Source organism: Embiotoca jacksoni, unplaced genomic scaffold (genome assembly GCF_022577435.1).
Source record: "Embiotoca jacksoni isolate LCO1_2020_lvr unplaced genomic scaffold, fEmbJac1.0.p SCAF_57, whole genome shotgun sequence".
Lineage (NCBI taxonomy): Eukaryota > Metazoa > Chordata > Actinopteri > Embiotocidae > Embiotoca > Embiotoca jacksoni.
The window spans coordinates 64,575-190,000 of NW_027185411.1; the positions used below are offsets into that span (position 1 = coordinate 64,575).

The 125,426-nt window shown below is 39.9% G+C and overlaps 2 protein-coding genes across 2 annotated transcripts; both read right to left on the bottom strand.

Annotated features, from left to right (window-relative positions):
- Nucleotides 1-6,704: 6,704 nt before the first annotated feature.
- tpo (thyroid peroxidase) lies at nucleotides 6,705-31,221 on the bottom strand. Its single transcript, XM_069172979.1, has 12 exons — nucleotides 31,076-31,221; nucleotides 30,801-30,961; nucleotides 30,381-30,510; nucleotides 28,440-28,569; nucleotides 27,486-27,674; nucleotides 26,652-27,137; nucleotides 15,282-15,540; nucleotides 12,505-12,675; nucleotides 9,158-9,395; nucleotides 8,865-9,073; nucleotides 8,582-8,755; nucleotides 6,705-6,896 (listed from the first exon to the last, which is right to left on the bottom strand). The coding sequence occupies exons 1-12, from the start codon at nucleotides 31,219-31,221 to the stop codon at nucleotides 6,883-6,885; spliced, it is 2,307 nt and encodes a 768-aa protein (XP_069029080.1). The 3' UTR covers nucleotides 6,705-6,882.
- A 6,553-nt stretch (nucleotides 31,222-37,774) lies between these two features.
- sntg2 (syntrophin, gamma 2) lies at nucleotides 37,775-117,185 on the bottom strand. Its single transcript, XM_069173019.1, has 17 exons — nucleotides 116,810-117,185; nucleotides 98,546-98,683; nucleotides 98,374-98,430; nucleotides 98,168-98,225; nucleotides 96,302-96,345; nucleotides 94,736-94,777; nucleotides 93,306-93,393; nucleotides 91,281-91,363; nucleotides 78,999-79,123; nucleotides 68,947-69,076; nucleotides 64,353-64,391; nucleotides 62,651-62,767; nucleotides 55,417-55,488; nucleotides 54,962-55,171; nucleotides 41,157-41,249; nucleotides 40,507-40,617; nucleotides 37,775-39,418 (listed from the first exon to the last, which is right to left on the bottom strand). Exons 1-17 carry the CDS (start codon nucleotides 116,876-116,878, stop codon nucleotides 39,290-39,292), a joined length of 1,605 nt encoding a protein of 534 aa, XP_069029120.1. The 5' UTR covers nucleotides 116,879-117,185; the 3' UTR covers nucleotides 37,775-39,289.
- Nucleotides 117,186-125,426: the final 8,241 nt, after the last annotated feature.

Genomic DNA, 125,426 nt, shown 5'->3' on the forward strand with positions numbered 1-125,426 from the left:
ACTGTCTAAAAGTTGGATATTTTCTTATATCTAAATGACAAAACAGATCAATTGTGTCTGTAAAGCAACCAATAAGTAATAAGTAAGTCTGTTTTTGCAGATTCTGCACATGCTGTTTTGGCGTAAACAATAATTTTGCTGCCAAACATACATAGTGGAATATCCCCAAAACACCACGCACGTAAGTCTGTCCCGTTTTCCAAGCTGGCCTCCGTCGCCCCTCCATGACTTCATTCCCTTTACCTTCATTCATCTGGGCACACATGCAAGTGAAAAGCAAATTTAATCTGGTTTAGCTAATCAAGACGACATGGTCAGCAAACTCTCAAGTAACCTAATGTAGGGGTTACAGCACTGGTACAATACAAACTCCAATCGTTCATCCATTGTATAATGTTTGGAAGACATTTCCTTCTTATATCAAAGTCACTGACCTTAATATTTTGGTTGAATTATGGATGCAAAGAGAGTAAATGGGGGTTTTAAAACACATCTGCATTAGATTTTAATGTAATATTGTTTAATGTGTACATGTCAGCCTAATGAGCTCTTTCACAGTTGATTAATAATGCAATACCAAACCTTGTGAGATTTGAATTTTTTGCCAATCAGCATCACAGCTAACACATTTTCTTGAGGACATCATCCTCCAGGTAAATACAGCCTGTGAAGTAAAAGAGATGGTGAACTAATGACTGTACCTTCCCCTGCCCTGGTTTCACTGAGCATCAATCTTTTTCTTTTGTGATTAATATACTTTCAACATAACATAAAAGACTGTGCCCCTGGGCCATGTTCGCACTCGGCACTGGAAACACTGGTACAACCAGGGCAATGAGTCTTAGTGTCTTTAGGCTCCGACTGCACATAAATGTCTTTCCCACACTGCAATGTGGAGCCCCAGCCGTCATGGTCATGTTTGTCACTATAAATTAGGGCAGAAGTTTATGGGGATACACGTCTCACTTGAGCAGTTGACCATCACATTTCTGTTACCAATTAAGAATGATCCAGAAAAACATATTTAAGCTAAATTTCTTTTCCGAGACAAAAGTATTTCCAATAATTTATAGAAATACTTCATGCTTCTGTTAGTTTATATACATGCTTCTACTTTTTGTTTCATCAGAGCTTTTAAAACAACACGAGGGCAAAACAATGACTCATTCATAACAAATAAAGAGACAATAACCTGCCAGTCAAAAGTGAACAGACCTGTCGGCATTCCTGTACAGCACCACTTCTTGGCTGCATGAAGCTACTATTTGTCTGACACACCCAGTCACTAAAACTGCTGTCAGACCAGAACTGTATTTATTACTGTGGTGCCATGGTGAGATGAGTAAAGATTTTAAATCTTTCCTAAAAGAGGACAAAAAACAGATTATTGGTTCATTTATGACATTAGCAACGCTTGTATTTAGTAGAAAGCCAAGAATATTTCAGTAACTCTAAAGGTGCTTTGGTGAGATTCAAATCTGGGCTTTGCAATTTTATGCAAATATAGGCCATATTTTATTGACAAACTGTTGTCTTGTGTTGTCGAAGGCTTTTTCCTGACACGCCTCTCGTGCAGGTCTAAAGTGTCCTCCTGATTACAGACTCAAAGTTACTGCAGATCATGTGATGCTTTTTTTGAGGTTCGTTTTGACTTCTTTTTACACTACTAGCCAGTGTTTCAAATTTACACCACTTGTAGATGATTTTTCTTTCAGTGTAATGATTTATTTCAAATAATTTGCAGCTCCCCTGACTCATAGGTACCCACTCTTTTTATGTTTCTGTTGGAAAAATTACTCAAGAGGCTCGGTTCAAAATTAAACACATCGGACATTTTATTCTTGCAAGAAGGAGCAACTACATGCACCCTCAAAGAGAGGTGTCCAGCAGTGCTCCCCCCAGCAGTTCTCTAGCATGGCTCTTTAGCAGTCCTCCAGCATGGCTTTCCAGCAGTCCTTCTTCAGCAGTCCTTCCAGCCGGGCTCTACCCAGCCTGGTTTCCCCAGCAGTCCTTGTCTTCCCCTCCAAGAGAGGTGTCCAGGAAAGAAGAGAGCCTTCCCTCCTCTGTAGGTCAGCTTTTATACAGTGGGACAAAACAGTAGACCGTCACCCCCATTCCCTTTGTACCTGCTTTTGTATGGTAATACTGAGTTGGTTGTAGGTCACAAGATAGTCGTCAATTAGATGCGGAAAGAATCATTTGCAAATAAGACAGACAACAAAGGAAACTTTTCGGACAAGAGACTTTCCGGAGCCACAATGCAAACAAGAGGAAGAGACAAATCCTTTTTTTCCATCAGTTTCTGAAGATATCCGAGAGCTCTATAAATGTTGCCGTGGTGACTCAACAAACTTTAATGGCAGAGAACAGCCGACCCTCCAGTGGTTTCAATAAGATGGGTTCCAGTTGTCTCTCTGAGTCGGTTGATGTGGTGATTGTAGGGACGTACTTACATTTTCCATCTGATGGATTTTCCTTTTTTTTTTTTTATCAAAAGGACTACTAATTTCAATTTTATGTGTGATCTATTTGACTATACCCCCTTTAATGTCACTCTTTTTATGTATTTCAAAGCGGCCAACAATTTCTATGGGATGTATTTCCTTTTTATCGTGACTGTAGGAGCGCTAAGTGGAACTGGTGCAGTTGGTAAAGTGCGGTGCACAAGTCCTTTATTCTTTTAGTAAGTGAGGGTCTGCCAGAAATGATCATTTAATAACTAATACATTTTATAATGTATCAGTATCAACTTTAACATTTTGAATCCAGGACCTACTTATCGGCCGTTTAAATTGCAATATTGCTACCCAAGTATGCAACAACTGCACAATAAATAAAAGAATGAATAAATGAATTGATGCCAATCCCACCAAAAACATCTTAGATATAAAATATCATAAGTGCACATAAAACAAAATGTTTGTAAAGATGTTATAAAAACATAAGTGATACTGTCAGAAAAAAAGATATTAAAGTCAGTGAGTAAAATTTGCACTATTGCCAAGTATTTATTAAAAACAGTCAACAGTATTTATATATGTTCTGAAAACGGTTTAATTTTTAGTAATATGAGTAAGGTAGATGTTTGTAGCTGCTGCTGCATTTCCGTTTATAGATGTGAAATGAATGTTAAACGGCCTCCTTAAATAATTGACTTTTCCCATCAATGTTTTTCTGTCTCCTTTTAAAGAGCTTGTTGGTTCCCTGACACACCCGACACACCCGACACACCCAGCATTTTGTTCTCTGGGCCAAGTAAATTCACGCATCTCCAAAATGAACTGGTGTTTTCCTGTTCTAAATAAAGTTGAATTCATCGCAATTATTTCTCATGTAGTCACCCTTCAACGGACTGGTAATCACTCTGGGATGTCCTCACATTTGTCCCTTTGGTCGGAGCTCACCTCCTAAAACATGAATAGAAAAAGCCTTAAATAGATGGACAAGTAGAGAAGTGACACCATCAGAAATTTGAGACTGAAACTCTGCCACCGTGGGGCTCAGCAGGATGACTCATCCAGCAGCCTCAAGACTCTTTAAATGCCAGAAGCAGAAGTACACAAAGTCCCTCATAACATAGCAAATATTCTCTGGAACACATGAGCACGAACAAACAGGCGCACACAAAGGAAATGTCAAAGGCATGAAGTGGGAGGAGACAACACAAGTTGTCAACTTCGTCAGCATGTCTGGGTGGGGCTGTTCACAATTTCTTGCCTAGTCTCCATCACATTAACTTTTCTAGGAACCGAAGACTCATCTTGGCAGCTTCAGAACATTGCCTACGTGCCTGCGTTGATGATTCAGCTGTAGTTTCTAGACCGCCTACAAAGAAAGGCCCTCCCGACGGCCGAGGAACTATGAAGATCACGTTTGCAGTGGTGAACATCGACGACTGGTGCAAGCAAGACTACTGCGACTTTAAACAAGCATTTTAATAAAACCGTTTTGTGAACAGCAGAACTTGAATGAGTTTAACAAAGTTAAATAGCAATGAGCCATTTTACAGGATGAGACATATTCAGGCTGATTTCCTGCTGATTAATTTAAAACAAAGACCTCAGACAATCAACACAAAGTACATTTCAATACAAGTCAAGTTAGGTGGCCACGGACGAGTACATATTCGACATATGATTAATTTACTCTAACTATGGGACAGTGATGGTGCCGTTGAATTGTATTGGTCATGTGAGTGGTATAGCTACCACTTTAAGGGGCTCTTAAAAAGATCCACGACTCTTCTTGTTGCATGCGAACCGAGCGCAGCGCCACAATGTGCACCGAGCAGAGAGAAGCTATAACATCCATGAGTAAGTATCCCAACTTAGGTCACTTGATCAGTCTCTGAACTTTTCAATTGCCAACTGTGGTCAAGGTAGATCTTTTCCTCCAAAAACTTGGATCTGATGCAAGTTTTCTGCAAAAGGCTGCACAGATGGCAAACACATCTGCATATCATTTGATTTTGGTCAGTTTTAATACATCCTTTAACATAATAAGAACAGAACTGATTAGTTGTTACTGTTTGTTTATTTTAAATAACTGTAGAGATCCAGTGGACATTTTGGTTGTAGAGCACCGGGAACACTTAGAGTTGTTGTTGTCGATACAAAAACATCACCAGAGATTGTTCTTTTGTCACTACAGTCAGATGCAAGAAGGTGAGACTAAAACCTCTCGTGATTTTCCACACTAAAGATAAAGTGATTATTTCTATTTCATTTAGTTTCAGTAACACAATATCATATCGTTACTTTTGAAGTCTTTGCAGTAGTCTGATTTTGTTCTCCTGTTTGTTTTGTTTATGTCCTTCACAACTTTGCTGCACGACATGGTGCATATATAAAGAGCTCTAATCTTAATTCCAAGGCCCCCTTTAAAGCTGCATTGTATTTCTCATTAATTTGCATATTATTTCATCTCTCGGTGGTGGACTTGCCTTCTGTCCCCACCCCTCCTCTTTTGCTTTTTTTTTTTTCCTCCTTGTAGCACATTTTAACTAAAAGTTTACTGGAATTCTTAATGAACACTTTTCTGTATTTGAGCCACAAACCAGTTCAGCGCTTGAAACTTGCTCCACATTTTCAGCTTCTGATTTAACCTGAAATTTAAAAGTAACTGAACATGTTGCTGTTATTACAGACGTTAAATCTCCCATCACCCCGTGAGTTATGGCTCCTCAGCAGGCGTGTGGTGCGGTGCATACCTCAGTGACAAGATAAATCAATCTGGTACTCAGCCAGTTCATTACATTATATGGACATCGAATATTTTTGACAAATTGATCATTGTTTTCAGGTGCACACAGAACCTCAGTGTGTTGACCGGAAGGAAGAGCTCGTCTGTTTCTATTGTTGAGTCATGTTTTGGCCTTTGATTTCATTTCACTGCAACAAACAGGCTCAGTAACAGCATTTAGAAAAAAAAGAAAAAAACGGTGCAAATTGCCAAAAGAAAACAGCCAAATACAGAAACATGCTGCCGAAATAGAAACAAACAGAAGATTTGTTATCTCATTTTGGATCACATAGTCTCATTAGGGCCCGAGCACCGATGGTGCGAAAGCCCTATTGTTATTTGCACATTTTTTCTGTTTGTGTTTTCTATATTTGCAACTTTTCTGTTTAAATGCCCCGTTTTGATGCAGAGCTCTTTGACGTGTCTTGGCACATCCTCAGATATTATGCAATATTTAATGTTTAAACTTTACAGCCTCCTAATTAGTCGAGAATAAAAGCAAGAGTAAGCCAGATTGGGGCAGGAGTAAGGAAGAGAAATGAAACTTAACTGTGCCTCAAACAAAGCCGTCACTTTCTAATCTTCTATCAGCATCTTTTTTTTTTAATAATTTTCACAGAGATATTGATATTTAAACATACAGTATATGTGCTAAAATGTCTGGTTTTAGTTCCCAGGGCTCCTCCAGTTCTCGTCCGACTGAATGCTGTGCTGCCTAGCAACATGCACGCTGTTGCCTGTTTGCATCTAATATTACACCACAAGGCAGACCAGTAAATCCATCGTGTTTTCAGCGACGTGTTAAAATATATTTTGTATGTTTTAAAACAGGTGTATGAGTCATCTAGCCAGATTTAAACAAGGTAAGGTATTTTATTGTCTACAGTCAGCTCACTTTGCAGCCACTTTGATAGCAATGCCTTTTCCGAAATAAATAAAAAAATCAGAATATGTTACTTAATCAAATGAAGTCCCATAGAAAGTGTGCACTGTAAGGAAAGCATGACAAAAAGTGTGTTTATACTTTTATTAAACAAAATTCAGTTTAGTGGAATTAATGAGAACAAAAATCCATGTTAACCAGGTTCCAGGGTAGAGGTGTGCCATATTGTGTCATTCACAATAATATTGGTATAGTTTTTTAATGATTGTAAAAAATGACTATTGTGATATGCTGACTTATTGATGTCATATCGTAACGCAGTGCAACAGTGTGACATATTTCTGGTGCAGAATTCAAAGCAGAACAACAACAAGCCTAAATGAAAGCGACGATATTTCATACAGAATCTGGATCTCACTCCGAGTTCCTGTTGTTGTTTACAAACTAAAGAACAGAACATTTTTGTTTTTACTGAATATTTGAATGCAAACTTATATTTATGCTGACATAGAAAACATTTATGTTGTTGCAATGATATGTTCTTGAAAGTAATATACAAATATTTGTCAGTCATTTTTGATATTGCAGGATAAGAGATGTACAATTATCATGAAAGTTTGAACAATGTTAAAGTTTTAAATGTGGTTGAACTTTGAATCAACAAGACGATGGAAACACAGAGAACAAGAACAGCAACATTCCTTCAGCTCTGTTATAAAAAGATGACGCATCTCTGGATCTGCTCCATTGTTAACAACTTAGTGGTTCATCTCTGAAAAACAATTACAGAAATTGTTAGTTCGCAGTCACTCATGTCACACAATGAACTTGACAGATGCTGTTTAAGTGAATGCCCAGTAAATGGGAACATGCGTACACATCATGTACAAAAAATGTGACTGACAGCAGGTTGACAGATTCTGAACTTTATGTAAAAGTATTCAAATCCACCTAATAGAACCTCTAACTCTCCCAACCAGTATCCCATCATATCTTGTTTTTTTTTACATGTGTACAAAATCAAAAGTATAACGATGACAGCTCATATTTTGTGTTGGGTTGTGAGGCAGACTCTTCCTTAGGTTGCCTGACAACCTCACAGTAACAACAAAATGTCAACGAGTTCAAGTGCAACGAGTCAAGGTTTTTCTTATGAACAGAGCCAGGCTAGCTATTCCACCTGTTTCCAGTCTTTGTGCTAAGCTAAGCTAAAGAGCAGCTGGCTGCAGCCTCATATATATATTGGACAGAAAAAAAGAGTGTTTTATTATTCTCATTGAATTCTCAGCAAGAAAATGAGTTCGCCCAAAATTTTAAATTGTCCCTTCAGGCCATGAATAAATTTGGTAAATTCCACATTACATATGGATAACCGGTATTAAGTAATCAGGTAAAATGCTACAGTAATATTACACAAGCAAAAATACTGCCTGATATATTACTGAGAAACAGACCTACATTTCTCAGTAACATCAATGTCAATTCATTTTTAATGAAAATGCCAAAAAGCAGAGGGAAAGTGCAAACTAATCAAATCAGTATTTGTGATCAAAGCCAAAACAGCTGCTTTTTCTTCCTGTTTTCTGCCAGATTATTGAAGTGATAATGGAATTAAATCTGATAACAATATATTATTGTAATAACAGGAACATTTCCTGTGAACTTTAAGCATTTTCTGAGCATTAAAGGAAGGCGTTCCACAAATATGTGGAAGGATTTTATAATTACCATCTGACAAGTCAAGAATGAAATATGGAAACTACAAAAAAAAGACTGAGATTTTGTTTTCTTTAGTGACAACAATGCACTTGCCTTGTTCTTTATATTGATTGATGAATACTTTTTTTCTCCTCATTTCCATAAACACCTAAACATATCTTTAAGAAAAAAAAGTTCTCAAAACAGTCCCAGCCCTTAAATCTGATGATCAAACTTTTCAAAATGGAAGAAGATAATTTGTTCACTGTGATGAAGCACTTGTCTAAACTAACATTCAGGTGTCTGAAAGGAGGTTTTTTTTTTACGTCTGATATAAAAGGCTGCTTGAAAGGGACTTTAAAGTCATTAAAAACCTGCTGTCTACATGAAGAATCGGTGCCATTTAAAATGCATCCAGCTTATTGATGCAGGTGTGGTTTAAAAAAAAAAAAAGTAATTTGATGATTACACTGAGGTACTGATTCTCTGGCAAATGGGTCAAATCATAAAAGAGCCATGTCGTTGATATATTTCCTTTTCTCCATTAGAACCAGCAGATAGCAGTAAAGCTCCACTCAGACAGGAGCGTAGAGGATATACAGTACTGTATGTGCAAAGGACTGTAGGAGCTACAGCGTGTTTCAATGTGCATCAGTTCGTTCAGTGACGATAAAACAACGTCGAGCTGACGGTGGACTCCACCGCTCATGTTTACTCCACATAAAGAGACAAGATGCTCGTCAGAAATAGTTCACGTACCTGCACACTGTGGGGGATGTTCACTCCACCGGCCTCCCTCGCAAACTATCGCAGCAGCACCCTCTAATTTGAAACCATGGTAACAGGAGTACAGAGCAACCAGTTTGCCAGATGTAGAGGACAATATATAATCCCCATTCCTTATCTCTGTCGGAGAGCCACACCGCTCCAAGTCTGGAAATGAGTGATACAAGTTCTTCACTTTAATGTGTAACAGAACAATAAAACATAAAGGGATGATTTTTAAACATGAGGATTAGACCAACAGTGTCACAGGCCCCACCTGGGCTCTTCTCCTCTCTCCAAGCCTCCAAATTCAGTGACGGTATTTGATCACAAGAGACATAATCACATGGATATTCCCCAAATCTGAAAGAGTCAGGAGGGACTTCCTGTATGTCGCTGTTGTCACAGATGAGACGAGACGGAGAGTTTTTCTGGAGCTCATCCTTCTGTTGCTGGGTGAACACACCCTCGGCGTCCCACCAAAACCTGAAAAATAAAAAAATAGTTGATCTAAATGTGCTCAATTCAAGCCTTCATTTCATTTCATAGTTTAAACTAATCCTAGCGTACCTGTCTCCGTCGCGGAGTGCTTTCATCTGTTTACCGATCAGGCAGGCGAACAGAGGACCGGTTCTCGAGCCGGGCAACAACTTCTCAACGAGTCCTCCGAGCCATACGTCCACGTTGTCAGGATGTTTGTACAGTCTTAGTATATTTTCAGCGACCTCGCTGTTTCCAACAACCTCTTTGAAATCGGCCAGTGTCTTAATGCGCTTCAGTCCGCAGAATTTCCTCCAGTCGTTGTATCCTGGAAAATTATTTGAACACAATGTGCTTTGAGACGGCTGTTAGTTAACAAAGCTGAAACCCACGTACGTGCACCTCTAGAGCTAATACTAATATACTAATATACTAATATAATATAAATAATATTGTATCTGGTTTGTTTGACATGTACAAAACCAAAGTGTAAAATCAATGACGTGGTTCCCAGGAGGGTGACGTCCCATTGATTACCTGTTGGTAGCTGCTAGACTCAAACAGAGACGAAGATGAGCAGGTCACACACACACACACACACACACACACACACACACACACACACACACACACACACACACACACACACACACACACACTTTTTACATTTTCTAACTAGTAGTCTTCAGCTACAAGTCTCACGTAAGCAGCGGAGTTCCTCTTTAAACTCTGCAAGTCTTCTTAAATAGAACAATTTCAGACACAAAGCAATTCAAACTGTTTCAGAGGGATAGAAAAGTATTCAATAGACATTAAAATTGTATTTTAGAAAAAAGCAAGAACAAAACAGGCAATTCAATAATTTAAATATAAGAAACAAAATACTGCACAGCAGCAAACAATAATGTTTTTGGCCCCGATTAAACGAGCTGGAAGCTTTTTCCACAGGTGGGGAACATCACAACTAAAAGTTGCTTGGTTTTAATCCTTGGAAAAATGAATAAGTCTGTCCCAGATGACCCAAGGAGGCTGAATGCTTCATAACCTAGAGGTAAATCAGAGAGGTATTTAGTGCTGACACCATTTAGTGCTTAATAGACGAGTAATATGATTTTAAAATCTATCCTCTGACACACAGGAGGCCGGTGCAGTGATTTAAGCAGCGGTGTAATGGGATCCACTTCCTTGATGTCACTGAGGACAGAAGCAGTTTGGATGTGATGGAGCTGTCTGGTTAACTTTAAGACACCATTACTGTAGTCTGGGCTGCTGGAGATGGAACAGTTAGTCCTTTCTTTTATCTTGTTTAGACAGAAATCCTTTTCATTCTTGCTGTTTTTAAGGTGGCAGCCGGCTGATTTTGTAACTGTCTTTATATGGTTGTTGAAATTTAGGTCAGAGTCCAGAACTATTGAAAGGCTTCTGGCTTGATTTGTAGATTTTAGTGTCATTGATTGAAGGTACTGACTTTTAAAACTTTCCTCTTTGGGGTCAAAAATTATTTCATTTTTTTCTGTGTTCAGTTGAAAATGTGGTCATTGTACTTACTCAGCAATTCTAAATAACTGTAGTGACATGGTGACACTTATGTAGAGTAGTGTGTCATCTGCATAATTATGATAGGATATCTTACAATGTTCCACAATCTGAGAGATTACTACCTCGGGTCAAGTTTCCAGCAGCATCCATGTTTTCTATAGAAACTTGTGCTACAGAACTGGCTGATCTTTAAACTGTCCTTTGTACAGGCCACCGTCCCAATGAGTCCCAGGAACACATCGCTCATCCTGATGCCAAAACAAGGAAGGTAGACAGTGGAGCCGCTCTGGTTGAATACTGTGTAATCAGAGAAGGACGTGAAGACTAATGTCAGTCCTGCAGGACACACCGGGGATTGAACCCTGAACCGTACCATCAGTAGGCAACTCACGTCACCATCTGAGCCACAACTGCAACGGAGCTGTTGCTCCCAGAACAAGTTGAAATTGTGAATTTCCAGCAGAGAAACGACAGGTATTTGATGCCAGTGAAGGACCTGAAGGTTTATAGTCTTTTTCCTGAGTCGTGACTTGTTCTGGAAGATCTGTTGTATGAAATCCATTTTTAACAGCTGAGTCACATGTCACTCACATGCCAACTGTCACTTGTGCCAACAGACACAATAAGCATGTCCATGCCTGGGTGGTCCAATAACACTTGTGCTTGTGTTGCTAACCATAGTGTTGGGTAGGGGGGCCGAATGAAGCCTGATTGCTGAAACCTGCAGGCAGCTAACCAACTGTAACAGCACCGACCTGTCACTCAAAGTAGCCCCGCCCTTAATTACGTTTGACTTTAAGCCTTTATGGAATTTAAAGAAGTAAAAACGTAGCCCAGTACAATTATCATGAATGGGGAAATTAGCCATAGAGACCAAAACTGTTTTGTGAACCCAGCTCTGTTTATTTCTTATAACATGAGAGTCTACAGGAATTGAATCGCATTTGGAGCCAGCCTCTAGAAACTGCAGTTTCTATTTGATCTTTTGCGTTAGCTTCATTTTTCAGCCGCTGAGTTTGCCTTGACGATGACTTGTTTCTTTGTTAGTAATTTAATTTGCAAGCTAGCAAGAAGCTAACCTAACAAACTAAAGCTGGGTGGAACTCTTGGCAAGAAATTGAAAGCATATTTCCCACAAGGTGAAACCTTTTTTTTTTTTTTTTTTTTTTTTTTAAGATTAATATGAACAGCTTTTCAGAGTTAGTAAATTGTTTTTTGTCGTTCTGTCTCAGCACACACGTGACTCTGAGTTTCCTGAACTTTATGCCCTTCAATCTAAAAAAGAAAAATTGCAAACAAACTCAGGGTCAATCTGGCAGCAAGAATACAGGAACCGCTGTGTGCCGGTCAGGCTTCAAGAAGAAAAAAAAGATAAAGACAGCAGCAGAAAAAGAACTTGTTCTAAAGGGAACAAGGTAAAGGACAATTAAACAAAAGTACATGTTTTTACCCCCCCCCCCCCCCCCCCCACACACACACACACCACCACCACCCCTCCCGGGTATCCTGCACTACTTTGGCTGTAGAAATCCTTGTTGTGGCCTTTTTATTTCTTTTTGCAATAATTTTTGATTTGGTATTTGTTGCATTGTTGGATTTGGAGTTTCAGGGTTTCAGGATTTGTACAAAATTGTTCACTCACAATGGCCATCACTGCAAATAACCAGGGCAAAGCAAAGTGCAGAAACCAACTGCTGTAGGAATCAAAGTCATCTACTTAAATCAATAAAAGTACCTACTGTATAAACCATGCGAATGGTTTGACAGGTTTGACAAAGGGAAGGATGAAGGAACTGGTTTTTGAGCTTTCAGGATTAAACTGGTCAATCATTGTCGATTGTTACTCTGATTTGACGAGGCTTAACTGAACGGCATCGATTGGTCCTGCTGAGTCTTACCTGGGAGGCCGTGATCTCGTCCTCTCTGCAGGTTCAGTGAAGCCAGGTCCATGTGCTGCGGTGCACTCAGGACAACCAGCCTGTCCGTCAGCTCCGCTGCCAACAGCATGTTTGCGTTAACGGTTGATGCCGCCGTTCCAATTACGCCTCTCAAGATTGGTTCAATCCCACCTAGACACAAAAAGTACGACTTACTTTCCACTATTATAAAATGGGTTTATATATCCTTGTGGGGCACTGTTAAGGCAGCAGCTTTGCATTTATTATTTTCACATCAAAAGTAAAAGATCACACAATGTGATGGCACAAAACCGTCAAAAAAGATCATTCTTCTCACCAATCCAGCTTGTCTATAATCCAGGTCTTAACCAGAATGACAAGAGGAACAACACACACATGGCTGTTGTTTTCTCTGGCTGGAGAGCTTTCTTTGTTGCTGCTCAATAAACAGGTTTGTGAATCACTCCTGGGTTTGGATTTGCAGCTTCCCCTGGGCTCGCTGGTGTCCAAACAATTTCATATGAGCAAATAGGATGAATGGACTGTTGGGGGATGAGTGCGCTGTTTATCATAACAATACACTGTTTCATAAAAGTAAATGCACTTGCTGCTTGATGGAAAAAAAATACTGAACACTTTTACTGCAGCGAGGTAAGAACCTGCACCACTGGAGGTCAGCAAAACATCCCGACTGGTGTGAATTCATGGTCACTTAAGGAAGCGTAGACCACTTAAATGTGAAGTAAACAATGTCAAAACAGTTTATTCACATGAACAGTAAATAGAGATGATGAGATACCTGCCCTGCGTTCCAGTATCCATACTTGCAGACTATCTAGTATCCCAGAAAATGTTTTAGTATGTCCAAATACATAGTATGCTAAATGTAGGCTGTCAAAAGTACCACGATGTCCGACTACATCTGGTCGTATTTTACAGTCAGCAGGCCAGCATGCTGTTTTGGCTGTTCTGACCCACAATCCTTTGCGCAGCAGAAGATGCGTCACATCAACTGAGCCGCCGAAACAGTCGGTGGCGCTTATGCTCCCAGAAAAGGAGGAAGCAGGAGAAGAAGAAGAAAAGGAAGCGTACTCGTTCCAAATCACTACGGCTCGCAACGGATAAACAAAGTGGGTTAAAGTTCAAAACACATTTTTATGATGAAGTAGTATGTCCCAATTGTGCACATACGACATGCAACAGTAGATACTTTTTAAGGGTAGCTGCAGTATGTACTAAAAGTAAAAAGTAAATAGTATATTATTCAGAACTCAGAGAAGGATCATAATGTGTGCATCACCTTTAGGTCAAACGGTTCTATTACTGAAAAATCAAACCTGACCTGCCCGTGTGTGGTTAGGCAACTTCTCATTGGACCACTAGCTGATGATTAGGGAAACTTATTGCAACCATGCAGGATGTGAAACGGTGAAGGGAGAGCTGAGCTGTGAAGCCGAGATAATTAGACTTTGCAGTGGTTCGGGCAGCAAAAGGAATATGATCCGAGAAACAAAGTGCCCAGATGACATTTCTCAAGCTTCACACTGCTCGCTAAGGTATTGTGCCCTTTTCGCTGCAGTCTGGGTTTTCTGAATCTCTCCGTACAACAGAGTTTCTGTTATAATTAAGCAATATTACAGGAGAGGGTGATGCTTCAACAGCTTCACTGGCACGACAGTGATGCGGTCCGTAAGAATCACTGAAAATTATACAAGTTACCAACTAAATAATATATGGAATTAAAATGTGTTCATATTGTGGGACAATTTGCTATCAAAATATAAACCTTTTTATTTTAGTGCCATCTCAGTTGCCATAGCAACACATGGGGTCTGACTAACAACTGGAAAACAATCAGTCACCTAAGTAGACCCTTAGTAACGACCTAGCAACCGAAGCGATTTCTAGCCCGTTTTATTGCTTTCTAGAGATCTTCTTGTTGTAACTACGATATCTGATGGAAAAAGATATGGATGGATGGATTTTTTTAAGATTTTAGCACCAAAGCAGTCCAGCTAGCCGCCACTAAGATTTAAATTGCGCGACCATCCGTGGTGTTACGATACGGGTGCTCGGAGCGACCAAAAAGGACCAAAAAAGACCCGATTTCACCAAATGGGTCATTTAACAGACCTATAAAAACATTATTTTGCATTTTATATGAAATTCAATTCTAATTCTATATTCCCATTGAGACAGAGGAGTGAAATTTCTAGTGACGAGCAGGATGTGATGTCATGATGATTTGAGCACGTTCCAAATGTCCAGTTGACCAATCAGATCTCCACTTGTTGTATCATCACATAATAAATCAGAATGCTCATAATAATGAGAAACAAGAAACATATCATAATTTTCCATTACTTGGTCAACTACAAGCAGGCCTTTAACATCTGCATATGGCAAGTATTGAAGGCTATATAAATAAGTAATAAGTAATAAATAAGTAATGTATTGATAATGAATGGAAAAGGTCCCTGCAGCCTTCTGTAATGAGTCTCCTGTGACTGGGTGCACACTGTATAGGTCATGTACTCCATACGATATATGGATGCAGCTTTTCCTAGTTAGTAGATAAAACATGTCAGTGATCTTTCTTATGTGAAGCACGAGAACTGCGTGCAACCAATTATTGCAGTAATACAGACTTCCGATGCTGCAGCTGACCTAAATAAAGTGTTGTTTTTTTTCTTCCTGCTTCCTTTTTATGGCGTGTTTAGTGTGCTCGCAGGATACGTTACTATTCCCAAGAGGCAGCCCCATAAGAGTGCACTGACCTTCTTTGATTATTCTCCATGGACTGAAGAAAGTGTCGCGCAGTCTCAAGTGGGGGAAGCACTCGTGGTCCTGGAAGCTCTCGTTCAGCCTCCTGAGGATCGGAGAGATGGTAGCGTGGCCGAACCTGAACGCAGCGGTGGCGAACACGTTGGAGATCGACGGGTCCACGGTTGAATCGTAGCCCTTGTAGTGTCCGATGTAACGTTCGAAGGACTCCGGGCCAATAATTTTGGGTACATAATCTCTCATGGCTATGATCTAGAAGTCAAAACAAATAAATGAGAAGGAGGAGCATCAGAGAAGAAGAAAACAAATCTTTTTAATTCATTTGAAAACATATTCTGAGTTTGAATAAGTGCATTCATTTAGAAAACAAATAATTAACAACAATCTTGTGAATGTGCAGCGAAAAGAAATCCCTGCAGGATTCCCAGAGAGGAGAATATTTTTGTAATATCTGCAGCTTGGACATATGATTGCACATTTGTTCTCTCACGGCTCACCGCAGTGAATTTCATCTGTTCTCATCACTATTTATAAAGGCCTCAGTTCAGCACCTGAATCTTAACACATGTTGCACAAGTGCATCCGCCCACACGCACACGCACACGCACACGCACACGCACATTAGTGGGATCAGATTTGGTGTCATAGTTTTCAATGCAAAATGCAGCATTGGAACAAGTTGAAATAAGTTCATTATGGATCCGTTGACGTAACAACAGCTGCGAGTCGGTGAAGAAGATGTGTTGTAGATGAACTTTTTAATGCAAGATTAATGGCAAAGATGGATAAATTAATTCTATTTAAAAATATTATGCGAGGTATTCCTCTCAGGTTTTATATAGCTGTAAGACGAGGCAGCCTGAGAGGTGAAACCGAGGCTGGAAACAGTCCACAAAGCAGCTTTGTTGACTGTACTGCTGTGAGCCCACCGTAATGACTGAAGGTGGCTCAGATGAGTGAATCAACATTTGCAAGAGCTCAGATTTTCTTACATCTGAATTTTGGCAGCTGGACAGTGGAAGAATAAAGCACACAGAGGTTTTAGTCCATCAAAAGGGGGGCAAAAAGAGGATTTTGAAAAGTGAGGGGGATGATTCTTCCTCCAAAGCCCGACTCCTCCAGACTGTTACTGACAGCTTTAGTTTTCTTCACTGTGATTATAGTCACTGTCTGCCCCCGTAGTAGTTTGACCTGTGTTGGTGGTCAAGCATTTGTCCCGCCCCTCCTTCACTGTGATTGGACGGCTGGGTAAAAAGTGAAAGTGGAGAGCACAGCATTTCTACCCAAAGTTGAAAATTTGTCAAATTCTGAAAAAAGAGAGACCTGAATGTTCAGGCCTCGGCGCAGAATAAAGGCTCAGCGCTTCATCACACTGCTGCCGTTGGAAAAAAACACAGCGTTACCATCAAAAATAATTTGTGCTCAGAGAAAAACGCCGTAGAAAGCAGAGTGTCAGTCTTTTTCGGCGCAGGCTGATAGGCTCGGCTGTCCCTCCTTTGTGGAAATTACACTCCTGAAAAACATGTTTACGATAGTTATTGCTTTGCATGCACCTCTCGCTTTTAACAAAACTATCACATCTAGTTGAGACCTCTTTTTTCAAATTTCAAAATGAATTGTTAGCAGATTTTACATCTGAATTCATCAGAAGATTGAATTTGATTACTTAATCAATTACAAAAATAACAGTATTGATTACTTAATCAATTACAAACCCAAAGAAATAAAACCGTTTCACCAAAACTTGTGCTGGTATCTTCTTTCCTACTCTAATAATAATTTCAGGACCTCTCAGAGTTATTTCGTGACTCTTTGCAGGGGGTACAAGCCCTATGCTGGGACGCTGAGATTAAACAGCATAACTTTGTATAAAGTAGTAAAAACATTGCGTCAGATAAAGTAAAATACTGCAATAAGAATCTCTGAAACTTAAAGTAAATTTTGCTGACAATAGTTAAGTGAAACGTTTACTTGTGATGGAGAAGTTAAAGGATTACATCCATGAACTATTTGTTTGTATCCATATGCTGCACTATAATTTGTAGTCAACTGACTGCAGATCATTGAAAGTATCGTCAATACTTCTGTCATTTTATGAGGCCCAACGTGTGTTTTTAGAATGACGTCAACCATTCAGCTGGTCTGTATTCATTTTACCTACGAATCCCTTTGAAACTTGTTTTTTTACTGGCCTGTGATTTGATCCAGTTGCATCATAAGAGGCTTTGGCTCTGCTGTTATTGGGAACGTGACACAAACTGTAGTGGATGGACAAATAGCCTTGACAACCTTGCACTGATTGAAACATGCGTCAGAATGAAACCAGATGTTTCCTGCAAATAATAAGCTTTCCGTCCAAGTTGAAATGGCGTCTGACCTTTCCACTCGTTTGTTCTGCAAGTCGTTTCGAATGATGTTTTTTTAGTGGCTGCCCACAGACAGTCAGCTGGAGAGACGGTGTGAATAGTTTCATGTGGCTGCTCCTGAGACATGTATGAGACATATTCAAATAGTAACACAAAGCTTTTAGCTGACACTAAAATGTACCCGTAATGGTATTCAGAAGGATGTTTCCATTAACCTATTTAAGTGTTTTCCTCTAATTAGAGAACAGCACGAGCTTATCTGGGTTGTTCTATGACTGTTATGTCACGAACAAAAGCTGTATGTTCTCTGTATATTTAAACATAGCCACTGTCTCTTTATTAATACTGTATGACACACGGTGTGGGGGGTGTAATGCCTGGCATCGGGGGGCATTTCAGTGACATCTCTAAACCACATCCTGTCCTAAAAGCATTTGAATCAGTTTTTTTTTTTTTTCTGAAACGTATCTTGCATTAAAAACATACATTATTGAATGAGAAGAGAAGACCTCAAAATTCATTCTTTGATCAGATATTCAGGAGATATTTCAGTCTGTCTTTCCATTTATTCTAACTATAATCACATCTTGACATAAGGCTGGTCGAATGCCTGAATATTTTAAGCCGTGGTCCAACTGTTCTCAAAAAGCCACCTGAGGAACCATTCATTATAGATAACTTTCACCCAATATCTAGAACTAACATCTTGGAAAAGAAATAGTAGCTCATTGACTCTATAACATGAATGGTAAATTTCATTTAGGTTTCAGAGTGGTGCAGGACTTCTTAGGGATCTCAGTGAATATTCTTTTAGCAACTGTTCAGTGGCCAAATGTCTTTTTTTTATATATATTTTTGATCATCCTGCCATTTCTGGTACAGTTCACTGTGTGATTTTATTCCCTCGCTACCCAGAAGGTTTCTGTACCGGCACCAGAAGGTTGCAGAGCAAACGGAGAGACAACTATGACTAAGATGGGTGTAACATTGTCGTGCTTCAGTACCGTTGCATCAAATTTGGTATAGATGCAGTGGAGAAATTTTAGAACAGGTGAAACATTAGCGTTCAATGACTCGTTGTTATAAGGATTTTATTTACTATCTTTTTTTACAGTTTTAAATAGGGCAAAAGTAAAACTGCCCATGTTTGTTGGATTAGTGGTCTGATGATGACAGTTAGACTTTTTTGTATTTCAACATTGTACCAAGTGTCTGTTATGCAGAGACCCCTAGTTTGTTTTTATCAGCCTGAGTGTTGTGAATCTGCTACTGACTGAATTTGGGAGTTTTTTTGGGTGGAATTTTCAAGATATAACCTAAATTACTGGGTTAACTGAATGTTTTTAGAAGTGGGTAAGTTTATCCGGTCCTTTTTATCTGAGAGAATCTTCTGTGCTGCCACAACAAACTATTAATCGCATTTAAAAATATATATATTTTTACGTGCAAGAAAATGGAAACTGTCATCCATGCCTTTATTACAGGCGAGTTAATTATTTTAGTATATATTCCTTTGGTATATATGGAAACTATATTCCTGTCTGTTGATGCTGTCAGCTGTTTCTATAAAGGAACCTTTGTACAGTATGAAACCCAGTTAAGATGTAACACTTACATCTAAATAGCGAAAAGCAGGTTCTCTGGGGTGAAAACGATGTTCTCTGATCATTTAAACAAAGCTAAGGGACTAATGTGGGAGAAGAAAATCTCATGGTGATGGGCTTTTCAAACATAAAACCTACAACAAGGTGGTGTAATAAGTTGGGTTTCTTCCAGATGTTACAGTTTGATTCTGTTACTGTCCAACCAACCAACACATCTGGACTTTATGTGGATAAATTAAATTTTTCTGAAATTTGTCCTCATTACAAGCAGACTGGAAGAGATAATCAACCAGCATGTTGTTACATTCATACTGAAATATAATTGAGTGTTTGACATAGATGTACAGTAAACATCTAAAGTTGTGTCTGGTATACACAGTAACACTGAATGAGCAGGTAGGTATCCACCTCACAGCTCCAGCCTTAAAACACTTTTAATAGTCATGTTTTTTATTTTTTTGCCTAATTGCTCGCTACCTTTGGCCTTGAAGTGTGTGTTTTGGTTAGTAATTACCAGTGTCGCACATATTTTAATACATTAAAGTAGAGCTTTGCCAGTAAATTGTCAAGAATAATGCATAATAAAAACAGCATTCTACATAACACTTGCCCTGCGTGAGCTTGTTTGCTGGGAACAGCTGGCGGAGGATTTAAATGGGGAGGTGGGGAAGGGGTTGGCGAGAGCTGTTGGGATTCAACCATATGGACCAGAAACCACAACAATGAGCTGAAAGCTGTTGAAAGCTAACAAAGAGCTGCAGTTGGAGGCTTTTTTCCCAGTGGGATGGGAGAACTAGAAAACTTTTCACATTACAGGAAGACGTTTCAATGCTGAAAATGAATACGATAGACGGGCACTTTTACATTACATTAAAAAAAACCATCTATTAGTATGCTTATAAATTATGAATGAATAAAGTGGCAGCAAAGCTGTTTTGAACTTTTTCTGTATAAATCGTTTATAACAGCGAGCACTCTCAATCTTATGAAGTGCTGATGGAGTAACGTTTGCCATTAAATCCTGCGTTGCATCAGACCTTATTCAAAGCAGACAATTTGTAGCACGTGTAGTTTAAAACATTAATCCTCGAGGTGAGCTCACCATCACTGCTTTATGGAGACACCTCCTGTTATGACAAGTCAAAATGCCTGCTGGGAAAAAAGGCTTATATGCCAAAGAATGAGGATTCTTTTTTAAATTGAAGCAGATGGTTTCACTGATCAGTGAGCAGAGCTGCTAATGAGTAAACACGCCTAACTTCATTATTGTTTGTTTGTCTATGCATGGCTGCATAGAGCAAATATTAATCATATATGTATTAATAATATTAATTACAGTTAAAAAAAAAGATGAGTCTTTTTTGTGTACACACAAGTAGTTTCCATTTCACAGCATGTGCCATTTTTGTAGGAGTGTTTTGTTAAAAACATTTAATTCACATGATGGTGCTGCTGTTTTTCTTAATTAGCCTCCGTTTTATTTACTAATGAACAAATCTACAAACCCACTGAACTCATCTGAAGCTGCAAGTCAAACGATGAGGCTGAAGGCAAGAGAGTTTCCTTCTTCTACAGATAACATTACTCAACCCTTGAATATTTGTTAAGCATCTCAGTTCAGTCTCACATGGAGGTCTGACTGTAGTTTCCCAGCATGCCTTCTTTTCTTGAGTTAATACTACAGAACAATGTACTTATACTGCAAATGGCATGGATGTTTTAAAATAGATTGTCTTTAATTTGTTGATTCCGTCTTTTCAGGATCAAAATATCTTTAACATATAAAAGGATGTTTGTGGTTCAGTGATTATACAGTCTAACTTACATGCAAGTGTTTGTGTACTGATTTCACTCATCTTTGTATAGTGCTCATTATTTGTCAAAAGAAGTCAGGATAAACATGGGCGGATGTGTTTAACTGAGTCATGATGACAGCTTTGAAATGTGCTTATTGACCATTTACTTTCATCTACAAGGGGCTCGCCAACTCGTCAGTACGAGTCTCCTCATGAAGTAATCTTCTGCTAAATTCTTCCATCAAAGACTCTTCAGAAACACACAGTTTCAGTTCTTCTTTAATTCTTCATCTCAGCTTTGATTTTTTCTTTTTCTTTGAAAAAGTAGATAACGGTCACACTCTGCCAGTCTGCAGCCTGGTCAGACCAGATAGTCCCTCACTTTTCACTCCAGCGCCTATACAGGGATTTTCCAAGCCGAGCACGGTTATAGCTGCAGTATGTAAATCCTCTACCTGCCTTTTATGCTTCGTCCTCACAAATTATTTAAAGAACCCCTTCACCTAAGTCCATCCCTTTTTAATATTGTAAATCTCTGTCCTCTCCTATTGTCCCTGAATCACCTGAAAATAGAAGTTGTTAATCCACTGCTGTAGTCAAGTGTCAGCTCTCCAAATCTGACAGATTACAGACTTATTTCCCTTCTGCTTATAAATACTCTGGAGACTCTGCAGCCGAGCAGTAGGGTCACTGTTCCCCATTGTTATAGAGGCAATGAATCAATTGCATTAAAACACAAACTTTTTCTCTATTATTTTTCATGAGGAATGTATGCACTGAAGATTTCCTTCACCATTAATAATGTTCTCAGCCTGCAGCTGAAAGGAAAAGCTGCTATCAACAGTCAGTCCGATCAGTCACTGCTGTACAACCTGTTTCCAACAGGGTCACAAAACAGGACCAACACCAACAAAACCTCACTTCTTGAATTAAAAACAACTGCAGACATTTGTAACAGGAGAGAAAATCCTTCTTGGACTGAACAAAGCCGAGTTTGCAGCACAATGAATATTAGTGAAGAAGAGGAAACCGGTAAGACTCAAATTTAAAACCACTAAAAGAGTTTAAAAGAAAGAGTAGTGAGAAAGGCCAAAAGTCAACACTAATGTCTACAGAGAGTGATGTGGTTCATTATCTGATTCTCTTACCAGGAACCTGCTGGGCAGAAAGAAAAAGCATCTTAGTTTGGAGAAAAACTCCACAAATGTAACCGCAGATTTGTATTATACCTCCATTGACTCTTTTTAAAAAGAAATCTGTACAGAAAATCATTTTTTTCTCATCTCATTTATCATCATCATGTCTTGCTTAACAAGAGAGTGATCATTCTTATACATACATGCTGATAAAAGAAACACCCACTCCTCACATGCTCGCTGGAACCAGGACGATCTTTGGTACTTTTGGTTGAAAGTATTTTACATTTATGAGCAAAGACGTCGTGTTTTTGACATTCATGAGTCTCTGTTGATTATTATTTCACTGCGTAGGCACCAAGCGGCAGCCAGCAGGGACGTCACCCGTTGGTTTGTGAACGGCCGTTGAGAAGCCTCCAGTTTGGATTTTAGCCGCCGCCATTTTGCTTGTCTTGAGCCGGCGCCCCCGAGCTGGTGGCTCTGACTCGATCTGATTGGAAATCTGACAATACTACATCCCACCCACAGATAGCCGTAACCTGACAGGCCTGTCAATCAAACAGACACGCCCCCAAAAACAGGTCTTCTTGAATCTTCTTTTCTAATGAATGAGGGATTATTTTCAGATGGACCTCCAGAAAACTAATAAGAAGGAGTGACTTTAGCTAACAACACCGAGATAACTGATGGACACATTTCATTCACTTTGGATTTGATGAGAGAAGTTGAATGGGAGTCTATGGAGCCGGAGGCTTTTTGGAGCCGACCTCTAGTGGCACTCGCTGGTATTGCAGCTTAAGACACTTCTGCATCGACCTCATTTTTCAGACCCAGAAGTTACGTTCACTTTTATATACAGTCTGTGGTAGGCACTGACATTTTGTCCTCTGGTGGGCTTTCCGGTGTATTACACGCTTTGCCACGATACAAAGCTGGTTTAGCTTCTGCTTTGTTCTTCCACAGCTGAGCACAAGCTACAGACCAGCAATGGAATGAAGTTGCTGTCATTTTTAATGTGATGAAATAACTATAATAAATGTCTGTTAAATGTTTCAGTATTATTCAGGCTTAAATTAGACAGTGGTAACAAATGATGAATAAATCACTGAACAGCAGCTCATAAAAAAGTGAGTCAAAGATGCCGCTTTGAGGTAAATCGTTGAGGCTGAAGGCCGAGACTTCCCATTCAAGCTTTTCATTTTGGGTAAACTGAAGAATTTTTCAATGAATATGTGCAAACTTTGATAAAAAAAAAAATTGAGATTAACAACCTGAGCTGCTTTAAATATTGATGTAATGTGTTGGATGTGCATCCCTGGCAGCTTCAACAAATGTCAGCACAGTACAGTTTGTAATCAGAATGAATCCAGGTATTGATTTTGTAACGTTTTACTCTCTTTTCATGTTTATAAAAACTCCAGCTGAGACTTGTTTTTTTTCACTGCAGTGACCCCGAGTCACCATTTTACTTAGAAAATACTCTCCTTTTTTTTTTAAATTTTCAGAATCTCCTCACTGCACCTTTCATATCAGCACGTCCTTCTTTAATAGCGTGTAATTGCAACGTGTTCTTACTCCTGACATCTGCAGATTCTAAAATCACCACGTTCATAAATGCTGAATTAGCTTGTTTCCCCTCAGGCATCATCTGTGTTCCTAAATAAAAAAGCTTTACGGGTGTGAATCATGTTGCTTTTTATTTTCATCTCACAGCTGTGTCTCCTTTCTTTCTCACAGTCATGATGATCTACGGCAGCATGTCCTGATAGTCGGGTACAAAATGTTCAAAGTCTCTTTAAGTAAATGGCTCAAAACTGTCTTAATCTTGGCCTCACATTGACCCACATCTAATTTCTCATCATTATCAGCACAATTAGTATTCATGCTACCACTATCGAATTTGATCTTCTGGCCCTTCTGAGGGTGTTTTAATGGGGGAGAATATGCATGTGGATTCCTTATGTAGTGCTAAATAGTAAGGTTTCCGCTGTATGTAGTCCAACAAAACCAGCTCCTGGTTACAATTTATCACCTCACAGTAATTGCAGACTGCAGAAAAATCACAGGGTGGCAACCAAAGGGGGGAGAATTGATGTCATGGGTCAGTGACGTCGGTGGTTGCTATAGAAAACTCGACTTTGATTTAGCTTTCCTGTAAATACAATCAAGAGTTTGTAATATGTGATCGTCTTATGTGAATCCTTTTTGCTGCTAAAAGCATGAAGAGAACTTTTCAACAAACGGCAGGAAGCGACTAGCACTACATTTCTCATAAAGCGACAGCTCATGAAAAGTAATTTCATTTGATTTCAGGACCTCTGAGGAGGTTCACACAAAGGTGGATGATGTTTTCCATTAACATTGTTAATACAGTGCTTCAGCTGTCAAAGGTAAAACTTTCAGCACAGATCAGGAGGCAGAAAGATGTTGCTGACGTTCCTAAACAGGTACAATTTGCACTACTGACTTTAATTCAGCCGTTGAGCTAAAAAAAAAGATAATAGAAAGATATTAATTTAAGTTGATTCATCCTGCAAACAAAAAGTAACACGAATTCAACTTATTCCAGCTCATCAGATGTGAATGTTGTTTTTTTTGTCTCATATTGTAGTACATTGAACATCGGAGGGATTTGGATTGTTAGGTGCACAAAGCAAGCAATTATAATCAGGATAAAAGGCTTATTCCTGGGGCACACAGGTGTCCTGCTTTTTTATCACTCGTCCTGCGTCCCACATTTTGATTGGCTGTAGTCTTCAAAAGTCGACACTGGAGGACAGACGCTTTCTTTTTTTCTTTTTTATGTGGCTTTTGTCTGGAGGCTGTGAAGAAAGCAGGGTAGCTTGTGTTTCATGTCAATCAAACTGTGCATATGTGGGTGAAGTGCAGGTCAGTCTGATCAGTTTTGATGCCAACGTTAAACCCAACAGGGAAAACTGTGAGTCACCACAAAGTCCCAAGCTATGCAGATTTCTGCAGAATATGAAGAGAATTACCACAAAGAAAAAGAAACGCAGCTACAACAAAGAAAAAGTACTAATAACTGAGTGAGGATGGCGGAAGGTGATTCTCAGAGTTTTTTTCTGCCTTCCTGGTATAGAAACATCTCAAATTCACACAGGAGAAATTTGTCGTGAAGCGACACACGAGTTTCACAAGAAATGTGTGTCGAGTTGTGGATTCATTTCCACTGAAGCCCAAAGAGTGCTGCGAGATACAAAAAGAAACAGGAGCCAAAAGTTACAGAAGAAGATCAACATCACTCTTTCAGGGATGTCCCGATCAGGTCTTTGTGCTCGGATCCTGATGTGAGACATTAAATATCGAAGACCGGCCGAGTCCGAGTCCCAATCTGATTTTAGACGATACCAGCTGAATACTTCATTACAATTCATTAAAATTGTTAAAATGATTCCAGTGTCTATGCTTGACAATTGAATAGGTCTGTAATGCAATAAGAAAAAAATGGCCTGCATCCATTTTGTTGTTGTTTTTTTTCTTTACAAAATAACAAAGCAAGATAACAAAATCAGTTTTTCAACTATTGCACTTGTGCAGCTGATTTCCTTGTTTCTGTTTTCTTCTGGTTTTGTTTTGTGTTTTTGTTTTCTCATCCATCTCTACTGCAGCAACTCTAACGACTCTGCGTCCATTTTAACTGCCGGCTTTTTAGGATTTTTCGTTGCTGAAACGTGTTGCGTCTTCAAACATGAATGCGGACAGCGATAGCGAAGGTGAAGAATTTAGAGACGCCCGTCGGTGCTTCAAATTAAATACCTTGACGGCTTATGCTTATTTATGCCATGAGCTTGAGACAGAGCGTCTCCCACCCGTGGAAACACCGTTCGCCTCATGAGGTGCGACAACATCTCCTTTGGGAGCAAAACCAAAAGTGATGCATGTAGAAACCTACAGCTGGCATACACTTAGGTTTGCATGAAGACCGTAAGAAAGGGGAACGAGTTCAGCCTGGGTCGGTACGTTTGATGTAGTTTTGAAATGTGGAGAGATTTGTGGTTTTGTGGAGTTAGGTGGTGGAACGTCTTGTCACAGTGAGGCTGTCGGCAAACAGCAGAGAAAACTACAACTTTTCTTTTTGATATTCCGTGGTGTGGGGAGATGAAACACAATTAAACAAGTTAATTAGCAAAAGTTAGAGGTGCTGAACAGCAGAACATGTTCTTGAGCCGGTTCTCCCTCTGTCGAAGTGAAGCTAACTTTGGCATGAAAGATTATGAGAATATAAAAAGAAAAATGTCCAACTTTCCTTATAATGTGTCAGATTCAGCTGGAGGAAATATATGTTTTAGACAAGTATTCTTATATTTTGTAGGAAAATGATGAAGTAAGAAGATGAATAGTTGCTCAGCTCGTTAAAAGGTCAATTCCTTTGGTGTGCTGATCTGTTACGGTTGATTTGGTCATTTTTCAAAGATCCTAACTGTATTTTCTGGTACATACCTGGTGCAGAGCGCCGATAATCTTGCGGGTTTCTTGGTATATCGTCTCCGGGCTCCAGTGACAGTTTATGTGTTTCAGTTCCTCTGCAATCCGATTGTGTTCCCGGAGCCACAGTATATGTAAAGTCGTGAGGGGCGGACCCTCATTGACCCGACTGTCTCCGGCACTGAAACACTCCACTCGGTCTCGCTGCCGGTCCTGGTGGCAGGCCGACGGCAGCGCGGCGACCGCAGGAAGGTACGGCCGTCCTTCTGGATCCTTGAACTGATCGTTGACGGCGAGTTTCCCGTTGCGGCCGCCGAGGTCACGGAGGAAGCTCGCCAGCTGGGGAGTGCTGGCGTACACGACCGAAGCGTCCACGAACGACGAAATGGCGTTGAGCTGCTGTCGCCGAGCGGCTCGTCCCACGTCAGTTCCGCCACCGACGAAGCAGTCGGGTGAGGAGCGGTGAAAAGGCATGCAGGTCTGCTCACAGGATCCATCGGTCTGGAGAGGAAGAAGACTAAATCATCACACGATGCTTCAACTGCGTCTTTAACTGTTTTAAGTTTTAAATTTCACTTTTAAGTTCACATTTTGGGATTTCATTCATTCAGCGTGTTTCCTGAAATGTTTTTGTGTTTCCTGAAATGTTTTTGTGTTTCCTGAAATGTTTTTGTGTTTCCTGAAATGTTTATGTGTTCTACGACATGCTTTTGCGTTTGACCTTCAGGGCCACCGTACATTCAGCGTATACGTCTGGAATAGTTCCCAAATTGTTGAACTATTCCTTTTATATGCCGGTAATGATACAGGGAGGATAAAAAGCAGGAACCTGGTGTTGCTGCAGTTTACCTGAATGGGGAAGCAGTGCTGCACATTTTGGCAGGTGTTGGAACAGTCCACGTCAGCGGTGTCGGTGCTCTGAGGGGTGAACGTGATGTCGTGGTCGATGTACTGGCCCCACTCCACCAGCAGTTGAGAATAGACGTCATCCTTGGATTTAGAAGAGCTCCTTATTATCTCCCTGCTGACGGTCCGAGGCTGTTGACGAAGCAGGATTTCTTATTTGGGGTGACAGTGAGTACGGCTGTTACAGTAATTATGTCATCATTAAAAGAAATGAACAGATTTTCAAGTTCGTTCTTTAATTCATTAACTTTTGTTATAAACAGGTAAATGGCTTAATTTTAAATTAAGCTAACCCCAACCCAACACATTAAGTATCCATAATGTTATTTACTCGACCTCTGTTAATAAGAAACTGAACAGTGAGGATCTTCAAATATTAATTATCGAAAACACTTTAGCAGATTATAGCTCTTATATATGGAGGTAAACTGTAAGCTGAATACAACTGATGCATATTTGATGAGTTCCTCCACTACAGGCCGTGAATCTGTGCATAAATTAAGACTGACATTCAATGCAAGTATCAGCACAACGGTTTTGTCTGCTCTCTGTGAGAAATGTTGTTTATCCACGTGATTGGAAACCAGCTCCTTTCAAGCACTGGAAGTAGTGAGTTAAATGCACAGGCTGCAGTATTGAAAAGCAGCTGTAATCTGTGTCATCTCACACACACACACACACACGCACACACACACACACACGCGCACGCGCACACGCACACACACACCTCTGCTCTCACCTAAATTGCTGTGGACTTTATCTCCTGTAAAGCAGGTTAGAAAAATAAATGGAAAGCCACATTAACTCGGGTTGTGCAGAGGGGGAGCTCGCTTCATCTCTGCCGTAATTTCTCCACCGAGACTTGTGTGTGTGTCGGACCGGCATTTTGTAGATTACCGGGGGAAGTTGGAATCCATTATGGAGCCGTTCTCGGTTCCAACCCTTGGGTTCTCCCTCTCCGTCCTCGTATTCAGCTGGAAGCCATCTGACCAAGGCGGTGTTGGCGGCTCCCCAGCGAGGATTTTGCCTGACAAAAGGAATCATGAAGTGTGTCCAAACACAGTGCCGAGCGACAGAGTGAATGTTTGTTTTCTTCCAGAGGGTCATCGGGAGTTTAAAATACTGGATATTTATTAACATCTAATTCATATAAACTACATGTGGTCGGTTAGCTAATCAAGCGGTTTGTGATTTTGCTATCAACCGACGGAGTGTCGTCGCATCCTGACCGTGACCTGAACATATGAACACAAGAGGGGACCTTCTTCCTTGGAAAAAACCTGCTGCAGAATGACCCATGTGTGCTCTTAATCCACAGTAACACCACTGATTTTTCATTACACTCCAATAAACACTGTCAGACTCACAAATGACCATTAAAAAACAGAAAAGAATCACAATCAGTGCAGCAGAACCAGATAGACTTTCTGCTTTCTTGTTCAAACTTGCCATCGACTTTACACAAAACCTGTTGACATTTTTTGTTCCAGCTTGTAGAATCTAAGAATTTCTCGCATTTTTCTTTTAATTATCTGAATTAATTTCTAACAGTTTTGAGGTTTTGGACTGCTGGTTGGACATATCAATCATTGGACTCTGGTTAACCGTGATGGGCAACTTTCTCTTTTAAAATAAAATAAATAAATGAAAAATTTAATTGTTTAATCAAGAAATGAATCAGTCCTTTAGAATACTGTCTAGATACCATTGCTATAAGTCTTAGTCAAAACAGTTAAAAAAAAAAAAAAAAAAAAAAAAAAAGCTCCACCTGCTTTTATATGAATTCATCAATAATAATCTAATGACATCATATAATAGTGTGGTAACAGTCACAAAGAGCATGTTTCTACATTTAGTACTTTTACCTGCTACTTAAAACTATAAGAACACTTTCACGGTGAGACGTACATAGTTATGTTTGGGTTAAAACAGGTATTTTATGAAAGTCGGGGGACCTTCGTTGTCATGGTTACAATGGTCTAGTGTTTAGTTAACCCATCCATCCACCTCGACCACCTCCTATGCCAACTCTGTGGCTCTATAACCGTTATCTGACTTCCTCCTCTGCATCAGTCATAATTACGACGGCCACTAGAGGGTTTCGTCACTTGAACGTCCCTCGTTTTTGGGGATTAGCTGAAACAACGGCCTCTTAACGATGAAAAGACACTGGGTTGGAATAAACTGCTTTCACAAACAACTCATAGGGTTGTTGTTCTACGGCTCAATGGGACTGCAGCGGCTAATATAGTCTCATGGTGGTAGTCTCAAGCGGATAATAAGGAGGGATACTGCACAGATCACTTCCAAGATTTTTTAATTTGTAGTCTTGATCCCAACCAAGTGCTCACTCAAGTGACATCACTTCGAGGCACAAAAGGTTTAACATATGTTAATTTGGTCCAATTTAAAAATGAAGCCATCCATGAACATATTCGTTGGCCTTTTGTATGCAAAACACATGACTCAATCAAATTGCCAACTTTAATGTGAACATCCACGTTTTGTAATTCATTTTTACACCTGACAAATCAACATTACTGCTCACAGACATAATTGTTCCTCAACACGTTACTAAAATAAACATTAAAGTGAATTTAAAATAGATTTTGTTATTTTCAATTCGGTTTGGTTGATTTGGAGTTTCACTTGTCAAAACTGTTTTTTCACTAATTTCTGTTTCTGCCTTTTCCTTCACGTTGCATTGTTTATTAAAATGAGGTTTACTCGGGATCCCCATGTTGAATCCTGTGACATCATTCCAACACTGTACACTATATTTTGCTTCATGTCAACACGGTTCTGGTTCTGACTCGTCAGAATAACTCCTTTAGATACCTGTTGTTGCAGACTCCTGATATGGAGCGGTACTGGCTGGGATGACTCTGCTCACAGGAGGTTGGATGTGTTGCAGAAGGACATCCAGACAGCTCTGAGATCAGCTTCACATCATCCAACGACAACAACTCTGTATTAACATGTCAACAGTTAACATGAGAGGACCTGAATGGAGGTTAATGCTGCCATGCTTTACAAACATTTCAAGTCTGAAAGGACAAAAGTTATTAAAATGATAAACGATCAAATCTATCCTATAGTGATAACCAGAGTCCATTTAAATTATTGGTGGATTATAATGTGGTAAATTGGACCAAATAATATGTTTTGGACGTGTTAAAGTTATTTGGACTCCGCGGTGTCCAACTGTGTTCTTCCCAGGTGAGATCTGTTGGATTCAATGAAGGAAAGGAAATCTACCTTTTGCCTGCATGGCTCTTTTAAATCTCTGTTTTGCTCTGTTCTTCAGGACTTGCAGAGTTGTTTGAAAAACCTCAGCGGCTCGGGAAATGTCCAGGGTCTCCGGCTCGGCTCGCCGAAGCAACGTAAAGTCACGTGTGGAAGATGAGGATGTGCTCCGTCTGTAAACACAAATTGACAGATAAAGGAACGCTTCGGGTTTGTTTTTCTCTGTCCTTTCTTACACGGGTAATATTTCAGTTAAAACAGAGGGAGACGATGTATGTCATTATTACCGTCGTCTAGAGTGGTGTAAGGCTTCATGTACGATTTGAAGGATTTCTTGATGTGATGAGAGAAGCAACTCTCTGGTGTAGGTGGCTGGAATATATACAGAATCACAACAGCATGAAAAACAGATAAAATGGCAGAAAATACTCATTCTTATGCACAACGTTGTCCTAAACTTGAGAATTTGATCAATAATATTTAATTTTGATCATGTATTTCGGAGGAAATCCTTGCACTTTATTTCAAATAAAAACTTTATAACTCTTTCCACCCTTTGCCACATGTTTTAGAGGTTTGGTATGTTTGCAGTCCCACCGGTTTCCTTTTTATATTGCTAAGGCATCTTTACGAGGTATAAATGTAAAATGAAGATGACAAAGTTCAGATTCTGCAGTATTTCAAAGGCAGCGATCAAAGTGAAACTAATGTGTTGTATGTTTACTCTTTTGTACAAAAGGTCAGATTTCTTGAGTTGTTTCCTTCCACTGAAGCAGAGTTAAGATGATCTGATCGACTCATCAGAGGCTCCCTGCAGCCATTGATCACCTGTTTTAAAGATGGCTGTGCTGCAGGTTTCTGGCTGAACTCACCAAGTAGCATTTTATTTTTTTACATTTTGACACATGGCATCCAAACTAGGTGAAAGTCAGATTGTTATTCCAAACAAAGAGAAGTTTTCTCAGCATTAAATCACAATCAAAGGTTTCTAAGGAGGCAGCTGGAGGAGCTCTTATGGACTTTATAGAACCCGAATCCAAAGCACAATCAGGCAGATCAAAAGTGATCACACCATCAACAGATCAACAAATCCAGCTTTGTTCAGTGAGAAAGAGAAAAACAACTTTCACGGATGCAGAATTTGATAAATACAGAATATAAGACTCCAATCAGCAGAGGTCCGGTCCAAAGAAGAAGGCTGCGTAGTCGCGTCTCAAGAGGACGAGCGGCGACTCTAAACCGCTGCAGGAGGGGAAACGAGACTAAAGACTTCTTGAAGAGTCGTCTCTTCCCTTGAAGAGCTGACTGGCACGGACTCAACCGTCACCTGACTTCAACCCTGATGCACATTTACGGGGCACTTGAAGACCAAAGAAGCCGAACGCTCTTCACGCTGCGACAAGCTTTTTGGAACATTGTCACATCATGCTGAGATAAGTAACGTGTGGAGTTCATGCAGCTCATGTGCATCTGTAACTAAAGCAAAAAGGGGACAAACAAATATGAAGACATTCTGAAATTCATGGACATTTTTTCAGAAATTCAACTTTTCACTCAAGCTGTTCAACTGTAAAACTATTATCATTGTATGGAAAAATTCTTTAGCACATTTGAAGCAAATGCAAAATAAAGAATCTAAAAAAAGTGGCCTCAGACGTTTGGACTCTGCATGTAAAACATTTTAAATATAAAAAGTTGAATATAGTGGTGGAATTTCTATACGTTTATCTCTTTCTGATAATAGATTCAGGTGATAAAGCAAATTACGCTACATTACATGATGATCATGTACAAAATGCAAATTGCTTTCCAATCTGGACTTTTTAACTATTACTTATAGATGATCAAACATTTAAGATTTATTAAAAAAAAATATATATACTTACAGTTGGCCCTTAGTGCTTCATCAGTTGAACCACCAGGCAGAACAAAGCAGACCAACATCACAAGGAAAACTGAACTGATGTAATGAGTCATATTTCAGGGTAGTTCAGTTAAAGATTCCCACCAACAATCAAAGACATATCTCAGAGCCGTGTGCCCTGAGAGTCTCGTCCTTTTATGCTCAGATAACGCTGGGAGCCAAACGCCAAGGTTAAGTAAACCAGCTCAGTCACTCAGACATTCTGCTTTTCTCTTCTTCTCACTTCACTGATTTAACTTCTTTTCTTTTTTTTCCTGCCCTTATTTCAGCCACTTGGATATTTGGCATGTCGTGCACCTCCATGTCACAATCCCAGAGAAAACATAGCATATAGAGACAGATATGGACAGTCTGCAGAGGTTTGATTTATCCGTGAAGTGTGAAATGAAGAAGATAAGAGTTTTGAGTATGTTTCGATCAACATGATGTGGACTTTTCAGATCAAATTTGACGTGTCTGTTGAGAATTATTTGCATTTTAGGGGCTTTTATAGTTTAGTACAAAACTGTTTGGATGTGCAACTGTTTCAATGCAACTCTGTACAACCCTGCTGATTTATTACATCTTTAATTTTTGGAAATAATCATGACTTTAAACATAAGTGAGGAAAAGCTTCTTCAAACTTCACTCTTATGAGTGATGATAGACAGTAACCAGAGTAAACAATCCTCTTCTGCTGACTTCATCTCATTTGATTATAAATGTGCTTTTATTAAGTGTTCTCTAATATTTTGTTAGTAACTCTATGAGCCTCTAAAAAAAACTCTGCCAAAACTTTTTCTTGATGATCTGAGTGAACTGTTGTTGGTAATTTGTTCAGATTTGGATTATCTCGTCACATCGGGGGATTTTAAACTCATCTGTGTTCTTTAATGTGTCTGCGTCTCCTCACATTCAGAACACATGTATGACCGTACAAAGGAGAGCAATCAATGATCGACTGCTTTGGGCTGGCATTTTAAATTACTTCAATCAACTGTCAGACTCTGTAGATGATTTATTGTATAATTTTGAATTCCTGAAATGATTATGAAGGATGAATAAAAAAAAAAAAAAGACATGTATACTAACTCCAGTTCCATCTGTTATTCATACGAGATGCTTCACATAAATACTGAAATATGAAAAAGCAAGACGGCCTTTTATTTCTCAGTAGATACTTTATAAGTAGAAGTATAAACAATGCCGGTGTGCTATTTACAATTGTGTATAATTTAACTAACCTTCCTTCACTGTTTGTTCTTCTCTTTGTTAATTAAAGCAACAAGCTTGCATCTAATTACAATTTATAATTTAAGACAGAACATCAATCTTAATTCCCAACAATTTTACATTTGGAAATAACAACAACAAAGTTTGAGGAACTCAACTGGATGTGAGAATTTAGTTCAATCAACAATGAGACTAAAAAAAACTCAAGGAATCTCTATTGTTCTGTCTGCTGCTTATTTTGCCTCCCAACTTTTTCAAATCTGTTTTTCAAAGCAACAGATATGATCGTATCACTGCTGTCTAACATTTCCTGAGTCCCTGAAGACAGGTGTCGCAAAACTCCCTCCTCAAAAAGAAAAATCTAGATGCCTCCATACTCAACAACAACAACCGACTCATATTCAATCTAACATTTGTTGGCAAAATCATTGAAAAATAAGTTTTTAATCAACTAACCATTTGAAAGTGCTGCTTTGATGACTTTCAGTCAGGCGTCGGCTCCAATCACAGCACTGAAACAGCTCTCATTAAGGTTTTAAATGACACGTGCGATTATAGCAACAGAGGCAAAACATCATTCCCGGTGTTGTTAGACTCTCGTGCAGCCTTTGAAACTGTTAATTACAACATATGATAACACAGACTGGAACATTGAATTGGATTTTCAGATACAACTTTCAAGTGGCTCAGATTACACCTACAAGACAGGCGCATTGGAAATGATACATCAACACCACCATCCCTGAACTCAATCTGAGGACCTTCATTCCTCTCAACTAATGACTTTAGGGCGTCGAACTGAACCAGAACAACACCGAAATAATCTCATTGGAGAAGAATGAGGGGAGATTTGGGACTTCTACTCACTCTGATACAAAAGAACTTACAGTAAAGTAAAGGACACTATGGAAAGATGAAAAATTCACCCATAATGGCACCATGTTCATAATCCCACCATTCATTTAATTAAGAAATTAAAAACCTACCATGTCACAAATATTGTAGACCTCGAAACCCTCTCATCTTATACCTCAGTTTAACTATATAACTTACACTGCACACTGCATCCTTTTCTGTGTCTCCATCCTCAAACCTACTTTAAAAGTTTTACATGCAAACTGCAGAGATCACCAACAGTGACAAAGGTCACGGCAGCGATCTTAATGTTGCCGTGGAAACGTATCCTCGTCTGAAATACTTCAGCCGGCACTTAGTTTCCAACCCTGCCGGTGGAGCCGACTGTGAGCGTCACGGCCCATTGACGGTTGAGCAGAGTGCTTGAACCTCCTGCTTGACATGGCGCTGATGCAACCTCGTGATGCTGTGTGTGCGGCAGTGACCTCAGCGGCGCGCTGAAGATCGTCTCAGTTCTAGCTCTGTGCGCTCGTGTTGTCACGGTGGAGAGTCTATCTTCCAACGGAGAAACTTTTAAGCCTAAACTTCTCCAAATGAGCGTCTGAGTTTGGAGGAAACGCGGCGCGTGACATCCGGTGGGACCCGAGGAAAGACAAAATAACTGACAGAGGAATAATATAGTGCAAGCCGATACTCTGAAAGTGCAATAAATGCACCCTTTTCAGAATTTGAGTAACTTTTTGGTGTCAGGAGGTGTTGAAGAAACGTTATGGTAATTTCTACTGCTATAGTCTGGTGTATTGGTATTTAAATATCCCCTGAAATATCTGGTTTTAGTGACAGTCTCTCTCTGACCGCTGTGGCTTTCTGCACTTTTCGACTTTCCCGGTTGCATCATTTCAGAATAAGGGACCAGAAATAAGCAGAAAATCTCCGGCCTCTTTTTTTTTTTTACCTTTATGTTGCCAAAAAAAAAAGAAAAATCACGTAACATCCTGCAAATTAGTATTCAGTGGTCCAAGGCTTCAGGTTACGGTGAAAGTAAATTTTTCATGCAGTTTTGTTTAATAATAGAAAACCTCTTGTGACATCGTTCAATTGTATTTAATTCATTCAATAAGCAACATTTAGAAATTATAGCTGTGGAGCTGCATAATCAGTTGAAATGATATCCAGAGATCTGTTTCAGTGGTGGAATGATGTTTTACTGATTTTAAATAACATTTAAAAAATAACTTCTTTATTTTAAAACACCTGCCTTAGTAACTGTTTTGAAAGTACAATAGTCATACTTGTACTTTTTTAAATCTGAAATGCCAAAAATTAGCTGGATCCAGTTTCTTAAATGTAAAATGTTTTGCTTTGTCATATAAAGTTTACTTTTTTTTAAAAAATATATATATTTGTTTTGTTTTTTTAACCAGTGATTGGACAATAAAACACATTTGAAGACAAGGTAAATATTTTTTTTGTGTTATTTCCATGTTTGTAATCTTAGAGACAAAGAAAAGGATAATAGACAAATCAATATTGAATAATAATGTTTGGTTGCAGCCCAAACGGACATTTGAACCTTTCAGGGTGACTATCACTGTGAACATCAAACATATATAAGCGCTTTTCAGAGTTTACAACACTTTCAATTCATGATTTTACGTCAATTGGGGGCAATGGGAGCGGAGCAGCAAAAGGGAGGAACAGGAACTAGACTCTTCCAAAGTAAAAACAAAAGAATGAAGAAATAAAGAATAAAACAAACTGTTTGGTTCATTTGCACTGATTTTGTTCTTGTTAAATTAAAGAGGTGGCACTGGACACCATTACATTACCTTTCAAGGACTAAAAAAAATTACCTGTTAAAGGAATAGTTCAACAAATACATAATACCAATCTCATAGCTGTCTGTAAAATATGAACCTTCAGGTAGTTTGGTGGTCCAGTAGGTAATCCAGCACTTCAGTCTGTAGTTTGGTAATTGGGTGCGTGGTTCGGTCGTTCAGTAGATAAGAGTATTTTAATACGAGTATTTTAATAATCCCAAAGGGGAAAGTGCACCGTTTTCAGAAGTCACATAAATAAACTTAAGTCAAACAATAATTTGCTAAATTACATACAAATAAATAAAATCAATCAAATAAATAGAATAGGAATACAATAATCACCAAGCAACGGTGGTGGCAAGACTCAAACTATCGTGTCCGCACCAAGAAACCGTGAAACACATCATACACGAAACGTCAATGGAAAATACGCATTTCCCTTTTCTTTTTTTTCAAAATTATTCCTTTAGTGGATATTATGTACCAATTGCGATGATAACACCTCCTCGATGAAAGAAACACTTCATTGAGTGAGTACTGTGCTGCAACCGAGAGCATTTGATGACATATAATTACTCATATTCATCCTGTAAACTCAAACAACCTCCAGTCAGCGCCGATCTTTTTAAGAGAGAGAAAACTTATGTTTCAACCCTGTATGACGGAAAAGTGTGAAATAGACACGCACATCCAATACAGCAAAACGTGAGATAGCCACGCTTAGGCTCTCGAGGCGTGAAAGATACACATTTTGTAAGCGTTAAACTTACGCGCATGTAAATGTCACGTGACGACGGATCATGTGACCAAGGTACAGCAACACACACCAACACACCATCCAGGAGGTGACTACATTGTTCTAGACTTATTGATAAGTTTATTTTTCCTGCAAATCACAAGGTTGAAAGCATGCAGTAGGTTTCATTTTCCACCACTACAGGAAAATGTGTAACTGTCACGCATTGATGACGTCAAGCGTGTCCATGTCACGTTTTGTTGGGAGTGGACGAACGTGTCTATTTCACGTTTTGCCGTGATACAGGGTTCTATGTTTTGTTTTCATCACCAAACACAATGTTAAGCAGGTGATAAGCAGTTCAGCTAAAGTTGCATCCAACGCCGCCACTCCACTTTCCAAGTAAACACGTACAACCTGCAGGGAGCTCTGATATGTCTCGTGTGGTAGCCAGGTGTGCTGTGAGCAATTTATTGAAAATCCAGCAAATATGTAATTCAACATTGAAACCAGTACATAAAGCAAATGAAAACAAACAGTAGTTTCCACTGTATTAGCATGAGACTTGATAAAAGTTGGTTTGGAACAATACTGTGAAGTGAAAACGTCCTTGTTGGCCAGAGAAATGTTAAATTCGGGGCTCCTGCCTTTGTTAGGTTCAAAAGACGGACACATTGGCACAAACAACTTGCAATTTAATCTGAGCCTTTGAAGCACGTCTGGCACAGATGCTGCCTTTGTGAAGTCTTTTCTGTTTAATCATAGTTGGGGCCCATATCACAGGGGTGGTGACTCATTTCAGAAGTTATTTGGAGGCTTATTAAACTGCATTATATTGTAAGATGTTAAGTGTCATTTGTACTCCGTCTTCACAGAGATGACAAAAGTAAGTAACTTGTAGGAAGTGGGGACAGAGAGAAGCTACGGTTTCATTACTGTTCAGTTGTAAATTTGATTGAAAGAAAAACCTTCTCAAAAGTAGTGGCTAGTAGCAAATATGAATTCTCCCATCACAGTAAGACAGCATCATTTTGTCAGTTAAAATGTTAAAATATAAAACTAGATCAGTGGTTCGCAAATGGTCCAGCCTCAGGACCCACATTTCTCCTGTCAGGAAGTCGTGACTCAAATTGGATAAAACTTTAGGTCTTTGTCACAAACAAATAGTGCAGAAATGCAAAAGGCATTCATCCACTGTGGAAAACATTAAATAAACTAAAAAGAAGAGCAAAAAATTTGCAACTTGGAAAAACAACAACAATGAAATAGAAAGGCTACAGGTTTATTTACTGGAAGAAAAAAAACCATCTTCAACCTGATGATGCTGATCAGGAATCTAAATTGAACTGTATGAAGCATGAGATAAAAAAGGCAGACTTATCTTGAAGTGAATGAAAAAGCCAGATGTTTCTTATCCTGAATCTGAATGAGAGAAGACTACTAATGTGACATTAGTTTTGGTGGATATAAGTGCAGCAGAAAATCCAAGTTTGATGGTTAATTTCCCTCAATTTAAAAAAAAAATAAGTACGTTTAAACATCAAAATGGGGCCACCAGTTGACAACCACTGCACTAGATGTAGGTAGGAGTCTAAATTCTCTTTCAGATGTGGCTGTATTATATTTGGGGTCATGGTATGAAATGTATGGCAGTTACACACAAAGTGGTGTCACAGGTGCTTCTGAATCATTGTTCATAAGAAATTAAAGAAAACACCTTAAAAGAAACAGAAGAACCATGAATCTTTTCACTGTTATCTCTACTTGACTAAAATTAAATATCATCTTTCCGTCATTAACTCATACATTATCTACCTCTACGGTCCGTTACAAATATCCCTTTTGAAGGAGTTCATAGAAAAATAGCAAGAACAAGATATACATATCAATCGGCTCTGTGCATAAAATACTGCTGATTGGCCTCCGGAGCACATCACGGCGAGGACGCGTCTTCTCAACCGTTCACGTAGTTTCCAGGGAAGCTTTGACTGCACATGAAGTGAGGGTCCATGGAGGCCACTTTGGCAGCAATAAAAGAGTGTATACAGTGGAGGACGGCTGTCAGGTTAGCAAACTCCAGTTCCTGAAAAGCACAAGGCAACAATTAGAGACATATTCATTCATGCACGATGTTCAGAGTTAAATCACAATCAGTCTGCTTTATTTCAACCTGACGTTATTCCAATTGTGTCTCTATGGGTTACGAGCTCCCTGCAGCTTTTCTGAAACCCTGGAGCCGTGTTCACAAAGATTCCTCGGACTAAAAGTTCTCCCTCGTGCCCAAATTCTTATTAAAGTGACGTTTTCTAAGAATTTCCCCTTAAAGTTAAGAGTAGATCCTTGTACATATTGACACTTAAGAGAGCTCCGAAGGAGAAACAGCGTTGGGAGCAGGGAGGAGGACTTTTAAGAGGCTGAAGAGTTTCTTCATCGGAGGAGAAAACTGCTGAAGTACAGCGAGGAAGGAGAAATATTCTTCAGACGCTGAATGACGACACGTTAATGAAACGCTGCAAATGATATCAAGCAAAAAAGTAGGACCTGCTGATATCAGGAGGGAAATATTTATCAAAGCTGCTAATTCATGTGCTGCAGTTTCACAGCTGGGATTGTTATTGGACACATGGAGACTTTCCAAAATCAAAAGACCGAGACTCTCCGTACGTTAAATAGAAGCTGTTACAAGTAAAAAATGTGCATGATATCTCGATGGCTTCAACCTCTCCAGCACAAAGACACACTATTTTGAAAGCTACCCACAGCCTCACACACGTGCATTCAAACTCGTGTGCATAGGTGATCAGGTCAGGAAGCTCGAGTACAATTAGTAACATGGTCGTGCTTCTATTTTCTGTGCTTACTTTCTGCCAGACTGTAAAACAAACGAGAAATGATTTCTGTAAAAATATGAGTATTTTTGTGGAGAGTTACAGGGGCATGCTAAAGCTAGCATGATCCATAGAGCAACACAAAGACATCCAAATAAAATGAACCAGAATTATACTTTAAGATCTACTGAAAAACAGATCTTTTTTTTTTCTTCTATTTTTATGCAGAAATGCTTAACTAGGCAATAAAATCTCTCTCTAAATGTTCAATAAACTTTTGCCAATGTGGTGCAGTGTCATTACGGACTGTTAAATTTGAAGAAACGGAAAACTGTTGTATTACCTTCATTTCTATTTGGTTGCTCTCAGCGTTCTTGAAGAGGAGTTTTACCCTGGTTTTCCCGTCATCAGAGGAGCCTTTAAGTTGAGAGAACTTATATCGCCACAGTACGGTCTACGAGGGAGGGAAGGGATTATAAAACACAGTGCAGGGATTTCAATAATGAGCACAACATTTTAAACACCACGTCTTCCTACCGAGACCTGCAAGATCAAGAAGTGACATTTTAATATGCAGTCGTACTTTGAGAAAGCGCATAATTCATAACAGAGGAACATTAGTGCTCTGGAAAGACGTGCTGTACCATTCTTGTACCATTATACATGTTATATTATTATGTATACCATTCTTGTGTTGATTCAATGGGGAGGAAATGTTATCCACACTTAGCAAGGCAGCTGAAATAATCTCAAAATGTTTATTTAATAGAAATAGCATAGCATTGACTGAGATACAGAATTCAGTGCTCAACCATCCACTGTGCAAAATGTAAAATTTGGCTATTTCTTTCTTTTTCAAATAAAATGGGAGAATAAGTGAATGACAGAATAAAATATCACTACAGGAAATGAAATGTTGCAGCCTCAAACTAACGAGGTAAAGAACAGCAAAGCAGCACGTCAACGAGGATTGTGAAGTCAGCACTAGTTTACCTTTGAAGTGCCTTCAGAGCAGGTGAAGCCTGATCCAAAGTCTACGGTGAAGCACAGTACGTTCCCCTGGCTGCTGCACATGTAGCTTTTGGACTGGTGAGACACAATTAATAGACATTAAATATTGTGCATCACATTTTTTTCTGGTGCAAACAGTGCTGTGGTACATGTCAGTGTGGTAGCACTGTATGGAAATATAGGACGCCTTTAGCTTTTATTCCATTTGTAGCAATAAATGCAGCCCACTTTTAAAAAGAGATGAATAAATAATTCAGTTAGTATACAGCATACATCTTCATGTTAGCCCTCATTTACTGTCTTCTTTATGATCACAGAAAACAGGCTTTACTTCCCTGCAGATGTTGTGATTTGTCACACTGAGAAGAGCACAGATGGAACTAATATCACCAGCGATGGTCCATTTATGTGTCGGTGAGCTGGATTTTACAAAAGAGGAACCGCAGAATGAGCACTCGTATTAACGTTAATAACTCCTCGTGTCCCCTGTGAGAAAAATCTATCTGGATGTCTATTTTTTTTCCAATCAGGACTAACATGTAAAAATGAACCTGAATGTTCAGTCGTGGCAGCAAGTAAAATTACAAAATCTTTGTGTGAAAATGTTATCTCGAGCTATCATTGGATTTGCAAATGCAAAATAAATCCATCCACACTTTTAACAGAGTTCAACTTTTGCATGCGAGTTTGTGCCTTCGAATGAGAAGCAGTTACTGACCGTGCTGACCTTCTGTCGCCTGGTATTATCAGACCGCATACATATACGGGTCTGGACACGCTAAATTAAGGATTTCTTACAGTTGCTAGATTCTAATGTGGGCAGATCTCAGGTCGATTGTGAAAGTGTTGGAGCTACTTCAACGTCCATGCACTCACTCCGCCCACACTTGTCGCTGATTGGTCCACCCTTCAGAGTGGCTGAACAAACCGTAACGCAAACAGAGTTACCAGACTACAATCACAACAAAGACTGAAGCTGTGTGCGACAGTTGGGCAGATTCAGGCTGAACTTTCTGCTCCAGCCGTTATAATACAGGGATCTTTGTGGTGATATTTACAATAATAAAGGGAATTATGGGACGCTAACGGAGGTGTTGTGAATGACCACTAGCTTGCCGGCTACAGTGATTTACCAACCAGCCCTGAGAGGAGTCTGACTGAAAGGCACCTTCTTAAACCAGCGAGTTTTTAAAGATGCTCTGATCTTTCTGTCTCTTCTGGTTTAATGAGGCCTTAATTCAGACATTACTGCCCAACAATAACCAACATTACATCGTTTCCTCCCAGTACAGTCGATCTCGTTAGATATACTCGAGCACATTTTGCAAATACTGCTAACTCCGAGTTTTTCTTTTAATGTCCTTTTGGTGGAGTAAAATAACAAAGCATCATAAATCAGACAGTTTGATAAATATAGAACTTTATCTTCAGAGCCATTACATAATATTCTGATTATGCGGGTATAGAAAAGAAAATGTAAAAACCATTACGCGGAAAATGTAGTCTTGATTATTATCTGCTGTTTCATCTGGCTGTGTTTGAACAAGTTATTTTATGTATGAAACATTACTGCGTCAAGCAGCCACATGCTGACAGAACATGCTGGTCCTTTGAATTGTATTTTCTGCTCACAATATTTATTTACTCATATGCCACTTTGCACGTGGAGATCTCTTGTTAAACACATATAACACGTCTAACAAGAGCAAATCAGATCTTTATCTGTCGTGCAGGAGCAGCAGCGAGTCTGTCTGATTATGTCAAGACACACCACGAAGGAAATCTCTTTTAGAAGCTATAAATCTTTAACATTCATTTTTCTGCAGCAACACAAACAAGCATGTGTTTCACACTTCTTTTCACGGGTCTTTTGAAATCACTGATGTGTGAGCTCTTCCAGCCTCCGAGGAGCATTATCTCTCCGAAGGCTTTTCCTGCCTCACGACTTCATTTCTCGATCATGTCGTCCACTGAATTGGAATACCAAGAAGTCTTCTGATTTTCCTATTTGTGCGATATTCCTTTTTTTTTTTTATTATTATTTCCTCCTTGTTTTTTCCCCCTGCTGCACACAGCGGGGGCCGGGTGATTTTAATTATAGAGTGCAGTGTGTAGTGAGTGCAGCAGGGGACTGTGCAGTCCTTTTACTGAAAGGGTTTTCTGCTCACAGACCTCAACCCCCCCCCCCCCCCCCCACCACCACCACCACCACCACCACCACCTCCCACCCCCTCCTGTCTTTAGCGGCGTCGTGAATTCAGCTATGACGGGGATAAAAAAAAAAAATTAAAAAAGAAGGAAGGAAGGAAAAAAAGCAACAGTGGCAGGCCAGATGCTAAGTTCTCGCTGTCACCGAATGTAAGACTGTGTTTTGACACGGTGAGCAGTGACTACACTTCACTAATTGGAAGGGATTTTTTTCTGTGGGAATTAGCAACATGAAATTTTTAAAGAAAATCTCCTTAGCTAAGTCTGACAGAAGTACGGCCACGTGTGCGTGTCAGGAGATATTCTGTAATAAAACAGAGGATAGGTCAAACACACACAGCGCTGCTGTCACGAAGATTGATGAGGAGATGAATGAAGGAATCGTAGGAATCATAATCATGACACCGATGTCTTGTTAAATACATATTTATAGAAACAACTTTGTGAATGCAGCTCTGAATCGAACAACGAGCATTGTTTCAGTGACCTCGGACCACGCCCGGTATCACTGTCCTCCATCGCACCTGCAGCCTCACCCAGCAGTGATGTCACGATGCCCCGACCGCACCCTCTGTACGGCAGCCGGGCGAAGAGGACGCTCGAACGCTGGACGTCAGCCTCAGACACTTTCACCTGGTGTCAGCTCGCTCTGAAAAGAGCTGATTGTTGTCAGTGCTGTTTCAAAGTAAAACCGGTTGAGTTGGTGTGAACTCGGCTTCACACCAAATTATTTCGACAGTGAAATGAATCAATATTTCCATCAGGGCGGACTGCAATAACTCTCCTGAACTTATTTACTTATGACTCAATGAAACACTGATGACATTCAGCCACATCTGTACTATGTGTTTAGTGCTAATTAGCAAATGCTAACACTAATCATCATCAATATGTTTTCATTGCCACATGTTAGCATGCTCATATTAGCATTTAGCTCAAAGCACCACTTTGCCTTGGTAGAACAAGTTGCTAGCGGTGTTCATTTTTTTTTTATAACAAAAACAGATGAAAAATGTTTGACAGCTGATTTTTCACAAAAATTCACACAAAAAAAAACTGAACTGAAAAACACATTTTTAAATGAGAACTGCCAAAATGTTTTATATTTTTCATCAACTACAAAAAAAAAATAAAAAAATCACAACAATAATATTCAAGGACAACAAATTAAATAATTGTTATTTAGACTTGCAAAAAATCAAAAAGATTTCCAAAATGAGACTGAAATGTCGCTGACAAAAAGGAAGTGACTGAACACGGTTCATAATGAGATTTTAAAAAATGAGAGTCAAAGCGAAATATAAACGTTCTCATGAAATCATTCAAACTATTGAGGACATTATATTGAACTGCATATTATATTTAGATGTCACTGATGGAATGCGCCTCAAGCAGGTTAAACCAGTATCATCCAACTGAACAAAAATAACTGCAGCAGACGTACAAACGTGCAAAGTGCTCCATCTACAGGCAGTCTGCAGTTTCCACCTGCAGGCAATGTGTGTTTTCTGAAATTGTAATTTTCTTGCATGTAAATCTTACAAAATCTAAAACTGAAGATGAAGATGACAAGAAAACTGTCAGTGGAAGTTGGCTAAGTTTTATCTTTGGTGCTGAATATCAAAACTTTGACCTTGTGTTCCTCCAGTAACATCCGTTTGAAACTCACAGCTAACGAGGACGGCAATAATATCACAGATTTGCAAATCATATGTGGCTGCCATTTTGAAATCTTCAGAATATGGCAAAAGTGAAACATTACACAACTCAACTACATGCTGTGAGCTAAAAGACCCCATCAACACCGTGTTGGGTTTCATCATCTCCAAAGAACAACAAAGGGGGGATTAAATGAGAAAATGCTGGCTGGACAGTTTTCTCAGTTACACCCCCGACTTCCTCCCCATCAGCAGTGTTTGTGTAATGCCCAGATCCCGACAATTTGAAGGTTAGCCTGCGTCGGACTGTGCTGAGTGCTCCTCAGAAGCCACAGGAGGTTTCCCTAATTGGGAGAAGAACAGAGAATCACAGGCAAAGTGAAATCCTTCATCACTTCCAGTGGCCTCCCAGAGGACGGTGTCCCACATTTGCATCATTAAAGACTGAAAAAATGCGACATTATCATATTTCATACTCATAAGATCGGGGGAGGTGTGGTGGTGAGGGGGGGGGGGGGGTCAGCCCTGACTAAGAGAGAAGTGGAGAGTTAGATTTAGAGTTAAACATGTTTAAGCAATATTACTCGATAAGATGTATTTTAACGTCATCGTTGGCTCGACAGCGACGCGGTCGGGACCGAGGCGATCGCGTAATGTTGCGATTCTACAACAAGTTACCAACTAGATAAATAAATCATGTTATCAAAATGTGTTCATATTGTGGAGCAATTCACGCACAAAATATAAAAAGTTTTTGTTGGCGTGACCTCAGTTTCCATAGCAACACACGGGCTATGACTAACAACTGGAAAACAATCAGTCGCATCAATAGACTCTTATATAACATACGCAATGTTTACTACTCCAGGAAGTAGTCCGATCCTTAGCAACCACCCTAGCAACAGAGAGGACTTCTGGTCGGTTTTTATTGCTCTCCGGTTTCTCAAACTGAATAAATACAAACACATAGAAACACTAAACTGCTCAGCTAGCTCAGTCTGGTTGGAACAAAGATATCTGAAGAACAAAGATATCTGAAGAACAAAGATATCTGAGGAACAAAGATACCCACAGACTCATGTGTTTTTTACATTTTACCACCGGTCCAGCTATCCGCCGCTAGGATTGTAAGTGTGCAACCAACCGTGGTGTTACGGTACGGGTGCTCAGAGCGACCAAAAAGGACCAAAAGAGACCCGACTTCACCAAATGGGTCATTTAATAGATCTAGAACAAGTAGAAACTACATTATATTACATATTATATGAAATTCTATTCTAATTCTATTTTCCCATTGATAAGGCAGGCTGATATTTCTAGTGATGAGCAGGGTGTGATGTCATGATGATTTGAGCACGTTCCAAATGTACAGTTGACCAATCAGATCGCTGGGTCGGAACCACTTGTTGTATAACGGCCAATCAGGAATGTCAGCTGGCTCCACGATGCACAAATCCTTCAAATACATCCAGAAAGGCCGTCAACTTCCACATCCATCAGTACTCCGACATCACATCACATTGTTTGAGCGTGTGTCGGTCCGGCTGCTCTGACGATTGATGTGACATCGAGAGTGGATTCGGCCAATCATTAGCTGGCTAACCGTGTGACAGCGGCATCAAACATTCCTGCATATTAACGCTCCCCTTTGAAGCTGATGTTGTCTGAGCGCCGCGGAGGAACGGGATATTGTTACAGTATAAAGACAGAGAGCGGAAACACGTCCATCATCCATCCATCCTGCAGCTCGGTTCAGCTTCTGAGCTGGAACAACATTTGCTATTTGACTGCCAGCAAATATATTACCATTACCTAAACACACAAATCAAAGCAGATCACTTGAACTCTCTTCCTAATGATTAGGTGCATCGTTCATACAGGAATCTTATCTCGGTGAGTGCCGACACCTTTGGTCTTGTTCCTCGTTATTCTCCTGCGGTACTTATAACATTCATCATGTAGCACAAGCTGAACAGAGGAAACAAAACCTGAACCATCTCATTCATATTCAGCTTCTTGGGGATCTACTGCCAAGTTAACAATTTAATCTTAATGTGGCACTACTGAACGGGATACCTTTCACCAACAAATCATGTTAAATAATATGATAAAGGTAATAAACTACACCACTATTTTATAGAAACTTGGCTAGTTTGCGACAACTTCAACATGTGAAAATGAAAGTTGGGTGAACATCACAGGCACCAACATGGATGACTGTACATCTCATCCACTGCTCTCTGCATGTGTTAATAGAACAGTTGGTGGAGTCGATAAGCTTTTTCCTCCTTACTCAGTGACTGTTGACGTCCAAGTGACTTTTGACATGATACGTCTTTGAATTCAGATAGAGGCGACAAATTAAGCTTCTCACTCCTGTCAAACAGGACAAACAACCTCATCATCATCCATATTAAGCAAAAGAGACCAAATAGGAGGTCGCTATTATTTGCACACCACATTCATGCATCCGTCCACATCATCTATACTCGCTTCATCCTGAACAGGAGTCGATCCCAGTCCAACACAGAAAGACAGACGGACAGACAGACAAGCCTTCACGCTCTCACGAACACCTACGGGGCAATTTAGCATCACCGATCAATTAACGTGACCCGGAGAAAACCCACATCAGAACATGCAGACTCCACAGAAAGGCCCCGACAGTGTTAACCACTGCACCATAGTGCCATCACACTACTTTTGTGTATTTGTTTTAAATAAACTGCCACTTTTAACCAAATCTGGGTATTTTCACTACATTTCTTCAATGTCAAAGGACGACAAACCTCCTTCTCGGAGACCCTTAAAAACCTTCCTTCCTTGCCGAGTGGGATATTCCCAGTTTGACTGGTGTTTTTAGGTGTATTTTCCATTTGCTCATGAACCACATGATGTATAAAAGCTAACACGATCCTAAACTGCGGTAGTATCTACAACATGGTAGAATGAACCATAGTAGATGCTACTACTGAGAATTGGAGAAATTACAAAACTGATCAGGTTGACTGTGACTATTGTTGCTATTGCTCAGGTGAGGAGTTTGTTAAAGGGTCAGTCGTGGTGTTATTTTTTAATCTTCTGCTTGTAACACAGGCGCACAAAAGGTTTCATCCTTTTTCCAACTCAAGAAAACGATTCCACCTGTTTAACTCCATCACGTGGCTGCACCACGCTGAATGTATGACAGCAGATGTCTGTACATCTACACGAGTAGATGCATCAACTCCCAGGAAACTGAAAACACAATCTTTAAAGAGTCTGCAGCGGTGGGCTGCTTCATTTCATTACATAAAGGTAGCTTTGAATGCTAAGTGGGAAAAATATATATTCTGAACGTAAAACATATGTTGAATGCCTTTCATGCCTCTGCTGTTGTAGAGTGAAACTGTGGCATAATGTCCTCAAAACTTAACTGCACATACTTACAAACAAAGCAGGCTGAAATGGCTCGCTCGTAAAAGTTGAATTTGCGGCTCTAAACGAGTCGGTCGCTGTTTCTTTATCGGTTTGAGTGGACCGTTTTATGAAGAGTCGGTTTGGACAGTGCGGCGACCGCACGGCCTCAGTGTGCTTTGATTCTCTAACTGTGGCTGCCAAGTCAAAAACGTGAATTAAATATTGTGTTCAGTGATTCTCCTTGTTACAGAGACGGCGTGTTGGTGGTCACAGGTGGAGCGCTACCAGTCAACACTGTTTTTACTCACTCCAATCATGCGCATGCTAACGCCTGGAGAGCAGCGACACACTTGTTCGTCAAATATTAACGCCGCCGGGTTTGAGCAGTCACAGTTTGAAGCTGGCGCTGAAGGCACGAGGACAATGCATTTATTCCTTTTAGTATCGCTGGTCTGTGACTCAATATAGCACATTTATGCGTCTATGAGGAGTGAACTAAGTCTTCCTCAGTCCCATTTAAAACCGTCTGATCCAGTGAATTCAACACCGGTCCAGAGCTTCTCTCCAAGCGGCTTAGAGAAGCAGCTTTATGTGCTGCTCACATTTGCCAAACCACAGATTTTGTCTTCAATCTTAAAGCCTCTTCTCTTGTAAAACTGAAATCTCACATTTTGAACATCTTATACAAATAAAGCATGAATTAAATCTTTGTGTGGTTTCTCCAAGTAATACCAGAACACCCAGAGCCAGTAGTTTGTGAGGTCATGCACAGCACATAACTGCACCATGGTTTAGATTTGTATTATTTAGTATGATGAGAGTAAGTTAACACAACTCCAGGTGTTTACAGAAACACAAATTCATATTTTCAAATTTCAATGTATTTCAACTACAGCTGCAAACGGCAGGAAATTCGCAAAGTTCACAGGACCGTGGTCCTCATACCGGCCTGAGCGTGCAAGTGTAATACATAATACATTATTTAGTGGGATCAATTCATCTTTGTTTATACATTTCATTTCAAGTTAATTCAACAACCTTTTTTTTTTTTTTAATTTTCAGCACAACATAAGCATGTTTTTCTGACTTGAGGTTTTTGGAGTTAAAATGATGAGTTGAATGAATGTATTTCAGAGAGTTCACTCAACTCATGACTTTCTAAAAAACAAAAACAAGACGAGCATGCCAGTGAAAAAAGGAGGAAAGTTTAACTGACAGCAAGTCTGTATGAAATATTTTTTATTGTGACTGAACAGTTGCTGATTCAACACAATATCTAAAGTTAATTTCAGTTAACTTGTTAGTTCTATATAAAAAACAAAACAAAAACGACAACTTTGAATTAATTATTCAAGTCCAGTTCTGTTGTCTCAAGTTTTTCACTTTTACTAGCGAGTGGGAACGGTGTTGTTCTGCCTCTATTTTTACACTATTTTTCATACAGAAATTATGTGACGGCGTAAAGAAGCACAGCAATGCCTTTTCTTTTTCTTTTTTGTAATAGTTTTAAACATGTTTGAATGAGAAAAGCTGTGACGAAATGCATTTAACAAGTTTGTTAGACCTCAAGGATACATGCAATGTGTGTTGGTAAGTGACACTGAATGCAAACATAACTCTGTCAGACAATTTAACCACAGTTAATGGAACCAAACACATGGGAGACCAAGTGTTAGAGATATAAATAATTTCATCTTCGTGTGTTTAGTTTCACTTGTGCAGAATAAATAACTTGTGTTCTCCTCTACATTTAAACAGTTTTTAGTTTTAGGAATTAGCGCGTGCTGAATTAACTGCAGAATGTAATTGAGTCGGTTGGAATTATGAGTCTAAACTCTCGGTGACCACATGAGCCCTTTCGAACATAAAGGGATTAGAAATGCTTCTTAAGACTTTCAGATTGATGGATTTTGCATGTGTCCTGTGCCGGAGTCAACGACGCTGCTTGCTTCTATAATACCCACATATACAGTTCCACTGTTCCACTGATGAAATAAGAAGTCATTTAATTATATCTTCTTCCCATGTTGACCCATAGAGGATTTGAGTCTCAAATATCTTCTGACAGGTGCTCTGCTTTGTAATATTTATAAATGTCCCTACTTAAGGGTCCCGAGCACCAAAGCCCTCAGGCTTCATTGCGTTTTTAGCCTTTATCTTTGGTTGGCTGCACTTGAGGAGGGGGAGGGGGTGAAATAGTGTAAAATAAAAATAAAAAGGGAACCGCTTGCCATTTCATGCGAAGTCTGACCTGACATACTTTCTTAATTCACTGAAGTCAAAGTGTGATCCTGGCCATGTGGACGTTTCTAAAGCTTGATGAGAAACTGATGATACTGCAGACACGCAGGACTGCGCTTTACACAAGAAATCCAACATCTGGGTTTGTTATCGAGCGTATTTACAGTATAGGTGAATTAGAAAAAGACGAAGTACAAAAATACGGCCCAGAGAGTTTAATACTGGTGCATTCATTTAGAGCGACCAACAAAGGTGTCAAAGATGTCCAGGACTATCTATAATTACAAACTTAAAGCTTCTACTTTGAGGGAGTATTTTTGCAGCTTGTCATGTGACAATATAAGTAATTGAGCTGGCTGTTTTTTTAAAATAGCCTAAAATTATGCATAATGCTGTCTTTCTGAATTCACTAAAAAGAAGCAAGCTGACCGTGACTGACTTCTCATGAAGGGAAGGACATTTGCACACAAACACATGAACATAACTGTCGAACAAAACTAGGAAAAATGAAGTTTTAAGTTTAGAAGCAATTTGTTTTGAAGGTTAGTGTTTTTGACTGTAATGAGAAAGTAGTTTGAGTTTTCCTGAAACATTGCAACTGGACATCACGCCGCACTCTTCTACATTTCAACACTGCACGACACAAAGAATGCAATTACGCATTTTCTGGATACCTTTGTAGAACAATTTTCACTGGTTATAATTTTCAGTTACATATTTTTATATCCTTCATCCTCACATTTTTCAATCATTGAAACACTTCCATCCAAAGCTGTTCATCTTAAACATGATTTATTGTATTAGTGTGATCTGATAGTTCCCACTTTAGGCTGCGGACTTTGCTGCTAAGTTTACACTTTTGTTTACATTCGTCCAGAATTATTAATACCAGGTGAGTCGACCTTAAATAATGATAATAGTCTACTGGTTACTGTCAGTAGGAGGACTTTCCCTGCTGTAATCCCAGAACATGCCGTATTTACTGTAAGCAGCCTCAGAATATTTGAGGCACTCTGACTCATGACGGTAAAAATAGCAAATAATACACGACAAGGGTTTCAAGCAGCCATAAACTGGATGCAGGCATCAGGAAGTGAAGTGCAAAGTGTCCCGTTAAAAGTGTTTTTCTGGATAGTAACGTGGACTCCTCCCGTGGCTCTTCAACTGTCCACCGAGTGTTCATGTTTGATGGACATGCGACAGTCGCCTTAACCGGGCCCTCTCCACCAGAGATTTACTCTTTAAAACATATTTAAGAGGCAATTTAATGGCTCATTGATGTGAGAACTAATTCTTTAGATTGCACGTGCTAAAATGCATTTAAAGTAACAATAACATTTATGGAAAACAGTGCGCTGGCTAGCCTTTCAGTTTTAAATGCAATTAATTTCTTAATGAGAAAAAAAATGAAAACAGTGCAGAAGCAATAGAGTATCAATAGAAAACATCACGTGCAAATCTGTCCTCACTGCTGAAGCATTAAATTGGTAGAAAGGGGCAGAGCTGATTTAAATATTCCCAAAAAGTATTTTACACTTACTGTGGTTGACTGGAGTTTACCGTCAGTGACAGTACTGTGCTGTTCATACAAAATAACTTTAAATATAACTAAATAGGTTACATACAGTGTCCTCCAAAAGTATGTTAATACTACAGGGTTTTCGCTATAAACTCAAGGGTTTTGGATTCTGAATCAAAATATGAGTGTGAAATAAAATAAGTGATGATCCACTTTCATTTATCAGGTTTGTTGTGCTGATTTTCTCAAATTCAAAATAAGTTAAATGACTGACTGGTGAAACTCGCTGCTGAGGGTTTTTTTTTTAAAGGGCAGTGCAATCTCAATAATTAACACAAATAAAAGCAATATCATTAACATTTGCAGAAATTTGCAATTTTGCTAAATTCCCGCAATTTAAAATTTTTTTAAAAACATTTCTTCAATAACAAAATAACATCTCATTTACAATCAGCACGGCTCTGCTCCCTCGCCTCTCACTACAAAAACAAAGTCAGTGCTAGCTAACCGGAAAATCCAGAACAACCGTAAAAATGAAAGTGACGGAAATGTGGTTTTATCATTGGAATGAGGAATATGTTAAATTAGTATTTACAATGCCTATAAAAAGTATTCACCCCCCCTTCCATGTTTCACCCTTTTGTTGCTTTTATACATGAAATCATGGTCAATATAATTTGGCTTTTTTGGCAAGAATTTGCAAAAAAGAAGCTTCTTTCATGTCAAAGTGAAAACAGATTTTTACAAACTAATGTCAATTAATTAAAAATATATAGTATAAAATAAGTGTTTGCATAAATATTCACCCCCTTTAAAGTGACTGACCGAATTCAACAGGTCCAGCTAGTTAGTGCCAGCAGTGTCACAATTAGTGAAATGGAGATTACGTGAGTGCAGTTGATGTGTGTCCAGTGATTGTAGTATAAAAACACCTGTCTGGGAGGTCCAGTCTCTGGTTCATCAGTATTCATGCTACAACTGCAACATGAAGACAAAACAACAATCCAAGCAACTCAGAGAAAAGATCATTGAAAAGTATAAGTCAGGAGGACAAAAATATTTCCAACTCACTGGACATCCCACAGAGTTCAGTTAAATCCATCATTAAGAAATGGAAGGAGTATGGCACTTGTTTAAATCTGCCGAGAGCTGCCGTCCTCACAAACTGAGTGACCGGGCAACTGGTGAGGGAGGCCACCAAGACACCTACGACCACTCTGAAGGAGTTAAAAGCTTCAGTGGCTCAGATGGGACAGACTGTACATACAACAACTGTTGCTCGGGTTCTTCGCCAGTCGAAGCTGTATGGGAGATGGCAAAGAGAAAGCCACTGTTGAAAAAAGCTCAGATGAAATCTGGCCTGGAATTCGCCCAAAGGCATGTGGGAGACTCAAAGGTCAGTTGGAAGAAGGTTCTTTGGTCTGATGAGACAAAAATTTAGCTTTTCTGCCATCAGACTAGACGCTATGTTTGGCGAACACCAAACACTGCACATCACCACAAACACACCATCTCCACTGTGAAGCATGGTGGTGGCAGCATCATGCTCTGGGGAGGCTTCTCAGCAGCAGGCCCTGGAGGGCTTGTAAAGGTAGAGGTGAACATGAATGGAGAAAAATATCGCCAAATCCTGGAGGATAATCTGACTCAGTCTGCAAGAGAACTACGACTTGGGAGAAGATTTTATTTTCCAGCAAGACAACGACCCCAAGCATCCAGCAAAAGATACACAGAAATGGTTCAAAGACAACAAGATGAATGTTCTGGAGCGGCCAAGTCAAAGCCCAGATCTCAATCCAATCGAGAATTTGTGGCTGGACTTGAAAAGAGCTGTTCACGCCCGATCCCCGAGCAGCCTGACGGCGCTTGAGCTGTTTTGCAAGGAAGAATGGAAGAAAATGTCAGAGTCCAGATGTGGCAGCCTGATTGGGACACATCCACACAAACTCAGTGCAGCCAAAGGTGCATCTACTAAATACTGACCTGAAGAGGGGGGGGGGGGGGGGGGGGGGGGGGGGGGGGGGGGTATTTACGCAATCATTTACTTTACCTTTTATATTTGTAATTAATTGACATTATTTTGTAAAAATCTGTTTTCACTTTGATATTAAAGAGTTGTTTTTGCAAATTATTGTCAAAAAAGCCAAATTATATTTACCATGATTTAATGTATAAAAGCAACAAAAGGGTGAAACATCCAAGGGGGTGGATACTTTTTACAGGCATTGTTTCTGCACTGCCAGTGGTAAGAGACTGCACTTTTTTTTGTGCACACAGTAGATGTTGAATTAATATTAGCCTATAAAACACCTTATCAAACAGCTCAAGCCCTTATTCTTAAAGCAGAAGTAGCCTTTGTATTCAATGTTAGTCACAAATAGTTTGTTTTGTAACATCACTTAAAAAAAAAAAAGATTAAACATAAAATATATACATGTATGTATGTATGTATATATATATATATATATATCTAATGTGCTATTTTGAGACTTTGTCATGTTTGTATTGTGCAGAGTGTATTAGCTGTCATAAGACTGCTGATGGTAGTTATCTGCCTTCTGCCTCTAAAAACCCAACTAAAAGCACAAAGTAGTGCTGCGTTCTTAATTTCCACAAACATCAAATACTTTATGTCGTCCCTTTGAGGTTGGGAAAAGGGTGTTTAGAGAGGCTCCTTTAATCCGAGTAGTACTCAAGAACATTTTACAGAGATGCTCCTTACTTAAAAAATGTTTTATATGATTATGTGTGGAAATACTCACTCGTATTCGCTGCACTTCCAAGAAGACGGCTCTTTGGAAGGACTTCTCCCAGATAGCCAGGTCGGTGGCCAGCTCTACCCTGAAGGTGTGGCTCTGGCCGTGGCCGACCAGAATACTAAAGCACAGAGACTCATTGTCCTGCTGCTCGGGCGAATGCTCCAGCCCCAAGTAGAGCCTCGCCTGGAGCCAGCAGTCTTCTGCCAGCCACAGCTGGAACACAAAATTATAATTAATTATAGAGGGAAACGTCTGGCCTTCATCTTCTAATGCTTCAGTCACTGAGTGGAATTAAGTCAATTCTGACATTTAACAGGTTAATCAGAAACAAAATGTCACTGTGTATATACCCTCCTTTTTGGGATCATAAAACACTATTATTTAAAGACAGAGAAAAACAACCATCTATATTGGAAACAGCCCTGATGTATAATAACAACGCTTTTCTCTTAACATACCTTGTGAACTTTGAAAAGAACCTCATAGAGGTTATACGTTGTTTCAGCTTGTCCCCAGTCAGCAGCACTGATCTAAGAAATAAACATCAAGCAGTGAGATGAGGAGGCAGCATATCAAAACAAGCCTTTTTGCCCTTGATGGCAGAATTGTCCTTATTTAAGCACTACATGCAAATTAAAGCTCGGCAGGTAGCTTTAGGTGTGTGAACGCCTGGATGACCGCCAGAGACACGGAGCACAATAGATTCATCCTGTTGTACTCTGTACAGGGAGATAAATTTACATCACAAAAGTAAACCTTGCATTATCCACAAAGACTAGAGCAGAAGTACACAGTGCTTTTGTTGTAGCAAAACAAACAGGGCAGGCAGAGTGGAGCAGCTGACAGAGAGAGGTTTATTTAAAAGACAGGACAGACGTGTAAATCTTCCACTTCCAGGTTTTGTTCCACCAGCTAAAATATTCTTATGCTGATTAAGCCAATCACCAACAGGTAAATCCTACTGTATACACAGAATATTTTAAATGTTGTGTCTGGTGGGACAATCCCATGTCATGTTGTAATTAATAAAAAGACTGATAGGTGAATTCCAGTTTGCTTGTCCTGGTGTTGGAAGTACAGCCTCACTGCAGTGGCTCACAGGGACACTTGAATAGAAGAGATGCATCAATAATGTAAAATGTGAAAAAGGTCAGAGCCAAGTTGATGTTGCAGCCAGAACTGAAGACCAACTGTTCTTTTAATTATTTCTAGACCAACAGAGACCTAAAAAGTTAGAAAAATTGCATTTGAAAAGAGCTTAAGCAGATATTAAGAGATCATGAAATAAACCAAGTTACAAAAGCATCAATTTATGTTTCCATGCGGGTACATTTTAATGGGAGTAGGAGGTCTTCTGAAAGCTAACTTTAATACATGAATCATAAGTAAGTAATAAAGGAAGGAAAGTTTATTTGTATAGCACCTTTCATGGATATAAAATCACTGAAAAGTGCTTCACATTGATAAAACAGCCTACAAACAGCATGCTTTTTGAACAGTTAAAATCACAATAACAACTAACCAACAAGGACACGAGTGGAGAGATGAGCCAGTAAACAGTAATACATAATAGAAGCTACAGGTTAACAAAAAGCCTCTGATTAAAAGTGTTTTTTAACTGTCTTCTAAAAATGTTGCAGGATTGGAGAGATCGTCATGATGGGTGAAGAGCTTTCCACAACTTCGGTGCAACAGTTTGAAAAGCTTCGTCACCTCGGGTTTTAAAGGAGGAGATCAACAATGCACTGAGGTGTTTGGCCATGGAGAGCTCTAAAGTGTAGCAACAGTATTTTAAAATGAAAGCGAAACTTTATTGGAAGCTGGAGAAGTGAGGACAGAATTGTAGTTATAGATTACAGTTCAACTTTGCTTAATTCACAAAGTTTCAAGTGCTAATTCAAGTGTCCGATATTTATTTGAACAGCAGTGAGCCTCATGAGGCTCGCCAAACTTTACTTGGTGAAAAGGCAGCAAATAATGCAGCCGAAACAAAAACCCAAACAGTCAGAGCCTCTGCAGACCCTGAAGCCATCCTGATTCAGTGCAGCGTTGCCAGTTCTGTTGGCCTGCTGTCCTCACCAACATGAACAAGAAAAAAAATCATCCATTCCCATTCAAACAAAGATTCTGCTTCCAAGCAAAATAACTGGAACAGTCATTTCCAAACTGCTCGTGTAATGCAAATTTTATTTGTATTTTTTTCAGTTTCACAGTAAATGTGTCCCTCATGTTGACAGTGTGGCTCTCAGGGAACAAACAGGAAAGACCACAGTTGTATCGTGAGCAAAACTATTTATCTAATTAAAACACAAACTGGGATTCTTTTCTTTTTCATATTGTCACAAATGAAATGAAAACACAAAAACCTATTGATTGAGAAATGTTTGCTGTTTGGGAATCTTTTAATCCAGTCAAATTTACTGGAAAAAGACCATCTGATACCTCAAGTAGAAATATTTGTTGACATACTCGATCATGGCGAGTCAGAATGAGTGGAGATGAGCGCCTCGCCATCCCAACTCTAAAACTCTTTCCTCTTCGGCCAAAGTTAAAAACCCTCATAGACTCTTTGGTATTTCCAGATAAGGAGGAGATGTGACACTTTCATCCCTGAGACCTGGTTAACCTTGGAAAACTGGAGAGAGCCTCCTTCTGTGCTCACAGCTGGCCTGGCATTTCAGGACTATTTGCCCTTTCACTCCTATCTTTGTCACGGAGTTGCCGTTGGCGACCCAAAGTACAGGAGGTCACAGTAACCGCATGAGGATCCCTTTCCTCACACAGCTAGAGAAAACCAATAATGATGAATTATTCCTTCACAGTTTGGGTCTTTTCATGAGATTTACTGACGACAAGAAAAACAGATGTTATGTGTGGAAGCGTTTGAATGTAAAGTACGTCCCACTGTACTGTTTTTAAAGGGCAAAATTAAGGTCTGAAATGAGGTCTGAAACGCGGTCATCTACATCCATGGGTCAATGTTAAAATGGATTTGCAATTATACATTTTCACAATGCAACAGTACAAAAGGCTCCTTAGTAAATGTTGTTTTTCAGGGCACGTTTCATTGAACCACATCCCCCAACACCATCCTGTTGCATATTCAAGCGCTCTCTACCTCAGGATATTGGCAACTGCCATGTTTCAACTAAAGCCAGAAGACACTTCTAGCATTTCACAACCCACCAGCTGCATAATGCAGTTCACGCAACTGTAACTTAACAGACTTCAAAATACAGCCATTAATGCAATTTAATAAAATGATCGCTGATGACTTGTCATCATAATCTGCTGTTCCCTTTTGATTGGTCTGTATCAAGTAAGAGTAGAAAATACAAAAGTTCACTGCAGCCCACACCTGCTCCCAGGCTGTAGTTATTTTTCTTCCCATTAAAGCACAACTAAAGGCTCCGAAACTTCAGACAGACTTTAGTTTCTGCATCAGCAAAAGTCTTTGCCTGTGGCATGTTTCTTGTGAAGGAGACTTCCTTGACATTTCCTGCAGCACTTTCTTTGACTTGTATAAGGTTCATTAGGGCCATTCCATCATGTTAACAAGGGTCCCTACTGAAGGTTGAAGATGGTTTAGAAAAATAAATATGTGGGAAGAAAAATCACTATAATTTAATTATAATTAGGGAATAAAATTGTTGAAATCCAACAGAATTTTGGATGTTCAGTACAGATTATTAATAACTAATGTCTTTATAGAAAATGCAGGCATCACCCACAGTGTTGCTAAAAAAAAAAATCTCTTAGTGGTAGTTGTGTCTTCGCTGTAGTGACACCTCGAGCAGAGTGAAAGACTGCCTGCAAACACTGCAGGCCTGTTTGATGGTATCAACAAGCTCGGCCTGAGAATATGCTGAAACAAGACCCGACTCGGGTCCCTGACATTCGAACAAACGGCCGGAGTGACCGTCTCCAATCTCACCGGACACCATCGGCGTTATGAGGGAATTCAAAATGTGGTGATCGGACAGCGGTGTAATATCCACTGTGGGTCGAGCTGGATTCTTGAGCAGACTAGAGGAGGCAGAACTAAAACTAAAATGTATTGGTCTCCAACAGACCCATAATCCATGATCGAGGAGCTGTGATGTAAGACACTTTTTATCTCTATGTCACTAAATGCAGATCAAAGTATTTAAAAATCTCTCTAACTGTAAAATCAATTGTGAAATTAAGCAGTCAGATTTTCAGGTCAACCAAACACCAGATCAATGAACTGCAATGGGACACTAAATCCACAATCATGCACTGGTGCACACAACTTTAAACCTGACAGCTCAGAAGATCTATACAATCACCACAATGTCTACCTGGACACCGAGAGATTCAGTATCTATCATCAAAGTGAAATATGGTCATAGTCTCCCCTTTGTTCTTTAGTTACGGTGCCGAATAATAGACAGAAAAGAATAATAATCACTTTATTGTATTAGATATTTGTGTGAAATGTCAAAATTAATGTATGAATTATTGAGTTATGGCCAAAATGTGTTTTGTGAGGTCACAGTTACCTTTGACCACTAAATTGTAATCAGTTAAGTCCAAGTGAATGCCAGAGCCAAATATCGATAGAATGGGAATGAGTGTTAAGATGGACGTGAGATCATTTTGGCCTTGACCTCTGACCACCAAAATATATTCGCTTCATCCTTGACTCCACGTGAATGTTTGTTCCAAATTTAAAGACATTTCCTCCAGGCCTTCCCCAGATATCGTGCTTATAAGCATTGGTCAGTGTGGGGTGTCAGCAAACTTGGACCAACAAAATCGAATCAGTTCATCCTTCGCACCAAGTCAATCTCTTTACTAAGTTTGAAAAAATTCCCTCAAAATGTTTGCGATATCGTGTTCACAAGAACAGCACGGACGAACGGACAACCCAAAAACATAACGCCTCTGGCTTTGGCTATCACTGGCGCAGTCGTAAAAAGGTAGAAAGTGTCATGCAAAGGTTTGGGCACCAGAAGAAATTTGCACTCTCAGATAACTTTTACCAAGGTCTGAAACCTTAACTATCTTGTTATGGCTTCAGCTTGTTCACAATCATCTACACAAAAGGCCAAATTTCAAAACTTTTCTGAAATATCCTGACTCCTCAAACCCCGTGTTAACATTCAGCAGACATGGGCTCCTCTAAACGAATCCAAGTGTTTTCTGGTGTCCATTTCCTCAGTAATTAAGAAATGGCAGCTAAAGGGAACAACAGAGATTAATTTGAGGTCTGGAGGACATGAAAACTCACCACAAAATTCAGCGTCAGACATTGGCAAAGGAAAATCTGAACAAGCCTGATGTATTTTGGAAACAAGTCCTGTGCACTGATGAAGTTAAAATCAATTTTTTTGTTGTTGTTGTTTTTTTGTCTGCAGTGGGCAAAGGTATGCTGGGAGACAAAAAGGTGCGAAATTTCATGAAAAGAGAAAGTGCACCTCTCCAACACGGTGGTGGATCGATCATGCCGTTAACTTGTGTTGCAGCCAGTGGCAGAGGAAACATCTCTGATAGAGGACAGAAGGAAAGAAAGGATTCAATTAAACACCAGCAGATTCAGTAACCAAGCACCAAGCTGTCTGTAAAAAAAAAGATGAAGAGAGGGCAGCTTCTATAACAGCATAAGGACCCTAAACACACCTCCAAATCTAATGGACATCCTCAAGAAACACAAGCTGGAGAATTTGCCATGAGCTTCAGTCTCCCATCCTAAACTGTGTAATAACCTCGGAGGAGAAGTGCAAGCAAGACAGACCCAGCATCTCACAGAGTTAGAAGCCTTTTGCATGGAACAATGGTTGAGATTCCCCCAAACAACAATTAAAGGGCTCTGGCTACAAAAAGCATTTACAAGCTACTTGCCAAAGGAGGTGTTACTAACCGACCAATCAGGACGTCCAAACTTTGACTTTGGACCCTTTACATTTCTTGTTATTTTGAAATTGTAATGGATAGAGATAAAAACAAAATTAAAAAAGTAATCTTATTTAAAATATTCAAGAAACTTGAACCTTTATGGTTTTTGGAAATCAGGTCAACTTGCTTAACTATTCACAATAACAGAAATTTGAACCGGGGGTGCTGACGGGTTGCGTGACTCAGGCACCCCTTTGGCATGATATGAATTTAAAATGACCAATGACTAAATGTAGTGTTGGCTTGAGGGGCTTTTAGGAAGGTTTTATCAGTTGCTGTGCTGCACACTTCTCCAGCGTCATGTTGTTCCTTCAAGGGATGGTGAACTTCAAACCTCGAAGGAGGTTGAGGGCGACGTCAGTTCATTAATAACTTAATCTTGCTGGATTTATTGCCTTCCCAGTTTCACATCGAGTGTAGTTGTCACTTCATTGTTCACTTCACCCATCTCTCTACTGCTCTGCTCAAGCGGCAACCAGCAGTGACGTCACCTGTTGGTTTGTGAGCGGCCATCATGATGCCTTGAGTTTGGCCGGTGCCACAGGCCTGTCAATCAAACAGACACACCCCCAAAAACATGATTTTATTTAGTTTATTTTCTAATTAATGAGGGATTATTTTCAGATGGACCGCCAGAAAACTAATAAGAAGGAGTGACTTTAGCTAACAACTCTGAGGTAACTCGTGGAGACATTTTATTGACATAGAATTTGATTAGACTAGTTTTAATGGGAGTCTATGGAGACTTTTTGGAGCCAACCTCCAGTGGCACTTGGTGGTATTGCAGCTTAAGGCACTTCTGTATCGGCCTCATTTCTCAGACTGTGTGGGTGTGGCGTGGATGAAGCCCCGCCCCTTACAAAGCATACAGAGAGCAGAAGCGAGAAGAGAAAGTAGTGCCTCTATGTCAATGACAGCAAAAGTGAAGAACAGACTTTCACACTGAGCTGAAATGAAATGGGTGCACAGAAATGAGGTAAATAATATCAGGAAAATATTTGTGGCTGGATCAGCACCATCGGTCGGCCGAATGCCAGCACTTATTTTATTATTTTCAAATTAAAAGCCCTTTAATGTTTCATAATCAGTCCAGATATAAACTGAGTTGGACCAGAAGGCAATCAGATGGAAAACACTGGAACATATAAACCTGTTATTTTTTTCCTGGTTTAGAAAGTGTGGTGTTGGTATGGAATAAATACCAGCAGTTTCAAGGCCAACATTGCACTGCACCAGAGGCCATACATGCGGACAAATCAATTATCATCCAATTGTAAAAAAGGGAATTAACCACGTGTAGTCAGCGGCACAGCCTTTGTCATTGTCAACTAACAGTCAGCCGTGATCACAACAAATATAAATTCATCAGCAGTCACTGCACGGCTGTCTTCTTTTATTCAATTATAACTGAGGCACACTGTATTTGACGTACGCTGCCAACTTGTTTCAAAAGCACAGAACACGCAGCACAGAGAGGGACAATCACAGATCAGTGAGCAGCAGAACAAAATGATCACGACTCTCACATACAAGAACAAAATCTAAAAGGGCCCTCAACAATTATTACACTGTGCTGAGATCGGAGTAGAATTTAATCATCTGGATCTGAATTGTGAGTGTAAAGCCATCAGATAAACATGCTTCAGATTTTGGACAAAACCATTTCAAATGAGCTTAATATTACACCCTTTTATATGTTTTAAATGGCTTTCTAAAGATCTGAACGACAAGTGAAAAGCATATTGAATAGGAAAATGATGAAAGACTAATTACCGGGGGACTTCTGAAGATATAAAAATATGGTCCTCTCAGTGCCAGGAACTTGAATGCTGAAGTTCGACAGGTGGCGCTGCTTTCGGGGCTTTCACACGCCCAGCCCACGTGAACAATCTGCAGAGAAGACATTTATAGTTTCATTATTTCAATGTGAAAAATATACACAATGAAAATGTTGCTCCTGCTCAGTCAAAAGGCCACAAGAGTAAAACATGCACCGCTGAAGTAAATGAATAAAAGCAGAGAAAACAGTGACGCTGCTCAGGAGTGATGCATTTAAAAAGACAGTCTTTGTAAAGTGGTGCTGCAGTCTCAGCCGCACTGCAACAATTTACCTTTGATCTACACTAGATTGACTCGGTATGTTTCTCTGCTCTCATCCCATCTGAGGAAAAGCACAGAAAGATCCCGAGTGGCGCACAGTGCTGCCCTGCTTCCTTCTGTTACACTCTCATATCCTGTCATTAACTAGGTCCATCGATTTCTATGTACTGGTCTCCACTCCTTCCTGACAAAACCGTCACACTTATGAATTCTGCTGCTTTTCTTAAAATGAGGATGATTCGTTCCAAAATTGTTCCAAATCACTGAAAAATGTCATTCAATTGGCTTATTCACTGTGGAAATGCTACAACATGCAGAGCTGGAACATTCCTTGCAAAGGACAATAGTCTGAACTGGGATCTCCACCCACTAGACATGTAGAGAGACACGTGACCTTTTAACATGTAAGTTCTACGATACTTTAACAATCTGCACATTGATAGTCACCAGATAGTGTCAACAAAAACCTCAAAAAAACAAATTAAAAGTTCAGAGTCTGACCATCTAATGAACTACTCCATCAGGGCAGATCCAAAAGGAGCCTTTAGATGAATAGCAACCAAACAGAAACCAGCAGTGATGTCATCGTTGGTTTATGAACGGCAGTTATGAATCCTCCAGCTCAGATTCTGTCCGTCACCATCTTGCTAGTTCGGAGGAGGAAGTGACCATATTTGGACAAGCTGGGGGAGGAGCCAGCAGTGGATCTGACCAATCTGATTGGAAACCTGACGAAACTACATCCCGCCCACCGATAGCTGTAACCTGACTGCACCACAGGCCTGTCAATCAAACAGACACGCCCCCAAAAACAGGTCTTCTTGAATCTTCTTTTCTAATGAATGAGGGATTATTTTCAGATGGACCTCCAGAAAACTAATAAGAAGGAGTGACTTTAGCTAACAACACCGAGATAACTGATGGACACATTTTATTCACTTTGGATTTGATGAGAGAAGTTGAATGGGAGTCTATGGAGCCGGAGGCTTTTTGGAGCCGACCTCTAGTGGCACTCGCTGGTATTGCAGTTTAAGGCGATTCTGCATCGGCATCATTTCTTTTTTATTTTTTTAATCATGTTTGGTGTAAAGTGTAGAATACCAACAACATCCAGAGATGTTGTCGAGAGCCGTACCCTGCACTTAATACCTGCAGCTTTCAGACTACTGGTGCCGAGTGGTTAGACAGGGTATCATTAAAGCACAACCTTTCAGTTTGATTCTGGCCCCTGTCACTGTTTTCGGTTCTGTGTCTCTACTATGACTGTTTACTAAAGGTGTGCAGTGAGAGGTGATTTAATGGGGCTGCTGCACCGTGGTTATTCCAAAAAATATATGTTGGGTTGGCTTGTCGAGTTCGGCCGGTGTCAGCATACCTGATCATCCGAGGAGCAGTATTTGTTGACTATCTTTATCTATGAGGGAAACAGAAATAAAATAGTGAGATCTATATAAATAAAAAAAAAAATTAAAAAAAAATATTACAGATTTTAATGCTTAAAGACATTCTGATCCTCTTAACAGCTGTGAATGAAGTTGTTGAGCGAGTACCAACACAAACGTGATCGCACTTTATTGATACACATTTCTGCTTAGTTCAGGTGTACTTACCACTTTACTTCGACACAACTCATTAGATACAGCAAAGCAATAAACAGTCTCATCTGTATATAACATTTTGTGCAAAATACACATCAAATGGACATTTAATTCTACATTCTACATTGGCGTACACGAAGCCAATCAGTTCCACTGTGAAAGAAATTCCTACTCTGCATTCCTTCTGATCGCAAACAGAAGATTGTATTATATAGCCATTAAAAAAAAAAAAAATAAGATAAATAGGAGTTTATGACACGCTGCATACGTGAGATGGTTTGATATGCACATGGTCTACTGTAGCACACATGTACAATAAAATACTTTGATAAATACAAATTAGCAACACGTTTTGCATTAATGACTTTGACAATATTTTATCCCTGTAACACCATTTGTATTATATTTGCCGCATGAGTTTCTGAGTCCTCTACATCATCAATATGATAAATACTTTGCTGAAAAAACCTGTTGGATACATTCTGACCTCTTGTAGATTATTAGTTCAGGTCATCTTTATAGTTTCAGAAAAGTTGAGCCAAGAGTAACATTTATATTGTTATTGATTTAAGGGAAATTACTTAATATTTTGCAGCCTACAGTTGAGTAAAATCGCTTGAAAATGTTTGCATCAAATTTGATACAGTAGATATTATAAGGTAATTTCTCTGCAAATCCATGTCAATTGTTATTGTATCGCATTTTATGATGCAATCTGCATTATACCTACAACGATGTCAAATACACGAAAAAATACCCCAAAAAAGTAGTGTTAAACATGTAATCAGCATTATTACAGATGGCAATTAAAGTGACATGGAGCAGTTAGGGGAATGTGAGGATGATGATGAGGAGGAGGAGGAGGAATGGACTCAAAATGTAATGCTTACTGCAGGAAACTCAGGTAGTGATAAGGAAGACTTGAGCGATAAAAGTGAAGTGCTTTTCTCAGCAGTTCTGTCAAGCAGAGAAAAAGAGAAAAATCCAAAATGTCCCAGACCGCTATTAATTTATATATGTGACACTGGACACATTAAACGCCCTGCTCCCCTTCCTGTTTGGAAAAACAGCAAAAAAACATCAACAAAAACTTCTGAATTTTCCAAATCCAATTAGTTTGTCTTTCTAAAATTAACATAATTTTTTTGTACTTTGTCAAAAACACTATTTTCAAAAACATTTACAATTTTTTTTTTTAAACTAGAATTTTTAGCTATTTATTTGAGGTGTCAGGCTTTACAGGGTTAACGCATTCAGCCCCAAAGTGCTTTGAGTGATCGTGTATGCAAAACATTCACAATGAGTAGCAGCAGTGTACGTGTGTGTGTGTGTGTGTGTGTGTGTGTGTGTGTGTGTGAGTAGGAGGTTAGAGCCCTTCACACAAAATGAGTTGTTTACGTCGGTGGGAGGAGAGAAGAGTCGTTCGATAGTCTGATGGCCTGCGGATTAAAAACGGTTTTCTGAGTTGTGGGATTCTTGATTTCACACTGCGAGTCTCCCTGAAGGTACGAGTGCAAAGAGGCTGTGATGAGGGTGCGTCGAGTCCCCGATAATATCGAGTGCTCTCCCGATGACTCTCCATGTGGTGTGGAGGATGTCCTGAAGTGATGGTTGTTGCAGTTGTGACACCGGCTGAAGAGCGTTGAGGTCCAGTTCAGTTCCCCAAACAGACTGCGATGCTCTCGATCGTACCCCTCTACAAGTTTCCCAGAGCGTGGGTTGGCGTGCCGAAGTTTCTCGGAGAACACAAACATGGATGAGATTGTGTGATGACCAGCGATGTGTTGAGACCACGTGAGATTCTCGCTGACGTGAATACCGAAGAAGTTGGAGGTGGGATTTGCGGCTCTCTTCACTTCCTCGGGTCAAGAATCACCTCCGTAATGCGGTTGGTGTTTCAGGACAGATTGTTGTCTTGTCTGCCATCTCACCTCTTGTACTCTCCCTCATTGATCATCAATCCGATGACAGTATCATCTGCAAATGTGATGATACTGATGTTGTTCTGGGAGGCCACACGGAGAGACTGTAGAGCAGTCCTCGGTCTCCAAGTGTGAGAGGACCGTGTAGATGACAGTCTTGACGGCATCTTCTGTAGACCTGTTCTGCTGGGAAGTGAACCGCAGACGTGTCCGGTACGTTCATATGTAGGTCATGAACATCCATTCGAGGCACTTCATCACAAATGGAGTCCGTGAGACACGTCGCTGGCCTCTCCTCGGGAAGGGAGTCGATGGTCTGAAAGCAGGTTGATTACGACTGTGAAGACATCGGCCAGGTCTGATGATTAAAGAGTGCACAGCCTGGCATGCGGTCTGGGCCGGCCGCTTTCCAGGGATTTATCCTTCTCAGAGTCTGACTCGCTTCCGCTGAAGAAACAGTGAACCTGTATTCTTCCCCCGACGCCGCTGTGAGGTCCTCACGGTAGACGGAGCGTGTTTGTAGCTGCTCCGCTGACTCAGGCCTGTCGGTTCTCCGTGAAAATGAAAGCACGATAGCCTGTAATTCCCCACTGTGCTGTGATCCTGGTCCTTAAAGCTTGTGCTCGAGTGAGCAAACACTCGAGGTAAAGGCTCTAGCCTTTAGCTTAGCATGTAGCCCACCTCTCTTGTTGCATCTTCGCTTCCATCACTCCTTCCTCTGGTTGCACTGCTCCCTCATCAGGGATGCGGGCAGCCTTCGATGATTGGGGGCACGTCCAAGTCAGACTACAAGGGGGTTTGAAAGTGTGCTTTTCTGTTCTACGTTACAATTGCATTCGAGATGTACGTTTATAATAACCATAAGGACAAAAATGACTTGCAAGCAGTGCAGATTTTGGAAGGAAAATGCAGAGATGCTTGTTATGATGGGTGCGATACTGGTGATCAGCTCAAGTAATAAAATGTGTTTAACCGAATACGATTAAACTATTGGGATTAGCAACGTAAATGCAAACAGCACATGAACTGGCAGCATTTAATAAACTGGGAAAGTGTGTTTCATAAACTAAAATGAATGTCTCTCTTATTTACTAAAAAAAGTAACCATGTCATTTTCTTACTAGTGATCTCAGAATAAGTAAAGAAACAAAATGACTAAATGCATCAGAGTCAACAGCAGGACAAAAGGAAGTCATGTCTGGTTCGATCCCAGACGGTTCCACATACAAATGCAATCTGCGGCAGAGTTACACGGCGACCGAAGAACACCAGAGTTAAAGTCAGTGGATGAAGACAGAGATCAAATAAAGATCAGCAGGAGAAGATATATGTTCAGAAAACGTTTGTAAAACACACCGGAAGAGACGTCCGTTTCAAAATGTGCACCGTTTTTCTGGAACATCACGCAGCCAGAAAAATGTTGCAAAACAGTGAAACGTGTTCGCAGTGAACGCACACCTGGCGTGTCAGCATTTCCCTCTCTGCGAGCTGGTTGTTCCACATCAGCTGCATTCAGCAGCTTCATCGCCACCTGAAATCTGTGTATTGTTGAACACCAACAAGCTGCCAGATCCTTTTTTAATTCTCTCTAACCGAACATCAAACGGCATCAAATCATCCAGCAACACGCCAGATGACACTCATCCACGAGAAAAACTGGCGAGGGAAACCGAGGGTGTCGCTCAGTCTATTTAGAGGTTGTAGGTCATTAAAACAAAAGTTCCGCTCTCTCCCAAAGCGGGCAGACAATTACATCCTGATTGGACATTTAGCAATCACACTCCACGTCTGTAATTAGGCGAAGCAGGCATGAATTAATCACACTTTAAAAAAAAAAAAAGGCAGCTGTGCGATCGACGAGCGCGCAGCGTTCAGTACGTCTGCATCCTCGCCGATCAAAAACGCTGCGCGTCATCGGTGTGAGAATCAAAGTGAAATAGGAGGAAATGAGAGAGAAGAGCACATGCAGAATGAGTACTTGGTACTCATTAATTAGGTATAAAAGAGTTTCTTTTTTTTTATTGTGAGCAGAAGGGGAGAAACCTCTGTCAATGAGTCAATGAGCACTCGTCAGGAAGGGTCCGTTAAAACCATGTTAAGTGTGTGGGAAGATTCATACAACGACTGTGGGCAAAACATATTCCAGCGTAAGTTTCAATGACTTCGGTATTAAAATGGTGTTATCAGCTTTAAACGATTAAAAGTGGATAACAATTCACTGAAATCTGGTAATTCCTAAACTGCAAACCTGCACATTTAGATTACTTAAAACAACCACGTCCATTTAGTGATTATATAACGTAGTGGATTCTATAGGAAGAATTAAAAATATAACACAACTCTACTTGATTAAAAAAAAAAAAAAAACAGGTTTTCTTTTCACTTTCATTTTTAACAAAGACTCCGAGGAAGATGGAGCCGAGCCTCTAATGTTCAGAGATGGACTTACATTCTCCTGTGTCAAGTCATTGATATTTGTAGATATTGCTTGGAGCCAGTCAGTGCTTTCTGCTGCAGTGCAAAATTGAAGAATATTGGTGCTGGCTCCATCCAAGGCAAAGACTTCAAAACAGTTGGACCTGGAGGAGCATAAAAGTTGAAGATTAGACAGAAACAGAGCAGAATATTGAAGGTGATGTTGTAGAAAGTTAAGGTGGAGCGGTTTGTTACAAGTTGTAATCACCGAAACGTGAAGCTTCAGTTCCCCCGTTATATAAAGCAGAGCATCTCTCATGAGGGGGGAGTGACACCAAATTATAAAAATATCTTTGCTACATATAACCAGGGAGAGGCACATCCCAGATCCTAAATGTCAGTTACCGATGTTCAAATCAAATCATTTTACAGTATAAAAGCTCAGCTAATGGCTGCAAAGGAAAAGAAACATGGACAGGCGGGCATGAATACGAGACATACGGGGAATAAACGGGTACACTTTTGAGCAGAAAGTTTGATTAGAGAATTGATAAAAAGGCATTTCATAAGAAAAATGGATTGAATCTAATATTTGAAAGCTCAAAAGTCCCTCTGTAGAAGCAGTGTTTGGTTTGTCCAGAACCGCCCACTTCAGCCCACCACGCCATTTGACAAGCTTGTGCTTATTCTCCTCATGTGCTCTGAAGTCCTCAGCGTAATGACTACCAACTCTAATTTTTGTGCAGCTAAAAGAGTACATGTGATCCGTTTTAAGGAAACGTACAGCACAGTGCTGTTAGGCTTCCCCAATAAAGTAATTCAATTCCATTGGTCTACGACTTAATCCAAGAAGAGTGATTGTGTTGTCTTCCTCCTGCTGATGCTCATGATGTTAGTGGCTCCTACGTCACAGACTTCAGGCTGCCAGTCAAGATGAGAGATCGAAGCAGTGGCACACTGACAAGAGAAAATGTAGAAAAAAGAAGGAAAAAAAAAAGGAAAAACTCCTGTTTGTGTACTATTATGCAGATTAAAGAGTGTTTTAGGTTATTCTGAAAAGTTCTTTTAGATTTGGCCCATGGCGATCCCTCCAGATACATTTTTGGCCCTTCATATGAATTCATTCGGGGCCCCTTAAAGGTTTGTCCCTTCTGGGCAGCTGTAGAAACACGGCAGTGCAACACGCTGTGGGAGAGGACGCGCTCCTGATGTAGGGATGATGCGCTCATACCAAGGTAACAAAAACACAAATCTTAGTTTCAGGTAATTTAACATAATTGTGAATATTATATTCCATTTCTGCCAATAATCCCCCGTCACCGGTTCTCTAATTGAGGATGTAAGAATAGTATCGACCATCCATCTCAAGCTAATTTAGAAGATAAATGTTGAGCTATTCCTTTAATTCATTTTTCACTAAAGATTAAAGCAGCGAAATATTTGCATACAGTGTAAGATATATATCTATAACTCAACCTGACCAAAGCACAAACAAATCTATGAAAAAGTAGATTTTAAAAAATGAAGAGAAGTGAAGCGAGCGCACTGCATGTCAAAATGAAACCCGCTGCAGCCTCTCATCACAAACCCCTTACAGGAAGAGACGAGGTTATTAATAGGACAAAGTTGTTGCATATTTCACATGGAGATCCGTGAGGTTAAGCACATTGCTTTAAAAATACAATTAACTTCTCTGTTGATGGGATGCTGATGAGGTCATCTGAGCGGGATCACACTCATCAGCAGAGTCGATACTTTCCCACATTTAATTCCAGTGCATTTGCACGCTGCTGATACTTTCAGCCTTTTGAGATAGTTGTCAAGAAAACACCACTTAACGTACGAGACGCCCCGAAGTGGAGACGCGTGGAACCATGGAGGAAAAAAAAAATTAATAAAAAAAACCCCTCTGAAGGTTGGAGAAGTGTTGAGCAGCAGCGAGGAGACGTAGCGAAGGAATACGTGAGGCGAAGGCTGATAAACATGGAAACAACAGAAGGCTTCCAGAGCACAGTATGAAGAGGGAAATCTGCTCCGACAGCTCCTAAACCAAACACTTCCTCCTTGCTCAGATGCAGCAGGTCCTCGAGGTTAGATGTTAGAAAGTCAGCATTCCTAACGAATCCTCTGGTGAGTGGGACTTTTACACTGTATCTGCAATACGCTTGTTAAAATCGTATGTTCCGCTGCCTGTGTATTGACCCGCTGACTCTCCAGGGGGGAACTGACTGGACTTAAGTGTCGTTTTTTGTTTTTTTATTTCACAAAGGGCGAACATTGTTTGCCAGCGTGTGCCTGATCCAAATGAGTTGTGTGCTTTGATTTGTAAAACTTGAAAGCGTCACAAATAGATGATCAGAGTGCACTTGTTTTGCAAACCTGCAAAGCATCTGTACTTGTCTGTCAGCGAGTAATGCAGGGATAAAGTGAGCAACACAGACTCTACAGTTTCAGTTAGATCCTTTTCAGTTGATGCAAAACCTCCGAGGCCGACGGAGGAAATGCAGAAAAAAAAAAAGGATGAATGAAGAGCTCCCAAAGCAGAGATTAATCAAAGGAGTGGACAGCTGGCAGATCAATGTCAGGAGAACACAACCCCGTCAGGAGGAGCTGCTGCAGCCCCTCCACCGTCACCGAGCAGAAACCCTCACAGATAAGATGATCTGGGGACACTCAGACTCTTTCATACATCTGCACAAATTATTGTGCCTCTCCTGCTGACGAGGCAGTAAGAAATCCACGGAGACAGAGAACGGACGTCAACACGCAGGATAATACATGAAGGAGAATACAGGGAGAAATGTTTCTGAGGGGAAATCAGCCATTAGTCTCCGTGTAGTACGAATGCCAATGAGAGGGAAAATGTGTCACGGCTCTTGATTAGTGAAGCGGGGGAAAGGGCAGGCTTTGGGGCATTTCGTTTTCAGCATAATGAATGAGATAAAAAAAAAAAAAAAAAAAACATGTTTGCTTTGGATCTCCTACGAAGAAACGCATAGATGTAACTTCAACTCCATGACAGCAATCAAACACACGGCTGCAATGAAAACAGCTCAGAGTGTGATATCATGTTCTTTTATTAAAAGTGACCATCCTTTTTCATTCAATTAAACCACCGTTTTTATGCTTCTTGTTTCCTGCATTTTTCTGCGATATTGATTTGTGTAAGTAGGTTTTGTTTTCTTTGGTATTTATTGCAATTTCCTCTAATTGCTAGTCTCAGTCTTGAATCCGAGCTGCATGAAAGCTGTAGACTTATTGGATAACACCCACGACCGCCCTCATCGCGGTCCGTGGGGTAATCTGATGTTTTATGTAGCTGCTGAGTTTCAACAAAGTCAGCTTCCCACTTGTAAAATGAAATGGGAACACGAGTGGATGAAGATGCTGGTCAGCTGGAACGTGTCCCTGGATGGAGCTGAACTAACGCTGTCAGCAGAACGACCGTTCAAGGCAGCACATTTCTGTTTACTTTGGGTCCGACTTGAAAACAAACATTTGAAATAATTCATCTTAAAAAAAAAGAAAGAAAAAAAAAAGGAAATGGAATAATACACACATGACAGGTATCTAAGGTAATCAAGAGCCTGCCCAGTGGTAAGGTGTGTAATACTGGGGGAAGAATACCGGGCAACGTTTTCCTCAGGTTCCACTAAAGAACAACCGTCATCATAAGCAGTCGGGTTTTAAAGGTCTTGGAGGTCATTGCTCTCAAACGTTGGAAGCTCTCCGACCGCCACCGATGAGTTAATTGCCGTTTCTTTGTTTTAAATGAAGCAATCCTATATTATTGAAGCAAAAGATCTGTGATCTTTGATTTTTTTTTCTGGAAGCCCAAAACAATTGAACATTATCCAAAACTTAGAAGATGACCTTCGTCAGCATTTCTGTTTGGAGCTAAAGCCAAATAAACAACAACAACAACAAAATCTGAAGAAAGAGGATCCTGAACAGAGCTGAATATGAGTGAGGGCAGTTGTTCCTACATAATTGCATGTTCAGATATTCTTTATAAATGAAAATATAGTGATTACTTCAGCAGATTGTTGTGTTCTGGCTTGTTTGTTGCTCAGTTAGTGACTCAAGCTGGTCACACACGTATATAAATAAATCTAGAAATGAAAAAATCATTTTTGTTTTGGTTTGTGTGTAATTTTGGGTATTGACATGTTCCTATCCACACAAATACCAAACCATTTGAATACTTTTAAATAAATGCACGCATCAAAACCTAAATAAATATTCATATTCTACGTACAGATTTTTAAATTCAACTTCACGGGTCTAAAAATCTCCACTTTTGAAAAGCTATCCGTGTACACACACATCTCCAAATATGACACTGGTTTGTATTAATTTACAGATTAAATATTAAAAACTTACACAAATCACCTGATGTGCAGATCAGCTTGCATTTTCATGTTTTTAGAATCCAAAGACAAAAAAAAAATGAGTGATGCGTTTAATTGATATCTTTTCTTTTTAAATTGAATTCGTGAGTTATTTCAAATAGTGAATAATGTTTTCCAAAATAGAGCAGCAGTTAGGACACAAATACCTAATATGGACTCTATAGAGCCTATGAAGGTAAATATATATGGTTTAAATATGTTAGTGCTCGGAGGACATGCTCTGCTGGTAAAACAGTCCCAGAGTTGTGTTTCTCCGAGGACCTTCTGCCTGGTAGTCTGAGATACATTCAGCCTAAAGTAAAGCAGATCTCACTTTTCATTTGTCCATCAGGTAATACACATCTGTGACCATTTGAATAAAATGTCTCTCCATAATCTTGTCAGTGGGGGTTTCTGAACGCTCTGCTTTCACGGAGGAAATATATTCACGACGAGTGAAAATGCTGATCGGTTCTTCCAACATCTTTACTGCACCAACAAACCGGGGAGGAAATTCAAATAAATCAGATAGTAAAAAAAATTATGACAAATGATGAGCTCAAACAAAGAAGTCTGAAAAATGGTGTCAGAGAAAACTGCTGAGCGAGAGGAACGAGAATGAGAGACAGGAAGTGACCTGCCTGCAGACGTCTGGCTGAGCAGTCATTTCACTGAAGTAACTAAATGTTGTTAAACTGTCAAACAGCTGACACGCCCTTTTTCACTGCCAGCATACTGCTGTATTTGGTATAATATTTAAGTCACCTATCTTTTAGATTATATACGGATGAATGGATGGATATCTGCCCAATTCATTACATTGTTTTCAATAAAACTCAAAGTGGCTGCATGTTTTCCATCTCTGAGTCCACTAATTGTCTCAGTAATGTGATAAACACAAGCTTATGTGATGACAGTATTCTCGCTCATTAAACATCGGTGTGAATAAACTGTTGCACAAGTTAAAGCAGCGCTCGGCGGCGCTGAAGTGAGTCCTTTCACAGGACGGACCGCTCCCCGGTTTTTTTCGGTCTGCATCTCCGGTACCTTCAAAGGAGAATTGCTCCGGGCAGACGAGGATGTTTGAGACCAGCCGTCCAGATAATTAAATGAGGAAGTTGCCTTAAAGGTTTGCGCAGTGTTGAGATACACCGAGGTCACATCCCTGAAACTCTTAGAACTATTACAAAGTGGGTCTTATTGTGAAGCTTAGTGTTGACTGCAGATGAAGATTCGTAAGATACGTTTTGTCAGCAGATCAGTTTTAATCTTGGAAAGAAACAAGACGACAAACGAGTGTTTGTAGCGTGAAATTAAATTATGAATGCAAATATTTTTGAGTGACTTCTTCATCAACATCACACGAGTTTGTTTGGTAGCGCCGAGAACAGTTTGCTGAACAGTTGCATTCGCACCAAATTGAACACAAAGATGAAACTTGAAGTATTACATTCATACACAACTGATGAATAATACTTTATGCAAATAACTGCTTGCTTTCAGATAAGAAACCAACTGGTAGCACACTGGGTGGGAGGCAGAGCTCTATTAATCTGCATGTATTTGTCCCTATTAAATGAATTCATTCTGACAGCTTGAATGAAAAAGGCTGAGAATACGTCACTGTCAGACTGAGGAGTCGCTCAGACACCTTCGCCATGCTGGAAAAAAGCGAGTGAAACAAAGAAACAAGGTTGTCTGCTTCTTCACTGTCAAATGCTCATGTGGCCTTGTTTTCAGACTTTTTGTTTAGAGTTCTTTTGAATGCAGTCATTTGAGGAAAAACAATTTGGCGTCCCGACTGGGAGGAAATGTACCGACAAGGATTACTGGAATAGCGTATAAACTTTACGGACACGATAACGGGACGGATAACAGTCCAGATCAACGTCAGATAAAAACATGAGTCAACGTCTTCCCGCTAACAGTAATAGAAGCTCCTCGTGCTGGAACTGTTTACAAACTGTGGTGTGTAAAAAATAAAAATACATAAATAAATAACATTTTAAGGCAAAGACTGAACCAGTTCTAATGTGTCCAAATCCAGGAACCATGTAAACCAACCATTTAGTTTATGTGGTTCCTATTAGTTTACTGCTTTTATGAAATAATTTGAGAGAAAAACAGATGAGTGACAATAACTCAGGTGTTGGATTATGATTCCTGATATGCAGATAAAACCCACAATAACTGGGTATCAGATCAATTTCTGAACTAAAGAAAAACAACCAGATTTATGGTTTAAAGACGAGAATAAATTCGTACTTTGTGCCTTTTTTCCAACAGTTATCGTATGTTCAGATTTGCCTTTTGTAACCAACAACTAATGAGCAGTTAGACACGTTTTCCATGATTTCATAATGAAAAACAGAAATGTTTTATTCTGTGCTTCATTTTGTTCTGGGAAATGTAGACAAAGAAAAACTTGAACTTTCAGGATTTGGAAAATAAAGCTTCAAACATCTCTGGCTGCAGTTTGTACATCTGATCCAACAAAGTGACAAATGATGGTGAATTTGTCACTTCGAAAGTAATTGATTAAAAATAAAAGGATAAACTGTCTAACTTAACACCACGTACTGTATGCCTGAGTGTTCCTGTGAGATCCTGTCTGAGACTCTCAGCGCTTTAACGCAGATCCGATCTGTATTCGTGCGTTGTGGTGTCCCAACGTCAGCCATGTTTTGTGGAGAAAGCTCTGATATCGACGTGCTCTCTGCCTCCAGGGCTCTTTATCGACTGAACTCGGCGTTTTCTGATTCAGCATCAGGTTATTAGGTTTAGTGTGACTAAGCTCCAAATCTCCCCGTCACATTTCTTCAATATTTCTCCCCCACCGAGCAGTTATTAAACTGTTGATTGGACGAAACATTTGACAGAATCGTTGCAGGATTGTTGCTTCATCCAAATGAAATCTCGACGTAAACAGTCATTTCTGAGGTAGCTGCTCACACGGATGAGAACTCTGCTACAAGCTTTACTCTGGACTGATCCAGTGATACGTTAGTGGACATGCCAGGATATTTACTACTGATATCGTGTCCATTAATATTTCATTTCATTTTGAGATACTATTTTCTTTCATCATTCAGACTGTTATGGATTTGTGAAAATAATGTCTGAACTTTAGACACATAAAACTTTGACAGGGTATTTGTTGCTTCTTCCTCACTCCTTTAAACTGATCTTTTGTTTTCTTTCTGTACGTCACTGACTACATTAAGGTAAAAAAAAAAAAAAAAAAACATCCTGCACTGTTGTTAATGACTCAAATGAGCACTCTGGACAAGCTTCATGTTTTCCAACTTTGAATTTAGCAAAACTAAACATTCAAATCAAACACAAACTATAAACTCAACTAAGCCAAGAAGATTAAACTGTGATAGAATTTCAAAACTGCATCCAAATATCTGTGTGAATAAAGAAAATAAAGAGCCAAATAGGATTAAAATGATTATTGGATTAATGATTGAAACGCAACATTTTGCCAATTTGTCGATGCAAAATTCAACAAGGCAACATAAACAGATATTACACTACAGTAGGGTTTATAAATCATTCACATGAACATGTTTGGATCATTGGGTGGTGCTGATGGAGGTATATTTGGACTCATGACGGTGCTGTGGCGACAAATTAGTAAAAACACTTTGGAAAGATCCATTTCAGCGTTTCAACTCCTCGGCTGTGTGGTTTTTCCGATGAGTAATATTAATAGAATGATATTCAATAGTCACAGGAGTCATTTACCGCATTGAGTACTTTCGATACGAACACTTCTTTCCCTAATTATACTTTGATACTTTGAATCGCTGGCAATTTCTAAGGAAATTTTACCAACTTCACTTTTAATCTCACATCTTGGTCATCATAGTGGCCAACCATTCATACTATATCTTGGTTTTTTTTCAGAATTTAATTCGATAATGCTAATATTTTTTATATTAGACTTTATATCGAGGAAAAAAACTATTTTGTTTTATGAAAGTCTTGTATCTCACCATAAAATGTTGATGGACGCAGCACTGAATCTGGAGTGTAACGATTAAACTTGATGCAAATTTAAAGTCGGTTTACTCTGCAAAGCTTCGTTATACAGACGAGGCACGGACATTTTTGGAAACCTCAAGTCATGCGGTTTCAGAGAATATCTCATACATCTCTCTGTGATAAATACTTGCTGCACAGTTCAACCAAGAAGAAAGGGTGGGGATTTGTATTAAGTAACACTTGCAGTGCAGGACTTCTCCTCCTCCGCAGACTATCAGCTCTGAGCGGACACATAATGGAGGGAAGTGTTTTTTAGTCTGAAGTGTTGTTGAACTATGGACGGCACAAACAATGTGTCTTATTGTCTTATCACTGGCAGCTACCTTGGACTTGAATTTGGATAATACCCAACGCAGTGTATAATAAACAACTTTAATAAACATTTTTAATTAACTGTGCACCGTCCATCATTTATTTATCATGAAGTACCTGCATTTTTGTTTTTTTAGTCCCAGAGCTTGACGCCCTGAAGAGACTGGTGCTCCGACGACAGCACGAGTGTAAGACATGATAAGGAAAACTGAAGGTAAACAATAATTTCCAATTTGAATTGAAGCAATTAGATAAGAAACTAGATGTTTCCTTAAGCTGAATGCACAAGCACTTAAACTCACGCTACCAAACTTTAACTTTCAATGTTCTTATATTTTAACCCCTTTCTGCAGCAGCTGTTCTGAGATAGTTTCTGCTTGATTTTACATGATTCTGCTTAATGCATTATAACTTCTCGTGAATATCAGAACATAACAGAACTTATTGGCTTAAACAGAAGAAAAATCTTGTTCCACTTAATATATATACACCAATAACTTTACCTTCTTTTATTTTGTTTAATTAAAAATATATCATATATTGTTTAATCCTGTGCTGTACTACACATAAAGCAGCACTTGTAATTGTCTATTTCACATATTTTAACAGTTTTTAAGTTGCAAAACATTTTGAGAGCTGCCTTTGTAAGATACAGAACTTAGTTTTGGTTGATAAGAAAGTTGATTCATGTATAAACAAATTGAAGACATCAGCATCTCCAAATCAGGAGGCACTGCTGAAAGAAGGCGAGTCCACACAGTCACACTAAGGTGGGATTTATACCAAACTACCAGAGAATGAAACATGATGAAACTCGCTGATGTAAAGGCGTTAACAATCTCCTCTTGTTACTATATCAGTGTTTGATATACAAATGAAACTGAGCTGTTATCACTCATTAATAATTCATAAACCAAAAGGAGATTATGTCTTAAAGGACAAGAAACAAAATTCATAAGAAAAAATAAATGTGACATTAAACAATGTCAAACAATAAACCTCTTTGGTTTGTTTTGTCCAACAGATTGGTGATGATGGAAAATGCTGATTGAAAAAGCTTCTGAGGAAAAACAGTTGTGAAACACACACACAGGAAAATCAATAGAAAAATGGCCAGCATAATAATCAAAAGCATTTACAAGTTGGACCGGTGTTCACACCTTCTGAACCACAGACTCACAGCTGCAGTGACCTTTTAAGCCATTTATGTCTGTGCATAGATATTGGCATTAACATCCTACCGCTTAAATAAAAAGTGCTTGCTAAGCCAACAACTGTGCTCGGTGAACTGTGCACCTTAGAGGTGAATTATATCATGCTGGATTACCCTTACCTTAATTTATCTGTTCCAGGCTTGTATCTGGAGACTCTGGCCATCAACAGGGGCAGGCAGGCGGCATCCAGCCAGCGCTTCTCATACTTTGGTTCATTAGCTGAGGGTGAAGGAGGCGACGGAGCCTGCGTGGAATACATGAACAATGTGATGAGCTTCCTGTTTCACTCACCGAGTCCTTTTGATCGTCGAGGAGGTGGCCCGGATGAAACACTTACACCATTTACATGCACAGAGAATTCCCATCTTAACCCGGGTTAATCAGCTCTCCGGTGTTTAAACATCCAAATAATATACCTCGACAGAGAGACGTCCAAACCAAGTACAGTCAGAGGCTCTCATTATCTGCTCACTGCAGACTCACCAGAGTTCATGGACTCCAGCAGCTTTTTAAAATGCATTACAAACAGCAGCATTGATTTTCTTGTGTTGAACTATTTGATTTTAAGAGCTACCTAACACCAAATTTATCATCTTCACCAATTAAAAACAAATCATTTGAATTTCTCTGGAGTGGCAGGCAGTGTGTAATTTGACCCAAACACTTTTAACACTAATCAACACCATCAATTGTTCATAGTATCATCATGGTATTTTATAGCCTGAGCTCAGGGAGCACCAGCAGACACCATTCATCAGATCTGTTGGGGGTTTAAAGGCCAGATTTCATAGCAGATTTGTTTTCCTTTTTTCAGAGAAAATCTGTTATCAAGACTTTAAAAATGGGGCCAGAATAGTTTGTGTTTAAATTAACTGTATGTACTTTAGTAACTCCAAAAAAGGGGATTCAGTATTACAATAAGGAACAGTGAAACTAAAAGGTCACCCAGCGGTGCCTAACAATGTCCATCAGTTATTATTAGAGCAGTTCTGCCTTTAAAAGGAGTTATTGTACCAATAGTTGGTTTGCTTTGGTCAGAGTCAGTGGACACGTTGGTAAACTAAGGTGGTGCGAGACTCCTGGCCCTTGTCAAAACTGCTCCGGATGTATGGGTATAACAAAGTGCCATTAAATTTGGCATTGAAAATGAGATTTGGCTTTAAAAAACAAAACCTGAATCTGAAAAATGAATCATTGGCACTAAAAATCTTGCATTGGAAAAAGTTGTATTGGCACTGAGAAACTTAAAAACAAACAAAAAACATTTCATTATCTTATTCTATTGTGACGTGCTTTTCAATGTCAATCTTCAGATTTGTTTCTTCACAAATTTCCTCTCTCAGGCTTTTTTCATGCTTTTTTTCAATGTCACAGGTTTCAAAGCCAAAGTTTTATTTTTCAGTTCCAACTTTCTGTCACCGTTTTGGCGCAAGAGAGGAGGGTCCGAGGGGAGGGGCAATCACTTTTTATTGTTTAAGTGTTAAACTTTTCAGGGAAAGCTTTTCAATGCCAATACTTCTTTCAGTGCCAATACAACTTTTTTTTCCCCCCAACGCCAGTGATTCATTATTCAGGTTTTGTTTTTGAAAGCCAAATCTTACTTTCAATACCAAACTTTAATGTAACTAGTTTATCCCCATATCATTACACCTGTCCATTCTCCCACAAAAACAACTAAAACAACGGACTGTCCGCTCATCGTCGAACATGTTCCAAACCTAAGAACATGTATTTAATGACATAATCCTCATTAACATGGTTTGATTCATCTGTGAGCAGTCATAATGTTTTGGCTCATTAGTGAATGTGTCTGGGACAGAAATGAGAAAGTAAACACAGGAAGAGGGTCCTGAAAAAGTTCAACCTGCTACCCGGTTGTGGGAAACTCAAACCTGTATAGTGTATAATTGCACCAAGACCAATTCCTCTAAATGGTCTTGGTGTATTTATTTTGGTTTGCACCATAATATGATTGTAATCAGCCGCAGCAAATCATACCGGGGGCAGAGCTGACCAGAGTCTGATTTAACTGGATTAAACAGGCCGGGTTTGAAAACATCTTCAGATGTGAGGATTTGCTGCTTTTCTACATACAACTGTAAACTGAATACTTGAGGGATGTTAGACTGTTGAAACTGAGCTCTGGAAAATGTGATGGCCATTTTGCCATAACTTCTTACAATTTACACACCAGGCCATTAATGAAAAAACAGAACTGAGAGTTTAATCAATACAAATATTAAAGACCAAATTAATGTAGAAACTAAGTTGGCAGAACAATCAAACAATATACAAATCAAGCTACATCGGAAGTTCAGGCAAACCAGGCAACATCTCGTCTTTGGTGTCCAAAACAAACTAGGAATAAATTTAGGTTTTTATTTTATTTATTGATTGACTTTTAGCTCCTTATTAGCCATTACCACAGAAACAGCTAGTCTTCTAACTACAGTTTGAATTCATACATGTAGGAAAATATTTAAAAAAAAAAAAAACCTCATTTCATGATCAGGTTCGTCAATATTACCGATAATCAATAACAAATATAAAGATTTTGTAAAACAGTATATGAAGTGGGTTTCCACAGAGAAAATGGATCCAAATTACATGAAAATGGAACAACAGAAAAAGTCCTGTTGACCTTCATCAATGATTGAATGAGACTAGTTCAGAAAAATCTCATGTTTGTGCTGTTATAAAGTAATTTCGGGTAAAAATTTCAGGTCCATTTCAATTTTACGCTCATTCATGTTGGCAATTTCTGTCTAGGAGCTCTTTATAAAAGATGTTTTGATGATGGCGAGTGTGCACTTTGAGAGTCTCCGACTGGCAATAACACAGCTGCCTTTAGAGTTTTCATCGGTAGCAGTGAGCATTCAGAACAATTTCAACTGCTGCTTACAAGATGCCCTAAAGGTGATAATGTGGCACACAAACAGATTTTGCTTTGAAAACGGTGGTTCATGAGTACCTGCTGACTGTGGCTTTACACAAAAGGCAGCAGGACTTCAGATTACTTTACAATGCAGCATCCGTACAATGGTCATTACCTGTTTACATTAGAATGTGTTCAGAATAGAAATGTGTGGGAAAATAGTGCAATACGAATACTCCCTCATGTTCAAACTACTTCGTTGTCCAGCTCCATTTTTGACAACTTGCAGTTGGAAGAAAAATAATCGTAAACAAAGGGTGATTGTTGTGTACTATTCTTTGGGGAAAAAAAGAAAGTGTTGTCAGACGACTAAAAGGTCAATACTGCTTTAATATTGTTCTAAAGAAATTCAATTCTCTCAGAAGTTTAATTCCTACTCTATTTTTTCTTTCACTGTTTTAAGTTCTGGATTGCAAACTGCAGCATTTAATTTCTAGTTTTTCATTAAACTGCACTTCAGTTGTTTAAACTGGAGCAGAAGACAGTTGCAACAGCTGTTTTTAAGTTCAAACTTAGAGTTATTCTAAATGTAGCCTAAATAGGTCAAAACGGGTTGCATCACACAAACGAGTTCTTCCATTGAGATTAGTTGTTTGAGAATTAGTGCAGACACTACCTGTCAGGTGAAACTTAAGCTAATGTTAGCCTGCTAGCAATATTACCAAATTATAAAACATTATGCCAATAACATTTGACTAAATGAGTAAATAAGGTTGATATAATCTAATATTTCCCACTCACTATAAACTCTATGAATGCTTCCATATTGAAACACATATTTCAAAAGATTTCTCCATGTGTGCAGATATATACTAATTACATTTAACAAATACCTACACTTAAAATGTTTTTGTTTTGTTTCACTTTTCAAACCATCACTGTAGATAATAAATGATGCAACCCAATTCAGGAAATATTCTGAAGCTACTTACAAACAACTTAGAAAGGACTCCGAGTTCAAACATATGGATTCATGAATAGTGCATCTTAATCCTGCAAACAACTTCAAATGCAGCAAAGCCTTCGAGCTACTTCAGGTATCCCAACTCAGAGTCTCAAGTGCACACAAGCACACAAGCACACACACACACACACACACACACACACACAAGCGCACACACACAGCTAAAGCAACAGTGCATGTTAGTATCATTTCTCCCTGAAATGAAGACGGGTCCTGTCATAGAGAAAAAGGTAAGTTTAAAATTTTAACATCTGAAAAGAGGAGTTTAATTCAAATAAAGGAGCCTTGATGAACAACAGCAGCACCAGTGAGATATTTTGGTAAATCTAGAAGCAGTTAAAAAAAAAACAGCATCAAGAGGTGAAGCGTGATGGAATAAATGGAGTATTAAAAGAGAACATAATTAAACCATTACCATATTTAAACCCATTTTCCTCTGACTATTGGTACAACAGACAGAACTGTGGTATCACAGCACGAAACGCCAGATTGTGACAAGTTTCCATTGCCTCTAAAAATTGTTCACAATTTCAAGGTTTAATAAAGCCCCCTGTGAGCCTGATGCACTGCATCAGAAAGCATTCATCCTGAAGGTCCTCAAGCACAATGTGTTGACAAAAGCTTTGATAGCTGGAAGTGTGCCACATTTAAATGCAAATCACACCGCTCTTAATGAAGAACAGATGCATTACACATTATCTAATGAGTCACAAGCTCAGGGATCAAATAGGAGAAGCAGAGTGAACATCAAACACTGAATCATTCCTGGAGCTAAAGATTTTCTGTCAGCACAAAATCCCAAAACTCCTCCAAATAATCTGATGTATCCCCTTTATCATTACACACACACACACACACACACAGTACGATGAGGTGTGTGTGTTCACGACGCAAGAACCGATTCCCCGATTCCACCCCCACCCCATCCTCCTCCTCCTTCCTCCCCCCAACTTTGCAACGCCTGAAAATATTACTGGAGCATTAAAAAAGCCTCTGGGTGGACTGGAGTGAACAGCAGAGAAAAAGTGCCAACCTTTGCAAAGTGAGTCGCACATTAATGCTGAACTACGACACGTCACACGCAGACCGCTGTCAGCGCCGCACCGGTAATTACTACATTTCTAAAGAAATTATCATCCTTTGCTCCAATTATGTCAGGCCAGAACAAAATGTTTTGGTTAACTCTCAAGTGGAGCTCTGCAGAGAGTAGGTGAGGTGGCAGGAAATGGAAAACTATCAGGCTGTCGGAGTGGATTACTCTGACGAAGCACCTGGCTCCACTGTGGCGCTGGAAAACAGGAACTAAAGCCACAGTGCCGTTCTCCACACCAGTCAGCCTCCTCCTTCGTGGATACTGATGTTTCAGAGGTGACATGAATCATGAATAATTTTTTGAGGTGAATCAATGAGGTAAATGGTCCGGGGTGCGTTGAAAAGGAAAGGCACGTCTGTCGTTTCGTTGTCAAGAGGACCAACTGAAGACAAAGCTCGCTGAATCATATCTCCCGGCACGAAAGGATTTTAGACACAGTTGTGTTTTCGGCTAAACTCTAATGTCAGCATGCTAAACTGCGCTCACTGTTTTATGTATCGCACATGAATCACCAAACGTATTACCGTTCGTCCAGATGGGGAAAGGAAGGTCTGCACCAAATTTCATTCCAACTGATCCAAGAGTTCAAATACAAAAAAAGTCAACTCCAGAGTGGCATCAGAGGTGAAGTCACATGAAACCGTTGGATGTATCTCAACATGAATGTGTTCGTAGATGTAAATATACACTTCTGTATAGATCAGAGAGCTACATTGATAAAATGAAAGTGTCCGAGAGCAACTCATGCTTAGTAACATTTATTCATGTGGCTGAGCTCCACCCAAACCAGCTGAATAAGCTTCTATTATGTGAACAATAACAAACTGATACTCGCGAGCTTCTGGTTGGAGACCAGATATAGATATTACCGTGACCACCTGATGGCACTACACCGAAAAGTCATGACTCCTCCTCCAGGCACTATTGTGTTTGTAGCATAACTCATCTAATCCATCCAATAGCCGAGAGAGATTTGACCAAAAGTATAAAAATCAAGGTCATGGAGGTGCTGGAGGAAAGTCAGAGTTGTAACGATTCATCTTCCGGGTACCAGAACTATTTGTGCAAAACTGTCCAGCAATCTGACAAAGAGTTTCTTGGATATTTCCGTCTGAACCAAAGTGGTGGATCGACTGACCGACAGCCAACCTAGAAAAACATGGCCATCATAAAAAATTTAGCATATCATCATCAATGATAATCAGCAATGTTTAACAGTAATGGGCCAAAAAACAAGAAGTCTGACTGAATGCAGTGGAGAAAGTTTAGGAAAGCGATGTGTTGTAAATCAGTTGAGTAATTCTAATCAAAGCCATTAGCTAAATCATTATTCAGATTTGGATTGAGGTAGGTTCCAGTTGTTCACACAGTACAGTTAGTTACTCGTTGACTCATGCAAGAATGAAAAAATTAGCATGCATACAAGGTGGAAGAAACCGTTGTGTTTATTGCGGTCATGCAGCACTGATGAGACGAGATGAGATGAGATGAGATGAGATGAGACGAGACGAGATGAGATAATTCACCTCCTTTTTCTGGACCAACTCTCCCTCAACTTGTCCAAACCATTTTGACTTAATTTCCTACATTTCCAGAATGAGTTAAGACGTCCCCCCGTGAACTCAGCAGCACACAGCTGTTTAATGTGCCGGTATAGAGAGCCTTAAAAAAAATAAAAAATAAAAAAAAAGGCAATGTCTTTCCTGTCAAGAGAATAGGAGGCTCATGCACGTCACCCCACTGGGCCCCTTGTGGCAGCGCTGCATTCGGGTTTATTGGATCTGCTGTCAGCAGAGAAACTGCCGTCTCTGACTACCACTTCTACCGTGTGATTGTTGAACGTTAATGAAAGAGTCTAGAAAGAAGTCCTTTCTCAGGTCTGATGGACTCGCATCACAAGAATTTCCACCTAATTCTTTGGGCTCTTTATGTGCTGAAATTTCAAATTCATGGTAATATTTATTCAGCCTTTCAAAACAACAAATTAAACCTGGGAATTTAAAGTGACATTGCGTGTAGCTTCCTCAGGGTGTTTTGCACCTTTGGTTGTTGTCATCAAGCATCAAGGTTAGGATTATAAAGAAAAAGCTATGGGCCATGTACTTGGCCTGTAACATGAATGTAAAATGAAATGAGTTGGCACAAAGGAGGACTTCCATTCAGCTCCAGTACAACATCTTTAAAAGACATTCCAGATTTGGTTTCTAAATGCCTTGAATCCTTTCTCTTTGTTAGCGAGCAGGCGAGCTAGAAAGCATTTTCACACAATTTGGTGATTGTTTTAAATTACAGATAATCGTCCCAAACTCCTAAGGCACTTAACGTTGTATCCTTTATGTTCTGCTAATGCAACGAGTAATTAGCCTTCTAGACACTGAAATGTTAAAAGGTTTTGTTTAAAAAAACAAAAATAATCAGACAACTTGTGCTTTTTTAACAGCAAAGAAAGAACAGGAGGTTATAAATTAAGAGTAATTAGCAACATATGGTCATTTGGGAAATGTATTCTAATACTACTATTGCTTGTCTTTCTGTTTTACTGCCCACCACCAATTAACAGAAATAAGTCTCTGTTTAGCTGCAGGTAATGGACAGCGGCGTTAATCTGGATTTGAAAGCAGGGAAATGAAATCTAAAGCAAAACCATTAAAGTTGCAGACAGTTAAACCAAAACAACGAGTTTAAAGAAGCTAAAACGTTCTGTAGCGCTAAGATGAACTGGAAAGGCGTTTGGTGAATTTAGGTGGGTTTGTAACTACAAGCGACTCTTCTCACATTAGACATCTCATTTACATTAAATACAGATTAGAGCAGCTTTAAATGTGTCCAACAAATTCATGTGTGAAATTCACTCATAAAAAATAGCTTTAGCATTCTCTCAGCAAGAGTCGCAATACATCACATAACAACAACACTGTTGACTGTGTTTCTTGGTTGTTTGTATATAATATATATAGATATATACTGTACTGTGTATATACTGTGCATTTCATATTTTATATTTTATAGTTTTTACTGCTATTTTATTGCTTTTCTATTGTTCTATTACTATCTATTGCTTCTGTATGCTGCTGTAGCGAAAAAATGTCCCCTCGGGGATTAATAAAGTAACTACCTCACCTAACCTATGACAAAAAAAGCACGCTTTTTTACTGTACACAAGCTGTGTTGTTCATCCAAGGTCAGCCACCATCCTCAGCCAACCAGCCTTCATCAACCCTTACAATAAAGACTATTTTATGCCATGCAGAGTTGCCTCATAGCATGCAATGTCATTTTCTTTTCTTTTCGGGATAAAAAATAAAAAAAATAAAAAAAAAACTAAGTTATACAGGTTGCCCTACTTTTCTTCAAATATCTATCTTGAGGCTTTGCTATCATGATTCTCTGAACATTAAAGTGATGACATATACTGAACTGAAAAATAACAAGCAATTACTGCGCGGACAAAATGAACAACTCACATAATAGTCCCTTATTTGCAAGGCAAGAAGAATCTCTCTTGACATGACCAAAGAAACTCTCCGGAGGCCGTCCTTTGCAACTTTGTGGGTTTTTTTTCAGGCCTTAAATGTTATTTCTGGGCTGAGGAAACCGCCTGGCTAATTGCGTTTGTCAGCCACCTAGTTTCAACTGGGGAATTAAACGTAAAAGATCTCAGTAAAGCTGACCCGTTGTGTCGCACAGCGTCATACCACACTTGTTTTTGCATAGGTAGGCATGTGTCAGGGTCTATTGTTTACCTCGGATATACTGTGTGAACATTGAAAGAATGAATTGAAAGAAGTGCAGAGCATGCAAGGATTCGGTGCACAAAGATGTTTTGCCTTCTCCAGCGGGCTGCCAGGGATTTAAATGGAAACACTCTAAATCTGGATTATCTGTGAAAGGTTAAAGTGGCCACCTGCTGTCCTTCAAATCAGTCCTGAATAATTCATGTGAAATGACGAGCCAGACGTGCAGTCTTTAAGGCTACTCTTTTCATTATAGATTACCATATTAATATGCAATGTTCTAAAGCTTCACTATTAAAAGCGATGAAATATTGGCTGTGGGAGGGGGTGGAGAAAAAAATTAAACATTTAAATTATGTTTAGCCAGAAGAGCTCTACAGCAATACCAAATTCAGCTTCTAAATTTGAGCAACACAGGCGCAGCTGAACGCTAGATGGCCATTAAAAGTTTTAATTTGAAGCACTCTTGTGCAGTGCAGGACATTACCCAATGTTTTTGGAAGGTAGGGTTATTAATACGACTCTAGTAAGACTGAAATATCCCTCTGTGAAATCAGCTGCTAATACAGTGGAAGTACTCCCACCTTTCATCCTAGCACTGCCCACTGTAATCAAAACCATCACCACTCAAAGATCAAGCAAGCTCATGGAGCCAATAACAGCTTACAGAGCTGAATGAATGATTTGGACTCTTCTTCCTTTGAGCCTTTCCAACCTACGACACAACAAACATCGATTCAACCGCTGTGTGCTTTCTACACAGGAGATCAGACAGACACTTGTGTTGCTGCTGTATATTTCTACTGTGAGGAAGAGGCTGCACGTTGATGCAATTATAAAAATGACAAAGAGACACATTCAACATTTTGTTTTTTGTTTCGTTTTGTAATTTTGGTTCAGAGCTATGAAAAAGGTCCAGTTTGCACTTAACACCTAATTAAATAATGTATGGAAAATATACACCTGATCGCAATGGAAATGAGGGTGGTGGTAATTAAAAAAAAAAGGGGGGAAAATGCTAATACTGAACTATCCTTACCACTGTAAAAGACCTCTTTTTTTTTTTTTTTTAAAAAGGACAAAACAAGTCTATTTAGCTCATTTTAACACTTCCTCAGTGTTAGTAGGACAAAGGGAGGTTAATAAAATCTTTAAAACCTGTCCCAGTGTTTTCTGTATCAGTGACGCCAACACAAGACAATGTTTTGAAGGGTGGAAGAACAACAGGGAGAGTTTGTCTGAGATAAGTTGAGTTTTCCAGGCTCTGCCAGGGGACCGGCTCCAGAGCCGGCGGCCATCAGCGCTGGGACGTGCATTTCGGACGGCTAAACGGCAACCTCGCATACATGCGTAGAGGACATTATGGATTATTTCACATTTAATAACATGTCAAAGTCAAAGCGGATTTGTAGGAGCGGCAGTCCACAAAGAGCTGCAGCTGATAGCGCTGCCGTTCGCCTGGCGAGCGGTCGGCTCTGCTGCACTAGCTCTGATGAATACTGGTGAGGTTCGCTGTAAACTGCTGGTTTCTATTTGATTCTGCTGTAATGTTGAAGCAAGAAACATGATTAAAAAGTATAGAATCATAAATTACTTAAAAGCAGAAGTTGCTTTTCTAATTGTTGCATAATTTCTGTCAAAGGTGCGTTCAAACATCTCAACCATAAACTGTTTATAAAGATGGACGACAGGACAGCTGCAGTTCAGGTCAAAGACCTCCATGTTAACCGGCAGAATACAAACCAAAAAACACCTCAAATTATATTTTTTCCAAATATAGTTCCTGTCATATTAAATACTTCTGATGTTTAAGTGTTCATTTTTCAGATAAACTGGTTTTTGATTTCTGACTTGATTCTATGAAAACGGTGTCCGTCGTCAGGAATGACAGCTGTTACAAATAAAATAGTCACAGAAGCACCTGCAGATTTTAAAACCAGAGCATCAAAGGATGTTTTTTTTTTTTCCAAACCGTGTAATTTATTATCGTCGGCTTCAAAGCAAAGTGAACTGTTTTACAATGAACTGTACTAACTGATACTCTGAGATCTTTGCAGGGTTTTTTTTGGTTGTTTGAGTTTGTGTTTTGAAGGCGATCTGAGTTAGTAAGATATTATTAATGTTAAAGGTAGCAGACTAAGAGCAAAACAAATTGGAGAAAAAAAAAAGTAGTTGAGGTGCAGCTAGCGAGTTACACAGCTAGAAGTTACTTATGATTTTTATCTAGAAAATGATGAAGGTGAAAATGTGAATGACTGAGTCTAAACAACTTTCAAAGGGAAACAAGGCACTACCTTGATACTACATTTATTTAACACAGTCAAAATACATTTATATTTATAAGACAGCAACCAAGTCAACCTGACAAAAATCATGCCAAATAGCAGAGTTTTGCTAGATTAGTAATCAATGCATCGGATCACATACACCACTAGTTTTAGAAGATAAAATGCACCTCCAAAACTCAAGTGACCTACAGCTGTACACACAAATTGAGCACTGCTGCTGCTCTGCTAACATGCTGCTCACAATTCAGACTTTTATCATTTTCTATTAGTACACGGACTCCGGTGACCTCAAATAAATCTCAGCATCCGTCTGCCCAGTTTACCTCAGCAAGGGTCGAAATCAGCCCCACAGCAGTCATTTAAGCAAAACAACTTCAAAACTAAAGAAAAAGTACAAACCTGTTTCCAAATAAGTCGGGACGCTGTATAAAATGTCAATTAAACTGAATGTAATGAATTGCAAATCATGTAAACTTATATTTAACTGAAAATCGACCAAAGACAACATCAAATGTTGAAACTGAAACATTTCATTGTTTTATGAAAAATATATGTTCATTTTGAATTAGATGCCATCGACACGTCTCAAGAAAGTTGGGACATGTTTCCCGTCATTTGCAAATCATCGCATACTGTTTTTATTTTCATAGCATACCAACGTTTTTGCGAACAGCGTTGTAGTTTCAGACTCCCGTCATCGTGCATGTTGGCACACTTTGGGTATGAAATAAGCCTTCGTTAGGGACATTTCTTTCACGGGTTTTTTTCTGCTACGACAGGTCAAAACGTTTGTCACTAAAAAGGTTCATTGCACCGATTGGAAGAAGAAGAAGAAGAAGATGAATCTGTACATTCTGATGAGGAGATGGAGACGCCGAGCTGAAACCCCAAATACATCAGTGTTGTGTTGTGACGTACTGTTGGGGCCGTTGTGTCTGTACAGAAGGACGTGAAGCTTGATGAACGGTGCAGTAAACAGTATGAAAGCTACCGAGAGTCTAAATGGACTCCTAATGGACGTAATGGACCATCAGTATAGAGTGGACACGACAAGCCAAACACGATGTTCCTTTGAACACGGCATCCTGCAGGTCGTGTCTATAGCTCGACCTATATGATCGACACATATAAAACATACTGTGACTTTAAAAAGAGCTGCAGATTCACAAGTATATTCACTTTCTTTCATGTGGTTATTTAGAGGGTGTTAATGATTTCAGTTCATGAGCATCTAAAACCAAAAAATGTTCTGTCGTGTTTTAAACCTCAAGCTTAACTTTGATGCTATTCAAATAAATTTCATCAGTCACCTGTTAAAAACAAAAAAACAAAAAACGGGTTCTGATTGGAAAACATCAACATGACAAATCAAAAATCTTCGTCTTACCGCGTTGTTTCCATTTCCATTTAAATGTAAGCCACTGTCGAAGAGCGGAGAGGATACTCGACTGTGATTCGGCCCCGGAGAACCTGAGACAGAAAAAAACAAGAGGATCAGAGATTCATGTTTGGTACAAAAAGGCTTCTGAAGAATCACTGTTAAACATTTAGTTCAACTTCATGGTGTGTCTATGACTATTTTATTCCTTCTCTCACAGAGAAAGTAAGTCAGGAGTTGCAGATAAACCAGCGCCGTGTTAAATTTTAAGGGGTATTATTGACTTTATTTTGCTGCCCTGCCTCTAAGCCGCGGAGTGTCGACCCGCAGGCGGCATCCAGAAGTGACGAATGTTGTGCTTTGATATGATATTAGCTTGGCGTTGGAGGCCCTGCTTTCTGAGGCGGTCACACTCGGTAAAATGTGGCAAGTGGCTCCTGGTCTCTGCTGCTCGTCATCTGGTGCCACCGCACAACAAAGGGCAGCTTAGAGAGAGAATACAACGTGAACCTTTTGTTGCTGTCAGGCAACAAAACCTTGAATCGCCGGGCCAAAACAGCCCACAGTGAAAAAAACCTGAGCATCTCTGTACTGACGCCTTCCTGTGAATGTGAACTTACCCACAAGATGTGAAGGCTGGATTTCTCACAGCTCTCCCTTTGAATTGGGGAGAATGTGGAGGTTTACCAACTGAGCTATAAATATTCATGCGCACCTAATAGTATTAATTATTGTGCTCCATCTGTGTGCTCTCCATAATTAGGTAAATTGTACAAAATGAGTCTTGTGTTTGCCGTGAGGAGAAACGATTTGTATTACATGGAGTTCATTCCTGCTTTTTGCTTGCAGTCAATTCACAAGACAACAATTACTGGTGGCTCCGCAGTGTTTCTGTCTAACAAGCGACCGAACATCTGAAGGCCCCGATGCTACACAAGACGTTCCCATGTGCAACAAACTGTAAGGATGATGTGTTGGCTGGGTTAACTATACATACGTTGGTAGTTTAAAGGGATAAGCTTCTCTCTCAGAGTTAGATGATCAAAACTAGAATCAGATATTGGAGTAGTATCAACACTCTGATCTCACTTCAGGGCAAAAAGTTCATTAGCCTACCAGCTGGAAAACTCCATCTGCTGAAGAAAACAGTGGGATGTGGTTGAGAGACAGTAAAGTAACCCTGAGGAAAGAGGTTGTTTGTTTTTTTTTACAGTTGTTGGTTTAAAAATAAAATCACACTTTACATTTTTCTTGCTAGGACAGTTGACTTAAACACAAGCATAACATTTCCTGCAAAAGTTTTTCTAGGTTTGGAAACAGGTGATGTCACAGACTGCTGAGCACCAATCAGAATTCAGCAACATTAGAATTTGAAATGTGATTGACGGTTGATGGGTTGTTTGCTTATGTTGGACGGACACCCTCAATCAAAACGGTTGCCACTGTTTTCTTACAATAAAGAGTAATTTGTAATTTAAACCATTACATTTGTCATGTTTGCATGTAAAAACTACACATTATCAAAATAGTTAAAAATGAATGAATCAGTTGCAGTCAGATCTGATGACACCACACCACCAGTGTCCAGCTGGAAGAAGCAACCAACAGTGCTTTACGAGTCACCTTTATGACAAAGTAGTCTCACTTATGTAAGCAATGTTCCACAAACCTGATAAATGTATTTACTTCTGCCTTAAAAACGTCTTCATGTTCTAATTTTCCTGCTCGCCATCGCTCTCTGACTGCGCTGCCCTCCATCCTTCACTCTTCACCTTTTATCAGCTCCACATGGATGATTTCACTGGCTCAGATTTCATCTTTTCAAGCTGCCGAAGGTAAGTGCAGCTCTGGGTGTTTCTGACATTACTGCTCGCCTCAGGCCACCGAGCGTGACAATTTATAACTGTGAAATAAATGCTCATCTATTGAACTGATTTAAAGGGTAAAGTTGAGCAGAAGGGAAAAAAAAGGACCATCTCCACCGTAAATGCAGTTTAGAGCGTGTAGTGCTTATTTAGTTGGATGGACGCTTACCTAGAGGCAGTTTTAGAAATGATGGGACTTCTCGCAGGTAGCGAACGGTGATGGTGACCTCATCTCCTGCTGTACGCAAGAGGTGAACCTGGCAGGAGCGAGAGGGATCGACAGACAGATTGTGAGTGATGCAGCCAGATAAAACTTCATCTCACATAAATGATACAAGCTACAGTCTTGTCACTGTCTGAGTAGACAAAATGTAACAAGAGATGAGTGAAGAATATTTAATCACAAGTTAAACCGTGAACTGCAGTGGTTTCACTTGAAGCATCAAAAGGCAGAACTTCAAGGCCAGCGCTTCTCTCATGACAGGCAGCGGCAAAGTGACAGCTGAAACAGCAAAGTAATTAGGCTCTGAATATCTGATTATCTCATGGCTAAGTGATATAAAATATGTCCTCAGAAATGTCGAGCCTCAGACCCAAAGAGGCGTTCACGTCGGTTTAACTGTTCTCCAGGCATCTTATAAAAGGGGGGAAATAAAAAATTGTCACATGTAAGGTCGCCTCTACATACAACTCAGTATCACTGCAAAGTGTGAAATAGACACGCCCGTCCACCACAGTAAAACGTGAGATAGCCACGCTTTGCCATTCGGGAGGCAGAGGTTTGAATCCAGGAGGCGACCATGTTGTTGTTTTTTTTGTTTTTTTGTTTCCTAATCCCAACCATGTTTTTCCTCCAAGGTTCATTTTCCTATTAATCACGTGACTATGCATGCAGTAGGTTTCATTTCCATCAACAACAAGATGTGAAACTGTCACGCCTAAAGCGTGTGTATTTCACGTTTTGCAGTGATACCGTGTTGCTACATACCCTAAATGCACATTGCAAACAAAACCCTCGCTATCCTCTCCAACACTGGTCGCCTTTCATACTTCAGCCTGAGCATCTGTCGGTGCCGACAGTGCGACAGGCCGCCATGAAAAGCTCTGGATTTCGTTCCGAGGAGAAACTGCTCATTATGTGTTTTGACGCTCTGGAGGTGAATACAGTGAACAGCTGTTTGGAGCTGCACGAGGAGACCGAGATGACAGACAGGAGGAGTGTGAGCGGGTGCGCAGGGAGATGGAGGGATGGTGGCAGACAATAAAGGAGAATTTTTTAACAGATGGAGAAACTACACAGGAGAGGAATTAAGCAAAAAGGGTGGTTTTAATGTGGAAAAACGTTTGCCAAATACTGCCACCCTCACTGCTTGAGCAGCGTTTGATACCGATCTACTTCCTTTTCAGTCTTTTCAATTTGTCACAGTGTAAACCGCAAGAAAAACAGACTCCTGCCAAGATGACAACTCGGATTGTTAAAGCGCACCCCCATGTTGATAACCAACCGGATCTGGTGATGAATCTGAGGAGGATGGAGAGTAATGGATGGCTGGAGCAGAGTATTGGCTTTTGGCAACAGTTAATTACAAACATACTCACAACTTCCTCATGTGTACAATGCTCTACATTTATGCCGTTGACCTGCAGAAAGCAACAGAGAGAAGCAAACACTTAAGATATAGTTTAGAAAGTGTGATGAATCATGAAATGATTAACATTTGTTTAAGAAAAGACTTCAATTGGCCAAAAAGACGTTTTTAAAAAGATGTGACGGACGAGAAGCAAAACAACTAAAGATATGCAAAGTGCCAACAGCCACTAAGAGACAAAAACAAAAAAACTCAATGAAACACAAAATGACTAAATTGAGATGCAAAACAACTGAAGCGAGGAAATTCAAAGTCACAGAGAGAAAAGATGATGCCGTTGAGAAGTTGTGAAGACAGACTAACTCTACATGACTAAAACTACAATATATCAGCTAAACATCCAATGAAAAAGGAACTTCCACGACCTCGGACATTTCTGTAAACGCCAGCAAACACGTCACAACTCGTGAACTCGAGGCTTGTAGAGTTACGATGTCGTGAATACCACAAGAGGGCGCCGTTCACGTGGACTCTTCCCGTGTACGCGGTAAATACGACAACATTTGAACACAACACGAGATGCAAAACAGCAAAGAGATATAAGACAACGACAAGAACAAGACAGAAAAGCAAAAAAAAAACACAATAAAGAAACAAAAAGACCACAGAGACACAAATTACTGCAAAGAGATGCAAAACAACTAAAAGGAAACAATTACAAGACAAACTTACAACAACAGAGATGCAAAACAGTTGCACTGAAACACACCACGTAACAAACTTTCAGTGTGTGTGTAAGAGGCGGAGGACATTTTACTTGTCTGTGTGGTTACATATAGCAGTTATTTATTGATTTTCATTTCAAATTAAAAAAGTTACAAGCTATTTGGTCTTTAGAGAACCAGGGTGTTCAATTTGAGTCTTCACAACTTTTAAAATATTAATAATTTGCACTCGTTTTTCAGCGTCCCCCTCCTGGACCCCCAAATTTAAACGTTTCCAAACCCACCGCGGCTTCAAGTGTACGTACGGATGCAATATTCTGTAGCGTGACAGCTCAAATAAGTCACCGCAAATGAATATGAAAAGGTGGTGATGCAAAGGTGGACGCAGTAGCAATTCAATTCATAATATAATTTGTAATAATTTCCAATATGAATGTTAATGTTTGCTTCCTGTCCATTGAATCTACTTAATATTCTGGATAAACAGCTCATCCAATAAACACGCCAGACAGATTCAAATGACCTTTTTAAAAGATGAATATAATTATTAAATATTGGACACTTTTAACAGCTATTCTAAAGGAACATCGGCAATTATTTTTGATGACCTTTTGCCACAGGCTCGAGAACAATGAAGTGTTATTTAGTTAGAATGAAATAATGCGTGCGCAGTAGCAAAACATTTCACCACAATATTATCTCTTTAAAACAGCAGAAAAGACATGAGAAGACACATTTGGTTAAAACATTCTGCTCCCATTTCCTCTAATTAATTACACCGCCAAAATAAAAGAGGGCCAAAGTTGCCACTCGACCATCGAAGCAAATAGGTCACGAACTGATGTACCAACCTGCAGCACGGCGTCGCCGACGAACAGCTTCCCCGTCTGATCGGCTGCAAGCGTTAGTTGTCAAGTGTCAGAGGTTAATGAAAACATTTCAAAATAATTGCTCATTTCATACATGGTAATGTGGTGGAAATAGCAATCACTGTCTCCTTCTGACTAATCTCTGGTAACATCCTACAGCTCGGACAAAGAACACAGGAAAGCATGAAATTTGAAACTAATCAGGATATAAACTCATTTGCGGCGGCACGGGAGGAAACAAGAGCTCCGTGGTGAAAAGAATCGCAAAGCTCTGTGAAAAAAGGGCTCTTAATGTCCCTCTGGGTATGAAGACATGACTCTCGCATCCAAAAAGGTATTGAGAGACATGTGGGCAAAAAGACAAATTACAGGAGAATGATTTGCTCACATGACGCTCCGATATTGCATCATAGCTGGAAGCGGAGAGGTCATCGCTTCTTGTGATTTAACTGTCAGACATGATGAAAGTATTTTTCCTTCCATCTAGCCAACAGCATGGTCCGGCTACTGTTTACTTCTTCACAGCATTTTAATGCTCAGTGATCATGAATAAGCGCCCTATTGGACACAGTTAAAAATACATGTTATCAACAGTTTATCTGTTTGATTTTGTGTTTACCAGTAGGTGTACATAAATAGTTCAACCAGTAGAACTGAGTTTACAAGAATATGTCAGAATCTGGGGATGAAGTTTGTTTTCTTACCGAGAGTTGGAAGCCAGGATTAAAACCGACCTCACGCCACGCTGAAAGTCGATCTATATTAAACTCAGCCCGTAAAGACTGGAAAGTGGGAAAGAGCGAGCCAACACCTGTAATAGGTGACTTTGTGACATGAGTCATCCTCTTAAATTATGATAAGATAGAAAAACATGGTGCACAGCGTATTTCCATATGACGGACTACAGCAGCATGTCTGTGTTTTGAAGAAAATGTCGAGTTGGATTTCACAACCAAAGGCCATCCATCTCTGTACAATCACAAGCTGCTGTTTTTACATTTCTTTTATGTAGAGTTGACCGATTTATTAAACCAAGTTTATATTCTCCCTCTTGTTTCCACTCTTTATGCTAAGCTACACTAAACTCCGCTGGACACCATATCAAAGCAGCAGACAGTAAAGTGGCACAGATTTGACTAATTAAATGTACTCATCCTGTGCAGCTGTGTGGTATCTTCTGCTGCTGCTGGATATTTTACACGTGTTGTGGATCATTTTCTACACATATCACTAAAAATTAAACTTCACCCGTCTGACCATTTTTTTGTATCTTTGCCATCTTTAAATGATTTTCAAATACATTTCTCTGGGTTTAAACATTTGGCTGCCCAGCATGAGTTCATAATGAGTTTTATTTAAACAAAAACAAAAACACAATAGATGTAACCAAGTCTCCTATTACAGATGCTAGCTGGCTCTTTCCCCCTTTCCAATCTTTATGCTAAGCTAGGCTAAACATGACCTTATTTTAGCTCCATTACGTAGGACTGGCATTAATCTCCTCCGACTCCGAGAAAGAAAGTTTGTTTTCCCTAAAATGTTGGCGTATTCCTTTACAATGAGGAAAATCCCCTTCACACACTAAGAAATTCTCCTTTAAGTCCGCTAATGATGCCATCAGTGTTGTCTTATTTGGGGTTTGCCGACGACAGATTTAGAAGTGTGTTGGTGTCTGAACGACGGGAAAAGAAAAGGCTGCTCGAGGGGAATTATGGAAAATGTAGGCACTGCTGCGTTCAATTGTTCTTTGTTTACTGCTGTAAATTAAAATGCCATCAAAATATCAAACACCTTTTACTGACTTCATTTACATTTCCACATTACAGTAGCGAGATAAAACCTTCTTACCTACTTGATCTTTAAAAATCTTTGAAATCACCACCGGCACGTTGTGCTCCGCGCCTCCCTGAAAGGCAGCAGAGAAAGATGGAGATGAAGCTCGCTCGGTTTCGATGCTGCCAAAACTGCTTTCACACACAAGCAGTCATCTCTGCCACCGCAAAGCCTTTTCATTCCTACTGTAGTCTCTCCATAATCAAAACTTATCTGCTTACTTTGATGCTTAAGCCCAGACCGCCAGTCGCTTGTCTCCGCAGTACAACAGTTCTGTGCTTTAGAAAGTGGGAGTTTCTTATTGGCAAAAGGATATTGTGAACATTGAAACAGTATTCTGGAGTTATGCGGCATGAATTACAATGCAAAGCTCGAGCCCTCGGGCGCACTTACATTTACTTGGGATTCACTTCCACTTGTGCAAACCACATCCAGCTTCTGTATGGTTAATGCCTCTTTGGTCAATTTCAGGCAGACATCATGGGTATTGTTGGTCTCCTCATTGTACAGCAAAGCAATTCCAGATTTTGTCTGTTGGAATTGAGAAGAGCATTGACATTTTGCCAAGCAGAGCAATTACGTACACAAAGAACATTTTAATCCTCTTTTCTCAATGTGTCACTTGTGTACTCCGTTCGACTGGTCTAGTTTTGGGTTAATTGGTTTGGCTTGACATTGTGAAACCTTTGTGCAAAAGAAAAAAAGAAAAAAAAAAAGGATTTCAGACTTTCAATTCAATATCTTTTCAATATCTTTAACTACGACAAAACAAGGCAGTCGTACTGGCAATTTTTCACAATTACACAAATATTTAAATACCTGAAAATGTAACACCTTCAATTTAATGCTCTATTCTCTGAACAAAATATGTAAACACCAAATTAAATAAAAGCAGCAAATATCTAAAGACAAACAATTTTATTTTGCCTGCATATTAATTAAATGACTGCCAGATGGCATCTTTCCAAATTTCACCATGTTCTTAGTCATATTTCAAAGTATATAGCTCATTTGAGTAAAAGTACTGATACCACACTACAGAAATACTCCACTACAAGTAAATGTTCTCCATTAAAAACCTTTCTTAAGTAAAAAGTCACAACTATTATTGGTAAAATATTACTTTAAGTATCAAAAGTGCATTTTGCTGCACTAGAATTATAAATTACGTAAGATGCGTATCGTGATCAGTGTTTCTAAAGGCTGTACTGACGGAGGGAGTAGGGAAGGGTCACGAATCTTGATGTATTCGTTATAATCTACAAAATCGATTAGTACATGCGACTCGTGTTTCCTGATTTCCCGTTTTTACCGGTGCCCGGTGGCAGTAGTGCACATAAACTTGGTCTGCCAGCCACATTAAATAACATCAGGAGGAGAAGAAGAAGAAAACGCTGCTTTCAGGGGTCAGGAGCTGTGCAGGTAAAACTATCCCGTTATTAGATATCCCGGTGTGAACATGGCAGAACATGCAAAGAAAACTATTCCTTCAAAACATAAATGAAGATGAGGTGTGGTGCTAACCATGCAGGTTATGCTGGCACACGAGTCCTCCACCGCTAAGTTCAGAGCGAATTTTGAAAAGTAGTTTTGCTGGAAATGTCCATCCCGAGTAGGAACTGACTGTTTCTTCAAGCTTAACCACAATCCAGCCACAAGAGTCAATAAGATTGATGGATTATCTGGTGCATAAACACATGAAAGAATAACATTTGCTAGAAAAACATTTGCCAGTTGACTGTGAAGGGAGGAACTAGACACACAAACTTTGATACACAAAGTGGACAAAATTAAAGGAACACAAATAAAGTGCCGTCCTGAGCGCCGAACAATCGACGAGCCCAAACGCTCACTGCTCAGTTGAATCAGCATGTTTTTGACAGTTTTATCAGAAATCATTTGAAGCTTCACAAATATGATTTATTGATGTCTCTGTTGAATTTCAGTGATCGTGTCCACCCCCTCTTTCATTTGATAAGAGATCAGGTTTTTACTCTCTGGTTTCCCTTTTGGCTGAAGGATTATCAAACACCTCCTACGACACTGTTGATGATAAGTAGTGCACGACATAAGAGGGCCTTACCAATTCAATCCTGTTATCAATGCTTTACACTTACCATTATCAAGGTGTTAAAATACTTTAACTAAAATATGGAAGACTTAAGCTCACAAATAAAGGCTGGAATAATTAAGTATTATAATTCATCATTTTGCATAATTATTGGAATCATTTCCATTCATATCTATAAAAACAGGTGGATGAATCTAACACGTGTCATATTTCCATGTAATTTTCCTTCTGTCTTATTTTTCAATCACATAAGTGGAGAATTATTTCCAGCAACTGTTTATCTCAAGACATTTCAATGAGCATCTATTGACATAAACATTATGGATTCAGTTTCAAAGCCAAACAGAACTGCCACTACTTGTATGCGCATTCCCCTCGGGGATTAATAAAGTGAATAAAATCAAAAAAAATTATGATTAGACTTGTACTATAATAGTGGTATAACAATAAGTTATGACACTAAGACAAATAAATAATTAATCACAATCAACTAAACTTCCATGACCATGATGGTCCGATTCCTGAGTTGTGGTGCTGAATAATGACCAGAAAAGTGTTTGCAGAGTTCTGGCCACAAATGTGTTTTGCGAGGTCGCAGTGATTTTGACTTTTGACCCTCAAAATCAGATCAGTTCAACCTTGAATTCAAGTGATTGTTGGTGCCAAATTTCAAGAAATTCCTTCAAGGTGTTCACAAGGATGGATGGACGGACTGGAGGTCAGAGCGACCTTTGACCTCTAAAATCTGATCAGTTCACTCGAGTCCAAGAGAACATTTGTGCTGAATTTGAAGGAAGTCCCTCAACGGCGTCCTGAGATACCGCGGTGAAGTGGGAGAGTGGGACGGACGAACAACCAGAAAACATCACTGGCATCGAGGCATAAATACATGTTCGTACACGCAAGGCAAGAACCAGTTAAAAAAAAGGTCAAGAGAAACTAAACCTCAGTGGTTTGTTGTTGTATTGTTTTGCAGGTAACGTCTAGATTTCTGTAGAATAGTATAGGATGCACCGATGTGCTGCTCAGTGATCAGACTGTGTGAAAAAGGTGACGATAAGTATGCGCCCGAGGTCAAACCAATTCTCTTTAAAAGAGACTTGGGAATGAAAGTCGAGCTCTGTTCCCACCGAGAAACACAATAAATGAGGACTTTGTGGAAACGTGGCTGCAGCAGCAGAGTGGCTGAATTAAGGGGGCGCAAAACAAGTCTGAAACTTTTATGGCACACAAATCGGCGTCCTCGACTGAAACGACCAACGGAAACCGGTTTCACCTCCCTTACTTTGTAGTCCGTCACTGCCCGACCGCCGAGGCGGCTCCCTGCTGTGTTTCTTAACAATAACACAACAATATGGAGGAGGACAAATGTTACCAGTGTCTTCAACACTGAATCACATTTGACATTCATACATACAAAAGCCATTTGAAGGCGGTAAAGTCTCCATAATTGTGTTGAGGAGGTTGATGCAGTCTACTGGGGACAAAAGAGCTTCTGTTTGGCTGCTGACAAAACAGAAAGAATGAGAAACGAGTCTCTGAGCACTTTATATCAAAAAACACTAATGACCTTCTCGTAATTTAACCAATTTCAGAATGAAGATCAGCCTGATAGAGCCTGTAAATAAATTCAGAGTCAGAAAGCTGGGACAGAAACAGCTCCTGTTCACCGTGAATGAGACACTACTCATATAAAAGCACATCGTTTGAAATAATGCAGACGAATGTTGTTGTTGTCTTACTGGAGAATTTAGCTTGAATGAAACCGCGAGGATAGCATACTATTGTTTTGCATGTAGCGCACATTCTTAAACCTTAAAATGTACTGTTGCTGGCTCGGTGCTGAAGTAATTGGTGTGAAATGAACTAAAACTTTACTAAATGAGTTGCTAAAGGGCTGACAGGTTGATTTTCAGGTGAATTCCCGACTTAAAGCCATGAAAAAAAACAATCCTTTACCCTTGGTGGAGTTTTTAGTTTGATTTAGATGCAATAGATGGTGTTTCGAATTCCTATAGTGAACAAAGATTTAGTTACATATTATTAAATATTAAGTGATGGGCCCGTTTATAAAAATATCCAAAGTGTAGGAGCTGTGTGGGAGCTGATGTCCCCAAATAAAATACCATTTTATGGTATATCTCATTTATTAGCCCTGTGCTTATGGTTCAGATGATATTCTCTCAAGGCGGGCTGTCAGTCTTTAATCCAATGATAAAAAAAAGATAATAATAATAACAGTCTTCGACATTCAGATCACAGCCGCTGCAGAAGCATTTGTATTTGTACTTTATTCAAAGCTGAATTGAGTTAAAATCTTTTGACAGCGTATCATAATCATCATGCTGACTGTGGTCGAATGAGGTCCTCTTCTCCCCTTTGAAAAATCGTACATGTGTGTGTTTTTTTATCATTAACAAGATGGTTGTAAAATATTTAGGCAAAGGATTTCTACCTGAAGAATACAGCACAAGGACGGGGAAGCGAACTGCACACTTAAGGCCTCACCTGATGTCTACAATTCATTTCAAGACATCAATATTTACTTGGACGAAGATTTTCAAACAACATATCGACTGTGGGCACCAGATATGATGCCCACATGGTCGGCGGGGAATTTCACCGATAAAAAGTTGTGTTTTTCTGAAGTGTAGAAGACTAATGAATCTCAGCACGAGTTGCTGAATGAATTAATAACGAGCAGACAGAAGTGGTGGAACGACTGCTGTGAAGTTGTCTGACCTCACAGAGGCAGGAGAAGGTCGAGGCGGACGTCTTGTCAGAGTGTGAAGGTTCTTCTTGCGTACTTGGTTCACACTCTCACGCCCAAATGAATTGGAGGGCAATTTGACCTGACAGCTGGTCATTAGCCAGATTGGTCACACTGGCTGGAGGACCGCTTATGAACATGTCACCAGTTGAGATCCCATCAGTGATGTGCTTGAAGAGAAGCTGAGTTTATATCTTATTTTCTAGATTTTAAATAATAGAGAACAGGCAGGAATTCAAGCCTCTTCTCTTTATCACACGCTTACAGGTACTGATAACTTTAATATTTCTCTTTAACAGTAAGTTTTAATATCTCGTCACAATCAAAGTTAAAGTTTGGGGAAAACACAACAGCATCTGGGAGCCATATACTTCTACCAGCATCTGTATCAACACTGGAGCTTTTATTCATGACCTTTAACTCCCCTAGGAGCAAAAAAATATTCTTAACCCTGGGGTATTGTTTGAAAACCAGACTAGCGAACATTCAATAAAACCTTTATTTTTCGAGCTTTGGCTCTAAATATAAATTATTGCATTTGCCCTAAAAATAAAATAAAATAAAAATGAAATAAAGAAAAAAACATGAAATGTACAAGATTAGGTCAAATGTATTTAAAGCTTTTAATTTGATATGAGGGCTTTTAATTTGAAAAGAAAACAGGAAGTCATAGCATTAGGACGGCCGACGGTGCAACTTTCCACTCACTCATAATGCAGCCTGTCTGTAGCCTTAAACAACAAAACAGTCCAACGGTGTCATCCAACATGTGCTCACGTTTCATTCAGCTCTGAAAGAAAGCATCACACCTGCTCTTCTGTACATTATATTATGTTTATGCAGTACACACAAATGTGCCCACAGTAAACATTACGGCAAGTATTTTCCATGAGTTTTTTCTTTCAGTCAAAACCAGGTAAATAAGTGCATGTATATTACATCATACAGCTGAACTATAACGTTCCTACAGTCCGTTAAAGAGATCATTCAAAATATCATGGCTTTTCCAGTCGGAGATGACTGATAAGATACCAGAGCCAGAAGAATGATTTTACCAAAAGCAATTTGTTTGCCAAAGCTTCACAATCTTATCCACTTTTTAATGCTGCCAAATTCTGATTGGTGCACAAAAGCCCACATCGCCGTTCCAAACCAAATCCCCAACCTCTCTGAACCACAGAAGAACACACACAAATCAGAGATCTTTACTAGGAAATAACCAAAAGACTTCCCAAATTTGGCAGGAAAAAAAAAAAAGCGTGTTCATCTCAGACTCACTCTGAGAAAACATTCTGTCTGCATTATCAGTTTTAAGGTCCAACAAAACCAACCGACTTCCATCGACAATCAGCAAAGCAATCTCCGTCCGGCATCATTTGCATGATTTCTTTTGTGCAATAGATGTTTTTCACTTCAAACACAAAATTCTCCAACAGACCTCACAAAAGAAAACGAATTTCTTTCTGATATTTTCATCAAGTTTCCGTCTCATCCGTAGAAATTCATAAAGCTCAGACTTTATGACGAAACTTTTTTCATTGTGAAACTTTTTCCAACTTGCACAGTCGTGACTTTGCCTCCATTCACACTGCCTGAGAAAATCTGCATCTAGCTGCACCTGCTGGCATTTTTCCATCAACTTTCAGCAACTGTGTCGCACATTCAGCACTATACAGCAGATAAGAACTTTTAAAAGAAGAAACGCACATAACCGGGACTTCCTGCTGTTTGCTAAAATATAAAAACTCATCACCAGTCATTTAACACCACAGTATACAATTTAACGTGTCATTTCTCTTGTATTCAACACCGTTCTCACCGAGTCTCAACCATCTCCAGCTTCAATCACGGAGGCTCAACTATCCCAAACGCATGGACGTTCATCATGAGAGGAGGGAGAAGAAGAAACTGAAAACTATTCTGGAAACAAAGCAAACGCATTCTGGACTTTCTTCTTCTGCGTCAGTACTGTAATTCTTATTATACAAGTGGTTCCAACCCAGAGATCTGATTGGTCAACTGAACATTTGTTAGCGGCTCAAATCAGCATAAACAGCACACCGTAATCATCACTAGAAATATCACTCCCCCTCCTCAATGGCAATATATTCATTTAAATTGAATTTCATATAATATGTAATATAATGTTGTTCATAATTGTTATTAAATTTAAACCATTTGCCGAAATCTGGTCTTTTTTTTTTTTTTTTATCCTTTTTTTGTCACTGAGCACCGTAACACCACCGGAGCGTCGCACACTTAAAGTCCTAGCAGCAGCGAGCTTGAACGGGTTTTAACAAACGAAACTGCACTAATATCTTGTGTGTATATATATATATATAAATAAATAAACGAGTCCATGGATATCTTTTTTAAACAGATATCTTACTCTCAACCAGACTGAGCTAGCTGAGCACTTTAGTGTTTCTATTCGTTTGTATTTATTCAGTTTGAGAAACCATCTCTAGAAAGCAATAAAACCGACGAGACATCCTCTCTGTTGCTAGGTGGTTGCTAAGGATCGGCCTACTTCCTGGAGTAGTAAACATTGCATAAATCCCATAAGAGTCTACTGATGTGACTGTTTTCCAGTTATTAGTCATACCCCCTGTGTTGCCATGGAAATGGAGATCACACAAACAAAAAGCTTTATATTTTGAGAGCGAATGTAAACACTTTTTGATTACATATTGTATTTTGTTGGTAACTTGTTGCATAATCGCAATAATACACGCGAGTCTGTGCTTTAACATCATTGTTGGCACGATGTACTTAAGCATCACTGAAGTTGAAGGACACCCTCTCGTGTAATAGTACTTAAATGAAAAGCAACAACAGTGTTATGTGCTTCTACTAAAACTCACTAAACTGCAGGAACTTTTCATTTCACAAACAATTCATACAAGTAGGTTTTGAAACTCTTGCAGCCATCAACATAATGCAGAAAGCAAAATATGAGTAATGTAGAATTAGTGAGTACGCTGGGAGCATCGTTAAATAAGAAGGGTCACATATCTAGAATAAAAACAAACTACCTTAGGTTGAACTCTGTAATTTATGATGTGGGCAGCTGAACACACTGAAGGGGATATCTATCTGCCTCAAGCATAAAACAGAGACAGGACAGGAAAAAGAGCAGTACAAGTACCCACAGTGTTTGTCCAAAGGGAGAAAACAAGGAAACAAGGTTGAAGAAAAATGTCACAATTTGTTGAAAGAGCAGCACCTCTCAATTGTGTGAGACGGCGGCTGAAAGAGGTCGACTCCAAAGCATCATCTCAACTCTTTATAGTGTTTGTACCAAGGTATCACAGTCATGGATCCAATGGGAGAGGCTAAAGTACACTTCTCAGAGTTGAAAGAAGTGAACCAGAGCGACATCCCACTTGGCTTAGCACAACTGAAGTGGACAAAAAAAAAGAAGAGAGAAACACGCCCGTATATACTCAGTGGATCACAAGTACCAGGAAGCACTTTTTCGAGCTAAATATTGTTGCTAAGAGCCATTCTTATCGACTGGTTTGGTAAGTGGCACATTGCCAGCTCCCTAGAAATGAAGCACTGCTGTCTTCATGCGAGTGCACCGAGGTCGAGACGACAGCGTGTTTTCCCTGTGGAGCTACAACATTTCCACAGCTGAAGCAAAGAGACTTTTAACCGGTCCTGCAGCATCCCCTAATCTTTAAGGCCTGTCTGGAGGAAATGGCGTTTAGGGTTCAGTGGCGTTTTATCAAATCCAAATCTGTTCAAATCCCTAATTAGGATTTTCCCTCATTCTCAGGTAACTAAAGTTATAAATAACTAAACCCAAAAGATTCAATTTAGATCTGTAACCAGCTTTTGTTGTCTGAAGAGGCAGAAACTAATTAATGTTCAAACCAACCACTGCAATCTGTAAATGAGCAATAGATTAGAAACATGAAATGTTGTTGAAATGTGTTTGACACATTAAAATAATACTCTTCCTATTAAAGATAAGAACTTGATAAGATTAAAACACTGATATGTTTGAATACAAGTTTAACTTCAAGATTCTGCATTTGGCGTGAAGTAATCAGCTTCAACCTTTACGTCTGTTTTCTCTTGTCTCTCTATGAAAAGTGAAATTCATTCATTCAGAGAAACCAGAGAGCACAAAGGATTTTGTAAAGGTTGTAAAAATGTAACTAGTTAATATCTAACATTGTGAACACTTGTGGGAACTGGTATGTATAGATCCCATTATTTGTTCAATTTTTGTCAAATAAATCATCAAATAAAATGTGTTTTTATGATCCATGACATTGTAACTGTGTTATACTGAACTAAAGGCTTTTTTGATGAATGTGCCGTGTCCATAGAGGTGCAGGTTTTGCTGTTCAGCCCACAGTGAGCAAAAATATGAAAGGAGCCAAAAAACGAGGTCCAGAAACCGCTCAGGGTTCAGAGGGTTTTAATACGATGTCGTTGGTTTTCATCGCGTCACTCTAGTCAGATCATATTAAGAATTTAGAGTCTCTGAATTGTTTCTAGTCTAGTAGCTTCCTATTATACAGTATAATAAAGATGTATTCATTAAACTAGAGTCTGTACATGGCATGGCTTTATTCATAAATGCAAAACAAATGACTGTACTCATTTCACAAAGCTCGGGTTTTCTGCATGTAATAATCCACACAGCTCTGTGCCTCAATCTCTCCTTCTGATGTAGAGATGACATTTCAGTTCTTTTTGGCTGTGATGGATAAAAATAATAATAAAAAAAAACTTTCCAGACACTGATAACCTTGAAAAGCACCACAACTGTCAAGCCTCACACACACACACACACACACACACACACACACAAATCACTGATACAAACATAGCCAGCAGCCAGAGCTCAACTCCAGATACAGACTTTTTTATTATTTTTTTTATCGAGATCAATCATAAAACCATCAGAACCTGTCCGTACAGTGGAAGATGTGGAAGGTGGTTAAATATCCTCGACTTAATCCACTCGCAGCCCACCAAAGCAAATCCCACTTCAGTTCTATCGGATCAGTTTAACATGAACAAACCCCTCATCAAGGATTTCATACAGTTGCAGGCATGACTCATGAGTTTTGATCACTGGAACCGACATCACTCCCAATTTTCTCTGTCTGGCTTCAGGCCAATAAAACCGCACTCATCTGAACCTAGAGGCTCTTAATGAGCATGAAATATTGAGCGGGCTAAAAATCCAACCAACTCCTACTTTATGCATAAAATAAAAAACCTCAAACACCATGAACAGTCGACATCAGTTAACCGTGATCAAGAAAAATTAAATCCAAGTCGTAGTTTTACATACCAGCGGTCTCATTAACGACCAAGGAGCTCAAAGGCAGAACATGTGGACGTGGCCTCAGCGGCACCGCAACAACAGCACGTCTTTAGAAACAGGAAGCGGCTGTATGTATGACGAGTACCGTGTGATGTTGGCAGGTGGCACAATTACTACTTCTGTCAAACTGAACACTTTCATCTGGATCTCTTCAAGATCTTCACATTTAGAAATCAGACTGAGAACCGAAGATGAAAAGAAAAGAAAAAAAACCAGCTCTATTCAGTTTGTCGCCTCTTTTCAGGTCAATTAAAACTGTCCTGGGGTTGACAGCTGGGACACGGCTTTGGATGCACAGTTTCACTGAAAGACTAGAATGTCGACATCTATAAGAAAGGTCCTTTATGATTATTATTATTTTAATAATTCAATCAGGCAGCAACATGTTAACATCGATGGATATAAGGGGCATATTCTCATTTATTCTCTGGCTTCCACATCTAAAGTGCAACCCCATATATTTTAACTGAGTCTCATTTTTGCCAGCATGCAGCCGATGACTGTATATTCAAATGGGTTTAACTTCTGGGTCTAAAAAATTAAGGCTGATGCGGAAGTGCTTTAAACTGCAATACCAGCGAGTGCCACTAGAGGTCGGCTCCAAAAAGCCTCCGGCTCCATAGACTCCCATTCAACTTCTCTCATCAAATCCAAAGTGAATAAAATGTGTCCATCAGTTATCTCGGTGTTGTTAGCTAAAGTCACTCCTTCTTATTAGTTTTCTGGAGGTCCATCTGAAAATAATCCCTCATTCATTAGAAAAGAAGATTCAAGAAGACCTGTTTTGGGGGCGTGTCTGTTTGATTGACAGGCCTGCGGTGCAGTCAGGTTACAGCTATCGGTGGGCGGGACGTAGTATCGTCAGGTTTCCGATCAGATCGGTCAGATCCACCGCTGGCTCCTCCCCCAGCTCGTCCAAATATGGTCACTTCCTGCTCCAAACCGCTCCGAACTAGCAAAGATGGTGACGGACAGAATCTGAACTGGAGGCTTCATAACGTTCACGAACCAACGATGACATCACTGCTAGCATTTGCATGCAACGTTGAAACGTAGAAAGTGTGCTGAACTGTTCCAAAGTGATCTCACGTCTGCAAACATCAACATGAAATGTTGCCTGGCAGCTTTAAAAATAAAAAGGGTTAAAAGTACTAATGAATTTTCCAAAACTCCATTAAAAACAGCCCAGAGATACAGCTGCACTGATGAGCGCAATCCATCATTTTAAATGAGACAACTCTGGTAATTTCTCCTAACATGGCTTTACCATGCTGCTAATTACCACATTTAGTGGAACTATTTTCACTTCTTTCAAGCAGGACGCGCTCTTACATAACAATAAAGAGGCACAACTGAATATGATAAAACTGTTGTCACATTCTGTGGCTGCAGACCAGACCTACTTTAACCACCACGCGATGCTTAGCCTTTTTGAAAGTTCTATACAGCACAGTCACGTCATTTCACAGTGATGGATTATACTCATCGGTGTCCCAGCGTGTCTCTACGAGCTGTTTTAAATGTAGTTCTGAACACAGCTGGAGCTTATGAGGCAGACATGTTGGGTAAACCTGCAGCAGTGTCTGACAGCAGTAAATACACGGTGCGTGACTCTTTACAGCCCGGCACCGGTTACACTGGAGACACAAAATGCCTGTGTTGCATCTATATTGTGCATATATAACATAACAGGCTTGCATAACCCAGATATCCCCTTTCCTGAATCAATCAATAACTACTTTACCATAATAATATGAGTTTTTTTCTGACGATATGGGCCAGTTTGTCTATCTAATATGTGTTAAATCATTCTTCTTTAAAATGAAAATAAAATGCAATATTGCCTGCATTTGGAGGCATAATTGTACCGGGTAGAAAATACACATATTTGCGAAACATGAAAAGAGTGACGGTTCTTATTTATGAGCAACAGATATGATCTGAATTCCAGGATTATAGAAAAGTTGGAGTTCAGCGCTCTGAATACCACAAGAGGGCGCCGTTCATATGGACTCTTCTCATGAACACGGTGAATACGACCCTATTTGAAATCATTTAAAAGTAACAAAATCAGCACAGCAACACCTCTAAAGTTCACTAATTATGACATCATATCTGGTTTTGTTTAGTTTGTACAGAAACTGTAGCGCAATAAAATGTCAAGTTGTGTTTTTTACAGAGCATAAGGGGTAAAACTATATCAGGCTCGCCATAAAACCACAAACTGAGGTTTTTATACTTTGATTTCTTACAAATGATATATCACGTCTGAATTTGTGGCTCACATCGATGAAAAGAGCCACACTACGCTTTTGGGATATGATGGGTTCATTTATGAGCTTGAGATATGATGCGTTTTCTGTGATTTGAAGTCATGTTGTTTTCTTGTTTTCAGCTACGTTAAGCAGCAGCTAGCTTCATCTCGACTGTGCAGACATCAGAACAACATCGATCTTCAGTTTTCCCGGCAAGGAAGCATGGAAGCATATTTCCCTAAATGTCACACTTCTTGTAAAAAATAAATGGCGGTGAACCTTCCAGAGATTTCCAGAAACTAATGCAGCTGCTGAGAATTAGAAAATGTTATTTCTATATGATCACTGAGAAATATTGGTCCTGCAGCATTTATTGGTCTGAACAGGGACTAGAAATGTGAAGAAGGTATTTGCTGAGATGAGTAATGACGTGGGAGTTCGGTTTTTCCCGGCAAACAGCTGGTTGATACTTCTGTGTCGCAAATCCTGGTTTAAATGACTCCGTGTGCATCAAGTAGATAATTTCCCCGTGCATCAGTAAACCCACTGTATGCAGAAGCACGCTGTGCGTTGATATCCTGGAAGGTCATTAAACCGAAACCAGGACGGGGCCGTCCTCATGTGCACGATAAAAGTGGCAGAAATGTGCCGTTATATCTTCCGCAATCATCCTTGTTCAATCTTCCACTCGGCGTGGCTCCGCGGGGAATCAAACCCCCTTGATGTATTTCATCTCCATTGTATATTCAGTGTTTGAAAAGGACTCGTCGCAGAGATTTACTGCTCAAACAGCAGCATGGCCGACTGCGTTCGATAGCCGGTTCCCCCACATGCAGCCCACCGAGTGACATTATTGCGTGTGTTTTGTACGAGATGCTAGATGACGGAAAGTGGTGCAACTGGTCTTCATATTTTCCAAAAGAAATTGCCTTTGCTGCCTAATATTACAGTATATTTCATTTCATTTTCGGTCTCGTATACACGATCCAGGGACCCGAATACAATCGAATGTATTTTGAACGACGCAGAAGTGAGCCTGGCTTCAGTCGGAGGTTCATGTTGCCACGATGGGAGCAACAATTTGGGGTGAATGTAGATTTTGAGGAAGTAATGCGGGACTGTTTACATTTCCATATTTTGTTTTTATTCCCACTTCAAAGACAAATCTTAGACGGAAAAAAGAAATATCACTTTTATTGCATTTTTGAAGTGCAGTTGTCTTGAAGTGGAGACTGACAACAATCCTCCATCTGCTGCTGAGGTAGATTTCTTCATATCTCACTTGGAAATGAATTGGGGACATTAAAATGCAGAAGTCCCCTGCCTTGACTCTAAATAAAAATGCTAATGAAACACTGTGGGTATTAATAATGTAGAGGACGAGCTTCCTTTTATTTGCTAAGGAAACATTTCCAGAAAGGCTCCAAACAGTGACGGGCACAACTTGTTTTGATGTGTCAGGATTTATGACACTACATATCCTCCTGACATTTTAAAAATTAAAACGCCATCTAATTAAGACTTTAATTACTGCCTGGTTTTGTAGTCAGTTGAATAATGGAATATGACTGTGCATAATACTGTATTATATATGTATCTTTGCACTTGCTACTGGGACTAATTATAAGCTTAAAAAAAAGGACTAATTTATGATATAACACTGGAGTCTGCCCTTTGGCCCATTTAACAACTCTCACGGGCCGCTCGCGTTGCTGCCGTTGGCTCATACACCATAAGGAGATTAACATTAAACTGTGGAGCCATCTGACAGGAAATGATATCTATATATAATGATTTTGTAACAGTATTATTCAACATTTAATACAGCACGAGGAGGAAATGCTTGAAGGAGTCAAACGTGTGCCACATGTTTGCATTCTGACTCCAGGGTCATTAAATTCAACTTTTCATTTTGAAGAGCCTGACTGCAGTGTGATAGGAGGGAAATTGAATATTGTTCAGGCAATGAAAGAGACTAAATATAACCTTTAAAAAAAATAAAAAATAATAAAAAAAAAAGGAACATAATTTTAGTTTTACAATATAAAGTCTGATTGTTTTGTGTCCTTTCAAATTACCGGAGCAGCAGCGGGGAAATGAAAAGTTTAAGAGAATACATGTTCATGCTCCAGCAGGAGTGATTTGGTTAAAATATGATTGACTTCCTGAATACAAAAGCATCGACTTCCACACTCCACTGAGGTATAATTACGCTTCTGCAGCTCCCGCCAAGAGAAACCCTCCGGCGTGTGACCACGGGGAGGTGGGGGGGGGGGCTGGAAATTTCACATGACATGCATGTCACTTATTTTTTTTTAAGCCTTTAGAAGAGGAACAAGCCAGCATTTGGTTGTCTGATAATCATACTGCATCACCCTCTTTTTAATCCCATTTGCTGTGATCCGAGTTTCGGGTTGTCCTTGGGGCCTTCTCCCCTCTCTAAAGGTTATATTGACCAGCGAGTCGATATTCTCAGCAGTCAGTGGAATCCTGTAAAGCTGCGTGTCAGTAATTATTCCATCTCTGTCAATATTTTAGAGTCAATAATGCGGAGCGTATTTGCTCGCATTGTGTTGACAGAGGAAGCTGTCATGCTTACTTCTCAGGAGGACGAGCGACCGGCGCCTGCACATGGGAAACTGTTACGCTATGCAACGCACGCCTCATTCAAGTTTGTGTTGCAATTAAAGTTATAATTAGCTGGTAGCAGCGACGCTTCAGAAGTTACAAGTCTTTACCAAGTGGATTTACACGTCACTAAAATAGCTCGTATCGCACAAACACGATTTTACAGGGAGCTTCGTCATAGATTGATAAATGAACCGGGTAACTGTGGCGTTACTAAATGATCCAGTTCACAGAGGTAATGTTGGCCTGCTAAGGGTTAATACGTTCTGTGATTGACATGGATAAGGTTTCAAGTGTTTAACCTCTGCAGAAAACATCAATGGTTTTCCATACTGTTTTCCCCATTGGTTTTATATCTATTTCCCATTGGTTTTATATCTATTTCCCCATTGGTTTTTACATCTATTTCCCCAATGGTTTTAGATCTATTTCCCATTGGTTTTAGATCTATTTCCCCATTGGTTTTAGATCTATTTCCCCATTGGTTTTAGATCTATTTCCCCATTGGTTTTACATCCATTTCCCCATTGGTTTTAGATCTATTTCCCCATTGGTTTTAGATCTATTTCCCATTGGTTTTAGATCTATTTCCCCATTGGTTTTAGATCTATTTCCCCATTGGTTTTAGATCTATTTCCCATTGGTTTTAGATCTATTTCCCATTGGTTTTATATCTATTTCCCCAATGGTTTTAGATCTATTTCCCCATTGGTTTTAGATCTATTTCCCCATTGGTTTTAGATCTATTTCCCCATTGGTTTTAGATCTATTTCCCATTGGTTTTATATCTATTTCCCATTGGTTTTATATCTATTTCCCCAATGGTTTTAGATCTATTTCCAATTGGTTTTAGATCTATTTCCCCATTGGTTTTATATCTATTTCCCCAATGGTTTTAGACCTATTTCCCATTGGTTTTAGATCTATTTCCCATTGGTTTTATATCTATTTCCCCAATGGTTTTATATCTATTTCCCCATTGGTTTTATATCAGTATCTAAGATGGAAAAAACATATTTTGTTCCATGTAAGCACATGAAACAAAGAAACATCTATGAAGGATTGGCAGTGTAGTTTTATATGTACCGTTTAGTTAAGGGTTTGTGATGCTAACATTACACTGACTGCTTGTTTACAGTGTAGACTGCTTTTAATGGGACAGTGCTGTTAATATCTAATAAAAAATAACACCAACATTAATGAGTTAACTAAGTCTTTACTGCCTCAGACAGTTTCAGAGTTTTAATGGTGCAACATTTCATAAGACATTTAAATTTGCCTGCAGTTAAGAATTTAGTGGGTTTACAAATAGCTGATGTAAATGAACCCACGATCTGAGCTGCTGTTGCAAATGCAAAGAATTATGTCTGAAAAGTTACACAGTACATTTTTCAAGTCTTCACCAAACAAATCTCCTGCTTGAACAGAGTCGGAGATGTAGTCTCTCCCAGCAGGCAGGGGCAAGCAAACACCCTGCCTGTCCATCACGGCGCTAATATACCCTGACATACAATTCAAACACAGCCAGGCTGTAATGCACATGTGCTGCAAGCAGAGAGCAGCGAGTGTTTGGACAGGAGAGACCGGTCTACTGTATCTGCTCAAACGTATTCAGACCTTCAACACAAACAGGATTGACCTCTGACTTCCTTCTGCTGCAGCCCGGTTTACAGAAGTCTTCTTCAGACGCTTCGTCATTAAAGGGCATCCAATATCTGTGGCTATGCATCCCATCCAGCGTAAGAGAGGAGAGGTGTGCCGTTCCAAACCTTTATCTAATTCATCAGTGATTGCCAATCTCAGCTAGATTCAGGGCATCTGCGCATGTCAACAGGCCACATTTAGGATTGCTGTTTCATGCTGACTAAACTTGATTGAAGATGACCTTCAAATGGCCTTAAAGCAACAACAACAAAAATAACTCTCATGAGGGTTGACATGAATTGGATAAAAAGTTAGCACAAGATGCCAATCTGCATTTGGTGAAGGCTTTGGATGCATTTTGTTTTATAAAACCTGGACTCTTCCATGCAGCACAAAGATAATATAGATTAGAGCATCTCTTATTAAAACAATCTCATAAATCTTTTGCTGTTTAAAACGGTTTTAAAAAGGACCTAAATATTGAAACCAGGTGATCATAGATATGCATGACAGAGAGGAGGAGTCAATTTCAGTATAGCTCTGCTTACTGTGTAATTTTAGCCTTTAGTCACTCAGTAAATTTAGAGAGTGGGAAACGTGTGAAAAAGTGACCAATCTCCGAGCAGAATTCAGCTGCAGACGTGTGTCTCCCTTCAGGCCGACATATCAAGTTTTAAAAAGCAAATGCTTCATGATTGCAAAGAGCTTGCAACACAGGACTCGGGGGACGGATGAAATTAAAGGTGCCGTGTGGCCATCTGAGGTGATAACAGACCAAATGGAGCAAAAGGGTCAGAGGCTACTGAAGCAAAGGGTGAAAACGCCACATAAAAACATTGAGATTAAACAGGTACGTGGGTGAACTAACACACATGATCAGTCATGCTTAATGTGTTTGTAACCTGAATTTGCCCCCTTTCTTATTAGATCATTGGTTCAATTCAAAACATGATATTTCATACATGTTGAATATTTTCTTTAAGCACACAGAATAATAAAAAACAAACACTGCTGAAAGCTCAGATCATTTGTTTTCTTGTTCAAGTAGTCTGAACACAATAATCAATTAAATATGAATCTCAGTGAACACGTATTTGACGAATGAAAATATAAATGAGGTACTAGTATACTCTATAACAAGACAACCAGCAGGATATACATCAATTCAGCACTGATTGAAACAGATTTTTTTTTTTTTTTTTATAACAGACAAAAATAGAAACATGCTGCTGATAATCAGACATCTGTAAGGTGAAATAATGTTGGCCGCTACTGTTAACTTGAAATGAAGCTGCTCGAGTGTCTGTTTAACACAGCTACTCTAATCCATCAAACCACAGCTGATAAACAATCAACCAAAACGAGCTTGTGTCAACATCGGGAAGGAGCCTCACACCAGACTCCAGTCACACATGTGGCATTTTAATGTGTATTTACTTATCCGTAGAATTACACTGCTCGTACGAAGGGGGAAAGGCATTCAGGAGATTAGTGGGGGTTTTAGGTGGATTCGGCATGTGCATGTTAATAAATAATACACGAGACACCGCCCTATTTTGACAGATTTAGTTTTTAAACTAGTAATGTCTCCAACATTAAACCGCTCGCGCCTGAGAGATGATGAAGCGTTACTTGAGCGAAACGTGATTAAAAAAAGTTGTAAGTTTATTCAAGTAAAAGCGCGACAGTTTGCCAAATGTAGGCCGAAGTGTGAAGATGTTCGTACTGGTTTAGAAACTATTCATATCTACAAGACAGCTTTTGATTTGAAGTGTTTCTATGCAAGAAAACACAAACAGTCGTTTTTTAAAAAGGTAGTCTGGAGTTCGCTCCACATCATCGCATCAAAGTGTGCACACAGCTCAGCTCACGGCCAGACGGCCGACTGATCCCCGCTTCAACTTCATTCATGTTCAAATGACTGAGCAGGTTTACTCACCGAAGTTGGCACCGGAAGGCTGGCGGGTCGCTCGATCTGCTCCGGTTGCTGTTTCCCGGACACATTCATTTCCCATACAGCCGCTTTCTCCGTCCGCTGACTTCGACGAGAGTTTCTCAAGTCATTTATCCAGCAAATTGACCGCGAGTGTTATTCACCGGCGTCCCGTTTAACGACGCAGGCCGACGGAGAGAGCATGCCCGGCAGCTCCGCGAGGCTTTTTTTTTTTTTTTTTTCTGAAAAAGCTGTCCGGCTCCAGAGTCGACAGGAAGATTTCCCGGTGCAGGAACAGATGAGGAGCCGCCGTGTGGACTTCTTCTTGTTGTTCCTCTGCTGCTGCTGCTTCCTCTCCGGCTCAGCCCGAACTGTCAGCACACTGTGGCTCCTCTGCTGCTGCTCATCAGTCTGCATGACTCCCCACCTGCTGCCTGTCCTCCTATTAACCATTCCTGCGTCAAAGCGCAGCACGTTAACCCGTTCACTGTTGACACCCTGCGCGCAGAGTGGCATTTCATCAACATAAATCACACATATTGATCATGTGTGTCTTTCATTGGTGTCAGGAGGGGCAGCCGAATACATTGATATTAGATCAATATCATGACGACGTGACACAGCCTAGATGTTGTATTTACCTGGATTTAAATGCTGCATTACAATAAAGTGATGTCAATTCTGGAGACTTCTCTAACTTTACTATTATTTGCCTTTATATCCACATTATTGGTCATCATTTATCAAAAATTATAAGCAAATATCTTGTGAAAAGCAAAGATAATCGTCCCACCAGTGCTGCCACAACATGGATATTGAGGCATTTGGTCCAAAATATAGTCATATTTGATGGTGTCTGTATTTTGCAGCCCTGCAATGTTGTGGTGGCCAACACTGCTCCCTGAGCATGTTAAATCTTAATGGATACAGGCACATTAATTTCTGCAGGCATCTGGGAACCTTTGCAGGCATCGCCTGAGGGCAGCAGGCCCCGCTCATTGTCCTGGTTGAGTGCTGATAATAGCTGGTAATAGATTATTATTATTATTGTTATTTTTTTGAACCCGTCTTGAACTCCTGACTCGTCATCGCTGGCCCCGGGGAGCCGACCCCACCTGACTCATGTGACCTTGGATTTTAGTGGTACAGACAGGTTTCTACACATAATGTGATACCTCTTTCAGTCACTATCATTTTGTCAGCAGCAGTGGAGGTTATAAATGGAGGGACTCGCGGCTAGCTAAGTGCACACAGTACCTGAGAGGTGGTTTCATTTTGTGGGTACAGGCTATAATCAGTGACAGACTTTTGCTTCATATTTTGTTGTGCTGTATTAGAGCTTTATGTGAATCTGGGAGGGCGGCAATGATGATGTATTATCATCGGGGTGGGGTGGGGGGGTATCATCGGAAGAGGTGTGATTGTGAGGACGGCTACTTCAGCTTCACACTTCAGTCCCACTCAGCTTCCTGTAAAATCTGATGAGATCATGTTTTAGGGCCTGATATGGATCTGTGGAAAAAAAAAAACAACTCGGCCCAAACTTATTGTTGGCTGCTGTGAATACCGCAGGCCGTGTGGAATTCAATGTGCAGCCTCGAGCTTTTGTTCAACATTTCTTGAGGCAGGGTAGCGCTGCGGAGTAAAAGAGAAAGTCAGAAAGAACTCGGAGCAAAACTACATGAATGCAAAGAAAGCTGCATTTCTGCCCACAATAGACACGGAGATCAGATGACAGGACGGATTTGGTGCTCAGACTTTATTGATATGTCTTGAAGGCGGCCACATCAACACAAAAAGTCTCAGCAACAAGAACCAAAAGTCACAGAGACAGAGTCGAGGGCAGAGAGCTGCACACGGCACCAGGACGAGCTCTTTATATTCACACATTTAGAGCTACTATAGAGCCATTCAGGTTTGACATTGAAAACAAAACCTGAAATCGACAAAGGAAACACTGAAATTATCATTTCAGTAAAAGGTTGTACTGTTACTGAAAAATAAAATAAAACGAAGGCATTAAAAAATTATAATCTTTCTTTTTTTTCTTTTTATATTTTTTGCATTGCGATGTGCTTTTCAATGTCACTTCACTTCAGCGACAGCCTTCTCCTCAATATTTGTTCAATGTCACAGGTTTTCAGTTTCCAGTTTCTGTCCTTGTGGGGGGGGGGGGCAGGACTTACACAGCATTTACATATACTTTGCATACTGAGGAAGACAATCACTGCTTACTGAACCTGAGCCTCATCTGACTGCATATCTTGGCTTCCACTACATTCGGTTGTCCAGTGAGGATTTGAGTTTTCTGATTGTGTCTAATTTTATTTGTAAATTGTACATTAAAGGTGTGAAGAACGACCTTCATGTGCATTTGGTATAAACCACAGGCTGGATATAAAAGTGTTCGTAGCTTCCGGGTCTGAAGAATGAGGGCGATGCAGACGTGTCTTCAGCTGCAATACCAGCGAGTGCCACTAGAGGTCGACTCCAAAAAGCCTCCGGCTCCATAGACTCCCATTCAACTTCTCTCATCAAATCCAAAGTGAATAAAATGTGTCCATCAGTTATCTCGGTGTTGTTAGCTAAAGTCACTCCTTCTTATTAGTTTTCTGGAGGTCCATCTGAAAATAATCCCTCATTCATTAGAAAAGAAGATTCAAGAAGACCTGTTTTTGGGGGCGTGTCTGTTTGATTGACAGGCCTGTGGTGCAGTCAGGTTACAGCTATCGTTGGGCGGGACGTAGTATCTTCAGGTTTCCAATCAGATCCACCTGCTGGCTCCTCCCCCAGCTCGTCCAAATATGGTCACTTCCTGCTCCGAACCGCTCCGAACTAGCAAAGATGGTGACGGACAGAATCTGAACTGGAGGATTCATAACGAACCAACGATGACGTCACTCGTGACATCACTCCTGTTTGCTGCTCGGTTCAAACCCCTCAAATGAACGAGTTTTAACACCGCCGGATTTGTTGCCAAACATCTCCTGAATCTGAGTTCAATCTCGTTAAATCTGTCGTTGAAACTTTCATAACGCTGCTGCCGTGTCACCTCGACGTCTCAGAACTAAATTACGAATTGAAACTCTGAGACTTCCCCCGTCAGGAGGGGACAGTGATCTTCTGGTGTGATGTTGTTCCAGCGTCTGGTCTCAGCTCCGCGGTGCAGAAGGAAATAGATAACCGCACGTCCGACCATCAATCCATCAGATAGTTTTAAAGCGCCGTCTCTCAGCGGCGAGCGCGCTGCACTCCCTCCTGCATCTTTAACTTCTTTGAGGCTTTGAAAACCTCACGTCGAAACTTCAAAGCGACTTTCTTCCCCTGATGTTACATCTAAAAACGACCACTTTCCTACGGTCGTCTTTTACATAGCAGACGGGATTTTTAGGCACATTTCGGGATTGACAACAATTCACTCGCGGTCCCGGCGGGACTCCGGAGGCCAGTTTGTGCCACGCTGACCCGTCCCGGTCTCCTGCGACCGGAGACTAATGATGCACATGTTCCCTTCCAGAGGTTCTGAAAGAGGTGTTTGTGAGGCTGAACGACGTCTGAGAGGTTTTCAAGTTTTCCTCCAGGAGAAGATGAGGAGGTGAACTCGGCCAGCGAGGCTCTTCTGAAACTTTTAATTTAGGTTTTTGAACCCAGAATTTGGGGGCAGCCCTGATTAAAGTATCCACTGTTAAAATGTAAGTGAATTTAGGTGAAAGGGCCGTTTTAATCCCTCCATATCAGAGCGGAGCCTTTGTGGGGCTGAATTCTTTAGTTGGGAGTTGAGGAGTCGGCTGTAAATTGCTTCGGCTTCTATCTTTCTTTTACTGTACAACCTTTTCTGTTCAAATTGGAAAGTCATCAAACAGTAATCCTGCAGACAATAAGAGGGCCGGGGTTCCTCAGAGTTCAGCCTGCAGGTTCCACACTGCCGTCAGACTTTCACTCTCTCCGGGCCACGTTTTTAGACTCTTCACTAAGTTGGTACTTGTGTTTTTTTTTCTGCGTTTGTGTTGTGAAGTGTAACATTTGAAATGGATGAAATGGATCTCCGAACAGGAGAAATCAAAGAAAGGCACTCGTACAGAAACCTTTCGCTGACAAACAAGAAAAAGACTCCAGCTGAAATCTCTATTTTCTACAGTTCATGTTTTACTTGCGTGTCCAGGTTCTGTGTAAATGTCTTTCCTATGTAGCATCCTCAAAACACGAGTCGTAGTGTCCATCGCTCGTAATGCAGAGCTCTGCGTTTGATCGATTTCTGACGGACCTTTCCCTCCTCAACGGACGGACGGTTGTGAGGTGGAAATACAGAAGTAGTCAATTCAGAAATAAGAAGAATCCTGGACACAGTTTAAGAGTCCACAGCGTGACGCTGGAGGAAGTCCACGGAGACGATGCTGTTAAATATGTGTTCATGGTGACGCCAAATCTCTTTTCTAATATACAATCATAAAAAAAAAAGGAGCATCACAAACCCATGAAATGACTTTATTTGATCATAATTTAATCCATTCGGTGCAAAAACATTTTTAAAAGCCTGTTTTATTCAGGATGCTAATTTCCTCTCGGTGTGGGCTCGCAGTTGTGGAAGCACGTTCAGGTATTTCAGGGAGGAAGCTGGAAACCTTTTTTGGCGTATGCATCATTTAGCAGCTTTCATTGTCAGCTCACATCAACCTCCCCTTCGGGCACCGATGAGCTTTACTGCTACCGCTAGCATGCTCAACCTGCTCACGGAGGAACACAACAAAGAGCGGAGTTGGTGAGTTTCTATTTTTCCTCAAACAAGCTCACAACGACAAATCTGACACGATGTCAAGCGTCTTCGTCGTTAAAGGTGCGTTAACACGCAATAAAGGAAAATGAAGAGATCATCAAAATAACACTAACTCACGGTGAAGGGGACATGAATGGATTTGGCAAATTACACAGCAATCTATCGAATAGTTGTCACGACATTTGACCCCAAACGTCAAAGTCAGCACGATCGGCAAAATCAAACGCACTCGTTGAGCGGTTGTTGAGATGTTTCAGTCTCAGTGAGTCGACCGACAGCTGATCTGAGAGCTGCTGGTTCGGCTTAAAAGTACAATTTGTCCAAATAAATGTGCCATTAAAACACATGTAAAGTTCTGAAACCTGAGAGATGCGTACGAGCAGGTGAAGACCTTTAAACATTTCTGTATATTTGAACTAAATATCAAATCAAAACACGAAGCTACAAATCACCTGAAACCTTTTTCATCATATTTAGTGAATGTAAACTACTGGAAGTCTTTTCCTGCTGAAGTCAAATGTTTCTTGGACATCTGGCAGCTGACAGAAGAAATCAGCCCTCAGCTTCTCCGTAGTTTTAATATTGATAAGTGGATTAATTGGCGTCCCGCTGAGTCTATTGGCGGAAATGAACTCGTGTTGCTCGAAATTCAAAATGTTGCCGTGTTGAACGTCATCTGTTCTCTCCGTCTGCTCTTTTCTAAACTCTTCACTTACACTGAAAACCACCTTTAAAGATCACATCTCAGGTTACTAACCTGACAAACAAGTAAGAAACTAAACTGTTCCTTTTTCAAACCACCAAAAGGAGCTTTAAATCTTTAAATGACCTTTTTAATGAGCTCCTTCTACTTTTGAGTAATTTTGCATACGTTGACGAATCTTTTGTGACCTAATGAATCCAAATAAAATGAAAACCTGTGGACTACAAGTACAAAAAATAATAAAGGAAGCCAGACGTGGGATAAAAAAGAAGAGGTAAACAAAACTTTAAATGTCTGTACAGGAAAATAAAACCAAATAATATGGACTCAGATCGGGTGCTAATAACACAAATACAGTACATTTCCACAAATTACTCAAATGGCCACGATTAACTCAAATATAAGAGACGAGCTTTCAATCTTCAGCACGTTCTTTTCTTCCAGAATGAGTAAAAGAAGTATGAACAGGTGTTTTCTGCTCATCAACGGAGAGACAAACCGTTTTATTTAGGCGGGATCTCGTAGTGGGGGACGAAGGGAGGCGACCTGGAGCTCCGAGGGACATTTCAGGAGACGAGCTGTCTGACAGACGCTTCAGGAGAGAGACGGCAGCTCAGGACGGAGCCACGAACCACCTCACTGCTGAAGTGAGTCCATTCAAACTTCATGATGGAATCTGAAACGGGGCACCGGGTCTCAAAGAATTAAGACCCGCCGCGGACGTTTTGATCCGAGTTCATCTGAAGACGGTTTTCCCTCAAAAGTCCTGAAAAGACACCGCGACTGATTCCTGAAGGTTTCCGTCACAGCTGCTCTCCTGAAGAGACGCAATAAAGCCACGGCCGGATATCGGAGCATCTTCACGTGAATCCTTTGTGTCGGTGGTATTTTCATTCTCCTCCCGAAGGTGCTGATTGGCCCAAAGGGCTTTTAACGCAAACAAAGAAGCAGCCCGCCTCCTTGTTTACATAAATCTGAATAATCCCGGTTCACCGAACGGACTGGGAGACGGCAGACACACAAAGTTCACGTTGGGCCTCAAGAAATATTTAGTTAAACCACCAAACTGGAGAAATTCAGCGAAAAGCAAAAGCAGCGAGACTCCAGGAGGTGAAATGTGTTTTATGACTTTATTAATGATTCAGACGGACGATGTTCATCACTGAAGGTTCGACTTGAACTGCTCTGGTTACTTTGGCTGAAATTGGCTCTCGCAGACAACAATGCAGCCTGTGTGTGTGTGTGTGTGTGTGTGTGTGTGTGTGTGTGTGTGTGTGTGGTGTGTGTGTGTGTGGTGTGTGTGGTGTGTGTGTGTGTGGTGTGTGTGTGTGGTGTGTGTGTGTGTGTGTGTGTGTGTGTGTGTGTGTGGTGTGTGTGTGTGGTGTGTGTGTGTGTGTGTGTGTGTGTGTGTGTGTGTGTGTGTGGTGTGTGTGTGTGTGTGTGTGTGTGTGTGTGTGTGTGGTGTGTGTGGTGTGTGTGTGTTTTGTGGTTTGGATGCACACGTACACTTTATCTCTCGCTGCCAGAGATGAGTCTGACAAGTGCGACAGCAGCGAGCGGTCAGCGTTGCTGCGAGACTTCTCGTCTTCTCGTCTTTTCGTCTTCTCGTCTTTCAGGAGAGAAATTCCCTGAAAGAATCGACTGTTTGAACGAATCTCTGGAGGGAGATCAGATCCTGAGAGGCAGAACGCACAATTTACAACCATCCATCCATCATTCATCCACCATCCAAGTGTCCAAGTGTCCATCACTCCCCGACAGACAGATGTGACCGTCTTCAGACGGCTTGCCGGCGTCCCCACGAGGACCCTGAACCTGCTACGTTGGCATTAGTACAGAAACAGCACATTCGAGCTGGCGGACATGAAAGCGCTGCAGCGGAGCGGCAGATGTTGACGGAGGCTTCAGACGGCGGTGAGGGAGGTCACCTCCGAGAGAGCGGAGACTCTGATGGATTCTGTTTGGGAGGCCGGGATCCATCACGGAGCTGTCGCTTCTGACCATCACACCAACGACCGGCTTCCTCATCTCAACCCCTCGCTGTTACCGTGAATGATTAAATGGAGGTAAAGCTGATGAAGTGGAACAAGCAATTAGAAACTCAATCAAAAAGTCGCTAAGATCTCAACCTGCTCGTTTGTATTAAGAGCGTGGAGCTGCCGTACGTCATAACGGCGCTCTGCAGTATTCAATTTAATGAACCTCCGTCTCTGTCGTCCCACACGGCCACGCTGGTTCTGCAGGGCGAAGATGAGCAGACAGCTCCGACGAGGTTTCACACATCCTTAAAGGTATCACGTCTTTTCTCTTTGACCGCTTCATTAGGCTAATGGGGACTTTTACAACAGGCTGGCGGTCTGAGGAAGAAGTGAGAAACGGCAATTTACTGGCAGTAAAACAAAACACGGTCGCTCGGCTTGTTAACGTAATCGTTTTTGAAGAAACACAATCGATGTCTGGAGGTTCGGTTCGGAGCGGTCCAATCATCTGCTTAACTGGTTCAGAACCACCTTAAATCGGTCCAGTTCAAAGTCCAAGAGACGCTCGATGTTCATAAGTTGATGAGATGAAATTAAAGGCGGGTGAAAGGAGACGTGTTGGCAGCCAAGAATATAAAGCAGCCAACAGGAAGTTATCTTAGCATAAAGACTGGGATCGTGGTGGACAGGTGTCACGGTGCGCCTCGTCTACAGCCGACAAAGAGACGCAAAATACCTCAAAACAATTATAAAGACACTTAAAACAAGGACAAAGAGGCTTAAAATAACTAGAAAGAGAAACTAGATGACTCCAAACGGATCAAAGCAACAACAAAAAGACAAAAAACAACTGCAAAGAAATACAAAAAAAACAACTACAGAGGCATCAATCGATGACAGAGACACGCAACAAGTACAAGAAAAGACTAAATCACCCCAAAACAACTACGGGGAGACATGAAACGAACAAAGAGCAGCAAAACAAGGACAAGATGAGGAACGAGACCTGAAACGACCTGGAAGACGTTCAAAACCATCAAAAGAAACAACGAACACAAACAGAAGCAAAAACAACTGCAGAGGCCCGAAGAGTGCTGAGATGACAGAGACAGGAATGAATGAGACAAGCTTAAAGACTAATCACTGCCAAATGGGACAAAATGAGAC

Excerpts from the sequence above, each read along its gene's own strand:
- sntg2 (XM_069173019.1), bottom strand. The coding sequence starts at position 116,878 with ATGAATGTGTCCGGGAAACAGCAACCGGAGCAGATCGAGCGACCCGCC. Across the intron at positions 98,684-116,809 it reads GCCTTCCGGTGCCAACTTCG|ACAAAATCTGGAATTGCTTT; the intron begins GTGAGTAAACCT and ends CAATTCCAACAG. Across the intron at positions 91,364-93,305 it reads ATTTCTAAAACTGCCTCTAG|GTTCTCCGGGGCCGAATCAC; the intron begins GTAAGCGTCCAT and ends TTTCTGTCTCAG.
- tpo (XM_069172979.1), bottom strand. The coding sequence starts at position 31,221 with ATGAGTATTTTCTGCCATTTTATCTGTTTTTCATGCTGTTGTGATTCT. Across the intron at positions 28,570-30,380 it reads TCAGGAGTCTGCAACAACAG|GCAAAATCCTCGCTGGGGAG; the intron begins GTATCTAAAGGA and ends TCCTTTTGTCAG. Across the intron at positions 12,676-15,281 it reads ATGGAGAATAATCAAAGAAG|GTGGGATTGAACCAATCTTG; the intron begins GTCAGTGCACTC and ends TTTTGTGTCTAG.